General features: G+C 44.5%; 6 protein-coding genes and 1 pseudogene across 12 annotated transcripts; 4 read left to right on the plus strand and 3 right to left on the minus strand.

Moving 5' to 3' along the window:
- The first annotated feature begins 2023 nt into the window (after nt 1–2023).
- On the plus strand, nt 2024–11079 carry LOC115157420 (midnolin). 3 transcript variants are annotated; one of them, XM_029705650.1, is made up of 6 exons: nt 2024–2657; nt 3083–3173; nt 3574–3636; nt 4533–4916; nt 5386–5812; nt 10014–11079. In XM_029705650.1, the coding sequence occupies exons 1-6, from the start codon at nt 2434–2436 to the stop codon at nt 10298–10300; spliced, it is 1476 nt and encodes a 491-aa protein (XP_029561510.1). In that variant the 5' UTR covers nt 2024–2433; the 3' UTR covers nt 10301–11079. The 3 variants fall into 3 exon arrangements, with proteins under 3 accessions (XP_029561510.1, XP_029561509.1, XP_029561511.1); XM_029705649.1 differs by having other exon boundaries at nt 2025–2657; nt 10011–11079; XM_029705651.1 differs by lacking the exon at nt 2024–2657 and adding an exon at nt 2765–2839 and having other exon boundaries at nt 10011–11079.
- Nucleotides 11080–11998: 919 nt separating this feature from the next.
- Nucleotides 11999–13728, minus strand: LOC115157422 (zona pellucida sperm-binding protein 3-like). The gene is made up of 7 exons (XM_029705653.1): nt 13295–13728; nt 13100–13218; nt 12914–13017; nt 12667–12844; nt 12379–12582; nt 12209–12300; nt 11999–12122 (listed from the first exon to the last, which is right to left on the minus strand). Exons 1-7 carry the CDS (start codon nt 13634–13636, stop codon nt 12070–12072), a joined length of 1092 nt encoding a protein of 363 aa, XP_029561513.1. The 5' UTR covers nt 13637–13728; the 3' UTR covers nt 11999–12069.
- On the minus strand, nt 13668–17949 carry LOC115156459 (glutenin, high molecular weight subunit DX5). The gene is made up of 4 exons (XM_029703882.1): nt 17358–17949; nt 17163–17281; nt 13748–17084; nt 13668–13706 (listed from the first exon to the last, which is right to left on the minus strand). The coding sequence occupies exons 1-4, from the start codon at nt 17934–17936 to the stop codon at nt 13668–13670; spliced, it is 4074 nt and encodes a 1357-aa protein (XP_029559742.1). The 5' UTR covers nt 17937–17949.
- Nucleotides 17950–23059: 5110 nt separating this feature from the next.
- Nucleotides 23060–27625, minus strand: LOC115157421 (protein FAM186A). Its single transcript, XM_029705652.1, has 9 exons — nt 27024–27625; nt 26829–26947; nt 24356–26750; nt 24161–24279; nt 23975–24078; nt 23728–23905; nt 23440–23643; nt 23270–23361; nt 23060–23183 (listed from the first exon to the last, which is right to left on the minus strand). Exons 1-9 carry the CDS (start codon nt 27597–27599, stop codon nt 23131–23133), a joined length of 3840 nt encoding a protein of 1279 aa, XP_029561512.1. The 5' UTR covers nt 27600–27625; the 3' UTR covers nt 23060–23130.
- Nucleotides 27626–56449: 28824 nt separating this feature from the next.
- On the plus strand, nt 56450–65027 carry LOC115156460 (zona pellucida sperm-binding protein 4-like; annotated as a pseudogene).
- Nucleotides 65028–71428: 6401 nt separating this feature from the next.
- Nucleotides 71429–73164, plus strand: LOC115156461 (zona pellucida sperm-binding protein 3-like; the record flags this gene model as incomplete). Its single annotated transcript, XM_029703883.1, has 8 exons — nt 71429–71950; nt 72027–72145; nt 72228–72320; nt 72351–72361; nt 72399–72576; nt 72661–72864; nt 72943–73034; nt 73112–73164. Coding segments are annotated over 8 exons (1272 nt in total), but the record flags the coding sequence as incomplete, so codon positions are not given.
- Nucleotides 73165–105712: 32548 nt separating this feature from the next.
- LOC115157423 (cold-inducible RNA-binding protein B) lies at nt 105713–110235 on the plus strand. 5 transcript variants are annotated; one of them, XR_003868447.1, is made up of 7 exons: nt 105713–105814; nt 106600–106709; nt 106808–106914; nt 107111–107273; nt 107419–107596; nt 107714–107779; nt 108126–109111. XR_003868447.1 is itself a non-coding variant. In XM_029705655.1 (7 exons), the coding sequence occupies exons 2-7, from the start codon at nt 106610–106612 to the stop codon at nt 110171–110173; spliced, it is 615 nt and encodes a 204-aa protein (XP_029561515.1). In that variant the 5' UTR covers nt 105713–105814; nt 106600–106609; the 3' UTR covers nt 110174–110235. The 5 variants fall into 5 exon arrangements, 4 of the variants coding, with proteins under 4 accessions (XP_029561515.1, XP_029561514.1, XP_029561516.1 ...); XM_029705655.1 differs by lacking the exon at nt 108126–109111 and adding an exon at nt 110169–110235 and having other exon boundaries at nt 107718–107779; XM_029705654.1 differs by having other exon boundaries at nt 107718–107779.
- Nucleotides 110236–117790: the final 7555 nt, after the last annotated feature.

A 117790-nucleotide genomic window follows, 5' to 3' on the forward strand; every position in this document is an offset into this window, starting at 1 on the left:
CAGAGATTCACCAGCCGCAAGAGCGGAATGTGAGGACGTAGGGTAAATTTGGAGAGGAGGAATTTGTAGTGTGTTCCATGTCTTCTGACGTCAACACGGCATCCCTGCTGACATGCTCCAGGGAACAGGACATCCTGCGGGTCAGGGTTCATCCCAACAGTCTAAACTGGCTTCCTCTCCTCGTCTCCTCGTCTTCTTTGCTTCATCTGCACTGATCTGGAAACATTGGGTGGATGAAAGCAATACAGTGTAAGGGGAGAAATGTGTTGTTGGGGTCTACTTTCATTTATCCTGGGTTGTTAGATCAGTACAGATGCAGGGCATGAGAGGAGGAGAGGAAGCCACTTTGGAATATTGGGATTGTTCTTGTTGGTGTCTTGCTGGAATCTTGCTGGATTCCATGGAGGACATGTATTCCTGCACATGAGGCTGGACATAGAATCTCCAAAAATGGAACCTATTATCAGCTACTTATCTGGCTCAGGTTTTATCTCAACAGGGCTTTTTATTCAACCTTCAATGAAGAATACCCCAAACCACTGAAATGTATGTCAGTTATGCATCTATGAATTGTATTTTCTGTATTGTGTATTGCGTTGTGAAGCTTTAGGTAAGTTTTCCAATTTATTACAAATGTTCATAAAAACTTGAACTTGAACTGCAAATGCGTCATGCTTTTCCCTTGTTGATGTCTCTCTTACACCTCTCTGCGGTATGAGGTCCAAAGCTCAAGATAACTATTGGTCAGGTTCTATACAGAAAGAGGTGTAGCAATGGCCGTTACAGGACAATAAAATCCTGAATAAGATCCAAGTTACACACAGGGAGGGAGGGAGGTTGCGATTCATGCTGAGATCGAGACTGTGGTGAGTGGGGGTTATTCTCTCTGCAACAACATCCAACAATAACACCCTCTCGCTTCTGCTCTGCTGTCTCTCTCAAACACTGGGATTTCCATTTCAGCATTTCAGAGATTGAGAGAGAGGTGGGGGAGAAAGGGAGAGAGAATAAAAGAGAGAGACAGAGAGAGAGAACAAAAAAGAGAGCGAGCGAGAGAGAGAGAGAGAGAGAAAGAGAACAAGAGAGCGAGAGAGGGGGAGGGAAACAAAAAAAGACGAAGACAAAAAAAGAGAGACTCAGACAGAGAGCGTCGTCCCTATCCCCAAATATCGCTCTTGTTATTAGGAAGAGGGCAGAAGAAAGAGGATGACAGATGCTGAAAAGGAAGGGATAGAATGAGTGTGCGGAGGAAGGATAGTTGCACTTGCAGAGAACAGAGGATGGAGTGAGCGAGTGCATGAGTGGGTGGATGGAGGCAGGCAGGTGGGCCGGGAAAGGTCTGACGCAGTCTGGATGAAGCGGGGGCGGAGGGAGGCGGTGCTATATTTAGCACCCGATGGGAGAGGTTCTGGCTGCTTTTCTCTGCCTGTCTACGTCACAGATTCTACGCTGGCCCTCTGGGCGTTATGTGACAGGTGACAGCACGCTGTTCTTTATCAATGAGGAGACTGGACTAGAATACTAAGCAGAGGGGCAGATAAAGACCTGATGCTGTGGACTGTACAGGATACAATAACTTACAATAACGATTTGAATATACTGTCAAATGAAATAGAACAGAAAATAATAGAATAGAATAGGGTCACTGATTATTGATTCATTTGCTTATTCAATTCCTGATATGTGAAATGTTTGGAAATGCACATTCTATTATAGTCATAATGTGAATAGACAAAGCAGAATGGAAATATCCTACACTCACATTCACAGCATTCTAAATGATCCCATTCTCAAATCAAATCAGTGTGCCAGCACTGAGCTTATAACTTATTTTGTCAATATAAATGATAGTTTGTATCTGTCAAAACATATTTATTTTTTTAAAGGCAACATTGTTGCTTTTCTGATTACATCACCACCTTTATGAATGGCACAGTGCTTGGCGGTAGGCTACAAGAACGAGGGCGGGTCCTGTCTACACGTGGGTAGCAAGTAGAGCTGATAGGACCATGCGGTCCAACACTAGGCACTCACAATTGATTGGCTAGTGAGGATAGTGGGAGGATTTAACAGTCATCAAATAGAGACGCTTTTACGCATTGTACAGTTCAATGTCTCGGTTTGAGTCTGAGGAAGACAGGGTAGCCAAGAAGAGGCACTATAGGGCAGTCTATTGTGATTATCTATCTTCAGTTATCACTCAGTTACATATTTGGAACACACAGTTCAACTCATAGGCTACTGTACTTGGCTCCATTGATCAATAAAGACAAAGAACATCTAATTATTTATATTTCGTCTTCTGGAAAAAGGCAGAAGAGTATCGGAGTTGTGTGGGTCAGTTCCAAATAGCCTACATTTAGACAAGAGGACACTAGCTACTCTTTGATACTCCGACCCAAATAAAGTGCCAAATAAAGCGCAGCCCAGCGAATGGACCATCATCAACCCGACACACGTAGCTTCATTCCCCGTGCGGCTCCAGTCTGCGCGTCGGTACCTACTGAACCATTCATGCGCTTGTCCATCAGCTCGACCACAGGCAGCCGCTTCGAGCTCTCTGTCCATCGGGGAGAGACGGTGGAGGTGCTGAGGAGACGACTTTCCCAAAAGCTCAGAGTACCGAAAGAAAGATTCGTCTTGCTGCATAAGGAAACGTGAGTAGCCTAACCCCACTGTGCACATACGTCAATTCAACGTCTATTCCACGTTGGTTCAACGTAATTTAATTGAAAGGACGTGGAAACGACGTTGATTCAGTACATTGGGTATGATTTCAAGGGAACCAAATAACAATTCTGATGTAGACTTTTGTATTACATATTGGAAGCAATATCATGTAATGGATTTTATTTCTGGTTCTGCATGAGCCTTCTGCATGAGCCTTCTGCATGAGCCTTCTGCATGAGCCTATTGTCAAACAGGCCTAACTCATAAATGAAATGCATTTATGTGCAGGTGTTCTTTGTAAAATATCCTTTTAATCTCTCGTGTGAATAAAAGGCCAAGAATGATTTAATACAAAGTCTTAAATGTTTCTATATACACGTAGTAATGATCATGTCTTCTTCTGCGCCCACAGACGGTTGAGTACAGGGAAACTCCATGACCTGGGCATAGTTGATGGGAGTAAGCTGACACTGGTCCCAACTATTGAATCAGGCTTGTTATCAGTAAGTCATATATTGTACAGTCCACAAATGGTTAACGAAGTTAACACCCGGTACTGAGTAAAGGAAACATGTCTGTAATGTTAAGTATAGTGTATAAAGCTTCAGCCAAGAGGTCTGGACCTTTATAGCACAGGTGATATTACTACGGGTGCTCTGGCAGTTCTCGATGAACCACTTTTACAACAGAACCATGTGTCCAAAAAACACCAGATTTGCTGGGGATGTACTTACCAGCTTCTGTGTGGCCCTATTTATAGGTCCTTCTGTCGGCATTGATCTATCATATGTGGTCTTAATCAATACAGTTATTCCATGTTGTTAGCAGTTAGAATATCTCTCCCTCTCTCTCTCTGTGTGTATATATATAATATGCCTATTTTTGTTTTCTTTGCTTCCTTAGTCCCAACCATCCAGAAGAGAGCAGACCATCATGCAGGCTTTGGAGAGTTTAACTGAAACTCAGGTTGGTATCTGATCTTTCGCTGGACTTCTGTATCATAAGATGGCTGTAACACTGTTGTCTCAGTGTGCTAGGATTGAAGGCCTATGTAAATAAATTAGCAGCGTTTTCTTTCTGTCTTCGTTCATACCAGCTCAGTACAGCTGGGTTGTTTCATGAAACAGCAAGGTTGTGCATTTGTGGTTGTGTGTCTGCATATGTATGTGTGTGTGGTTGAGATGGGAAGGAGTGACTCAACTTGACAAAGAACAGTTTTCTAAGAAATGGCTAGGTAGTTCTCATTATGGTCTGACTGCCCCCGCCCCTGACTGCACCTCACACACACATGTACACACATGTACACACGTGTACACACACACACACACACATGCACACACACATGCACACACACACACGTGCGCACGCAGTGACCTAGCCTCCACCACAAGATGAAAATATCACCACTATATAGATTATATTTGTTATATTTACACCAAATATCAGAAGCCATTTTGTACCCGAATGCAAACCCTCACATCAGATATTACAATGGAGAGGTGAGCAGTTCAACGAGACTGTTGTCTGTTGTGTCGTGACTGCCGTCTTTAGGCCTGATAGCCTCTTTGTTACTGAAGTGTTCTGCTTCGTGACTGGGCTGGGCTAAATAGAGACACCAGACTGATAATAACAAAACAAATCTAAATTGTAATGCCTCTGTGTCCACAGAAAGCAGTTAGCTCTCAGTAAATAGCTCTGAATGTCTGGGGCCATGATACTAGTGAGAGAGTACCAATATGACTTGTCTGTTTAAGCTTATTACATCTTGGATCATTAAGGACCCTTGTAATGGAGAGAGGCAGCCCACGAATAAGTGCTGTAAATATATTAATCAAGTTATTCCTCCTTTTCTGTATCTGCAGGTCAGTGACTTCCTGTCTGGCCGTTCACCCCTGACCCTTGCCCTCAGGGTCGGTGATCACATGATGTTTGTCCAGCTCCAACTGGCCCCCCAGAGTGCCGCTGGGCAGCAGCAGAGTCACCTCATCACCCAGCGAGCAGGCAGAGCTGGGGTTGAACAGGTGCATGCTGCGAAGTGTGGGTCCACTAGGTTCCCTTACCCCAGCACAGCCCACCTCTCCTCCAACACCCCAGCCTCCCCTGCCCCTCTCTCCCCTCATACCCCCTCCTCAACCTCTCACGTCACCTACCTCTCTCCATCACCTAGTGCCCCCCTCCACTCCACCAACCCCACCTGCTCCAGCCCTGGACCCCAGAGCCCAACCCCTGCCACCACCTACCCAGAGGTGGGACTAACAGATTATTCATATTATTATAATGTGACTATTATGTGTGTATTATCACATGCTAATGTTAGTTAAATACTTCAAAGCCTGATCCTGATAGTAAGGCAAGGAATAACTTTTCAATCTAATGTAGTTGCAGATTTATTGTAATATTATTATATGACAGGTAGGCAACTGCTATTATCATTATACAGGCTCTATTTTGACTAGAGAGGGAGTATCTTATATATATTATATAATTTTGGGGCGGCAGGTAGCCTAGTGGTTAGAGCGTGGGCTAGTAACCGAAAGGTTGATAGATCGAATCCTCGAGCTGACAAGGTAAAAATCTGTCTTTCTGCCCCTGAACAAGGCAGTTAACCCACTGTTCCTAGGCCGTCATTGTAAATAAGAATTTGTTCTTAACTGACTTGTCTAGTTAAATAAAGGTTAAATAAAAAATACAACGCTTTCGCTCTCTTTATCACAGGGTGACTGCAGTGTGGCTGGTACTCCCACCTCTAATAAAACAGCTGCCGGGGAACCAGGTGCTGTCATAGAGAGCTTTGTGAGCCATGCACCAGGAGTCTTCTCAGGGACCTTTTCAGGCACTCTGCCCCCAGCTGGGCAGGACATCACCAGTACCGGTGTCAGGTCATCCAGACGAGGCATCAACACCATCGTCCAGATCCTCAACGACCTTCTCAGTGCCACTCGCCACTACCAGGGGGCTCCACTGTCCCTCTCCCAGCTCCTCTGCCGCCCTCCCAGCACCCCAACCAGCAGCACTCCGAGTACTCCAACCTCGCCCTTCCTGCCGCCCTCACCTCTCACCCCTGACCTTGTCAGCACTGCTACCTCAGGACCACTTACAGACCACATCAGCCAGGAACAAAGTCACTCATGTAAACCTACTGGTGAGTTGAGGTCCCACAGAATAACCAACACTTGTCAATGCTGTGTGTAGCTGATTATAAGCAAAACAAAGTACAACATTATGCTGAGACAAAGGATGTTTAGGTTTTGTTATACCATGCTGTCTTTATTCGACTCCTTTTCTTCATAACTCAACTAAAGAACCAAATGAATGAGATACAGATTCTCTTTATTGAAAATGTATGTGCATTAAATTAATGTTTAGCATTCAAGTATTCCTCGTCAGTGGTCTGTCACCTAGTTCTCACTCCTGCATTCCGGAACCCTAGCGTCATGTTTGGAAACCAGTCCAGCCTTCTCAAGCTAGTCCCACAATAGTTGAGTTCTGGTTCTGCTTAGTGTCCAAGTTTAGAAAGTAGCAGCTGTACAGCAGAGAACACTGGTTGTGAGGGTATTGTTGGAAAGGAGGAAGTGGTTTCTGCGCCCCCTATTAATGAACTAGGGTTGTTTATATCCGTTCCCTGGCGGCCTACGCATTCATTTGTTCCCCAGTCTGCAATGAATAAGAACTGTGTGTGTGTGTGTGTGGTTAAGTGTTTTTTTGGGGCAGAGGGAGCATGTAGCTACATGGCCCACAGGGGTCAGTTAGTACCAGGAATGCCCTCACTGTCACACACACATAGTAACAGGACCTTAACCTGAGGGTGTGAACTATTGTATCTTACTATCACCTTTTCGCCCTAGCGCTGGAAACATACTAATGAACACATAATCATTGGCGACAGTGGCAGCTCTGGGTCACGTTGGCAGGGAAACGGCACTGCTCCATTCTTGGAATTAGAATTCATTACATTTTGTTCATGGTCCCAAAAACAATGCTAGGCTGATTATATGATTATGGTGCAATGTACTGTACGCTATTATATACAAAAATATGTGGACACCCCTTCAAATTAGTGGATTTGGCTATTTCAGCTACACCGTTGCTGACAGGTGTGTAAAAGCGAGCACACAGCCATGCAATCTCCATAGACAAACATTGGCAGTAGAATGACCTTACCGAAGAGCTCAGTGACTTTCAACGTGGCACTGTCATAGGATGCCAACTTTCCAACAAGTCAGTTTGTCACATTTTTGCCCTGCTAGAGCTGCCCAGGTCAACTGTAAGTGATGTTATTGTGAAGTGGAAACGTCTAGGAGCAACAACGGCTCAGATGCGAAATGGTAGGCCACGCAGCTCACAGAACAGGACCGCCGAGTGCTAAGGCACATGGTGCGTAAAAATGATCTGTCCTCGGTTGCAACACTCACTAACAATTTCCAAACTGGCTCTGGAAGCAACGTCGGCACAAGAACTGTTATTCGAGAGCTTCATGAAATTGGTTTCCATGGCCAAGCAGCCACACACAGCCAAAGATCACCATGCGCAATGCCAAGCGTCGGATAGAGTGGTATAAAGCTCTCTGGAGGGATGAATCACGCTTCACCATCTGGCAGTCCGACGGACAAATCTGGGTTTAGCGGATGCCAGTAGAAACGCTACCTGCCCGAATGCATGGTGCCAACTGTAACATTTGGTGGAGGAGTAATAGTGGTCTGGGGCTGTTTTTCATGGTTCAGTCTAGGCCACATAGTTCCAGTGAAGGGAAACCTACAGCATACGACATTCTAGACGATTCTGTGCTTCCTTCTTTGTTGCAACAGTTTGGGGAAGGCCCTTTCCTGTTTCAGCATGACAATGCCCCCGTGCACAAAGTGAGGTCAATACAGAAATGATTTGTTGAGACCGGTGTGGAAGAACTTGACTGACCTGCACAGAGCCCTGACCTCAACCCCATCGAATACCTTTGGGATGAATTGGAACGCCGACTGCGAGCCAGACCTAATCACCCAACATCAGTCCCTGACCTTACTAATGCTCTTGTGGCTGAATGGAAGCAAGTCCCCGCAGCAATTTTCAAACATCTAGTGGAAAGCCTTCCCAGAGGAGTGGGGGCTATTATATCAGCAAAAGGGGGACCAAATCCATATTAATCCCCATGATTTTGGAATGAGATGTTTGACCAGCAGGTGTCCACATACATTTGGTCATGTGGTGTATATGTAAACTCAGCAAAAACAGAAATGTCCCTTTTCAGGACCCTGTCTTCCAAAGATAATTCGTAAAAATCTAAATGACTTCACAGATCTTCATTGTAAAGGGTCTAAACACTGTTTCCCATGCTTGTTCAATGAACCATAAACAATTAATGAACATGCACCTGTGGAATGGTCGTTAAGACACCAACAGCTTACAGACGGTAGGCAATTAAGATCACAAAACTTAGGACACTAAAGAGGCCTTTCTACTGACTCTGAAAAACACCAAAGAAAGATGCCCAGGGTCCCTGCTCATCTGCGTGAACATGCCTTAGGCATGCTGCAAGGAGGCATGAGGACTGCAGATGTGGCCAAGGCAATAAATTGCAATGTCCGTACAGTGAGATGCCTAAGACAGCACTACAGGGAGACAGGACGGACAGCTGATCGTCCTCGCAGTTGCAGATCATGTGTAACAACACCTGCACAGGATCGGTACATCCGAACATCACACCTGCGGGACAGGTACAGGATGGCAACAACAACAGCCCGAGTTACACCAGGAACGCACAATCCCTCCATCAGTGCTCAGACTGTCTGCAATAGGCTGAGAAAGGCTGGACTGAGGGCTTGTAGGCCTGTTGTAAGGCAGGTCCTCACCAGACATCACCGGCAACAATGTTGCATATTGGCACAAATCCACCGTCGCTGGACCAGACAGGACTGGCAAAACATGCTCTTCACTGATGAGTCGCGGTTTTCTCTCACCGGGGGTGATGGTCAGATTCACGTTTATCGTCGAAGGAATGAGCGTTACACCGAGGCCTGTACTCTGGAACGGGATCGAATTGGAGGTGGAGGGTCCGTCATGGTCTGGGGCGGTGTGTCACAGCATCATCGGACTGAGCTTGTTGTCATTGCAGGCAATCTCAACGCTGTGCGTTACAGGGAAGACATCCTTCTCCCTCATGTGGTACCCTTCCTGCAGGCTCATCCTGACATGACCCTGGCATGACAATGCCACCAGCCATACTGCTCATTCTGTGCGTGATTTCCTGCAAGACAGGAATGTCAGTGTTCTGCCATGGCCAGTGAAGAGCCCGGATCTCAATCCCATTGAGCACATCTGGGACCTGTTGGATCGGAGAGTGAGGGCTAGGGCCATTCCCCCCAGAAATGTCTGGGAACTTGCAGGTGCCTTGGTGGAAGACTGGGGTAACATCTCACAGCAAGAACTGGCAAATCAGGTGCAGTCCATGAGGAGGAGATGCACTGTACTTAATGCAGCTGGTGGCCACACCAGATGCTGACTGTTACTTTTGATTTTGCCCCCCCCCCTTGTTCAGGGACACATTATTCCATTTCTGTTAGTCACATGTCTGTGGAACTTGTTCAGTTTATGTCTCAGTTGTTGAATCTTATGTTCATACAAATGTTTACACAGTTAAGTTTGCTGAAAATAAACTCAGTTGACAGTGAGAGGACGTTTCTTTTTTGCTGAGTTTATATACTTCCTGAATTCCTGCTATAAGATTCTTCCTCATGACCAGTGGTGTAAAGTACTTAAGTAAAAATACTTTACATTTCTACTTCAGTAGTTTTTTGGGATATCTATACTTTACCATTTATATTTGACATCTTTTACTTTCACTCCACTACATTCCTAAAGAATATAATGCATTTTTTACACCATACATTTTCACTGACACCACAAAAGTACTCATTACATTTTGAATGCTTAGCAGGACAGGAAAAGTGTCAAATTCACACACTTATCAAGAGAACATCCCTGGTCATCCCTACTGCCTCTAATCTGGCAAATGCTTCGTTTGTAAATGTGTGCCGCTGGCTATACGAAAAACATTTAATAAGGGATTTGAAATTATTTATACTTTTACTTTTGATATTTAAGTATATTTTAGCAATTACATTTGCTTTTGATACTTAAGTATATTTTAAACTAAATACATTTACTCAAGTATAATTTTACTGGGTGACTTTCACTTTTACTTGAGTCATTTTCTATTAAGGTATCTTTACTTTTACTAGTATGACATTTGGGTACTTTTTCCTCCACTGCTCATGACTCTTCCCGTCTTCTTCTTCTTCCTCCCACCTCCTGTTTTCTCTATTCCCCCTCATCCTCTCTTCCTCTCTCAGCAGACCTGTGTTCCAGTCAATCTGAGGAAGAGAACCAGTCGTTGCGTTGTAAACTGGAGCACCTTCAGATGTTGATGCACCAGAGACGCCTGCGCAGGCGGGCTCGCAGGGGCACACGCACCTCACACCCCTACTCTCCTCACCACCGTCAACCCTGGTCGCCCGGCCGAGACAAAGCCAACGCCAGCCGCCATAGCAACAGCAGCCTGTCCAGCAGCGAGGGCTCTTCCCTGGACGACCTGGAGTTGCAATGGAAACCGGAGCTACCCTCCGACCTTGTGATGGCATAAAGAGAGAGCATGAGATTAAAATAAGTTTGGACCTATGTCATTGGCTGTCCTTTGAATGGCTGAGTAGGAGAAATAAGTTGCCCATTTTGGGACTCACTTGGTCACTGCACAAGGACTCTTCAAAAAGACAACTGTCCTTTCTTGAAACTGGACATTCAAACAGAACTTCAGTAGTATATTGTATATAATTAGGTAAATAGTTTTTACCTAGTTTATACTCCCTTGACTGAGCTTTCTGCAGATCATGACACTTCACTGTCATGTCTATTTGTCCAGAGTCTGTTGGAACCGGACTGTGTTTTGAGGGTCTTAGCTTTGTCTACCAATCATCACTGTACCTACCATTTTAAACTTGACTCATCTTCAGTTGCTGTCGTTTGCATTGTCAGAACTATGTAGCATTATGGAGATTGTCATAGATATGTTTCTGCACATTTGTTTTGACAGCTTTATTGCAAGGTTTTGCGGTCACTCAAGAGTGAGCGAAATTACTTTCGTCTTTGTATAGTGTTCTGATGCATTAAGCAGCATGCAGGTAAAGGATAAAAAGTTCTGATTTGGCCTTCATAGATATGTAGACCGTTTCAAAGTTTGAAGCAATACTTGTTTCCTGTTATGCAGACTTTTTTAGGAAATATTTCTTAAGTCAGTAATTTGCCTCTTTCCCCGTTACTTACACTCCTAACATCAGTTTGACAATACTCCAACCCTAGACCTTAATGCCTGTATTTAGTGCTGGGTGCGTTCAATTAAACATTTGCTACGTTGCGTGACAGTTATTACTGCAGAAAACTTTTCTAAAACTTGAACAGACAGGTGTTTGCTCCATTTCATGGGTGTGACTTGAACGTATTGAAAGTGTTCTGCAACCTCTCCCAGTTTAGTTATTCAGAAAACTGTAATTGAATGTTGCAGGACATTTGTTTTGTACTGAATGCACACCCTGGGGTGTTGAAATGGAAAAACGGTTTCTATTGACAAATTCAGGTAAGTCCCACACTGTTTGCTTCCTAGTGAAGAGCTAGGATCAGGTCCCCCTGGGCATGTCTTCAGATCCAAGACAACTTATCCTAAAAGTTAAGATGACAAATTGAGGGTGAGTAAACTGTTGCCAAACATTCTGCAACAAGTCCCTCCCATTTAAGAAACGGTGTTGCTCGGTCACTACCAGCACAAAACTTGCAATTTCTTATACAAGTGTCAATTTTCCCATTTTAAATTAAAGCAATAGAAGACTTGACAACCATCTTACAAATACAGGAAGTCAGAAAAGTATGTGTTCCTACAGTCAGTGCTGGTGATAGGAGGCATGAGGGTTCGACACTCAGCTGCCCTCTTCCAGACCCAAATCAGCCATCATGTCTCTTGTTTACGCCTAGCTGCGAGGACTGTTTAGACATTAATGCCTCCTGCCTAAACTGACATATTGGACTGGCCCTCACAAACGCCACGCAAGTCAAGCGCACGTGAATCCAAACACTTTAAAATGTTTATTTGAAAATACATCAAGTAGTCAGTTGACAAATAACTCGTGGAAATTGATGGGGCCCAGGGGACAATTCAGTACAGTAGCAATGGTAGGAACCTGAGAAATGTAGCTCATGACAAAGTTCTGTGAATAAAGAGTGATCAGCTACACACATTTTCCTATTTGATAAAATTCCTGAATTTTAAATTCCAAATAAATCCAGTCACATGTGAACATTGTAATGTAATAGGTTTATTCTCCCCCCAAAAACTGTTTTAAAAAAGGCAACATTCTTGTAATATTACTCTTGGACCATGATAGGGCCCATGGTAGCTTCACCTTCCTTATGCACATCTGAGGAGAGTAGAGAACAGTGATAGGATTAAAAAAAATATATATTTTTTTAAACTGATAAAGCTCTGGCTTTGATGAACACTTACCTGAATCACTGTCCAGATCTCTAGCCTTGCTTACAGCACAGCTGGAGTCACAGCAGCCACAAACCTGGTCATCCCCACCTGCAGCTTTCCAGCTACAGATAAATATGAAGGTTAGTTTATATAGCAGCATGTCATAAACATAATATACCCACAACTCAGCTTATACATACCCATCTGTGAAAGAGCAGGCCTTGTTCTCAGCATCAATGGGGGAAGAGGCTGCAGTTGCTTTCAGATGACATGTTATGTAGAGCTGTTGGGAATCCTTCTGTGGTTGGAACCTGAAGGACTCCAGCTGAAACTGGATCTTGTCATCCTGGGATCTGGACAGGAACTGGGAGCTGGAGCCGGTCAACTTGGCATCAACCAGACACCTGAGGAGACCAAGGGTCAACGTTAGGCTTCAGGGGTTACACTTAAGGTAATATAAGAGGATTCAAACTGACAACTAAACTCACCCATGGTCCTCAATGAAAGAATATCTAGGGACAGTGTGGACATCAGGCGCCAAGGTGGCGACACAGCGGTCCACAAAGACACGGAGGGGAACGTGATGGTACGGCATGACTGAGGCTTCCATGTTGATAATGTCACCAAGATAGTAATGGTTGGAGGGCCTCTCAAACTGCCAGTCAGCTGGAAAGACGAGTAGCATGTCAGTGGGGGTTTACACAAAGGAAGAGGCTTCCAGTCAGGTTTACCTACCAGTCATTAACCTCAGGGAGAAGTAGAGGAGTTCCTCTGCCACCATGTTGGAAGTGTAGGGGATCCAGGTCGGCTTCAGGGCATTGCTGCTCACATCGTGATTCCTAGAAACAAACATGGAATACGGCATTACTCAAACCTCAGAATGATATGGGTTGTCAAAGTGAGGAACGCAACAATAGTTACCTCAAATAGTGGCACTCAATATCAACCATAGCTGCACTGGTCTTCACTATAGAAGTGTTAGCAAGAGGTTTTGGCTCATAGACAAGAGTGAAGGTGTAGATCAGCACATCCTCAGTCATCTAGGAACAGGATCACAAATGATGTAGCACAAGAATAATGATTCAGTCAGGAAGTTAAACAACAAATGTGACATACCGTCAGCTCACTGCCACAGCCATGCAGCTCTGATTCAAAGGTGAGCACATGAGCTTCAGCATCCTCCTCAGTGGCAGCACAACCTCCTAGAGTGATATGCTCTGGCTGGATGAGCCGGCCAATCCCCAGCAGGTCCTGGTTCACCTGCACACGGACCACACTCTCCCCACACCGAGCTGACACACTGTTGGCCGCCACCTGCTTCAGCCGCTCAGACACAGTAGGCTTGTGCTCAGGGTTTTCAACTTTAGGATAGCTCCAAGTCAAAGGGTTCTCAGAGGTCTGCTTGGACTGGGAGCTCTCAGGGTCTTCATCCTGGCTAGGTTTCTGGCCCAAAGGCATACCAACAGGTTCCTGGCCCACAGACTCTCCTCTAGGTTGCTGGACCACAGGCTCTTGGCCCACATGCTGGCTAGGTTCCTGACACAAAGGCAAGCTAGGTTCTTGGTGCACAGGCTGCTCGCTAGGTTCCTGGCCCACAGGCTGCTCGCCAACAGGTTCCTGGCCCACAGGCTGCTCGCCAACAGGTTCCTGGCCCACAGGCTGCTCGCCAACAGGTTCCTGGCCCACAGGCTGCTCGCCAACATGCTCGCTAGGTTCCTGACCCAAAGGCTCGCCAACAGGCTGCTGGCCAGGTTCATTACCCAAAATCTCACTTGGTTCCTGGCCCATAGGCTGCTCTCCAACAGGTTCCTGGCCCACAGGCTCACGGCCCACAGGCTGCTCGCCAACAGGTTCCTGGCCCACAGGCTCTTGGCCCATAGGCTGCTCGCCAACAGGTTCCTGGCCCACAGGCTGCTCGCCAACAGTTTCCTGGCCCACAGGCGCACTAGGTTCTTGGCCCACATCCTCACTATGTTCCTTGCCCACAGGCTGCTCTCCAGGAGCTTGGCCCACAGGATTACTAGGTTCTTGGCCCACATCCTCGCTTGGGTCCTGGCCCACAGGCTGCTCGCTAGGTTGCTGGACCACAGGCTCGCCAACAGGCTGATGGCCAGGTTCATTACCCAAAATCTCACTAGGTTCCTGGCCCACAGGCTGCTCGCTAGGTTCCTGGCCCACAGGCTGCTCGCCAAAAGGTGCCTGGCCCACCAGCGCACTAGGTTCTTGGCCCACAGGCTGCTCTCCAGGAGCTTGGCCCACAGGCTCGCTAGGGTCCTGGCCCACAGGCTGCTCGCTAGGTTGCTGGACCACAGGCTGCTCGCTAGGTTGCTGGACCACAGGCTGCTCTCCAACAGGTTGCTGGCCCACAGGCACTAGGCCCACAGGCTCGCCGCTAGCTTCCCGGCCCACAGGCTGCTCTCCAGGTTCTTGACCAACAGGCTCTCCAGGAGCTTGGCCCACAGGCTCACTAGGTTCTTGGCGCACAGGCTGCTCGCTAGGTTCCTGGCCCACAGGCTGCTCGCCAACAGGTTCCTGGCCCACAGGCTCTTGGCCCATAGACTGGCTAGGTTCCTGGCCCAAAGGCTGCTCGCTAACAGGATCCTGGCCCACAGGCTCACTAGGTTCCTGGCCCACAGGCTGCTCGCTAGGTTCCTGGCCCACAGGCTGCTCTCCAACAGGTTCTTGGTCGACATCCTCACTATGTTCCTTGCCCACAGGCTGCTCTCCATGAGCTTGGCCCACAGGATAACTACGTTCTTGGCCCATATCCTCGCTTTGGTCCTGGCCCACAGGCTGCTCGCTAGGTTGCTGGACCACAGGCTCGCCAACAGGCTGATGGCCAGGTTCATTACCCAAAATCTCACTAGGTTCCTGGCCCACAGGCTGCTCGCTAGGTTCCTTGCCCACAGGCTGCTCGCCAAAAGGTTCCTGGCCCACAGGCTCACTAGGTTCTTGGCCCACAGGGTCGCTAGGGTCCTGGCCCACAGGCTGCTCGCTAGGGTGCTGGACCACAGGCTGCTCGCCAACGGGTTGCTGGCCCACAGGCACAAGCCCCACAGGCTCGCCGCTAGCTTCCCGGCCCACAGGCTGCTCTCCAGGTTCTTGACCAACAGGCTCTCCAGGAGCTTGGCCCACAGGCTCAATAGGTTCTTGGCGCACAAGCTGCTCGCTAGGTTCCTGGCCCACAGGCTGCTCGCCAACAGGTTCCTGGCCCACAGGCTCACGGCCCACAGGCTGCTCGCCAACAGGTTCCTGGCCCACAGGCTCACGGCCCACAGGCTGCTCGCCAACAGGTTCCTGGCCCACAGGCTCTTGGCCCATAGGCTGGCTAGGTTCCTGGCCCACATCCTCGCTTGGGTCCTGGCCCACAGGCTGCTCGCTAGGTTGCTGGACCACAGGCTCGCCAACAGGCTGATGGCCAGGTTCATTACCCAAAATCTCACTAGGTTCCTGGCCCACAGGCTGCTCGCTAGGTTCCTGGCCCACAGGCTGCTCGCTAGGTTCCTGGCCCACAGGCTCGCCAACAATCTGCTGAACAGGTTCATTACCCAAAATCTCACTAGGTTCCTGGCCCAGAGGCTGCTCTCCAACAGGTTCCTGGCCCACAGGCTGCTCTCCAACAGGTTCTTGGTCCACATCCTCACTATGTTCCTTGCCCACAGGTTGCTCTCCAGGAGCTTGGCCCACAGGCTGCTCGTTGGGTTCCTGGCCCACAGGCTCTCCGCCGGGTTCCTGGCCCACAGGCTCTCCGCCGGGTTCCTGGCCCACAGGCTCCCCGCCGGGTTCCTGGCCCACAGGCTCTCCAAAATGCTCACTAGGTTCTTGGCCCACATCCTCGCTTGGGTCCTGGTCCACAGGCTGCGCGCTAGGTTGTTGGACCACAGGCTGCTCTCCAACAGGTTGCTGGACCACAGGCTCTTGGCCCACATGCTGGCTATGTTCCTGACCCAAAGGAACGCTAGGTTCCTGGCCCACAGGCTGCTCGCTAGGTTCCTGGCCCACAGGCTGCTCGCTAGGTTCCTGGCCCACAGGCTGCTCGCTAGGTTCCTGGCCCACAGGCTGCTCGCTAGGTTCCTGGCCCACAGGCTCACCAACAGGGTGCTGAACAGGTTCATAACCCAAAATCTCACTAGGTTCCTGGCCCACAGGCTGCTCTCCAACAGGTTCCTGGCCCACAGTCTCCTGGCCCACAGGCTGCTCTCCAACAGGTTCCTGGCCCACAGGCTGCTCTCCAACAGGTTCCTGGCCCAAAGGCTCACTAGGTTCATGGCCCACATCCTCGCTTGGGTCTTGGCCCACAGGCTGTTCGCTAGGTTGCTGGACCACAGGCTGCTCTCCAACAGGTTGCTGGACCACAGGCTCTTGGCCCACATGCTGGCTATGTTCCTGACCCAAAGGAACGCTAGGTTCCTGGCCCTCAGGCTGCTCTCCAGGTTCTTGACCAACAGGCTCTCCGCTAGGTTCCTGGCCCACAGGCTCTCCGCTAGGTTCCTGGCCCACAGGCTCTCCGCTAGGTTCCTGGCCCACAGGCTCTCCGCTAGGTTCCTGGCCCACAGGCTCTCCAAAATGCTCACTAGGTTCTTGGCCCCCAGGCTCGCTAGGTTCCTGACCAAAAGGCTGGCCAACAGGCTGCTTGCTAGCTTTCCGGCCCACAGGCTGCTCACCAGTTTCTTGACTGACAGGCTCTCCACGAGGTCCCTGTCCCACAGGCTGCTCTCCAACAGGCTCGCTAGGTTCCTTTCCAACAGGCTCTCCAACCGGATCCTGGCCCACAGGCTCTACGCTAGGTTCCCGGCCCACAGGCTGCTCTCCCACATGCTCGCTAGGTTCCCGGCCCACATGCTTTATAACAACCTGGCTAGGTTCTACAGCATACTTCAGGGCATTGCTGCTCACGTCATGATTCCTACAAACACAGAATATACCATTACTCAAACCTCAGAATTATAGGTGTTGTCAAAGCGAAGTATGCAACAATAGTTACCTCAAGTAGTGGCACTCAATATCAACCACAGCTTTACTGGTCTTCACTATAGAAGTGTTAGCAAGAGGTTTTGGCTCATAGACAAGAGTGAAGGTGTAGATCAGCACATCCTCAGTAATCTAGGAACAGGATCACAATTCATGTATCAGATAAGAATAATGATTGTCAGGAAGTTAAACAACAAATGTGACATACCGTCAGCTCACTGCCACAGCCATGCAGCTCTGATTCAAAGGTGAGCACAAGAGCTTCAGCATCCTCCTCAGTGGCAGCACAGCCTCCTAGAGTGATACGCTCTGGCTGGATGAGCCGGCCAATCCCCAGAAGTTCCTGCTTCACCGCCACACGGACCACACTCTGCCCACACCAAGCCACCACACCGTTGGCTACCACCTGCTTTAGCTGCTCAAACACTGTAGAATTGTGTTCACGCTTCTCAATCATAGGATAGAGCCAAGTCAGAGGGTTCTCAAATGTCTGCTTGGACTGGAAGCTCTCAGGGTCTTCATCCTGGCTAGGTTCCTGTCCCACGGGCTCGACGCCGGGCTCCTGCCCCACAGGCGCGACAACAGGCTCGCTAGGTTCTTGTCCCACAGGGTCCTCTCCCACAGGCTCTTCTTGCACTGGCTTCTGAGAGTCAAACTGCGCTGAAACTTCATCGTCATGCAGAAACCCCGATCTCGGATGAAACCACCTGGAGTCCCAAGTATCACGAACAACACAGCCAAAAGCCACGACCAACAGCAGCACTGCAGACACTTGCCTGAACCCCATCACTCCAAATAGACATGAGTTATTCTTGTAAATTCTTCCACAGAGTCTGTCAAACCATTTTGTAGCCACGATGTCTGACAAAGGCCCCACCCCATTCATCAATCAGCTTGATTATTGTCCAGACCTGATTAATTAAACAGGTGCTGAAGAATGTGAAGTTGATTGTCATTTACATTTCATTGGTTGCCTTTGTGCAGACAGAATCACGTACACCTGGAGCTTTATTGAGGAGGGCTCAACTTTAGAGAGTGTTCATAGAAATGTGTTATGTAGGACAGACATGCTTTTCTATAGTCTATGTTACTCCCAGATCCTGTTGTTGAGCTATCCTTGGTATAGAAAATGAAAGATTGGTCAGAAGTCAGTGATATAGGGAAACTGGTTGACAATTATTTTGGTAGAAGTTTTTATGCATTTTTACCGCTTTTCACAGATGGATCCAAGGACCCAGAAAGTGGGCGCACAGCTAGCAGGTGTTTACGTTCCTGAATTTGATGTGCAGATATGTAGAAGAATAACAGATGAACTGTCAGTATAATCATTTGAACTGTTGGCGATAGTAGTTTCCCTCCAGTGGGTGGAGGACGTACAACCTGTCAGAATTATAGTACGCTCAGATTCCCTCTCTGTATTGAATTGTTTATCATCTGGCTAATCTAATAGGAGTGACCTACTATTGGAGGTATTAATGTCATTATGGAGAAGTGAGAGACAGGGCGTGTTGAATGAATGAATGAATTAAATTGTATTTTGTATCAAACCGCCAATTGCCAACCCAACCCTTATGCTTATGGGATTAATTGACACAAACAAACGTTACAATAATTCACTATGGTAATTAAATTATCATTCTTCTTCCGGTGTTCTCTGCATTGTGCATCGTTTAAAGAGTGAAAAAGAAAAGTCAGGTCAAAATCAGTACATAATGGTAAATAAGGTTATCCAAACAATAATTACATCCCTAGAGCAGTACAATAATATACATACACACTGTATATATACACATACATACATACAGAACATATATAGATAAATAAATATAGAAGAAAATAAGAAACAGAAGTCATTTGAACCCAGTCTGGCACAAAGAGAATATTCATATGGGAGACAAGCCCATATACAATCTATATACATACATGCCATTTACCACATAGAAGCTAAATCTTTTTTACAATTTATTTATAGGTAGCCTTTCTTTTATTCCAGGCTTTATTAAAGAAAAAGGGCAAGTAGTGAGGTTCTACTGGGTCCCAGCCTACTTGCTTGTGGAAGGGAATTCAATTGTAAACCAGTTAGCAAAAAGAGCTTAAAAACAAGATGTCATTTAAATGAATGTTCAACGGGGTGAGTTGAGGCCAATGTAAGATCAGAGACATTTTGATAGATGTGTGGCAGTAGAGATGGGAATCTGATCCCATGGGCCGGCATTTATATGCTCTCCAAAGAAAGGTTGGTAGATCAATATTCTCAGGTCGTTGGCCTGGGGTAGGATCAGACAGGGTTCAAGTAGTGGATTAAGGTGATGGGTTTTAATGAGTGTAGGGTTAGTTGGTAGCGTAATAAAAAATATGTATCTGTGTGTCACCCTCCAAATTGTCTGAATTAATCTGATAAATCAAGAAATCTGTAATTTGGATGGTTTTGCCAAGGATGTCTTTGTCACACAATTTTACATCCAGCTAAGGAGTTTGGTGCAGTATTTCTCAAGTACAAAAATGTGCCTGAAAACTAGTAGTGCACTGCAGACAGATTCTAGTCAGCTGCTGCAGTGCAGGACTGATTTCTGAGAACATGTCTACAACTTCATCAGCAAGCTGTCAAACTAGCGGAAATAAAGCACAAACTACATACAGTTTACCAGTGCCCAAAATCACTAGCTAGCTAAGTTCCATCCCTGTGTTTGTCAATGAAGCTTGCTAACAGCAAGCAGGCACATTGAGCAAATAAAAAAAACATCTAATTGTATGTGTCATATGCTTCATAGACAACTAACTGTGAAACTCTTACTTACGGGTCCATTACCAGCAATGCAGAGTTAAAGATAATATAAAAAAATTGAAATAGTGACACAAGGAATAAATGCACAGTGAATAACAAATAAAAATAATGAGTAAAAATAATATGGCTATATACAGGGAGTACCAGTACCGAGTCGATGTGCAGGGGTACAAGGTAATTGAGGTAGCTATGTGCTGAACATAGAGCTATAGTAACTAGGCAACAGTATAAATAATAGACAGTAGCAGCAGTGTGTGTGGCGTCAGTATGCATGTGTGTGCATGCTATGTGTGTGTGGACGTGTTTGTGTGTGTGTGTTGGGGTGTTAGTGAAAGTGTGTGAGTGTGTGCGCATAGAGCAGGGTTCCCCAACTGGCGGCCCGTGGGCCGAATTTGGCCCGCGGATGGTCATATTTGCCCTCCCAAGTTTTCTGAGCAAAACATGAAAGACTATAAAAACACCAAGAAATCAGCTCCAAGTGATTTTATTTTAAGAACTCTGTTCCCAAATATTCCCACGCATAGTAGAGAGACACGTGACCGGTTTGAAATGTAAGGTTTGAAATGATTATGTTTTAGTCAAACATATCTGTTTGGGCTTCTTGAGGTCAATTTGTAGTCTACAAATGATTTTGTAATTATGTTCTGGCCCCCCGACCATGCACTCAACAAAACAATTGGCCCGCGGCTGAATCTAGTTGATGATCCCTGGCATGGAGTCAGTGCAAATGGGTTAGTACAAAAAAGGGCCAATGCAGGTACAGTAGTATGTGTATCCATTTGATTAGCTATTTAGCAGTCTTGTTAAGAAGTCTTACGGCTTGGAGGTAGAAGCTGTTCGGGGTCCTGTTGGTTCCAGACTTGGTGCACTGGTACCGCTTGCCATGCGGAAACCGAGAACGCAGTCTGTGGCTTGGGTGGCTGGAATCTGACAATGTTTTGGACTTTGACACCGCCTAGTATAGAGCTCCTGGATGGCAGGGAGTGATGTACTAGGCCATACGCATTACCCTCTGTAGCGCCTTGCGGTCGGATGCCAAGCAGTTGCCATACCAAGCGGTGAAGCAGCCAGTCCAGATGCTCTCGATGGTGCAGCTGTAGATCTTTGAATATCTGAGGGCCTATGCCAAATCTTGGGGTAAGAGGCATTGCCGTGCGCTCTTCACAACTGTGTTGTGTTTGGACCACCTCCACTACAGCCCTGTCAATGGGAATGGGGGCATGTCTCGGCCTTCCATTTCCTGTCGTCCACAATCAGATCCATTGTTTTACTGACGTTGAGGGAGAGGTTGTTGTCCTGGCACCACACTGCTAGGCTGTGTCATCATTGGTGATCAGGACTACCACCGTTGGCAAACTTAATGGTGTTGGAGTCGTGCAAGAGGGGCCCCCGTGTTGACAGTCAGCGTAGCAGATGTGTTGTTGCCTACCCTCACCACCTGGGGGCAGCCTGTCAAGATGTCCAGGATCCAGTTGCAGAGGGAGGTGTTCAGTCCCAGAGCAGGCAGGCCACGTTAGCTAAATTAACATATCAAGTCACTGGCTAGTGGCAAAGTGTTTCAGTGCCGTTTTGTGCTTACAACTGTCTATTACCAGAGATGGAAAAAGTAATACATTGTCATACTTGAGTAAAAGTACAAAGTAAAAGCTACACATCAAATTCCTCATCTTCAGCAAAACAGATGGCACAATTTCATGTATTCCTTTTGACAGCCATGGGCACACTCCAACATAATTTATAAAGGAAGCATTTGTTAAGTGGGTCCACCAGATCAGAGGCAGTAGGGAAGAGAAGGGACCTTCTCTTGGTAAGTGTGAATTGAACCTTTTTCCTTAACTGCTAAGCATTCAAATTCTAAATATTACTTTTGGGCGTCAGGGAAACTGTATGGAGTAAAAAGTCCATTTTCTTTAGGAATGTAGCCTAGTAGTCAAATATAAATACTTAAAACAAAGTACAGATACAAACATAAAAAAATAAAGTACTTAAACCACTGCCAGAGATAATATATAATGAGATGGTCTTGTCTCCGCCCTAACAATGGGGATCATTGCTAACAAATTCAGAACTGGGAGTGGTCAAGCTTCACCTATTCCTCTTTTTGGATTGATGGATACATACCCTTATTTGAACTTGCTTTGAATATTCAATGAGGGGTGTAGTCGTCAACCTCCTGAATTCTAAGGCGAAGGTAATTCAAATTGAGGAGTGAAAACCAACTCCAACTTCTTGCAAAGGTAAGTCGGTCATTCACTTACAAAGTCAGGTGTGTAAATTATACAAATTCTCTCTTCAGAAGAAGTTGCCATTTGGTTCTTGGTAACTTACTCGGTTATCTTGCTAATTTTCCCCAATGCACAATAATTTTCTACTAACAATACGGGTTCGGGTGGGGGTCTTGGATGGTTAGGGGTGGCCTGGCCGAAACGTCACTGGTTCGGATCCCAGAGTCAGCTGGGTGGGGGAATCTGCCCTTGATCCTGATTGCGCCTGTGGGTCGCTCTGGATGGGAGCGTCTGTTAAATGACTAGAAAGTAATGTAAATGTTGAGCAGCTTCACTGCACTTTAAAATTCAGGTATGCCACATTTTTAGCTGGCTACCAGGAACAACCTTAGCTCAGAAAGTTCATCCAGCGGTTGACGACACTTGTTAACAGACCTCATGAAAATGCATAGGCCGTAGTACATTTTCACACTAGAATCAACATTTGACTAATATTGATGCAACACAGGCTGTTTCTCAGCACTACGCATCATGCCTCTTGTCCACTCCATGATCTTCTGTTACAGCTGCAATGGTTCCGAGGTCAGTTTAGACATTAATGCCTCCTGCCTAAACTGACATATTGGACTTGCCCTCACATAAACCTCACGCAAGTCGAGTGCACATGAATGCAAATCACTTTTTAAAAAAATGTTATTTTCAAAACATCAAGTAGTCAATTGACAAATCACTCGTGGAAATTGATGGGGCCCAGGGGACAATTCAGTACAGTAGCAATGGTAGGAACCTGAGAAATGTAGCTCATGACAAAGTTCTGTGAATAAAGAGTGATCAGCTACACACATTTTCCTATTTGATAAAATTCCTGAATTTTAAATTCCAAATAAATCCAGTCACATGTGAACATTGTAATGTAATAGGTTTATTCTCCCCCCAAAAACTGTTTTAAAAAAGGCAACATTCTTGTAATATTACTCTTGGACCATGATAGGGCCCATGGTAGCTTCACCTTCCTTATGCACATCTGAGGAGAGTAGAGAACAGTGATAGGATTAAAAAATATATATATTTTTTTAAACTGATAAAGCTCTGGCTTTGATGAACACTTACCTGAATCACTGTCCAGATCTCTAGCCTTGCTTACAGCACAGCTGGAGTCACAGCAGCCACAAACCTGGTCATCCCCACCTGCAGCTTTCCAGCTACAGATAAATATGAAGGTTAGTTTATATAGCAGCATGTCATAAACATAATATACCCACAACTCAGCTTATACATACCCATCTGTGAAAGAGCAGGCCTTGTTCTCAGCATCAATGGGGGAAGAGGCTGCAGTTGCTTTCAGATGACATGTTATGTAGAGCTGTTGGGAATCCTTCTGTGGTTGGAACCTGAAGGACTCCAGCTGAAACTGGATCTTGTCATCCTGGGATCTGGACAGGAACTGGGAGCTGGAGCCGGTCAACTTGGCATCAACCAGACACCTGAGGAGACCAAGGGTCAACGTTAGGCTTCAGGGGTTACACTTAAGGTAATATAAGAGGATTCAAACTGACAACTAAACTCACCCATGGTCCTCAATGAAAGAATATCTAGGGACAGTGTGGACATCAGGCGCCAAGGTGGCGACACAGCGGTCCACAAAGACACGGAGGGGAACGTGATGGTACGGCATGACTGAGGCTTCCATGTTGATAATGTCACCAAGATAGTAATGGTTGGAGGGCCTCTCAAACTGCCAGTCAGCTGGAAAGACGAGTAGCATGTCAGTGGGGGTTTACACAAAGGAAGAGGCTTCCAGTCAGGTTTACCTACCAGTCATTAACCTCAGGGAGAAGTAGAGGAGTTCCTCTGCCACCATGTTGGAAGTGTAGGGGATCCAGGTCGGCTTCAGGGCATTGCTGCTCACATCGTGATTCCTAGAAACAAACATGGAATACGGCATTACTCAAACCTCAGAATGATATGGGTTGTCAAAGAGAGGAACGCAACAATAGTTACCTCAAATAGTGGCACTCAATATCAACCATAGCTGCACTGGTCTTCACTATAGAAGTGTTAGCAAGAGGTTTTGGCTCATAGACAAGAGTGAAGGTGTAGATCAGCACATCCTCAGTCATCTAGGAACAGGATCACAAATGATGTAGCACAAGAATAATGATTCAGTCAGGAAGTTAAACAACAAATGTGACATACCGTCAGCTCACTGCCACAGCCATGCAGCTCTGATTCAAAGGTGAGCACATGAGCTTCAGCATCCTCCTCAGTGGCAGCACAACCTCCTAGAGTGATATGCTCTGGCTGGATGAGCCGGCCAATCCCCAGCAGGTCCTGGTTCACCTGCACACGGACCACACTCTCCCCACACCGAGCTGACACACTGTTGGCCGCCACCTGCTTCAGCCGCTCAGACACAGTAGGCTTGTGCTCAGGCTTTTCAACTTTAGGATAGCTCCAAGTCAAAGGGTTCTCAGAGGTCTGCTTGGACTGGGAGCTCTCAGGGTCTTCATCCTGGCTAGGTTTCTGGCCCAAAGGCATACCAACAGGTTCCTGGCCCACAGACTCTCCTCTAGGTTGCTGGACCACAGGCTCTTGGCCCACATGCTGGCTAGGTTCCTGACACAAAGGCAAGCTAGGTTCTTGGCGCACAGGCTGCTCGCTAGGTTCCTGGCCCACAGGCTGCTCGCCAACAGGTTCCTGGCCCACAGGCTCTTGGCCCATAGGCTGGCTAGGTTCCTGGCCCACAGGCTGCTCGCCAACAGGTTCCTGGCCCACAGGCTGCTCGCCAACAGGTTCCTGGCCCACAGGCTGCTCGCCAACATGCTCGCTAGGTTCCTGACCCAAAAGCTCGCCAACAGGCTGCTGGCCAGGTTCATTACCCAAAATCTCACTTGGTTCCTGGCCCACAGGCTCACTAGGTGCTTGGCCCACAGGCTGCTCGCTAGGTTGCTGGACCACAGGCTGCTCTCCAACAGGTTCCCGGCCCACAGGCACTAGGCCCACAGGCTCGCCGCTAGCTTCCCGGCCCACAGGCTGCTCTCCAGGTTCTTGACCAACAGGCTCTCCAGGAGCTTGGCCCACAGGCTCACTAGGGTCTTGGCCCACATCCTCGCTAGGGTCTTGGCCCACAGGCTGCTCGCTAGGTTCATGGCCCACAGGTAACTCTCCAACAGGTTCCTGGCCCACAGGCTCTCCGCTAGGTTCCTGGCCCACAGGCTCTCCGCTAGGTTCCTGGCCCACAGGCTCTCCGCTAGGTTCCTGGCCCACAGGCTCTCCGCTAGGTTCCTGGCCCACAGGCTCTCCGCTAGGTTCCTGGCCCACAGGCTCTCCGCTAGGTTCCTGGCCCACAGGCTCTCCGCTAGGTTCCTGGCCCACAGGCTCTCCAAAATGCTCACTAGGTTCCTGGCCCACAGGCTCTCCAAAATGCTCACTAGGTTCCTGGCCCACAGGCTCGCTAGATTCCTGACCAAAAGGCTGGCCAACAGGCTGCTTGCTAGCTTCCCGGCCCACAGGCTCTACGCTAAATTCCCGGCCCACAGGTTCTACGCTAGGTTGCTGGACCACAGGCTGCTCTCCAACAGGTTGCTGGCCCACAGGCTGCTCGCCAACAGGCTGCTGGCCCACAGGCTGCTCGCCAACAGGCTGCTGGCTAGGTTGCTTGCCCACAGGCTCACTAGGTTCATGACCCACAGGCTCTCCAAAATGCTCACTAGGTTCTTGGCCCACAGGCTCGCTAGGTTCCTGACCAAAAGGCTGGCCAACAGGCTGCTTGCTAGCTTCCCGGCCCACAGGCTCTACGCTAGCTTCCCGGCCCACAGGCTTGCTAGTTTCTAGACCCAAAAGCCAGCCAACAAGCTCGCTAAGTTCCTGTCCAACAGTCTGTCCAACCGGATCCCGGCCCACAGGCTCTCCTGGCGCTTGACCGACAGACTCTCCGCGAGGTCCCTGTCGCACAGGCTGCTCACCAACAGGGTCGCTAGTATCTTGGCCCACATCCTCGCTAGGTTCCTGGCCAACAGGCTGCTCTCCCCTAGATCCATGTCCCTCAGGCTGCTCACCAACAGGGTCGCTAGGTTCCTGGCCCACAGGCTGCTCACCAACAGGGTCGCTAGGTTCCTGGCCCACAGGCTGCTCACCAACAGGGTCGCTAGGTTCCTGGCCCACAGGCTGCTCACCAACAGGCTCGCTAGGTTCCTTTCCAACAGGCTCTCCAACCGAATCTTGGCCCACAGGCTCTACGCTAGGTTCCCGGCCCACAGGCGCTACGCTAGGTTCCCGGCCCACAGGCGCTACGCTAGGTTCCCGGCCCACAGGCGCTACGCTAGGTTCCCGGCCCACAGGCGCTACGCTAGGTTCCCGGCCCACAGGCGCTACGCTAGGTTCCCGGCCCACAGGCGCTACGCTAGGTTCCCGGCCCACAGGCGCTACGCTAGGTTCCCGGCCCACAGGCTCTACGCTAGGTTCCCGGCCCACAGGCTCTACGCTAGGTTCCCGGCCCACATGCTTTATAACAACCTGGCTAGGTTCTTGGCCCACAGGCTGGCTAGGTTCTACAGCATACTTCAGGGCATTGCTGCTCACGTCATGATTCCTACAAACACGGAATATACCATTACTCAAACCTCAAAATTATAGGTGTTGTCAAAGTGAAGAATGCAACAATAGTTACCTCAAGTAGTGGCACTCAATATCAACCATAGCTTTACTGGTCTTCACTATAGAAGTGTTAGCAAGATGTTTAGGCTCATAGACAAGAGTGAAGGTGTAGATCAGCACATCCTCATTCATCTAGGAACAGGATAACAATTCATGTATCAGATAAGAATAATGATTGTCAGGAAGTTAAACAACAAATGTGACATACCGTCAGCTCACTGCCACAGCCATGCAGCTCTGATTCAAAGGTGAGCACAAGAGCTTCAGCATCCTCCTCAGTGGCAGCACAGCCTCCTAGAGTGATACGCTCTGGCTGGATGAGCCGGCCAATCCCCAGAAGGTCCTGCTTCACCGCCACACGGACCACACTCTGCCCACACCAAGCCACCACACCGTTGGCTGCCACCTGCTTTAGCTGCTCAAACACTGTAGAATTGTGCTCACGCTTCTCAATCATAGGATAGAGCCAAGTCAGAGGGTTCTCAAATGTCTGCTTGGACTGGAAGCTCTCAGGGTCTTCATCCTGGCTAGGTTCCTGTCCCACGGGCTCGACGCCGGGCTCCTGCCCCACAGGCTCGACAACAGGCTCGCTAGGTTCTTGTCCCACAGGGTCCTCTCCCACAGGCTCTTCTTGCACTGGCTTCTGAGAGTCAAACTGCGCTGAAACTTCATCGTCATGCAGAAACCCCGATCTCGGATGAAACCATCTGGAGTCCCAAGTCTCACTAACACAGCCAAAAGCCACGACCAACAGCAGCACTGCAGACACTTGCCTGAACCCCATCACTCCAAATAGACATTAGTTATTCTTGTCAATTCTTCCACACAGTCTGTCAAACCATTTTGTAGCCATGATGTCTGACAAAGGCCCCACCCCATTCATCAATCAGCTTGATTATTGTCCAGACCTGATTAATTAAACAGGTGCTGAAGAATGTGAAGTTGATTGTCATTTACATTCCATTGGTTGCCTTTGTGCAGACAAAATTACGTACACCTGGAGCTTTATTGAGGAGGGCTCAACTTTAGAGAGTGTTCATAGAAATGTGTTATGTAGGACAGACATGCTTTTCTATAGTCTATGTTACTCCCAGATCCTGTTGTTGAGCTATCCTTGGTATAGAAAATGAAAGATTGGTCAGAAGTCAGTGATATAGGGAAACTTTCACAGATGGATCCAAGGACCCAGAAAGTGGGCGCACAGCTAGCAGGTGTTTACGTTCCTGAATTTGATGTGCAGATATGTAGAAGAATAACAGATGAACTGTCAGTATAATCATTTGAACTGTTGGCGATAGTAGTTTCCCTCCAGTGGGTGGAGGACGTACAACCTGTCAGAATTATAGTACGCTCAGATTCCCTCTCTGTATTGAATTGTTTATCATCTGGCTAATCTAATAGGAGTGACCTACTATTGGAGGTATTAATGTCATTATGGAGAAGTGAGAGACAGGGCGTGTTGAATGAATGAATGAATTAAATTGTATTTTGTATCAAACCGCCAATTGCCAACCCAACCCTTATGCTTATGGGATTAATTGACACAAACAAACGTTACAATAATTCACTATGGTAATTAAATTAGCATTCTTCTTCCGGTGTTCTCTGCATTGTGCATCGTTTAAAGAGTGAAAAAGAAAAGTCAGGTCAAAATCAGTACATAATGGTAAATAAGGTTATCCAAACAATAATTACATCCCTAGAGCAGTACAATAATATACCTACACACTGTATACAGTTGAAGTCGCAAGTTTACAAACACTTAGGTTGGAGTCATTAAAACTCGTTTTTCAACCACTCCACAAACTATAGTTTTAGAAAGTCGGTTAGGACATCTACTTTGTGCATTACACAAGTCATTTTTCCAACAATTGTTTAAAGACAGATTATTTCACTTATAATTCACTGTATCACAATTCCAGTGGGTCAGAAGTTTACATACACTAAGTTGACTGTGCCTGTAAACAGCTTGGAAAATTCCAGAAAATGATTGTCATGGCTTAAGTAGCCTCTGATAGGCTAATTGACATCATTTGAGTCAATTGGAGGTGTACATGTGGATATATTTCAAGGCCTACCTTCAAACTCAGTGCCTCTTTGCTTGACATCATGGGAAAATCAAAAGAAATCAGCCAAGACCTCAGAAAAAAAAGTGTAGACCTCCACAAGTCTGGTTCATCCTTGGAAGCAATTTCCAAACACCTGAAGGTACCACGTTCATCTGTACAAACAACAGTACGCAAGTATAAACACCATGGGACCACGCAGCCGTCATACCGCTCAGGAAGGAGACGCATTCTGTCTCCTAGAGATGAACGTACTTTGGTGCGAAAAGTGCAAATCAATCCCAGAAAACAGCAAAGGACCTTGTGAAGATGCTGGAGGAAACCGGTTAAAAAGTATCTATATCCACAGTAAAACGAGTCCTATATCGACACAACCTGAATGGCCGCTCAGCAAGGAAGAAGCCTCTGCTCCAAAACCTCCATAAAAAAGTCAGACTACGGTTTGCAACTGCACATGGGGACAAAGATCATACTTTTTGGAGAAATGTCCTCTAGAATGATGAAACAAAAATAGAACTGTTTGGCCATAAGACCTTTGTTATGTTTGGAGGAAAAAGGGGCAGGCTTGCAAGCCGAAGAACACCATCCCAAGCACGGGGGTGGCAGCACCATGTTGTGGGGGTGCTTTGCTGCAGGAGGAACTGGTGCACTTCACAAAATAGATGGCATCATGAGGCAGGAAAATTATGTGGATATATTGAAGCAACATCAAGACATCAGTCAGGAAGTTAAAGCTTGGTCGCAAATGGGTCTTCCAAATGGACAATGACCCCAAGCATACTTCCAAAGTTGTTGCAAAATGGCTTAAGAACAACAAAGTCAAGGTATTGGAGTCGCCATCACAAAGCCTTGACCTCAATCCTATAGAAATTTGTGGGCATAACTGAAAAAGCGTGTGCGAGCAAAGAGGCCTACAAACCTGACTCAGTTACACCAGCTCTGTCTGGAGGAATGGGCCAAAATTCACTCTACTTATTGTTGGAAGCTTGTGGAAGGCTACCCAAAATGTTTGACCCAAGTTAACCAATATAAACGCAATGCTACCAAATACTAATTGAGTGTATGTAAACTTCTGACCCACTGGGAATGTGATGAAAGAAATAAAAGCTGAAATAGATCATTCTTTCTCCTATTATGCTGACATTTCACATTCTTAAAATAACGTGGTGATCCTAACTGACCTAAGACAATTTTTACTGGGATTAAATGTCAGGAATTGTGAGAAACTGAGTTTAAATGTATTTGGTTAAGCTGTATGTAATCTCAACTTCAACTGTATATACAGATCAATACATAAAAGATACAGAAGTCATTTGAACCCAGTCTGGCACAAAGAGAGGATTCATATGGGAGACAAGCCCATACACAATTTATATACATACATGCCATTTACCACATAGAAGCTAAATATTTGTACAATTTAATTATAGGTAGCCTTTCTTTTATTCCAGGCTTTATTAAAGAAAAAGGGCAAGTAGTGAGGTTCTACTGGGTCCCAGCCTATTTGCTTGTGGAAGGGAATTCAATTGTAAACCAGTTAGCTAAAAGAGCTTTAAAACAAGATGTAAATTATATTAACGTTCCAGGTGAGGCCAAATGTAAGATCAGAGACATTTTGATAGATGTGTGGCAGTAGAGATGGGAATCTGATCCCATGGGCCGGCATTTATATGCTCTCCAAAGAAAGGTTGGTGGACCAATATTCAAAGGTCAGATTAGGAAGGAAGAGGTGGTGTTTGCTCAATTGTGCCTCTGACATTGTACATTGAAATCGGCATTATATCTGGTTGGCAAGCTAGTGAGTGGATTTTGTGTTTGGGGTGTATGTTCAATGAATCAAAAGAGTAGGTGTTGTTATTTTGTTGTAAGTTTGTTTAAGAGAGGGAAAGACTGGGTCATTGAGGTTGGATGGGGGGGTCTATTAGAAGTTAGTAGGGCTCTTTTTTATTTTCTCTGAATTACTGAGTTTGGTAGGAGGATTTAGAAATGTGGAGCTAATGTTGTAAATAGTGATTGACCAAACACTCCAGCACAGTAGGTGGCGGCATGCACCTTTTAACATCTGTTTGCGGACTGCCAAAATATCATAGAGGAAGAAGAAGAAGACTTTCTTTTCTATAATGGTGTGAGCTCTATATCACAGGAGGTTGGTGGCACGTTAATTGGGGAGGACAGGATAGTGGTAATGGCTGGAGAAGAATGAGTGGAATGGTATCAAATACATCAAACACATCAATGGTTTGATGCCATTCCATTCACTCCGTTCCAGCCATTATTATGAGCCGTCCTCCCCTCAGCAGCCTCCACTGCTCTATATATTGTATTGCTATCGGATCACACAAGTGCTCACGATAATAAAGTTGACTGTAATTTAACCACACACCTTGTGTTGCGTCATGGGGCGGGAATATATGCTTGAGTAAGGTTGGCTTTTTAGCGTTCATAGCAATGGTTATCAACTGTACCACAGAAATGGAATGTAAATCACAGAAAATAGATGTTGTGGTGGCAGCTGCAGAGAAGAACTTAGGGGTACAACATTTGACTTCAGAAGAGTTACAGCATGTGTTGAGTGGTACTGTCCCGTCCTCTCAGGTCATTGGCCTGGGGTAGGATCAGACAGGGTTCAAGTAGTGGATTAAGGTGATGGGTTTTAATGAGTGTAGGGTTAGTTGGTAGCGTAATAAAAAATATGTATCTGTGTGTCACCCTCCAAATTGTCTGAATTAATCTGATGAATCAAGAAATCTGTAATTTGGATGGTTTTGCCAAGGATGTCTTTGTCACACAATTTTACATCCAGCTAAGGAGTTTGGTGCAGTATTTCTCAAGTACAAAAATGTGCCTGAAAACTAGTAGTGCACTGCAGACAGATTCTAGTCAGCTGCTGCAGTGCAGGACTGATTTCTGAGAACATGTCTACAACTTCATCAGCAAGCTGTCAAACTAGCGGAAATAAAGCACAAACTACATACAGTTTACCAGTGCCCAAAATCACTAGCTAGCTAAGTTCCATCCCTGTGTTTGTCAATGAAGCTTGCTAACAGCAAGCAGGCACATTGAGCAAATAAAAAAAACATCTAATTGTATGTGTCATATGCTTCATAGACAACTAACTGTGAAACTCTTACTTACGGGTCCATTACCAGCAATGAAGAGTTAAAGATAATATAAAAAAATTGAAATAGTGACACAAGGAATAAATGCACAGTGAATAACAAATAAAAATAATGAGTAAAAATAACATGGCTACCTACAGGGAGTACCAGTACCGAGTCGATGTGCAGGGGTACAAGGTAATTGAGGTAGCTATGTGCTGAACATAGAGCTAAAGTAACTAGGCAACAGTATAAATAATAGACAGTAGCAGCAGTGTGTGTGTGTGGCGTCAGTATGCATGTGTGTGCATGCTATGTGTGTGTGGGCGTGTTTGTGTGTGTGTGTTGGGGTGTTAGTGAAAGTATGTGTGAGTGTGTGGGTAGAGTCCAGTGTGTGTGCACAGAGTCAGTGCAAGTGGGTTAGTGCAATAAAGGGTCAATGCAGGTAGTCTGTGTAGCCATTTCATTAGCTATTTAGCAGTTTTGTTTATGGCTTGGAGGTAGAAGCTGTTCAGGGTCCTGTTGGTTCAGACTTGGTGCATTGTTACCACTTGCCATGCGGTATTAGAGAGAACAGTCTGTGGCTGGAGTCTTTGACAATTTTTTGGCCTTTGCCTTTGACGCCAGGTTCTGGATGGCAGGGAGCTCGGCCCCAGTGATGTACTCGGCCATTTGTACTACCCTTTGTAGCGCCTTGCGGTCTAATGCCAAGCAGTTGCCATACCAAGCGGTGATGCAGCCAGTCCAGATGCTCTCGATGGTGCAGTTGTTTAACTTTTTGAGGATTTGAGGGCCCATGCCAAATCTTTTCAGCCTCCTGAGTGGGAAGAGGCAATGTCGTGCCCTCTTCCCGACTGTGTTGGTGTGTTTTGACCATGATAGATCCTTAGTGATGTGGACACCGGGGAACTTGAAGCTGTAGACCCACTCCACTACAGCCCCGTCGATGTGAATGGGGGCGTGCTCGGCCTTCTGTTTCTTGTAGTCCACAATCCTCTCCATTGTTTTACTGACTTTGAGGGAGAGTTGTTGTCCTGGCACCACACTGCCAAGTCTCTGACCTCCTCCCTATAGACTGTCTCATTGTCGTTAGTGATCAGGCCTACAACTGTCGTGTCGTCGGCAAATTTAATGATGGTGTTGGAGTCGTGAGCGGCCATGCAGTCGTGGGTGAACAGGGAGTGCAGGAGGGGACTAGGCACACACCCTTGAGGGGCCCCCATGGCTGAGGGTCACCATGGCGGATGTGTTGTTGTCTACCCTCACCACCTGGGGGTGGCCCGTCAGGAAGTCCAGTATCCAGTTTCAGAGGGAGGTGTTCAGTCCGAGGGCAGGCAGGCCACGTTAGCTAAATAAACTTATCAAGTCACTGGCTAGTGGCAAAGTGTTTCGGTGCCATTTTGTGCTTACAACTTTCTCACTATCTATTACCAGAGATACTCTATTTAATGACGAGATGGTCTTGTCTCCACCCTAACAATGGGGATCACCTATTCACCTATTCCTCTTTTTGGATTGGTGGATATACTTCTTTTCTCAATGAATTTGAAATACCTTCGCCTTGGAACGGTAAGTCAGTCGTTCATTTAGCGGTCATGCAAAGTCAGCTACATATAGGTTGTAATTTTTCACTTATCAATATTTTTTTATTCAGATGAAGTTGCTATTGTTCTTGGTAGCTGACTGTCAGAGAGTTGTTGAGGAACTGTAACATTAGTGTTAGCTAGCTATCTAGTTTATTATTTTCCCCAATACAGTTAGTTCCTACTAACAATCTGCGTGTGGGTCTTAGATGGTGGCCTGACAGTTGGGAGCGTTGGGCTGCTGGCCGAAATATTGCTGGTTTGGGTCCCCGAGTCGGCTGGCTCGGGGATCTGTCGATGTGCCCTTGGGCGAGGAGCTTGACCATGACTGCTCCTGTGGGTCGCTCTGGATGGGAACGTCTACTAAATTATTGGAATGTAATGGAATTGTTGAGCGGCTTCACTACAGATGGATTGTATGTTTTAAAATTCAGGTCCGTACAGCTATCCAGGGGGAGTTTGCCACATTTTTCACCAGCTACTAGTAATAACCTTAGCTCAGAAAGTTTTCATCCATCGGTTGATGACACTGTCTGTTGTTTACAGACCTCATGAATATGCATATACTTTTTCGTACATTTTTACACTAGAATCAATGTTTCTGACTAATATTGATTCAACACTGGCCGTTTTCAACCAGAGAAGTTGGTTTTCTAGTTCAGCTGCCATTTAAAGCTAGAATCCGCAATTGAAAACCAAACCATGGATTACAATTTATCCTGGCCCATAGAATACTTACAGGGTGAGGAACCATGTTACAATAAGTAGAAAAATCATGAACTACTCCTTTAAGTAAATAAACCTTGGACAAGCAAGTCTTCACATGAGGCAACTTATACAAGTTCACTACCTGGACATGATGTTAGTCTGTTAAAGGGCCTTACCCCTAATACATCTCCTTAATTATGAGTGCCAAGTGGAGAGGCATCAGGTCTTATTATATATCATTTTTAGTCTTTGGTTCGATTTGACTGGGGATTGATACCCCAACCTTCCAATCTCAGGGCAAACACTTTAACCAGAAGGCCAATGAGTTGGGTGGTCGTGTATGGCTCAGTTGGTAAGAGCATGGCCCACACCAGGGTTGTGGGTTTGATTTCCTGGGCCACCCCTACAAAAAAAATGGATGCATGCATGACTGTAAGTTGCTTTGGCTAAAGGCCTCTGCTAAATGGCATATATTATTATATACACTGCTCAAAAAAATAAAGGGAACAACATATCCTAGATCTGAATGAATGAAATAATCTTATTAAATACTTTTTTCTTTACATAGTTGAATGTGCTGACAACAAAATCACACAAAAATAATCAATGGAAATCCAATTTATCAACCCATGGAGGTCTGGATTTGGAGTCACACTCAAAATTAAAGTGGAAAACCACACTACAGGCTGATCCAACTTTAATGTAATGTCCTTAAAACAAGTCAAAATGAGGCTCAGTAGTCTGTGTGGCCTCCACGTGCCTGTATGACCTCCCTACAACGCCTGGGCATGCTCCTGATGAGGGGGCGGATGGTCTCCTGAGGGATCTCCTCCCAGACCTGGACTAAAGCATCCGCCAACTCCTGGACAGTCTGTGGTGCAACGTGGCGTTGGTGGATGGAGCGAGACATGATGTCCCAGATGTGCTCAATTGGATTCAGGTCTGGGGAACGGGCGGGCCAGTCCATAGCATCAATGCCTTCCTCTTGCAGGAACTGCTGACACACTCCAGCCACATGAGGTCTAGCATTGTCTTGCATTAGGAGGAACCCAGGGCCAACCGCACCAGCATATGGTCTCACAAGGGGTCTGAGGATCTCATCTCGGTACCTAATGGCAGTCAGGCTACCTCTGGCGAGCACATGGAGGGCTGTGCGGCCCCCCAAAGAAATGCCACCCCACACCATGACTGACCCACCGCCAAACCGGTCATGCTGGAGGATGTTGCAGGCAGCAGAACGTTCTCCACGTTGTCTCCAGACTGTCACATGTGCTCAGTGTGAACCTGCTTTCATCTGTGAAGAGCACAGGGCGCCAGTGGCGAATTTGCCAATCTTGGTGTTCTCTGGCAAATGCCAAACGTCCTGCACGGTGTTGGGCTGTAAGCACAACCCCCACCTGTGGACGTCGGGCCCTCATACCACCCTCATGGAGTCTGTTTCTGACCGTTTGAGCAGACACATGCACATTTGTGGCCTGCTGGAGGTCATTTTGCAGGGCTCTGGCAGTGCTCCTCCTGCTCCTCCTTGCACAAAGGTGGAGGTAGCGGTCCTGCTGTGCTGGGTTGTTGCCCTCCTACGGCCTCCTCCACATCTCCTGATGTACTGGCCTGTCTCCTGGTAGCGCCTCCATGCTCTGGACACTACGCTGACAGACACAGCAAACCTTCTTGCCACAGCTCGCATTGATGTGCCATCCTGGATGAGCTGCACTACCTGAGCCACTTGTGTGGGTTGTAGACTCCGTCTCATGCTACCACTAGAGTGAAAGCACCGCCAGCATTCAAAAGTGACCAAAACATCAGCCAGGAAGCATAGGAACTGAGAAGTGGTCTGTGGTTACCACCTGCAGAACCACTCCTTTATTGGGGGTGTCTTGCTAATTGCCTATAATTTCCACCTGTTGTCTATTCCATTTGCACAACAGCATGTGAAATTTATTGTCAATCAGTGTTGCTTCCTAAGTGGACAGTTTGATTTCACAGAAGTGTGATTGACTTGGAATTACATTGTGTTGTTTAAGTGTTCCCTTTATTTTTTTGAGCAGTATATTATATATAATTGGTTCCACACATGCTGTAGGTGTCAAACATCTCTCCAAAAATGACAAATTGTGTAAAATCTAGCTATCCATTCATGATGGATAGCTTAAATGAAAGCATTTGTTATGGCCAAAGGGACATTCTTTGATAGACAATACCTTTCGTATTTTCATGAGTGTTTAGGTCCATAGCTGGCCACTATCTGCTTACACTACTTTCAAGGTAAGGCAACATGGTTTCTTTCTGCGTTTCAGAGGATTTATAAAAATGCCTATATTATTTAAATAAAATGTCATTTTAATTTCTAGTTCATCTTTACAATAATTTTAATGATCTGAGTTCATCTCTTCAGTTTGTGTTGGAAAGAGAAGCGTTAATACTGAAGAGAAAAACATATCCAATCAGGATTTGCTTTGTTGGTTTCTTGGTAGAAACATCTAGCTAGCTCAGCCAGCCATTAGCTAGGTATTCAGAAGCTGGACACTGTATTAGAGCAGAATTTTGGAGTGACAGTGGAATGAACCAATCACATTTTGACTTGCAATGGGTGGGGCCATAAAAAACAGTTGACGGGTGACGGTGGGGTTTAAGATAGTTTTCTGTTGCACTACTTTACAGTAAAACAGTAACTATCTTAGTTTCCCTTGGAAACTCACATCTCAGCTCTTTTACACTGAGGGTTTGATTGAGTAGCTGTGTTTACTACAGTTCTGTTTCACGACTTTACAGTACAGACAGTATATATCCTAGTTGTAAGTTAGAAACTAAGTTAGAAAGTTAGAAACGACTTTTCAGCTATATTACACTGTGGTATTGCACAGTGTGTAGCAGGGTTTACTATAGTTTTATATTGCACTACTTCACCGTACAGACAGTAGCTGTACTAGTTTCCATTGGAAACTCACATTACAGCTCTACTGCCCTGTGTAAAAACCAGCAGTGTGCAGCTGGGTTGATGCTCAATGGGTTCTCTGTTACACTACTTTACAGTAGGTACAGTAACTATCCTACCTAGTTTCCCTTGGAAACACACAACTCAACTCTATTACACTGAGGGTTTTAGTGTATTGCTGGGTTTACTATAGTTCTGTTACACTACTTTACAGTATAGACAGTAAATATCCTAGTTTCCCTTGAAACACACAACTCAACTCTATTACACTGAGGGTTTTAGTGTATTGCTGGGTTTACTATAGTTCTGTTACACTACTTTACAGTACAGACAGTAAATATCCTAGTTTCCCTAGAAACTCACATAACAGCTAGATTACACTGCTGGTCTTTCGTAGTGTGTAGCTGGGGTTGACATATTTTTCTTTTAAACTGCAGGCGATTCACTGAGGGTAAAAAAGTATTTGATCCCCTGCTGATTTTGTACGTTTGCCCACTGACAAAGAAATTATCAGTCTATAATTTTAATGGTAGGTTTATTTGAACAGTGAGAGACAGAATAACAACAAAAAAATCCAGAAAAACACATGTCAAAAATGTTATAAATTGATTTGCATTTTAATGAGGGAAATAAGTATTTTACCCCCTCTCAATCAGAAAGATTTCTGGCTCCCAGGTGTCTTTTATACAGGTAACGAGCTGAGATTAGGAGCACACTCTTAAAGGGAGTGCTCCTGATCTCAGTTTGTTACCAGTATAAAAGACATCTTTGCACAGAAGCAATCAATCAATCAGATTCCAAACTCTCCACCATGGCCAAGACCAAAGAGCTCTCCATGTCAGGGACAAGATTGTAGACCTACACAAGGCTGGAATGGGCTACAAGACCATCGCCAAGCAGCTTGGTGAGAAGGTGACAACAGTTGGTGCGATTATTCGCAAATGGAAGAAACACAAAAGAACTGTCAATCTCCCTCGGCCTGGGGCTCCATGCAAGATCTCACCTCGTGGAGTTGCAATGATCATGAGAACGGTGAGGAATCAGCCCAGAACTACACGGGAGGATCTTGTCAATGATCTCAAGGCAGCTGGGACTATAGTCACCAAGAAAACAATTGGTAACACACTACGCCGTGAAGGACTGAAATCCTGCAGCGCCCGTAAGGTCCCCCTGCTGAAGAAAGCACATACACATGCCGTCTGAAGTTTGCCAATGAACATCGGAATGATTCAGAGGACAACTGGGTGAAAGTGTTGTGGTCAGATGAGACCAAAATGGAGCTCTTTGGCATCAACTCAACTCGCCGTGTTTGGAGGAGGAGGAATGCTGCCTATGACCCCAAGAACACCATCCCCATCCTCAAACATGGAGGTGGAAACATTATGCTTTGGGGGTGTTTTTCTGCTAAGGGGACAGGACAACTTCACCGCATCAAAGGGACGATGGACAGGGCCATGTACCGTCAAATCTTGGGTGAGAACCTCCTTCCCTCAGCCAGGGCATTGAAAATGGGTCGTGGATGGGTATTCCAGTATGACAATGACCCAAAACACACGGCCAAGGCAACAAAGGAGTGGCTCAAGAAGAAGCACATTAAGGGCCTGGAGTGGCCTAGCCAGTCTCCAGACCTTAATCCCACAGAAAATCTGTGGAGGGACCTGAAGGTTCGAGTTGCCAAACGTCAGCCTCAAAACCTTAATGACTTGGAGAAGATCTGCAAAGAGGAGTGGGACAAAATCGCTCCTGAGATGTGTGCAAACCTGCTGGCCAACTATAAGAAATGTCTGACCTCTGTGATTGCCAACAAGGGTTTTGTCACCAAGTACTAAGTCATGTTTTGCAGAGGGGTCAAATACTTATTTCCCTCATTAAAATGCAAATCATTTCATAAAATTTGACATGCGTTTTTCTGTTTTTTTTGGTTGTTATTCTGTCTCTCAGTGTTCAAATAAACCTACCATTAAAATTATAGACTGATCATTTCTTTGTCAGTGGGCAAACGTACAAAATCAGCAGGGGATCAAATACTTTTTTCCCTCACTGTTTGTATATTTCAATTATGGAGTTTGCATCTAATTCTTGTATAAAATGAATGAGTAAAGATGGAACTATTTGTGAAATGATGTAATATGATGTTAAACATTTAATGTGAAAGAATTGTATTCCCTTTAAAGTTTAACTAAGTCATTGGCCCTCCCCCATGAGCACAGACATGATCTGGCATCATAGACCCGCCTTTTCTATTGTTAAGAAATAAAAACCCCTCCTGAGGAAATCCTCTTTAGACCATGCGTACCTCGGTCAGCTGAGGGGGCAAAGGTTTGAGTTTAGACTAAGCAAACCCACAGCGTGAGCTGTGATTGCGAATAGTTATTTAATTCCTAACCATACCACGTGGAGCATTGGCTACACGGCTGGAAATGGTTAAACTCTGAGACTATCGATCCCTAAAGAATAAGAGCAAATCTTAGACACTAATTACTAGTCTGCAGCTAGAAATGATGTCAACCTGGGATGAGAAGACAGACAACCGCAAAAACACCTACCTATGAGAACATTTCTGAATGGTACTCTGAAGTATCCATTCTAACCATGAAAGACTTTGATCTTTAGGGAAGCAGAGAGAGAGAGAGAGAGACTCGGATGAACTCTCCAACAGAAGGACTTACGATTCCAACAGAGATCACGACGACACACTGGGCGTAAATATGTATTGATTGCAGTTACTCCCGAATGAGTAAGCATTCATGTGCAAAGGTTTAGCATTTCAATTAACGTAATTATCAACTGTGTAGTGACTCCTTTTGTCTTTCCCGCCCTTTTCAGTCCACACCCACTTCCCTTTGTCCACCAAGCCGTCATATCGGCTTAGCCCACTAGGGAACCTCCCCTATCATTTCCTTGCAACCATATCTAGTGTTTGTGTGTTTATGCATTTCTGTGATTATTTAGTTAGTTAGTAAATCAATGATTAAGACAATTGGTGTATGGATGATTCATAGTAAAGGCTGGGTTCGTGCAGATAACCAACAATTTACAATGTTTGGAATGAGACTAACGTGAGGTAAAGAATAATTCATTAATTAGAAGACTAATTGATCAGATATTAAAATATCTGAAGAGTTATATCTGGAAAATTATAACTTTGTAATCTGAAGATTATCCTTGGTGCCCCGACTTCCTAGTTAATTACATTTAGATGATTAGTTTAATCACGTAATAATAATTACAGAGAATTGATTTGATAAAATAACAGTATTCACTTTAATGATGTCAAAAACATGACAGTAGCCTTTGTTTTGTCCCATTTCAGAAGTAAATGAACTTGGCTAGCTTTCACCAGTTGATGTACCATTAGAGAGGGAGCTGGCCAAAAGTTGGCTAACATTAGCTATTATTGTTTTGCCTCAATCACGCTAGACCTGAATCAAACATTGAAATCATTGGCTAAACAAACGATTGAAGATTGATATTCTGATGTTTTTTCAGTGTGTGAAGGAAAATTTGATGTTTGTGTATCAAACCAATGCTACTTTTCTAATAACCAATTAGATGGATTCATGCAGGTGACTGACTGATCGTGTATGGAGGAATCCTCTCTATCACTGATAAGAAACTTGGCAGTATGCCCAGAACATTGCTTTGGGAACCGAGGTAACTCAGTTTCAAGGTCTCAACTTGGAGAGAAGAACCCTCGTGAGGTATTGGTCAGTCACATGCAGGAGCTAACGTTAATGATGAATAAATCATGCAAATATGTCTGCGTAAGCAGTATATAAGAGAACTGAAGCGACCGCTCCGGCGGAGCTTTTTCTGATCGACCTGTACTGTGTGCCGAATTTGTTGTAACCTCTCCAGCTTGCTGATAATAAAGAGTGATTAATTTAATATTTAATATTGACTTCAGGTGTCCCTGGTGTTGAATTTCCAAAACAAGTGCAATATGGAGTTTTATTATTCAGTATGGCAATGTAACATTATTGATCGCTTCCCTATCGAATTCCCTACTTTTCACACTGACACAGTAATAAACAGCTCCAATGTTACATTGCACAGTAGAGGTCTGCTTTCTTCATCCAGCTCCTGCCCTCACCAGCTGGCTTTCTATCCAACTCCCACTCGCTACCACAAGAACTGGTCCCAAACCCAACCGTAGTCCCACAATGTTATTTTAGGCGTATGTGACACAACCCTATAGGTAATATAAAATGCGCAAAAATAACTTAAGAAATAGGTTAACTTAACAGAGATTCTCACATGGCCCTTATTTTGTATTACTGGGCCATATCAGCCAATATGATAGATGTAGTTTGAAGAGAGCAGAGTTGGACAGACTTGCACATTTGCATGAGCTATTTTTATAGCCTAACTTTTAGGAGTGGGAAGATTTTCAGACTGAGAAATATGGGTGATCAATATTTAGGCCTATTTCTAGGCAATGTAGTAAACTAATCACCTAATCATAGCCCTATTTAGGAAGTACTTTTCCTTGGAAAGAAAACTGCCCCACGCTTCTCCGCCCATGCATAGGCTATAGCCTGCTCTATTTAATTGAGACCACATGCACACCTGATCTCGCAAGTATAGCTACTGAACTGGAAGCAGCAAGAATGATGACAGCAACACTTGCTACGTTTTGCGTAGCCCTATAGGATATAGCTTATCTTTTAGGAGGACGATTTGCAGGCAGAGACAAATAAATGGGTAATCAATACTTATTGAAAATTAAAAGGTGCAACGCTCGCTCACCATAGTAGCCTAACCTACAGATATGTTTGAAGGCTCAGTCATGTTCATATCATCTCAGACATAAATTACTGCAGTTTAAGGCCATCCATAGGATGTACTATATGCCAGTGAAACTGAATTACATGCACTCAGAAATGTAATTCCTCTGCTGGAGGTGTAAAACACAAAAGGGGACATGTTTGCATATGTTATGGTCTTGTGATGTTACGAGTATGTTTTTTTTATTTCAGCATTTTATTTCCCTATTTTTGTTTGCTTGGAAATGTTGATACTGGAGACTGTTATCTGAAGAAACTGTGTAACCAAGCATTTAGAGTGGCTAAGAAATGCATTGCCATTAATTGGAAGGTTGGTTATCTTTCCACAATGTCAAGTTATGTATCACTAGATCTGATTTATTACAAGATTAAGGGTATACTGGGCAACTTCCATAAGATCTGGATGCCTTATATTTAATACAGTACGACTAAAGGAGTCTGTATTGAAAACATGCCTACGTCAGGGGAGATACCTATTTAAACAATACCTAGCTGCTGGGCTGCTTAGTCCTGGCTCCTGGGGGTCTGCCACCCTGTGGGTTGTCACTCTGGCCTTGACCTAACACACCCAAAACAAATAATGAATGTTTCACTAAGATCCTAAAGCTTTGTGGGGTGTGTTGGGTTCGGGGGCTGCAGGGTGTTGGACCCCTAGGGACAGGACGGGGCGACCCAGCTATATTGCCAGTAAAAAAAAGTGCTGTACAGTACTATCAATCCTATGAGATGAATCATATGGAGGATTTTCTGTTTCTGTTTGTTAATGTATATTTGAGGTGTATGTGGGGTTTTTTGTTTCGAATTTTATTTCCAAATCAAGGTGTGAACTGGGAAGGAAATTGAGTTGGAAGAGAGTTGAGTTACTGATTAGACTGGTGGGGGTCGGGTGTGCAGACGGCTCGGGCTGGCTGGTCGGTCTGGCTGAAATTTGATATAGAGGATGTCTTAATAAAGACAATCAAAAGTCTGTATTTTTTCAACAGTTGTTCATTTGGGCTCCCGAGTGGCGCAGCGGTCTAAGACACTGCATCTCAGTGCAAGAGGCGTCACTACAGTCCCTCGTTTGAATCCAGGCTGTATCACATCCGGCTGTGATTGGGAGTCCCATAGGGAGGCGCACAATTGGCCCAGCGTCATCCGGTTTTGGCCGGGGTGGGCCGTCATTGTAAATAAGAATGTGTTGTCACGGGTGTCGTAGGGTAGAGACCAAGACGCAGCGGGAAAATGTACATTCATCTTCTTTTTTAATTGGTGAAAAAGGAAAACACATATAACGTATACAAAAACACAAACGAACTGGACAGTCTTGTCAGGCAAACAGCTAAACAAGAACAATCTCCCACAAAAACCCCTGAAAAACAAACTCCTAATTATAGGACCCTCAATCAGAGGCAACAATAACCAGCTGCCTCCAATTGAAGGTCCAACCCCAATTAACTAAACATAGAAATACAAAAGACTAGATAGAACATAGAAATATACTAACATAGAACAATGACTAACAAACCCCGGACTAATAAATCAAATACCCCTCTACCTAAACACATGCACAAAACACACCCAAACCACATAAAACAAACACCCCCTGCCACGTCCTGACCAAACTACAATAACGAATAACCCCTATACTGGTCAGGACGTGACATGTGTTCTTAACTGACTTGCCTAATTAAATAAAGGTTAAATAAATACAAAAATTGTTAGGCTATTGGTTAAAGGTGCAACACAAGATTTATTATTAAATTACCTTTGATCTCATTCAGTATTATTAATCACTTAAACATATTTAATAATGATCTCTTACCTAGTTTGATGAATGTGGGCATTTTTGCATAACTTTTTGTTCTAAATATAAACAGCATATTGGATTATGTTAAATTGCAGGAAATTAGCTTTAGATGCCCAAAAAAGTTCTGGGGGAGAACACCTAGACCCCCCCGCCAGGTTATGCATTTTTTCCCCCTCAACAATCTGAGATGAATAAAAAATTGTCATTATATAACTATCTAATTTTGATATCCTCTTTCTTAAAATGTTTCAGATTGATGACCAATGCATTTATGTCCCACTTCAATATAAAGGGACAGAGGAGCAAACATGCCTTTGCTACCACTTTTCGTAGATTCTGACTGTTAAAGATATTTTACTGTGCGTTACTGTTCTGTAGTGTCCTGCATGCCCAAATTATGCCAATCATTCATTTATTTTCTTCTCTTTTTACAGTAAGTGTCATGAAAGCCAGAAAACTTGGGAGGTTGGTGTGTCTTTCAGGCCCTCTGGAAAGTTCTAAAATATGCCCCTGACCGCCGTGGTGGAGAAGGACGCAAAGTATGTATATGAGCAAGTTCCTCTTTTTTAAAGACATCTCTAAGCTATAACTACCACAAAAAGAATGTCCTTTTCTAGTTCTCTTAAAATTCTCAAAATGATCAAGTTGTAATGCACTGATTGTATTCAATGCAGATCTGACCCATCACAGGACTCTTCAAGAGGGCCACAAGGCTCCAGATCGCCTTCTGTGCTCAGAGCTCCTTGATGAGGATCTACCCCATCACACCACTAGTATGAATCATTAGTCAAATAAAACAATGGGCCTTTATATACTCTGTCCCAGTCTTTCTATGCATGTAATGTCTGTGAGTGAATTATGAAACAATTACTGTATGCAGATGTGTGAAACGTGATGTATATTTGTTTTTGCCATTACTTGATCTATTTTAAATGTAAGAATATGTTGCAGATGAACTTTAATTGGTGACTGTGGAAACACATAGAAATGTAATTAACAATGTTTTCAATATCCAACTTTATCCTCTGTAATACTTTTTACAGTACACTCTTTAAAAAAAAGTGCTATCCAGAACCTAAAAGGGTTATTCGGCTGTCCCAATAGGAGAACCCTTTGAAGAACCCTTTTTGGTTTCAGGTAGAACCCCTTGGGGTCCTATGTAGGACCCTTTCCACAGAGGGTTCTATGTGAAACCCAAAAGGGTTCTACATGGAACCAAAAAGGCTTCTCCTATGGGGACAGCCGAAGAAACATTTTGGAAGCTATACTCAGGTGGTCATTACGAGGTCTTAACTATGACCAGTAGGGTACATAATATAGTGGTCAGAATTATGACCTTCTGGTGAGATAGAGATCACAATTATATGCTCCACACATTACATACTTCTGCCCAAAAAACTCTGTTTATAACTATTAATGTATTGCCCGTTCCTGTAGACTGTTGATCCTGTCCCGAACTTGACCCTAGAATTTCACTCCCATATATATATATATATATATATTAAAAAACCCGCTGGACCCACAGGTCCTGTTCCTGTGGCAACCTCTAGAGTGCCCCAAAGTGGGCTAGGGTCTCGTGGCATACACGCTGGGCTCTGGCCTTATCCAAGACTCGGGTCAGTAAAAATACATTTAAAAAACTTTGCGACCAGATTAAGACATAAAAAGACGTCATACTGAACAGTCTTTTCAAACAGGTTTGGCCTGGTTGGGATTTCATGGGGCCTGCTGGACTGAATGGTCTGCTTATTCTTTAACATTATTTGATGTTGTGTGTGACTGCTGTCCCCTGTCTATCATCCTTGTCTGTGTTTGACCAAAAGTGTCTCTCCTTCAACGCCATGGAGTGCACAGGTATTACAGTTGCTGTCCTTTCAGCACCAATAGGCTGTCACCTTTGATGTGACACTGTTGTTGGCACTATTGGTGATAGGGGTGTTAGGTTGTGTAAACAGTGTGTTTTTTGTTTTACTGGTCGCATTATTTTAACCTGTATGTCACATGTTGTGTCCATGCCGATTCTGTCTCTGTGTGAAGCAGCCGAAAGCGCGGCAAGGCGTGTTTGATTCATGTAATCAAAAAGCATTGCTCCTCCTTCGCTAGAACTAGAAAAGTCTGACAACAGAAGATATAATGGTTTGTAGTGACTAAAATGCATCAGAAAGGCATTGGGATCATCTGGTAGGCTGAATATGGTACATGTAGAAAAAAATATCTGCATTGCTTTCAAATGCGATTTTGTAACTGTCCTTTCTTGTGTCCTACATCCTCATGAGCATCGTGGAGGGAAACACGTAAGTGTGACTCAAATCCTAGTTATTTGGCATATATTGTTGCTTGCTATCTACTCTGTTGACAGTTTGATAAGAACATGTGGTAGCTAATTAGCTTGTTAATTGTTTACAAACAAATTAGTAAATGTGCTAGAAAGTTAAACAGCTACCTAGCTAGCTATTTGATTGCCTTGGCTAGCCAAAAAAGACTCGTTTTGAAAGTTGGATCATCTTTTCCTTTGAGGCTTTAAAAAAGTGTTCTTACACCATGATTTTGAAAATTCAAAGCATCTGAAAAACGTCCATGGCAGGCATTGTCACCTTAGCTTGCTATATAACTACTGTGTGATAGGAAGCACGAGCACCACCAATCAGCCTACACCACTCTGCCCACACCCGTCATTACTATGACAACTAGCGTAGCCATGTCAGCAAATGACTGCTGTCTGAACACACACAAATCCGATTTGGTCACATGTAACTTTCTGTTTGTACAATCAGTATTGCAAAATGGATTTCAAAAACAAAACTGATTTGAGCACTAAGGCCTGCAGTGTGAACAAGGCTTTATGGTGCTTTCAAGACAACTGGGAACTCTGAAAAATATGGAAGATTTGAAGCTAGAGGGATAACTGGGAGAAGGGGGAAGCTGCACCCCAATATGGCGGCCGGGGTGAGGGCAGGTGGGTGTGTCAAAAGGAAAGTAGTAGGCGTGTGGAAAGGAGTGGGCATGTCAAAAGCGCTCAGCTATGGTTAGATGGTTTTGATTGACTGTGATGCAACTACTGTACATTGAGCTACCGTACTGTGAGATGATGAGTCTGAATTGAAATTTCATTGTTAGTTTTACACAAATAAGTATACATTTTCAGTTATAAAACTGATGATTGTTTATTTTTTATTAAAAGTATTGATGATGGGTGTACTGTTGCTTTGTGCGTTGTAGTTGTATTTGTGTGCTTACTGTGACTGTCGCCCTGATATTGGCTACTACTGAAGGTAACTACTGTAGGCACTGGTCCGGCTTATCGACTCGTCTTGCAGCCCAATCAGCCACGCAAAATGGTGAGTGGCAACAAATCTGCCCAATTAGCTGATACGCTTTCCATACAGCCACTCCTTTCGACACAGCCACTCGCCACAGCCACTTGGGGTGCAGCTACCCATACTGGGCTCAAAGTTCTCCATCAGGTGTCGTTTATTTAGTTTTTTACGAAGAAAATAGGTTTTGAATGGAGGTCAATTAGAATGTCAAATTTGGTTAACAAAAAATTATTTGATCGATAGAAGTTTTGCAATGCTTAGGTTGTTACGAGTGTACTGATACAGTATAAGTAGGACATGTGACGTCCAGGCAACTTTGAGAAAAAAATACTATATGTGTTGACATGCGTATCTATCCTCTCATTGGCTAGAATTGTCCCACCTGATCTTGCCTCTTCCCGACTGCGTTCCATTTTTGAAGACATTTATTTTGATTGTTATAGCGGCCACTACAGTATCAGGTCAATATAATGGATAATCTGTGTGTCCGTGATCTTCAGGTCGGAAAGTCGGAGCTCGAGAAAGATGCCAGAGTTACCGATTTGGAATTCCGAGTTGGATGACCGTTCAAAATTATTTTTCCCAGTCCAAGCTCTTTTTCCCCGCTCAGAGTTTCCAGTTGTCTTGAACGCACTACAGTCGTTCAAACACAGCTTCATCACCGTACTGGAATAAAAAATATGTAACTTTCTCTTTGGAAGAACGAGAATAGAGTGCTGTCTGAAATGCATGACGGCGTTGACGCTCGCAGCAGTCTGTTTTCTCTCATTCACTACTGTGCATTCTACTTCCAGCGTGTACACGCGTGTTCACGTGCATAAAAAAATACGCTTTGCGTTTGAAAACAAACAGGTTTCTGGTCTAGAAGCACAGCTTAGACTGCTCCTACAGTTTTCCTCGGTGCTGCAGTTTAACTGACGCCAGGCCCAGAAATACAATTTCCATTAACAGTCAAAGACAAGTCAGCAGAGGCATCATGTCCCTTCAAATTTGTCCTGTATAAAAATAATAAGAATTATTAAAATGGTTTGTTTGTTTGTTTTTTCTCTGTAATATTACTAACCTCTTAGCAATTCTATGAAATTGGCATTAGCTAGCACAGATCATGGGACCAGCACAGATCCTAATCTCCCAACCTCATAGCCAGCTACCAAAAAGCCATTTCAGGCTATCAATCAAGTTAGAGTAGCTAGCTTGTCTATCTTAGCTGGCATGCCTGCTGGCAAGGTTGGTAGACTTTAGAAAAGCAGGCAATAACTAACTCTACTGAATAATAATAAGACTCATATTCCTTTCATATTTTACCCATATTTTAGCAGAGATGCAGGAGAATAATATTTAGTATCCTCCACCAGTCAGGAGAGGATACAAATGAAAGAAATTAACTCATATATACATTTTTCAACCATTTTCCATCCTAAAAATTTGGAATAAGCAAAGGCTTTGATTTGTGGTCAAACAGATTGAAAAGGGGTCTTGGACATCATCTACCAGAAAAGGTCTTAAAATGTATTAGAAATATATCAACACACAATAATGTTGAAGTGAAGACCCCTGCCAACTATACTGAATAAAAATATAAACGCGACATGCAATGATTATTGATTTTAATGACTTACAGTTCATATGAGGAAATCATTCAATTGAAATAAATTCATTAGGCCCTAATCAATGGATTTCAAATTACTGGGAATCTGTTGGTCACAGATACCTTAAAAAAAAAAATGGTCCTCGGGATCTCATCACGGTATTTTTGTGCATTCAAATCTCCATCAATAAAATTCAATTGTGTTCATTGTCCGTCGCTTATGACTGCCCATACTATAACCCCACGCCACCACGGGGCACTCTGTTCACAACGTTGACATCAGCAAACCGCTTGCCCACACAATATCATACACGTGGTCTGTGGTTGTGAAGCCGGTTGGACAAACTGACAAATTCTTTAAAATGGTAGAGAAATTAAAATTCAATTCTTTGGCAACAGCTCTGGTGAACATTCCTGCAGTCAGCATGCCAATGGCACGCTCCCTCAAAACTTGAGACATTTGTGTCATTGTGTTTTGTGACAGAACTGCACAATTTTACAGTGGCCCTTTATTGTCCCCAGCACAAGGTGCACCTGTGTAATGATCATGCTGTTTAATCAGTTCTGCCCCTGAACAAGGCAGTTAACCCACTGTTCCCCGTCATTGAAAATAAAAATGTGCTTTTTGTGCATATGAAACATTTCTGGGATCTTTTTTTTCAGCTCATGAAACATGGGGTGCGACACTGTGGCCCTGTCCAATGATTCCCCAGACAAGGCCAACCAGGCAGGATATAACACCGCCTACTTTTCCAAAGTGCAGCCCCAACACCACTAGAGGGATATCAACAGACCACCAACTTACTACCCTGAGACAAGACTGAGTATAGCCCATGAAGATCTCCTCCACCACACGAGCCCGAGGGGGCGCAATACCGGACAGGAAGATCCCGCCAGTGACTCAACCCACTCAAGTCGAGTATAGCGCAAAAAAGCTTGGCATGACGTGACACACCCCTCCTAGGGACGGCACGGAAGAGCACTAGTAAGCCAGTGACTCAGCCCCGTATAGGGTCAGAGAATCCCAGTGGAGAGAGGGGAGCTGGCCAGGCAGAGACAGCTTCGCACCCCTGGCGCAGACTATACTCAATCATAGGACCTCCTGAAGAGGTGAATCTTCAGTAAAGACTTAAAAGGTTGAGACCGAGTCTGCGTCTCTCACATGGGTAGGCAGACCATTCCATAAAAATAGAGCTCTATAGGAGAAAGCCCTGCCTCCAGCTGTTTGCTTAGAAATTCTAGGGACAATAAGGAGGCCTGCATCTTGTGACCGTAGCGTACGTGTTGGTATGTACGGCAGGACCAAATCGGAAAGATAGGTAGGAGCAAGTCCATGTAATGCTTTGTAGGTTAGCAGTAACACCTTGAAATCATTCCTAGCTATAACAGGAAGCCAGTGTAGAGAGGCTAGCACTGCAGTAATATGATCACATTTTTTGGTTATATACTGTTGTCCTTAGATGCTGAGAAGGTGTTCGACAGAGTTAAATGAAATTTCCTAGTCCCTGTTTTACAGAAATGGGTGCTAATTTCAGAAAATGAGTCAAAGTGATTTATACTAGTCCCAGAGCTATGGTCTCTAGTAATGGTTTAAGGCACTTGTCAAACGCATTCCATGGAGGGCCAAGTGTCTGCAGGTTTTCGCTACTCCCTTGTACTTCATGGATGAATTAAGGTCACTGATTAGTAAAGAACTCCCCTCACATGGTTGTCTAGGGCTTAATTGAAAGGAAGGAAAAAAACCTGCAGACACCAGGCCCTCCATAGACAGAGTTTGACTCCCCTGGTTTAAGATCTCAAGAATTCGGCCTGAGTACAGGGACCCGGCAAGCCTGCCCTCTGTCTCCCCTTCTCTTTTTGATGGTCGTAGAACCGCTAGCAGAATCCATACTTTCTAACGAGATTATCATTAGTCCCACTATTGCAGAACAGGAACATAAGCTATGCAGAGGATATTTCATTGTATGTTGTAAACCCAGTGAAATCCATTCCACATATCGTTGATACCATATCCCAATTTGGTCAATTCTCTGTATACAAAGCAAATCAAATGCTTGTTTGCTAGATAGCCCGCTAACAGAGGAGTTGATCTGTCTGTCCTTTCTCTTGGAAACCAAATGGATTCAAATATCTGGGAAGAACTGTTAACCCAACGCTAAACAATATCTGGGAAGAACTGTTATCCCAACACTAAAAAACATCTGGGAAGAACTGTTATCCCAACACTAAAAAACATCTGGGAAGAACTGTTATCCCAACGCTAAACAATATCTGGGAAGAACTGTTATCCCAACTCTAAAAAATATCTGGGAAGAACTGTTATCCCAACTCTAAAAAAATATCTGTTTAACGAAAATTACACTCCCATCGTTAGCAAAATTAAAGAACACCTGATTTGTTGGTCCACTCTCCCAGAAACTATTTGTTATGTTGCCCTGTTATTTACCTTTTATTTTTTGTTGATTCGTTGAAAAAAATAAGAATCAACAAAAGGTTTATATGGCGTAACAAAAAAAAACTGAATTAAGTACTCTTGTAACAATGTGCGCTGAGAGTCAGGAAGCAAGTTCAGAGAGTGAGTGTTTTAATGAAAAAACACAACATAATACAAAATAAGACACATGGACAACGCACAGACATGATACAGAAACAATAACGCCTGGGGAAGGAAGCAAAGGGAGTGACATATATTGGGAAGGTAATCAGGGAAGTGATGGAGTCCAGGTGAGTGATGACGTGCAGATGCGCGTAACGATGGTGACAGGTGTGCGCCATCATGAGCAGCCTGGTGACCTAAAGGCCGGAGAGGGAGCACACTTGACAACTTGACTCTGGTCAAACCTAGATCTATGGGTGGTCTGGGTCTGCCCAATTTCACTTGGTCAGCCCAAACTCGCAATTTGTTGTCCTAGACTTTGGACAGACCGGAATCCCTATAGGTTTCGAATGAAGCACAATTCAAGTCATCCTTTACCTCTGAAGAATCCTTTGTTTGTGAATCACTTTCAACACATTTGTGATGACAGTAAGACCTTCAATACAGTATGTACAACAAATGAATGGCATAGGCAGACTGTAGAAAGCAGTTGGGTATTTCAAACAGGCATTCTTTACTTCCTCCTATCGCTTGTAACCCTGACTTGCCCAATGTGTTCTCAAAGGTCAACTTCTATAAATGGCGCTCGCTGGGTCTTATGAGGTTCGTTGACTTGTTCCATAGTGGATTGAATGCAATTAAGTAATTTATCAAAATCCGGACTGAATACAACATCCCTGGTACAGATTTGCTTAGGTATCTTAAAATAAAAAAATGTATCTTTATGTTTATTGAAGCAGGAAAGCTGAGATTTCAGTTGTAAGAAGTTGAAAAATGTATTAATCACATCTATATTTATCAAAGGAATAATTGCTAACATCTATCCTGAACAAGAATATAAACGCAACATGTAAAGCACAAAAAGCATACTTACATCCCTGTTAGTGAGCATTTCTCCTTTGCCAAGTTAGTCCATCCACCTGACAGGTGTGGCATATCAAGAAGCTGATTAATCAGCATGATCATTACACAGGTGCACCTTGTGCTGGGCCTGGCTCCCAAGTAGGTGGGCATGGCTCCCAACTGTGCTCCCAGGCCCACCCATGGCTGCGCCCCTGTCCAGTCATGTGAAATCCATAGATTAGGGCCTAATTTATTTATTTTAATTGACTGATTTCCTTATATGAACTGTAACTCAGTAAAATCATTGAAATTGTTGCATGTTGCGTTTATATCTTTGTCCAGTATAATAATTGCACGATCCGCCTTTATCCCTTTCAAAGGATGTGGGAAAACGATTTAGGTATAGAATTTGATAAGGAGGTATGGCTGAAGATCTGGTACTACCTACTTACTAGTCCAAATATTAAGAAGACGAACTACAAATTCATATCTTACCCCTGTTAAATTAAACTGTATGTTCCCGGACACTTCACCAAACTTTTTTGCACCTATTCTGGCACTGCAATAAGCTAATGAAATGCATAATTATGGATATGAATATCATTCTCTTCATGGTGATGTATCCTGAATAGGTCCACAAAGGTAGAAATATGCACTATCCTTCTTTTGCATATTTGGGTATTATTCTAAACACTGGCTATTATTCTAATGAGCTCTGCCCCCCAAACAAGACCAAATTTGATTGGTCCGGACCAGATCAAATCTGAACCAATCATAGACACCGATGTTTCACAAGTTTGGACAGCACAGTAATGAACAGTACAGTACAAACTTGTGAGACAGAAATTTTGAAAAACAGGGTCGCATAAAAAACAGAGGGAGATTTTACCCAAATTGGTCTACATGGACAAGTTCTGGCCTGGTTTAGGTCTTATCTGTCGGAAAGATATCAGTTTGTCTCTGTGAATGGTTTGTCCTCTGACAAATCAACTGTAAATTTCGGTGTTCCTCAAGGTTCCGTTTTAGGACCACTATTGTTTTCACTATATATTTTACCTCTTGGGGATGTCATTCGAAAACGTAATGTTAAATTTCACTGCTATGCGGATGACACACAGCTGTACATTTCAATGAAACATGGTGAAGCCCCAAAATTGCCCTCGCTAGAAGCCTGTGTCTCAGACATAAGGAAGTGGATGGCTGCAAACTTTCTACTCTTAAACTTGGACAAAACAGAGATGCTTGTTCTAGGTCCCAAGAAACAAAGAAATCTTCTGTTGAATCTGACAATTAATCTGGATGGTTGTACAAATAAAACTGAGAAGGACCTGGCGTTACTCTGGACCCTGATCTCTCTTTTGAAGAACATATCAAGACTGTTTCAAGGACAGGTTTTTTCCATCTACGTAACATTGCAAAAATCAGAAACTTTCTGTCCAAAAATGACACAGAAAAATTAATCCATGCCTTTGTTACTTCTAGGTTGGACTACTGCAATGCTCTACTTTCCGGCTACCCGGATAAAGCACTAAATAAACTTCAGTTAGTGCTAAATACGGCTGCTAGAATCCTGACTAGAACCAAAAAATGTGATCATATTACTCCAGTGCTAGCCTCCCTACACTTGCTTCCTGTTAAGGCAAGGGCTGATTTCAAGGTTTTACTGCTAACCTACAAAGCATTACATGGGCTTGCTCCTACCTATCTTTCCGATTTGGTCCTGCCGTACATACCTACACGTACGCTACGGTCACAAGACGCGGGCCTCCTAATTGTTCCTAGAATTTCTAAGCAAACAGCTGGAGGCAGGGCTTTCTCCTATAGAGCTCCATTTTTATGGAATAGTCTGCCTACCCATGTGAGAGACGCAGACTCAGTCTCAACCTTTAAGTTTTTACTGAAGACACATCTCTTCAGTAGGTCCTATGATTAAGTGTAGTCTGGCCCAGGGGTGTGAAGGTGAACGGAAAGGCTGGAGCCACGAACCGCCCTTGCTGTCTCTGCCTTGCCGGTTTCCCCTCTTTCCACTGGGATTCTCTGCCTCTACCCCTATTACAGGGGCTGAGTCACTGGCTTACTGGTGTTCTTCCATGCCGTCCCTGGGAGGGGTGCGTCACTTGAGTGGGTTGAGTCACTGACGTGGTCTTCCTGTCTGGGTTGGCGCCCACCCTTGGGCTGTGCCGTGGCGGAGATCTTTGTGGGCTATACTCAGCCTTGTCCCGGGATGGTATGTTGGTGGTTGGAGATATCCCTCCAGTGGTGTGGAGGCTGTGCTTTGGCAAAGTGGGTGGGGTTATATCCTACCTGTTTGGCCCTGTCCGGAGGTTTCATCGGATGGGGCCACAGTGTCTCCTGACCCCTCCTGTCTCAGCCTCCAGTATTTATGCTGCAGTAGTTTATGTGTCGGGGGGCTAGGGTCAGTCTGTCACATCTGGAGTATTTCTCTTGTCTTTTCCGGTGTCCTGTGTGAATTTAAATATGGTCTCTCTAATTCTCTCTTTCTCTTTCTTTCTTTCTCTCTCTCGGAGGACCTGAGCCCTAGGACCATGCCTCAGGACTACCTGGCTTGATGACTCCTTGCTGTCCCCAGTTCACCTGGCTGTGCTGCTACTCCAGTTCCAACTGTTCTGCCTGCAGCTATGGAACCCTGACCTGTTCACCGGACGTGCTACCTGTCCCAGACCTGCTGTCCCAGACCTGCTGTCCCAGACCTGCTGGATCCCTGACCTATTCACCGGACGTGCTACCTGTCCCATACCTGCTGTTTTCAACTCTCTAGAGACAGCAGGAGCGGTAGAGATACTCTCAAAGATCGGCTATGAAAAAGCCAACTGACACTTACTCTTGTGTTACTGACTTGTTGCACCCTCGACAACTACTATGATTATTATTATTTGACCATGCTGGTCATTTATGAACATTTGAACATCTAGGCCATGTGCTGTTATAATCTCCACCCGGCACAGCCAGAAGAGGACTGGCCACCCCTCATAGCCTGGTTCCTCTCTAGGTTTCTTCCTAGGTTTTGGCCTTTCTAGGGAGTTTTTCCTAGCCACCGTGCTTCTACACCTGCATTGCTTGCTGTTTGGGGTTTTAGGCTGGGTTTCTGTACAGCACTTTGAGATATCAGCTGATGTAAGAAGGGCTATATAAATACATTTGATTTGATACCGTAATTCTGTTACCAAACTTTGCATCTGCACAGTTCTTCCAGTAAATGTGTTTCTGTGAAATGATCTGTGTAAGTTATTCAAAGTAGTCCTTGTGCGTAGAGTTGTATGGTTTGTTAAACTTTGAAATTAATGGTTTTTGTTTGGCATCCATTTTAAAGAGACAAATCTTAGTCAAAGCATACATCCGTTACCTTGGAAATGCCTAACTGCATGTTCTAGGTTTAAGGGACCACAATGGAAATATGTCACTTACTTTATTGTGTTATCCCTGTCAAGTTTGTAAAATATGTGCAATGTATGTATATGCATTTTTTAACTTTCAAATAAAATCAATCAATCAATGAACCATAGCCCTAGCACTTGTGTAAATATGTAAGTATTGGATAGCTTTAAAGCAATATGGTGAAAGCTTAACAGGGCTGCAATCATATTGTTTATACCTATCCAATCATTCAGATGTACCTGAAGGGCATAAGAAGTGTAATGGAGAAATGTAAGACCACTAATGTTCATATTTAGATTGCATGTGACTGACAATGTATAACATATTCAGAGCCTCTGTAACCCTCATGATTCACATACAGTACTTCTCCAGACAGACACTCAAGGTGTCGACTGAATATTTGGAATGGTTTAACATGTCTCTTGTTCACTGATAATAGTAATTGACGTCAGCTAATCGCTGAAGGTCCTAGTACAAGGACCGAGGACACAGAGGAACACGTACACACATAGCGATGTATTACATCATATAGCTCAGGGTATATAAGCTGTGTTCTTCCTAATGGAGGTTGAACAATTTTTCTGCTTTGAAGCTGATTTTTGTTCCCTTGTTGCGATCTATTTTTGCAACTGGAATTGTATTCTTATATCCACTGGGACTACTAGTGGATATTTCAGAATAAGGCCAGTGACTCTAGTCTAACCAATTAGGTGCTGACTATTTAATTCCACAGAGTTAGAAAGGGATTGATTTTGATTACAGGGTCAGTTTCTAGCATTCTATTATACTCAATCAGGTATATATATCTGTATTAGGCAGAACAGGCTGTATAGGACAGTATTGCAGATACTGAAGAAAGACACTTAGCTTATATCTTATTATATCTTATTCAGCAGGTATGGCAGTGAGGTGGTGTTCCTATAGGTTTGTTATGTTGGTAGTGTTTGCATGTTATGTTGATGCACAGCCCAACTGGAGGTTTCCTCCAACTAACAACCCGCAACCCCTAGTTAAGTCTAGGCAGCCCCAGTGGCCAGAGCCCCAGTGGCCACAGCAGCAAACTCCACAGAAACCACAACAGCGGACTCCCCAGAGGCCAGAGTCCCAGGGGCCACAGCTGCAGAATACCCAGTGGTCAAAGCTGCAGAATCCCCAGTGGCCACAGCTGCAGACTCCCCAGGGACCACAGCTGCTGACTCCCCAGAGGCCAGAGCCCCAGGGGCCACATCAGCAAACGCACCAGAGACCCGAGCCCCAGTGGCCACAGCCCCATGGACCACAGCTGCAGAATCCCCAGTGGCCACAGCTGCATACTCCTCAGTGGCCACAGCTGCAGACTCCCCAGTGGCCACAGCTGCAGACTCCCCAGAGACCAGAGCCCCAGGGGCCACAGCTGCAGACTCCCCAGAGAACAGAGACCCAGGGGCCACAGCTGCAGACTCCCCAGGGGCCACAGCTGCTGACTCCCCAGAGACCAGAGCCCCAGGGGCCACAGCCCCATGGACCACAGCTGCAGACTCCCCAGAGCCCAGAGCCCCAGGGGCCACAGCTGCAGACTCCCCAGAGAACAGAGACCCAGGGGCCACAGCAGCAAACTCCCCAGGGACCCGAGCCCCAGTGGCCACAGCCCCAGGGACCACAGCTGCAGAATCCCCAGTGGCCACAGCTACATACTCCACAGGCACCACAGCTGCAGACTCCCCAAGCACCACAGCTGCAGACTCCCCAGGGGCCACAGCTGCAGACTCCCCAGGGGCCCCAGCTGCAGACTCCCCAGGAGCCACAGCTGCAGACTCCCCAGAGCCCGGCGCCGCAGCTGCAGACTCTCCAGGGGCCAGAGCCCCAGGGTCCACAGCTGCAGACTCCCCAGGGGCCAGAGCCCCAAGGTCCACAGCTGCAGACTCCCCAGGGGCCAGAGCCCCAGGGGCCGCAGCTGCAGACTCCCCAGGGGCCAGAGCCCCAAAGTCCACATAAGAAAACTCCCCAGTGGCCAGCAGTAACTAAAACTCAAAATCAGAGATGCCAAGTAGAGTCTAAGGATACAGTGCAATGTGGAACCCCTAAAATTACTCTGGCTCAATGTGAAGCTATCGACTGTTGCTTCAATGGACAGCAGTGCTACTATGGGAAGGCAGGTGAGTGTCTGATAGATCTTCTTCCTTGTAATGATCTGTATTTGAACAAAACATTTAATTTTTCTCTCTTTCCCCAGTGACTGTGCAGTGTACCATGGATGCTCAGTTTGTGGTGGTGGTGGCCAGGAATGCCACTTGGCCCAAAATAGACATTGATACCATCATTCTGCTGGGGGGAAACAACGGCCCTTGCAGTCCTGTTGGCATCACTTCAGCCTTTGCCATATACCAGTTCCCTGTCACAGCCTGTGGTACTACTCTGAAGGTGAGTAGAGAGACAGAATATTCATTGTGTACACTGGCTCAGTATTAAAGGCCCAGTGTAGTCAAAAACAGGATTCCTGTTTTTTATATACATTTCCACACTATGAGGTTGGAATAATATTGTGAAAATTATGATAATGCCCTTTTAGTGTAAGAGCTGTTTGAAAAGACTGCCTGAAATTTCAGTCTGTTTTGGTGGGATGGAGTTTTGGTAGTAAATTAGTTAACAGACCATTAGGAAAGAAAGTTCCAAACCGTTCTGCCAATCACAGCTAGTTTTTAGTTTTCCCCTCCCCACTCAGACCACTCCCAGACAGTCCTAGCAAAATTCTTGCTTGAGAAATTGCTCTTTGCTAAGAAGCTATTTTAGTTTCTTTCTGACCATTTTAATTTAAACCCATCATCATTGTTACCCAGAAATTATTTGTTAGAGATAAAAATGGCTGTATTGTTGGACGTTTAAAGGACAATTCCGCCACTTTTCAACTTCATAATCTCCAGCACCAAACCAGTGTCTATATATGTGAAAACAGAGCGTTTCTATGATCTGTGGTTAAAAAGCGAAGAAGAGCGAGCCTTAAAAAAGTGCTTCTCTGTGACATCACAGGGTAGAATTAAAAGTAAAAACGGTGATATTCAAAACCTGCAACAAGTTTCTAGCCCAAGCAGGGCTCTAATCTCCCAAATAATCATTGTTGTAATAAGGCTTCGCTGTACCTTTGTTTCCAAGTGCAAATTCGATAGAGTCATGGTTGCATCATTACTACAGCGAAAATGGCTTGCATCTAGCCCAACCAGGGCAAAAGATCTGACCCATATTACAGGAGCAACATTTTTATCTTCCTATAGCGGATCGCCGGGACTGCATTTTATATTCATAAACCATGTAATTTGGTATTTTAATTAGGATTCCCATCAGCTGTTGCAAAAGCAGCAGCTACTCTTCCTGGAGTCCACACAAAACATGAAACATAATACAGAATAACATAATACAGAACATCACTAGACAAGAACAGCTCAAGGACAGAACTACATTAAAAAAAATTAAAGGCACACGTAGCCTACATATCAATGAATACACACAAACTATCTAGGTCAAATAGGTGGAGAGGTGTGCCACGAGGTGTTGCTTTATCTGTTTTTTTTTTAAACCAGGTTTGCGGTTTATTTGAGCAATATGAGATGGAAGGAAGTTCCACGCAATAAGAGATCTGTATATAAATGTGCCCTGGACTGTTCTAAAACTACTCACGCGTTGTTAACCATTTGTTTACACATTGTTCCATCATTGGCTAGCTAGCTAACAACCTAGTAACTTTGCCATTATATCCAAACATTTGGGGACACAGAAGGAAGGAAAAGGGATACAGTGGGGGAAAAAAGTATTTGATCCCTTGCTGATTTTGTACGTTTGCCCACTGACAAAGAAAGGATCAGTCTATCATTTTAATGGTAGGTTTATTTGAACAGTGAAAGACAGAATAACAACAAAAAATTTGAGAAAAACGCATGTCAGAAATGTTATAAATTGATTTGCATTTTAATGAGGGAACTAGGTATTTGACCGCCTCTCAATCAGAAATATTTCTGGCTCCCAGGTGTCTTTTACACAGGTAACGAGCTGAGATTAGGAGCACACTCTTAAAGGGAGTGCTCCTAACCGCAGCTTGTTACCTGTAAAAAAGACACCTGTCCACAGAAGCAATCAATCAGATTCCAAACTCTCCACCATGGCCATGACCAAAGACCTCTCTAAGAATGTCAGGGACAAGATTGTAGACCTACACAAGGCTGGAATGGGCTACAAGACCATCGCCAAGCAGCTTGGTGAGAAGGTGACAACATTTGGTGCGATTATTCGCAAATGGAAGAAACACAAAAGAACTGTCAATCTCCCTCGGCCTGGGGCTCCATGCAAGATCTCACCTCGTGGAGTTGCAATGATCATGAGAACGGTGAGGAATCAGCCCAGAACTACACGGGAGGATCTTGTCAATGATCTCAAGGCAGCTGGGACCATAGTCACCAAGAAAACAATTGGTAACACACTACGCCGTGAAGGACTGAAATCCTGCAGCGCCCGCAAGGTCCCCCTGCTCAAGAAAGCTCATATACATGCCCATCTGAAGTTTGAATGATTCAGAGGACAACTGGGTGAAAGTGTTGTGGTCAGATGAGACCAAAATGGAGCTCTTTGACATCAACTCAACTCGCCGTGTTTGGAGGAGGAGGAATGCTGCCTATGACCCCAAGAACACCATCTCCACCGTCAAACATGGAGGTGGAAACATCATTCTTTGGGGTTGTTTTTCTGCTTAAGGGACAGGACAACTTCACCGCATCAAAGGGACGATGGACGGGGCCATGTACCGTCAAATCTTGGGTGAGAACCTCCTTCCCTCAGCCAGGGCATTGAAAATGGGTCGTGGATGGGTATTCCAGCATGACAATGACCCAAAACACACGGCCAAGGCAACAAAGGAGTGGCTCAAGAAGAAGCACATTAAGGTCCTGGAGTGGCCTAGCCAGTCTCCATACCTTAATCCCATAGAAAATCTGTGGAGGGACCTGAAGGTTCGAGTTGCCAAACGTCAGCCTCGAAACCTTAATGACTTGGAGAAGATCTGCAAAGAGGAGTGGGACAAAATCCCTCCTGAGATGTGTGCAAACCTGGTGGCCAACTACAAGAAACGTCTGACCTCTGTGATTGCCAACAAGGGTTTTGCCACCAAGTACTAAGTCATGTTTTGCAGAAGGGTCAAATACTTATTTCCCTCATTAAAATGCAAATCATTTTATAAAATTTTTGACATGCATTTTTCTGATTTTTTTTCTTCTTTTTTCTGTCTCTCACTGTTCAAATACACCTACCATTAAAATTATAGACTGATCATTTCTTTGTCAGTGTGCAAACATACAAAATCAGCAGGGGATCAAATACTTTTTTCCCCCACTGTAGCTTCAATGTCAGAATAATAGTAGAAGGAATGATTTATTTCAGCTTTTATTTCTTTCATCACATTCCCAGTGGGTCAGAAGTTTACATACACTCAATTAGTATTTGGTAGCATTGCCTTTAAAATGTTTAACCTGGGTCAAACATTTAAGGTAGCCTTCCACAAGCTTCCCACAATAAGTTGGGTGAATTTTGGCCTATTCCTCCTGACAGAGCTGGTGTAACTGAGTCAGGTTTGTAGGCCTCCTTGCTCGCACACGCTTTTCAGTTCTGCCCACCATTTTTCTATAGGATTGAGGTCAGGGCTTTGTGATGGCCACTCCAATACCTTGACTTTGTTGTCCTTATTAAGCCATTTTGCCACAAATGTGTAAATATGCTTGGGGTCAATGTCCAGTTGGAAGACCCCTTTGCGACCAAGCTTTAACTTCCTGACTGATGTTTTGTAAATGTCAAATCCATATCAATCCAAAAGCCTAAGTATTTATATGCGGGAAGGTGTTCGATTGGAGACCCATCTAATGAGTGAACATGTAGTTCATCTGAAACATTCTTACAAGAGTTTGAAAATAACATGTATTTCATTTTGTCCGTATTAAGCTCAAGTTTTTAAATCAGCAAGGGATTCCTGCATAGCTATAAAATGTGTAGTTTTGACACAGCCAGATCAACAATAGAGGCAGAAGCATACATAATAGTATAATCTGCATATAGATTAAGTTTACCATTAACAGATTGACCAATAGTGTTTATATAAAATTACTTTGTCATTTCAATGACAGGTATTCGTATATCAATATTTTATAATAAACTAATGTCTTTACAGTGTTACATATTTGTTTCTAAGTCACAACATGTGCTTCAAAAGTAGCTGGAATTCATATAAACCCAATTAAAAAATCTTATTTTCTGGTGCTCCTACATTTCATGTGGTGCTCCTACATTTTTAATGTTGGGAGCACCAGTGCTATCAATGACATTTTTTTAATTTAGAGCCCTGAGTCCAAGGTATTTTCTTGCTCCTCACATCACCACGAATGTCATAGTGTTTGAAAATCACTGTTTTTCATTTTTTGATGATACCAAACTTAGAAATGTGCCATTTTCACAAATGTTGACACTGGTATTATGCTGGAGATCCTGAAAATGAGGTTTAAAAGTGGTGGAGTTGCCCTTTAACGGTGGACTCTCCCCTGCAGGAGGAAAATGGTTATATGGTTTATGAGAACAGGATGGCATCCTTCTATGAAGTGGGGGTCGTACCCCAAGGCGCCATCACCAGAGACAGCCAATTTGAGTGAGTCTTCTCTCTGTAAGATTGAATTTACTTTATTGATTCCCAAGAGCTAGTTTCCTGCATCCAGATTTAGCCCATAAAGTGTTGATATGCTTGAAGATCCTACTGTATCAGTCACTGCCATGTCTCCTTCTCTAGGCTGCTGTTCCAGTGTAAGTACTCTGATACTGCGGTGAAGGCTCTGGTTATTGAGGTGAACAATGTTCCTGCACCCACTCCTGTTGCTGTTATGGGACCGCTCAGAGTGGAACTCAGACTGGCCAAAGGAACATGTGACACCAAGACATGTAAAGACGGTAAGGTTTATTTCATTTCAGACTTGTTCTGTGTCAAGTTGTAGAACTTCAAACATATTGTTTTTTATAATTGATTTTTACATGTGTTTTTTTTTCTTCAATCCTGTCTGACCTCCAGAGTCCAGTGCCTTCACATCGTTTTACACTGAGGAAGACTACCCTCTCACTAAAGTCCTGAGGCAACCTGTATACGTTGAGGTGCGCATCCTGGAGAAGAAGGATCCCAACCTGGTCCTATTGCTGGAGCACTGCTGGACCACCTCTGACCCCAGCCCTGTCAGCATGCCCAAGTGGGACCTCCTCATTGAAAAGTGAGTAACTACAATACTAATCCACCTGATTATGCATGTCTTGCTCTTTTTTCAAATATGTATTTTGAACAATCTGTTTGACATTTCTTCATTATGTGACTTCAGAATGCATCATCTACCACTATGTACACTAAACACAAATGTGAACACAACATGTAAAGTGTTGGTCCCATGTTTCATGAGCTGAAATAAAAGATCCCAGAAATCTTCCATATGCAGAATTTTTGTTTACATCCCTGTTAGTGAGCATTTCTCCTTTGCCAAGATAGTCCATGCACCTGACAGGTGTGGCATAACAAGAAGCTGATTAAAAAACATGATCATTACACAGGTGCACCTTGTGCTGGGGACAATAAAAGGACACAAAAATGTGCAGTTTTGTCACAAAACACAATGCCACAGATGTCTTAGGTTTTGAGGGAGAGTACAATTGGCATGCTGTCTGCAGGAATGTCCACCAGAGCTGTTACCAGAGAATTTAATGTTCATTTCTCTACCATAAGCCACCACCAATGTTGTTTTAGAGAATTTGTCAGTTCGCCCAACCGGCCTCACAATCGAAGATCATGTGTAACCACACCAGCCCTGGAACTCCACATCCAGCTTCTTTACCTGCGGGATCGTCTGAGACCAGCCACCCGGAGAGCTGATGAAACTGTGGGTTTGCACAACCGAAGGATTTCTGCACAAACGGTCAGAAACCATCTCAGGGAAGCTCATCTGCATGCTCATCGTCCTCACCAGGGTTTTGACCTGCCTGCAGTTCGACGTTGTAACCGACTGCAGTGGGCAAGTACTCACCTTCGATGGCCACTGGCACGCTGGAGAAGTGTGCTCTTCATGGATGAATCCCGGTTTCAACTGTACCATGCAGATGGCATGGCGTCGAGTGGGCGAGCAGTTTGCTGAAATCAACGTTGTGAACTGAGTGCCCCATGGTGGTGGTGGGGTTATGGTATGGGCAGGCATAAGCTACGGACAACAAACACAATTGCATTTTATCAATGGAAATTTGAATGCACAGATATACAGTACCGTGATGAGAATCTGAGGCCCATTGTTGTGCCATTCATCCATCGTCATCACTTCATGCTTCAGCATGATAATGCACAGCCCCAGATTGCAAGTATCTGTACACAATTCCTGGAAGCTGAAAATGTCCCAGTTCTTCCATGGCCTGCATACTCACCAGACATATCACCCATTGAGCATGTTTGGGATGCTCTGGATCGACATATGACAGGGTGTTCCAGTTCCCGACAGTATACTGTATATAGCAAGTTGGCCCAGCCAGTGAAAAGGAGTGGGACAACATTCCACAATCAACAGCCTGATCAACTTTATGCGAAGAAGATGTGTTGCGCTGCATGAGGCAAATGGTCTGTATTCCCAGTTATGTGAAATCCATAGATTATGTCCAAATTAATTTATTTCAATTGACTGACTTCCTTTAATGAACTGTAACTCAGTTAAATCTTTGAAATTGTTGCATAATGCATTTATATTTTCATTCAGTGTATTTGGAATTGAGGCTTGGCAAACATTAAGTTTCTATTACTCCTCCCTCTTTCTCCAGATGTTCCTACCAGAATGATAAGTACCAGACCACCATGGTCCCTGTGGAACTCTCCTCTGGCCTTCTGTACCCCAGCCACTACAAACGCTTCATCCTCAAGATGTTCACCTTCGTGGATCACACTCTGGCTCCCCGCAAAGATACAGTAATTGGCTACCTTTATTCATACTTTATTCATACCTATCTGATATAATACACACAACTTGATGTGCTATTGGCTTTTCACTAACTTATTTTATGCTGTACTCTTGCCAGATTTTCATCCACTGTAGTGCATCTTTGTGCTACCCTACTCCATGGGACTCCTGTGAACCAAAATGCAACAAACAAAGTGGGTACTATTCTCCCTTTACAAAGGCCTTGTTTGGACACTATAGCCCATATTTAAAGTGTCTCGGAGTACGAGTGCTGATCTAGGATCAGATTCTTCCTGTCCATAATCTTAATCATTATCATGATTTAAAAGACAGCTGATCCTAAATCAACAATCCTATGCTCAGGCACTTTGTGGTTGGGGAATGTGACCCAGGTTCTGTTCTTAACCGTTTTCATTGTGTTTTACAGGAAGAGATGTTGCTACCGTTGCTTGGAGGAAGACTAGGCAAACTGCTGTGGTCTCCAGTGGAGAAGTGGTCCTGGTTGACAAAAAGCCAGCCTAGCCTTCAAACTACTGATACTAGCAACAGTTGGTAGCAGGATATGAAATGATGAGCTCCGTCCTTCCATACCCATTACAGTGTAGGTATTAAAGCACTGGCAGTACTTTTTCTACAAACCTTTTACCTGGCGATAGTTTCTAATTTCTTGATACGGAAGAAACGTGTCTCTTATAAACGTCCATGTCCAGTTGCAGGTGGTACTCCAAAAAACAGAGAATATTCAGAAAGATATTAAATCCACTTTTTGCACCGAGTGAGGAGTTCCCTCGCCTTGCATTTCCCAACATATTTGCAGGGACTGCTCTTTTCTATGCTACACCGTGCAGAAACGCGTAGAAATAGACAACAGCGCTTCACACAGTGCAACCAAAACAAAGTTCTACACACATGCAAGAGACATTTCTCATTAGATACAAACAGTGGATTTAATATTTTCTGGAGTTCCATCTGCAACTGGACAAGGAAGTTTATAAGACTCTGGAACCTTCTGAATCGAGAATGAAGAATGTATCGCAAAGTAAAGGTTAGTCTAAATCCTGATTATGGCTGAACAACAGTTTAGGCATGACATCAGGCAAGCTTTAGCTCTGCCGCTAAATTTCGTGTTTACATGGCTATAATAAAACATGGGTTCCTGATTTCGCTACGTATTTGTTTCTAATAAACAGTTGTACCCCCCCAAAAAATTATTGACTTATTTATGCATATAAAAAACCTACTCTCTTGCCACAGTAATGTGGATTTTGTATATCTTGTCAGGTTTGTTATGTGAAGGCATTGTCTAATTCCTGGAATCCTTGAAAGCAGTGGTCAAGGTTGTGTAGAACTATCATTCTATGCTAGGTCACTCCAACCCTGTTCCTGGAGTGCTACCCTCCTCATCCCCAATGAACCGCACCTGATTATAATAATTTGCTGCTTGATAAACTGAACCAGGTTAGTTAAAACTGGGGTTGTAGTGAAAACCTACAGGGTATCTCTCCAGGAGAGCCCTGTTGAAAGCCAAAACACAGAACAGTCAAAGTAGTTTTACTATACTGAACAAAAATATAAAATGCAACAATTTAAGATTTTACTGAGTTACAGTTCATATAAGGAAATCAGTCAATTGAAATAAATGAATTAGGCCCTAATCTATGGATTTCTCATGACTGGGCAAGAACACAACCATGTGGGGGCCTGGGAGGGCATAGGCCCACCCTCTGAGGAGCCAGGCCCAGCCAATCACAAATAGTTTTTTCCCACAAAAGGGCTTTATTATAGACAAAAAATACTTCTCAGCACCACCTCAGACAATCCCGCAGGTGAAAAAGATGTATGTTGAGGTCCTGGGCTGGTCTGCCATTGTGAGGCCATTTGGACGTACTGCCAAATTCTCTAAAACAATGTTAGAGGCAGTTTATGGTAGAGAAATGAACAATAAATTCTCTGGCAACAGCTCTGGTGGACATTCCTGCAGTCAGATACCAATTGTGCGCTCCCTCATCTGTAGCATTGTGTTGTGTGACAAAATTGCACATTTTAGAGTGGCCTTTTATTGGCCCCAGCACAAGGTGCACCTGGTAATGATAATGCTGTTTAATCAGCATCTTGATATGCCACACCTGTAAGGTGGATGGATTATCTTGGCAAAGGAGATATGCTCACTAACAGTGATGTAAACAAATGTGTGCCCCAAATTTTTGGGAAATGTTGCATTTTGTGCATATGGAACATTTCTGGCATCTTATTTCATCTCATGAAACCAACACTTTGCCTTTTCTATTTTGGTTCAGTGTATATATGGGCAATTCCATGGTAAGAGATGAGACTGGTTTTTCACCTTAAAATGTAGGCTGTCAAATAAGCCAATGATTGCAAAGATAAACCATACAATTATCCACAAAAGTTTGGTAACAGTATAAAGGTTTTTGCTGTTTGTGCCATCATTCTGTTAAACTTAGCATCGGTATGTTAGTCAAATTGAGTAGAAATTGTTAAGTAGTTATTGTGCATAGTTATATGGTTTATTTAACTATGTAATCTTTTTTTTTTTGTCTCAGTAGCTAGGTTTCCATTCAATTGGCGATAGATTTTCATGCGAATACTCTAGAATACGTATAAAGAAAACATGCGCATTTTCCCACCAGTGGCGTTACCACTAAATTGACTTTTTGCAGATAAAAACCAGTGCGTAATTTATTAGTATGTTTCCATCGCATTTTTAATTCTACTAGTGGTTTTGTCACAAACTCTTGCTTTAAATTGCACCTATGCCTACTCTGGTTTTGCCTGGCACCTGCGCTCTAGCCAACAGCTCGCAGATACAGTGTGTGAAGACTAGTCTACATGAGATTATTATGGATAAGAGCGTGAATGTTTACTTGTCAAACGGAAGCCAAACATCGATCATCATGTCACCAGAATAATAGCCTCGATATTTATTTGAAATGAACATCAATCACATCACCTTGCACATTCACCACCATGTAAAGTTCATAAATTATTTTATCTGTAGCCTAGTAAATAAACTGCATGCTTTCCCGAGTCGTATAATAATGCACCAATTTGTAAGTCGCTCTGGATAAGAGCGTCTGTTAAATGACGTGAATGTAATGGGAGGACCACTTAACGTATGTGACTCAAAGTTCACTTACACCGCTATCTCTCGCATAATTCATTTTACACACACAAAAAGATCCCACCATGTCGAATGAACAAATTGTCTGTCGGCATTTATAAAATTGTACCGGCATTTCATGTTTCCATCAGCCTGGTCGTGACTTCTCATGTGCCATGTAATTGATCCGCATGAAATTGTTGGATGGAAACGTAGTTAGTGATCCATACTATTATCCGCATGAAATTGTTGGATGGAAACGTAGTTAGTGATCCATACTATTATCCGCATGAAATTGTTGGATGGAAACGTAGTTAGTGATCCATACTATTATCCAAGTGAGCATGTTGCCGCAAAGAGAAATTGGGGAGTTGGAAGATATTCCAGTGTAACAGAAGGCTTCAGGTAGACATATAATAGGTAATAATCCCCGAGTTTTAACTTCATAATTGTATTATGCGCCCCTTTCCCTCCTTGAAGGTAAGATCTAATGTTCTATGATTACTATGCCTTCAGTAATGTAAACTCAGCAAAAAAAGAAACGTCCTCTCACTGTCACTGTCAACTGTGTTTATTTTCAGCAAACTTAATGTGTAAATATTTGTATGAACATAAGATTCAACAACTGAGACAAACTGAACAGGGGGGGGTCAAAATCAAAAGTAAGTCAGTATATGGTGTGGCCACCAGCTGCATTAAGTACTGCAGTGCATCTCCTCCTCATGGACTGCACCAGATTTGCCAGTTCTTGCTGTGAGATGTTACCCCACTCTTCCACCAAGTTCCCAGACATTTCTGGGGGGAATGGCCCCAGCCCTCACCCTCCGATCCAACAGGTCCCAGACGTGCTCAATGGGATTGAGAGCCGGGGTCGTCGCTGGCCATGGCAGAACACTGACATTCCTGTCTTGCAGGAAATCACGCACAGAACGAGCAGTATGGCTGGTGGCATTGTCATGCTGGAGGGTCATGTCAGGATGAGCCTGCAGGAAGGGTACCACATGAGGGAGGAGGAGGTCTTCCCTGTAACGCACAGCGTTGAGATTGCCTGCAATGACAACAAGCTCAGTCCGATGATGCTGTGACACCGCCCCAGACCATGACGGACCCTCCACTTCCAAATCGATCCCGCTCCAGAGTACAGGTGCGGTGTAACGCTCATTCCTTTAACGATAAACGCGAATGATGGTGAGACAAAACCGCGACTCATCAGTGAAGAGCACTTTTTGCCAGTCCTGTCTAGTCCAGCGCCGGTGGGTTTGTGCCCATAGGCGATGTTGTTGTCGGTGATGTCTGGTGAGGACCTGCCTTACAACAGGCCTACAAGCCCTCAGTCCAGCCTCTCTCAGCCTATTGCGGACAGTCTGAGCACTGATGGAGGGATTGTGCGTTCCTGGTGTAACTCTGGCAATTGTTGTTGCCATCCTGTACCTGTCCCGCAGGTGTGATGTTCGGATGTACCGATCCTGTGCAGGTGTTGTTACACGTGGTCTGCCACTGCGAGGACGATCAGCTGTCTATCCTGTCTTCCTGTAGGGCTGTTTTAGGCGTCTCACAGTACGGAAATTGCAATTTATTGCCCTGGCCACATCTGCAGTCCTCATGCCTCCTTGCAGCATGCCTAAGGCACATTCACGCAGATGAGCAGGAACCCTGGGCATCTTTCTTTGGTGTTTTTCAGTCAGTTAGAAAGGCCTCTTTATAGAGTCCTAAGTTTTCATAACTGTGACCTTAATTGCCTACCGTCTGTAATAGAGGTCGAACAATAGTGATTTTTCAACGCCGATACCGATTTATTGGAGGACCCAAAAAAAGCCGATACCGATTAATCGGCCGATTTTTATTTATTTATATATTTGTAATAATGACAATTACAACAATACTGAATGAACACTTATTTTAACTTAATATAATACATCAATAAAATCTATTTAGCCTCAAATAAATAATGAAACATGTTCAATTTGGTTTAAATAATGCAAAAACACAGTGTTGGAGAAGAAAGTAAGAGTGCAATATGTGCCATGTAAAAAAAGCTGACGTTTAAGTTCCTTACTCAACATGAGAACATATGAAAGCTGGTGGTTCCTTTTAACATGAGTCTTCAATATTCCCAGTTAAGAAGTTTTAGGTTGTAGTTATTATAGGACTATTTATCTCTATACCGTTTTGTATTTCATATACCTTTGACTATTGGATGGTCTTATAGACATTATAGTATTGCCAGCCTAATCTCGGAGTTGATAGGCTTGAAATTATTAACAGTGCTGTGCTTCAAGCATTGCGAAGAGCTGCTGGCAAACTCAGGAAAGTGCTGTTTGAATGAATGCTTACGAGCCTGCTGCTGCCTACCACCGCTCAGTCAGACTGCTCAATCAAATCATAGACTTAATTATAATATAACACACAGAAATACGAGCCTTAGGTCATTAATATGGTCAAATGCGGAAACTATCATTTCGAAAACAAACATTTATTATTTCAGTGAAATAAGGAACCGTTCCGTATTTTATTGAATGGGTGGCATCCATAAGTCTAAATATTGCTGTTACATTGCACAACCTTCAATGTTATGTCATAATTATGTAAAATTCTGGCGAGTTAATTACGGTCTTTGTTAGGAAGAAATGGTCTTCACACAGTTCACAACGAGCAAGGCAGCCCAAACTGCTGCATATACCCTGACTCTGCTTGCACAGAACGCAAGAGAAGTGATACAATTTCCCTAGTTAATATTGCCTGCTAACATGAATTTCTTTAAACTAAATATGCAGGTTTAAAAAATATATACTTGTATTGATTTTAAGAAAGACATTGATGTTTATGGTTAGGTACATTTGGTGCAATGACAGTGTTTTTTTCGCGAATGCGCTTGTTAAATCATCACCCTTTGGTGAAGTAGGCTGTGATTTGATGCTAATTTAACAGGTACCGCAATGATTATTTGCAAGGCAGGACAAGCTAGTTAAACTAGTAATATCATCAACCATGTGTAGTTAACTAGTGATTATGTTAAGATTGATTGTTTTTTTAAGATAAGTTTAATGCTAGCTAGCAACTTACCAGTCTCCTCGTGGAGTGCAATGTAATCGGCGTCCAAAAATGCAGATTACCGATTGTTATTAAAGCGTGAAATCGGCCCTAAATAATCGGCCATGCCGATTAATCGGTCAACCTCTAGTCCGTAAGCTGTTAGTCTTAACAACCGTTCCACAGGTGCATGTTCATTAATTGTTTAGGGTTCATTGAACAAGCATGGGAAACAGTGTTTAAACCCTTTACAATGAAGATCTGTGAAGTTATTTGGATTTGTACGAATAATTTTCGAAAGGGTCCTGCAAAAGGGACGTTTCTTTTTTCTTTGAGTGTGTATATATTACTGGGACTGATACATACAAGTATTTGAAGTGGAGCAGGGCTATAGATTGTTCTGCCCTGTACCCACTGAATAAGTTGAGGGTTCAGTGGGTTGCAATTGCAACCCACTGAACCCATATATTATTGTATTTCTATCAGAAACATAAAATGTTTCTGATAGAAATACAATATATGTAATTGACATAATTCTTTATACTGTATAGACATGTCTGTTCTACATAATACATTTCTATGAATGCTCTGTAAAGTTGAGCCCTCCTCAGTAAAACTCCAGGTGTACTTGATTTTGTCTGCAGGAAGGTGGCAAATGGTAGCTAAATGACATTCAACCTCACATTCCTCAGCACCTGTTTGGTTAGTCAGGTCTGGGTCAGAATCAAGCTGATTGCTGAAGGGGTTCGTCATGAGCAGACGAAGGGGCTATAATATGGTTTGACAAACTGCAGAAGAAAAACATAGATGCATTTGCACTGATGGATTTCAGGCAATCATTTGCAGGGCTTCTGTTGGTTGTGTTGTTAGTGACGCTTGGGACTCCAGACGGTTTTATCCGAGATCAGGGTTTCTGCACAATGAAGTCCCAGCCAGGTTTGACTCTCAGAAGCCAGTGCAAGAAGAGCCTGTAAGACCGGACCATAGCGAGGCTGTTGAAGAGCCTGAGGGTTCCCAGTCCAAGCAGACCTTTGACAAGCCTCTGACTTTGAACTATCAAAAAGTTGAAAAGCCTGAACGCAAGCCTACCGTGCGTGAGTGGCCGCCGCAGGTGGCGACCAACAGTGTGGTGACTTGGTGTGGGGAGAGTGTGGTCCGTGTGAAGGTGAACCAGGACCTGCTGGGGATTGGCCGGCTCATCCAGCCAGAGCGTATCACTCTAGGAGGTTGTGCTGCCACTGAGGAGGATGCTGAAGCTCATGTGCTCACCTTTGAATCAGAGCTGCATGGCTGTGGCAGTGAGCTGACGGTATGTCACATTTGTTGTTTAACTTCCTGACTGAATCATTATTCTTGTGCTACATCATTTGTGATCCTGTTCCTAGATGACTGAGGATGTGCTGATCTACACCTTCACTCTTGTCTATGAGCCAAAACCTCTTGCTAACACTTCTATAGTGAAGACCAGTGCAGCTATGGTTGATATTGAGTGCCACTACTTGAGGTAACTATTGTTGCGTTCCTCACTTTGACAACCCATATCATTCTGAGGTTTGAGTAATGCCGTATTCCATGTTTGTTTCTAGGAATCACGATGTGAGCAGCAATGCCCTGAAGCCGACCTGGATCCCCTACACTTCCAACATGGTGGCAGAGGAACTCCTCTACTTCTCCCTGAGGTTAATGACGTAGGTAAACCTGACTGGAAGCCTCTTCCTTTGTGTAAACCCCCACTGACACGCTACTCGTCTTTCCAGCTGACTGGCAGTTTGAGAGGCCCTCCAATCATTACTATCTTGGTGACATCATCAACATGGAAGCCTCGGTCATGCCGTACCATCACGTTCCCCTCCGTGTTTTTGTGGACCGCTGTGTCGCCACCTTGGCGCCTGATGTCCACACTGTCCCTAGATATTCTTTCATTGAGGACCATGGGTGAGTTTAGTTGTCAGTTTGAATCCTCTTATATTACCTTAAATGTAACCCCTGAAGCCTAACGTTGAACCTTGGTCTCCTCAGGTGTCTGGTTGATGCCAAGTTGACCGGCTCCAGCTCCCAGTTCCTGTCCAGATCCCAGGATGACAAGATCCAGTTTCAGCTGGAGTCCTTCAGGTTCCAACCACAGAAGGATTCCCAACAGCTCTACATAACATGTCATCTGAAAGCAACTGCAGCCTCTTCCCCCATTGATGCTGAGAACAAGGCCTGCTCTTTCACAGATGGGTATGTATAAGCTGAGTTGTGGGTATATTATGCTTATGACATGCTGCTATATAAACTAACCTTCATATATATCTGTAGCTGGAAGGCTGCAGGTGGGGATGACCAGGTTTGTGGCTGCTGTGACTCTAGCTGTGCTGCAAGCAAGGCTAGAGACCTGGACAGGGATTCAGGTAGGTGTTAAAGCCAGAGCTTTATCATATTACCCTGTTTTAGCTCATCACTAGTAATGTGTGTCTATTCTCCTCAGATTTGCGGTGGGAAGGTGAAGCTACCCTAGGCCCCATAATTGTCCAAGAGTAATATTACTGTATTTTAACAACTTGTTTGGGGGAAATAAACTCATAAAATGCCATTTTCATGTCTGCCTTATAAACTACATGTGTCATAGTAAACATGAATCCATACACTCAATGTGGTTGCATAAGAATGAAGGTTACTTGAGGCGAAAGGAGGGTGGATGGGTACGTGTAACTCAACTGTCTAGCAACCCAAATGTTGTTTGGAAATTATCACGGCTACTTTGTAACTGCTTAACATGTTAGCTAACTGTAACCCAACTGCTTAGCTTCCTTGTCAGCATTAGCCATGTAGCTAATGTTGGAATTCGTAATATTATGCATATTGGAAATTCTTAGTTTTGTATGACGGGGCTGGACATCCACAAACTAATACACATGTATCATACTAAATTAAGGGAGATTTACTGTTGTCTACCCCGGAGAGCAGATCAAAATATCTGTTACTTGATGGCTACAGTAGGTGTGGCTTTTACTGTGAAATGCTTGCTTACGAGCCCTTTTCCCAACAATGCAGAGTTGAAGGAAATGTTAACGCAATAAAATTACTATATATAGGTACAAGGTGTAGGGGTAAAAGTTAGATGCACCTTGATTGCCTACGCAGCAGCATATGATAGGGAGTGTGAAGGAGTCAATGTAAATAGTGTAGCCACTTGATTAACTGTTCAGCAGTCTTATGGCTTAGGGTAGAAGCTAGTTGCAGCCTGAACACAGAAGTAAAGATATTACATTAAGACAATGCAAACATTTAACAAGCAAAGTAGACAGTTAATGCCTGACAGGTAATGTTTAACATTTCAGTGGGATTAGTAGCGGTCTAGTCATGGTTGATCGCATTAGATCCATTGGTGATGGATTTACTTTTTGCCTGACAAATGTGATTGGGTAAATAATTACTGTATGTGATGGCGCTGCTTATTGTAGATTTGTCTTTGGTCGGGGGGGTAGTCGATGACCTGAACTTGCCTGTCTGGTTAAGTTCTTTTCCTATTAAACGCTAATTGGTCTGAAAAATACTGGTTTCTTAAATTATTACAGAAAATCAAGACTGGATACTAATTTGCATTGGTGTAAAGTACTTTTAAAGTATTTAAGTAGTTTAATCTTCACTATATTTTGGCCAACTCTTACTTCACTACATTCCTAAAGAAAATAATGTTATTTTTCCTCCCTACATTTTCCATGACATGCAGAAGTACTTGTCACATGAGTAATGCTTAACAGGACAGGAAAATGGTCCATTCACACACTAATCAAGAGAACATCCCTGGTCACCCTACTGCCTCTGGCCTGCCGGACTTACTAAACACATGCATTTTTGATAAATGATGTCTGAGTTTTGGAGTGTGCCCCTGGCTATCCGTAAAACCAAGAAAATGGTGCCGTCTGCTTTGCTTAATATAAGGCATTTGAAATTATTTATACTTCTGATACAGAAGTATATTTAGAACCAAATAGTTTTAGACTTTTACTGGGCGACTTCCACTTTTACTTATTACTTTCTATTAAGGCATCTATACTTTTACTCAAGTATGACAATTGGGTACTTTTTCCGCCACTGCTAATCTGCTTTAAACGCAAAGCCATGAGAGATGATGCATACGGTTGACATTCATATAGATAGAGCAATGAATAGCTAATCTGGCAGCCCTGTTTTGAGTGGGCTGGCCAGCTGTCGCTGAAGCTGTGCCCTCTTTGTAGCCTTCTCAGTCATGCTACACCCTTTGGAGGCTAAGACAAAACACCAACGCAGACATGTTTATCAGCCTGCTATAGTGTGGGAGGCGGAGGGTATATGAAACCAGAGGGAAAGATGGGTAGGAAAGCAGGAAGTTCTGAAAGACGTGAAGTGGATTGGGCTAGGTAGGAGGGCACACTGTATGGGGGGGGGATAATAGATAAGGAGTGGTAAAGGGGTTGGAGGAGTGGGAAGGGGACCTATTGCTTGCTTTGTCCCGTATCCTGCTAGTGTTTGTCAGCGCTGGTTCTGAGTAACGGACAAGACAGACTGTAGACCGACAGTATCACCTCTGATGGGGCATTAGGCCTCCCCCTCACACATGCTTCCATTCGAACACACTTCACCTCCTACAACACTATGAAAGACACACTTCACTTCCTACACTATGAAAGACACACTTCACCAATGTGCTATACTGACACACACAGGAACATATCTAGTGTACACTCGTGAATTTATACACACACTGCAAGCACGAACCCGAAAACTTGGCGTACAGTCACACATGCATCCTTTGACACTGCTGACACAGAGTTCCAGGAACAGACAGTGATTCCGTTCATCTTGATCATACAATGCCTTCTCATTTGTCCTGGATAAAGTATGTGGTTATAAGCACAACCATAGACTTAGATGACTCATCTTTGTATCTGTGCCTGTGAGAGCACGGGCAGTGCCATTGAGGCCGTCTCCATTTTGAAGTAGTCAATGTTCTACTTCTATGAGTTGGTAAACAAACTGAAAGGGTGCACTGCCACCTGGAATGTGTTGTTTGAACAGGTATAAAGACAAGGTTGGTGATTTACTGCCACCTGCAGTTATGGAATGTTTGCTCACAAGTATAATTGTTGACTACTTCAAAATAATGGTTGCCCGGGCAATGGCAATGTTCATGCAAAAACGGGTTATTTCTAAGTAGTGAACTCTATCCATCTCTATGGTTGCCCTCATTGAGATGGAAGGGCAATTTATACATTGGGAGAATCTGAATTGCATTTCCTTGATTGCTCCTGTCCTCGCCTCCTCCTAAAAACACATTGTATGAGGTCAGATGTTTAGGGACCTCTGACCTTCTCATCCAATGGGTTTTGAGAAGGAGGGAATTAGAGAATGCGATGAATCAAGGACATTTTATTCAGATTCTCCTCTTGAGGTCAAGTTCATCCTGAGGAAGGGATGACGCGGACCATTAGTTTACAGTTGAGAGCCCTCTGCTGGTCTCACTGTGTCAATACCATAATATACTCAGTGCTCAATGACCACAGAACTGCAAGGAGAAATTCAGCCTTTGAACTGAACAAAGAATCCCAACGAATCACCATGTTCAAGTCACAATAGCCAACATGGGAGATGTAACTACATAGCAGATTGGTACACACATATCTTTGGCAAATTGATCACGCAATAACATTTACATTTACATTTACGTCATTTAGCAGACGCTCTTATCCAGAGCGACTTACAAATTGGTGCATTCACCTTATGATATCCAGTGGAACAACCATTTTACAATAGTACATCTATATATATATTTTTTGGGGGGGGGGTTAGAAGGATTACTTAATCCTATCCCAGGTATTCCTTAAAGAGGTGGGGTTTCAGGTGTCTCCGGAAGGTGGTGATTAACTCCGCTGTCCTGGCGTCGTGAGGGAGCTTGTTCCACCATTGGGGTGCCAGAGCAGCGAACAGTTTTGACTGGGCTGAGCGGAAACTGTGCTTCCGCAGAGGTAGGGGGGCCAGCAGGCCAGAGGTGGATGAACGCAGTGCCCTTGTTTGCGTGTAGGGACTGATCAGAGCCTGAAGGTACAGAGGTGCCGTTCCCCTCACAGCTCCATGGGCAGGCACCATGGTCCTGTAGCAGATGCGAGCTTCAACTGGAAGCCAGTGGAGTGTGCGGAGGAGGACGTGAGAGAACTTGGGAAGGGTAAACACCAGACGGGCTGCGGCGTTCTGGATGAGTTGTAGGGGTTTAATGGCACAGGCAGGGAGCCCAGCCAACAGCGAGTTGCAGTAATCCAGACAGGAGATGAAACGTGCCTGGATTAGGACCTGTGCCGCTTCCTGTGTAAGGCAGGGTCATACTCTGCGAATGTTGTAGAGCATGAACCTTCAGGATCGGGTCACCGCCTCGATGTTAGCGGAGAACAACAGGGTGTTGTCCAGGGTCACGCCAAGGCTCTTAGCACTCTGGGAGGAGGACACAATGGAGTTGTCAACCGTGATGGCGAGATCATGGAACGGGCAGTCCTTCCCCGGGAGAAAGAGCAGCTCCGTCTTGCGGAGGTTCAGCTTGAGGTGGTGATCCGTCATCCACACTGATATGTCTGCCGGACATGCAGAGATGCGATTCGCCACCTGGTTATCAGAAGGGGGAAGGAGAAGATTAATTGTGTGTCGTCTGCGTAGCAATGATAGGAGAGGCCATGTGAGGATATGACAGAGCCAAGTGACTTGGTGTATAGCAAGAATAGGAGAGGGCCTAGAACTGAGCCCTGGGGGACACCAGTGGTGAGAGCACGTGGTGCGGAGACAGATTCTCGCCACGCCACCTGGTAGGAGCGACCTGTCAGGTAGGACGCAATCCAAGAGTGAGCCGCGCCGGAGATGCCCAACTCGGAGAGGGTGGAGAGGAGGATCTGATGGTTCACAGTATCAAAGGCAGCAGGTAGGTCTAGAAGGATGAGAGCAGAGGAGAGAGAGTTAGCTTTAGCAGTGCGGAGAGCCTCCATGACACAGAGAAGAGCAGTCTCAGTTGAATGACCAGTCTTGAAACCTGACTGATTTGGATCAAGAAGGTCATTCTGAGAGAGATAGCAAGAGAGCTGGCCAAGGACGGCACGCTCAAGAGTTTTGGAGAGAAAAGAAAGAAGGGATACTGGTCTGTAGTTGTTGACATCGGAGGGATAGAGTGTAGGTTTTTTGAGAAGGGGTGCAACTCTCGCTCTCTTGAAGACGGAAGGGACGTAGCCAGCAGTCAAGGATGAGTTGATGAGCGAGGTGAGGTAAGGGAGAAGGTCTCCGGAAATGGTCTGGAGAAGAGAGGAGGGGATAGGGTCAAGCGGGCAGGTTGTTGTGCGGCCGGCCGTCACAAGACGCGAGATTTCATCTGGAGAGAGAGGGGAGAAATAGGTCAAAACATAGGGTAGGGCAATGTGAGCAGGACCAGCGGTGTCGTTTGACTTAACAAACGAGGATCGGATGTCGTCAACCTTCTTTTCAAAATGGTTGACGAAGTCATCCGCAGAGAGGGAGGAGGGGGGAGGGGGAGGAGGATTCAGGAGGGAGGAGAAGGTGGCAAAGAGCTTCCTAGGGTTAGAGGCAGATGCTTGGAATTTAGAGTGGTAGAAAGTGGCTATAGCAGCAGAAACAGAGGAAGAAAATGTAGAGTGGAGGGAGTGAAAAGATGCCAGGTCCGCAGGGAGGCTAGTTTTCCTCCATTTCCGCTCGGCTGCCCGTAGCCCTGTTCTGTGAGCTCGCAATGAGTCGTCAAGCCACGGAGTAAGAGGGGAGGACCGAGCCGGCCGGAAGGATAGGCGACATAGAGAGTCAAAGGATGCAGAAAGGGAGGAGAGGAGGGTTGAGGAGGCAGAATCAGGACATTGGTTGGAGAAGGATTGAGCAGAGGGAAGAGATGATAGGATGGAAGAGGAGAGAGTAGCGGGAGAGAGAGAGCGAAGGTTGTGACGGCGCAATACCATCTGAGTAGGGGCAGAGTGGTGGAGGAGAGCGAGAGGGGAAAGGATACAAGGTAGTGGTCGGAGACTTGGAGGGGAGTTGCAGTGAGATTAGTAGAAGAACAGCATCTAGTAAAGATGAGGTCAAACACATTTTCAACTGATACCTTTTAGGCACTAGATTCCAATGGGAAGAACAGGTTTGGTGGAACAACAGTTCAGGGGCTGAGGGTTGAGGTGAGAAACATTGATTAAGCAAGTCCTCTCCCTCTAAAGTACAGAGGAGCTTGAGTCACGATGTGTCATTAATCACTATGAGTCATAGCAGCTAGTCACGCATAAAGCAGGGTGTTTGGATACTTTATCTAGGCAACTATTTTAGGAACACTGCACGTGGTGCTAATATTAAGCAAGTTTTAATCACACTGTGTCCTAATGAGTACTGTTGACATGTCTATCTGTTTCTAAGGATTCCTGTGGCTGCTGCGTTATCATCACAACCAGATTTCACCTTATATTTCATCTGTTACACTCCCTGTAGATGTAGAATATAAAAGCACAGAAATGTCTGTATTGCAGCCTATTGAATTTAATCTGATTTTAATTTGAGGTACAAAAAACATCAAGGTGTGTAATTGATTTCAATGGAAAAACAAGATCATTCATCAAAATGCTTATTTCCAAAGTTGTCCTGAGTAAGCTGCTGAATAGTCTGTTAGACTGGATATGAAGGCAGGGTTCATTGCAGTCTGATGTACACTACCATTCAAAAGTTTGGGGTCACTTACAAATGCCCTTGTTTTTGAAAGAAAAGCACATTTTTTGTCCATTAAAATAACATCAAATTGATCAGAAGTACAGTGTAGATATTAATGTTGTAAATGACTATTGTAGTTGGAAACGACAGATTATTTTTATGGAATATCTACATAGGCGTCCAGAGGCCCATTATCAGCAACCATCACTCCTGTGTTCTAATGGCACATTGTGTTAGCTAATCCAAGTTTATCATTTTAAAAGGCTAATTGATCCTTAGAAAACCCTTTTGCAATTATGTTAGCACAGCTGAAAACTGTTCTGATTAAAGCAATAAAACTGGCCTTCTTTAGGCTAGTTGAGTATCTGGAGCATCAGCATTTGTGGGTTTGATTACAGACTCAAAATGGCCAGAAACAAAACTTTCTGTAACTCGTCAGTCTATTCTTGTTCTGAGAAATGAAGGCTATTCCATGCGAGAAATTGCCAAGAAACTGAAGATCTAATACAACGCTGTGTACTGACTCCTGACTCCAATTAGCTTTTGGAGAAGTCATTAGCCTAGGGGTTCACATACTTTTTCCAACCTACACATTATATGTTTAAATGATTTATTCAGTATAGACAAGAAAAATACAATTATTTGTGTGCTATTAGTTTAAGCACACTGTGTTTGTCTATTGTTGTGACTTAGATGAAGATCAGATAAAATCATCTGACCAATTTATGCAGAAATCCAGGTAATTCCAAGGGTTCACAAACTTTTTCTTGCCACTGTATATACTACCATTCAAAAGTTTGGGGTCACTTAGAAATGTCCTTGTTTTTGAAAGAAAAGCTCAAAAAAGAAAAGCTCAAAATGGCACTGTTAGTACTCTCCCTAGGAGTGGCCATCCTGCAAAGATGACTGCAAGAGCACAGCGCAGAATGCTCAATGAGGTTAAGAAGAATCCTAGTGTCAGCTAAAGATTTACAGAAATCTCTGGAACATGCTAACATCTCTGTTGAGTCTACGATACGTAAAACACTAAACAAGAATGGTGTTCATGGGAGGACACCACAGACGAAGCCACTGCTGTCCAAAAAAACATTGCTGCACGTCTGAAGTTCGCAAAATAGCACCTGTATGTTCCACAGCGCTACTGGCAAAATATTCTGTAGACAGATGAAACTACAGTGGAGTTGTTTGGAAGGAACACACAACACTATGTGTGGAGAAAAAAGGCACAGCACACTAACATCAAAACCTCATCCTAACTGTCACGCCCTGACCAGGTGAACTCTGCTATTTTGGTCAGGGTGTGGCATTTCTATGGTTTATTTTCTATGTTTTGTTATAGCCTTTCTTTGTGGTTTATTTCTATGTTGGGCTCGGGGTGATTTCCAATCAGACAGCTGTCGCTAGTTATGTCTGATTGGGAATCACATTTAAGTTCCTTTCCCCCCACGATGTTTGTGGGTTGTTGTCTCTTTGTTTTGAGCACGTAACGTATCGACATGTTTTCTTGATTTTGTGTACATGTTTAATTCTAGTGTGTTCAATAAACATGTGTTCGCTCCCAGCTGCGCCTTGGTCCACTTCTTCCTTCATGCACGACGATCGTTACACTAACTGTAAAGTATGGTGGAGGGAGCATCATGGTTTGGGGCTGCTTTGTTGCCTCAGGGCCTGGACAGCTTGCTATCATTGACGGAAAAATGAATTCCCAAGTTTATCAAGACATTTTGCAGGAGAATGTAAGGCTAGCTGTCCACCAATTGAAGCTCAACAGAAGTTGGGTGATGCAACAGGACAACGACCCAAAACACAGAAGTAAATCAACAACAAAATGGCTTCAACAGAAGAAAACACTCCTTCTGGAGTGGCCCAGTCAGAGTCCTGACCTCAACCCGATTGAGATGCTGTGGCATGACCTCAAGAGAGCAGTTCACACCAGACATCCCAAAAATATTGCTGAACTGAAACAGTTTTGTAAAGAGAAATGGTCCAAAATTCCTCCTGACCGTTGTGCAGGTCTGATCCGCAACTACAGAAAACGTTTGGTTGAGGTTATTTCTGCTAAAGAAGGGTCAACCAGTTATTAAATCCAAGGGTTCAAATATTTTTCCCACCCTGCACTGTCAATGTTTACACAGTGTGTTCAATAAAGACATTTAAAATGTATAATTGTTTGTGTGTTATTAGTTTAAGCAGACTGTTTGTCTATTGTTGTGACTTAGATGAAGATCAGATCACATTTTATGACCAATTTATGCAGAAATCCAGGTAATTCCAAAGGGTTCACATACTTTCTCTTGCCACTGTATGTTGTAGCACTTAAACATGTTACAATAGGCCCTACATGGAAGCCTAAAAAATATATTCTAGTCTGCCTCAGAAAGCTAGGTCTACGTAAAAGAAAGTTGCCGCGATTTCTTTTTCCACAGAGTAGGCCTACATTGATCTACTGTTCAGTTGCATAAACGTTGTAATCAGAACCTGCATGTCTCTCTATAAGAACTCAAGATCAATGAGATAAAGTATGCAAATAGGACAGGGCCATGATGTAAAGGACAATGCATACCAGAGGAGGCTGGTGGAAGGAGCTAGTGGAGGACAGGCTCATTAAGCCCTCCTCTGATACACACCATGATGAAACTCCTGGCGAAGACTTTTCCCACACATGAAACTTGCTGTCGCTATGGAGATAAACTCCTCAGAATGTAATCTTTGGCTCACCTGTGTATGGGATGTACTCTAGCGTAGATGGGGGGAGAGAGCAAGAGAAAGAGAGAGAGAGAGCGAAGGGGGGAGGGGGGAGGGGATGGAGAGTTGCCTTTCTCTGAAGCCCTTGGTAGTGAACGTTGATCTGATTCACTCTGATTAAATTCAAATAAAGATTATACAGCAAAATATAGGAAATGTCCTTTACCTGGAAAAAAAGAAACCAAAAGGAAAGATCAGATTCTCATATAGAGAAATGAGAATCAGAAAACAATACCACTGTGCGCTCTATTACCTCCCTTTCAAAATGGCCTCTAGCCTACTGTAAAATCATCTCTCTGCAGCATCTTCTCTCCGCAAGTATCAAGTATTTCCATGACAACGGCAGAAGCTTTATTTTAGCCCCCTCAGCGTTGGTAGTGGAGTAGGCGAGAGGGCATGCCTGTCGATATCACTAGACTGTGAGACAGCCGGTATGGTGGGCAGAGATGGACAGACGGGGGCATCTGTGTGTGTGTGTGTGTGTGTGTGTGTGTGTGTGTGTGTGTGTGTGTGTGTGTGTGTGTGTGTGTGTGTGTGTGTGTGTGTGTGTGTGTGTGTGTGTGTGTGTGACAGACGGGGGTGGCATCATGCAAGCAGGCTTTGTCTGGAACAAATCGTCCTCTCGCCTCACTCACACTGTCTTCTCAAGCACAGACAAGTCTCCAGCAGACAGAGAAACACATACAGATGCACTGTTCATTTAACCCTGTTTCTGACAACAGGAAAATAATCCTCCAGCAACAGGAAATGGGAGTTATTATGTGGATTATAATTAATTTACATTTTTTGTAGGGGTTGATACTATTTTTGTTAGGGCAAATCAAGTCTGAAGTTTTAAAGTAGAAATTACAAACTTTAGAAGCCTTTTAAACCTTGAGTACACTATAATTAGCATTTCCCTGAAAATGTTCTCGACGACAGATTGATCAAATTAGGATAGCAGATCTGTAGGTACTGGCAGCATGAACCGAATTGTCTTCCTGTCTGGCCAGATGACCCTCCCTCCAGACCTCCACTGTTGCTTTTCGGACACAACAAGAAAAAGGGAGTTGCAACAATACTGCCCTCCACTCAAAATAGTTTATATGTTTGTAAAGGCCTTTTGTGGGGAAAAACTTATTCTGATTGGCTGGGCCTGGCTCCCCAGTGGGTGGGCCTATGCCCTCCCAGGCCCACCCATGGCTGCCCAGTCATGTGAAATCGATAGATTAGGACCTAATGAATTTATTTCAATTGACTGATTTCCTTCTATGAACCGTAACTCAGTAAAATCTTTGATAATGTTGCATTTATATTTTCGTTCAGTATAGAATCCGTTTTGTATTTTAGGTCATAATGAATAAGATTAAATGGACAGGGGGGACCTGATTCAAGATCAGCACTACTACTCTGAGACGCTTGATGAATACGGACCCAGATTTACATCAATATTACTTACTTTATCATCACACCATTGAATCAAAATTAATGTTTTGATATTTGTTTGTCCCTCATCCCGAGCCATGGCCTGTTCATCCTGCTACCATCTATCAAACGGAGACAGTACACGTGTATCAAAGCCAGGACAGAGAGACTGAAAAACAGCTATTTCCAGGCCATCAGGCAGTTGACCAGCCATCACTAGCCGGCTACTGCCCAGTACTCTGCCCTGCACCTTAGAGACTGCTGCCCCATGTCTATAGAGACATTGAACATTGGTCACTTTAACAATGTTTACATATTATTTTACCCACTTTATATGTACAGTATATACTATAGTCTAGTGTCACTCCCTGATCTGTTTCACCCATCTTTTTGCTTGTCTCCACCCCACTCCAGGTGTCGCCCATTATCCCCATTATCCCCAGTGTATTTATACCTGTGTTCTCTGTTTGTCGGTTGCCAGTTCATTTTGTTTTGTGAAACCTACCAGCTTTTTTCCCCTTGCTCCTGTCTGTTCTAGTTCCTATTTTCTAGTTTTTCCTGGTTTTGACCAATCTGCCTGCCCTGACCCTGAGCCTGCCTGTCATTCTTTACCTTGCCACACCACACTGGATTATTGACCCCTGCCTGCTCTGACCCTGAGACTGCCTGCTGTTCTGGACCTTTTGCACCCTATCTCAATTATTGAACTCTTCCTGCCTGTCACAGGGGTCATAAAATGGAGACCGAGGCGCAGCGTGGATAGTGCTCATTTTCAATCCTTTTAATGATGACACTTGACAAAATAACAAAAAAACGACCAACACAGTCCCGTCAGGTACAAAGACTAAAACGGAAAACAACTACCCACAACCCCAAAGGAAAAATAGGCTGCCTAAGTATGGCTTCCAATCAGAGACAACGAAAGACACCTGCCTCTGATTGGAAACCATACCCGGCCGAACCTGGAAAACAAAACATAGAAATAGAATACTAGAAAAACCCACATAGAAACAGAAAACCCAAAATACATACAAAACAAACCCCCTGCCACGCCCTGACCATACTACTATGGCAAATTACCTCTTTCACTGGTCAGGACGTGACACTGCCCTTGACCTGTCGTCTTGCCTGCCCCTGTACTAGTAATAAACTTTTGTTATTTCGACACTGTCTGCATCTGGGTCTTACCTGAAACCTGATAGTATGAACTGGCCATGACTGACCCAGCAGACTCGGACCAGCTCCGCAATGCCATCTCCTCCCAAGGAGCCACCATTGGAAGGCACGAGGAGTTGCTTTGTGGTCTTATGGAAGGGTTCCAGACCTTGGCCGAATGCCATGACCAAGCATTGAACACATTGCTGGAGAAATTCCGCGGGTTGTCTGTTAGGCTGCCTTCCACGATGGTAACCTCCCAGCCCCTCAGTAACCCGACTGTTAGCAGCGCCGCCTCCCCGGTCATCCCGGTTTCCCAGAAACCCAGCTTACCTCCCCCAGAACGCTTCGATGGAGAGCCGGGCACCTGTCGGACGTTTCTCACTCAGTGTTCCCTGATCGAGCTGCAGCCCTCCTCATTCCACTCGGACCACTCTAAGATAGCGTATCTCAGCATGCTGATGTCCGGGAGACCTCTCGCCTGGGCTACGGCGGTATAGGAACAACATTCGGCCGTATGCTTCAGTCTGGAGTAGTTCGTGGCAGAGGTTAAGAAAGTTTTCGATGCTCCATTGTCCAGGAGAGAGGCTGCCAGGTAGTTACTCCAGCTTCAGCAAGACTCCCGCAGTGGGGCAGACTATGCGATGGATTTCCACACGTTGGCAGCTGAGAGTGCCTGGAACTCGGAAGCACTGTTCTACATGTTCCTCTATGGAGTATCGGAGGAAGTAAAGGACCAGCTTGCAGCCCGGGATCTCAACTCACTCATCGCCTTGGCCATTCGGATCGATGGGCGAGTACGGCAACGAAGGAAGGAAAGGAGATTTTGTTTTCACTCGCCCTTCCAAGGATTCCACCTCGCTTCCGAGGCATCCCAGAAGTCCTTGGCAGCTCCGTTGCCGAGAGAACCCTAGGCTACCCGAGTTCTCCCGAGAGTCTCCGAAGACTGCCAATTCACCTCTTCCCGAGCCTATGCAACTAGGCAGAGCTCGGCTGTCTCCAGCTGAACGGCTATACAGGCTTCACACTAACAGTTGCCTGTATTGTGGGACTACTGGTCATTTCGTCTCCACCTGTCCACTAAAAGACCAGGCTCACCGGTAGGAGCGAGAACTCTGGTGGGCCATACGGATAACTTTTCCTCTCTCCTTACTCGCACCCCTTTTCATACCATTTTGCTGTGGGGGAACCAGGCGAAATCTCTCCGGGTACTTATCGACTCTGGGACATGTGAAGCTTTATGGACGCTACCCTGGCTTCCGAGCTGAACATCCCCACTCAGCCCCTCTCCATTCCCATGGATGTTAGAGCACTGGACGGGAGCTCTATAGGCCGGGTCACCCACAATACCACCTCCATCAACCTACGTGTGTCATGGAACCACAGCGAGACAATCCAATTCCTGCTCATTAAGGTTCCGTGGTATTGGAATTCTCCTGGATCCAGTGACACAATCCCCTCATTGACTGGTCTGCTGGTGCCATCATGGGCTAGAGCCCGTTCTGCCGCGGCCATTGCCTGTCTTCCTGGGGTCTTGGATGTTGCCCCGGCCCTCTCCGCCATTCCCGTGGAGTACCAGGACCTCTGGGAGGTGTTCGGTAAGGCCCGGGCCACTTCGCTTCCACCGCACTAACCATATGACTGCGGGATTGACCTTCTCCTAGGCAACACTCCGCCCCAGGGACGACTGTACTCTCTGTCGGGTCCGGTGACCAAGGCTATAGAGACCTACATTGAGGACTCCCTAGCTGCAGGGTTAATCCGTCCTTCTTCCTCCCCCGCCGGCGCAGGGTTCTTCTTTGTGGAGAAGGACAAAACCCTGCGCCCGTGCATCGACTTCCGCGGTCTCAACAACTTCACAGTGACATGTTGAACCAGTTCGTCTTTGTCTACCTCAATGACATCCTCGTCTTCTCCCATTCCGCCCAAGAACACGTGCTCCACATCCGACAGGTTCTCCAACACCTCCTGGAGAACCAGCTTTTTGTAAAAGCAGAGAAGTGCAAATTCCATCGCTCAACCATCCCCTTTCTGGGTTACATCATCGCTGCAGGGAGTGCACAGATGGATCCCGGAAAGGTGAGATCGGCAGTGGATGTCCATGGTGCAGCTGCAATGTTTCTTGGGATTTGCCAACTTTTATCTGAACTTTATCCGGGTTTACAGCACCCTGGCTTCCCTGTCTGCACTCACCTCTCCCAAGTTTCCATTCACGTGGTCCCCAGCTGCATTCCAGGATCTCAAACACCGCTTCACCACAGCTCCCATCTTGGTTCATCCTAACCCATCCTGATAGTTTGTGGTGGAGTCCGATGCTTCGGATGTTGGAGTGGGGGCTGTCCTGTCCCAGCGTTCTAACCTGGACCTCAAGTTACATCCCTGCACCTTCTTCTCCCACCGCCTCAATGCCACGGACAGGAACTACGATATGGGGAATCGTGAGCTTCCCGCGATGAAGATGGCGTTGGAGGAGTGGAGGCACTGGCTGGAGGGGGCGGAACATCCGTTCATTGTGTGGACCGACCACAAGAACCTGGAATATCTCCGCACCACAATACGCCTCAATTCCAGGCAAGCTAGGTGGGCCCTGCTGTTCATCTGGTTCAACTTCTCCCTCTCATACCGGCCGGGATCCAAGAATGTCAAGCCGGATGCGCTGTCACGCCACTATAGCCCCACGGCTTCAACCCCGGAACCTGATACCATCCTTCCCACCTCATGCCTGGCGACAGCACTCAGCTGGGGAATAGGGAAGCGGGTTCATAAGGCGCCGGGTTCCCAGCCGAACCCCGGGGGGGCAGAAAACCAGATGTTCGTTCCTGACGCGGTCTGCTCCTGGGTCCTGGATGGGCCCACTCCTCCAGGCTTTCCTGCCACCCGGGCTCCCGGCGGACCCTGGCCTTTGTTTCGACAGCACTTTTGGTGGCCTACCATGGTTCCTGCCGTCGCCGCATGCACAATCTGTGCACAGAACAAGACTCCTCGCAAGCTCCAGCTGGTCTCCTTCAACCTCTGCCTGTCCCTCACCATCCCTGGTTTCACATATCCCTGGACTTTGTCACGGGTCTCCCCCTGTCTGATGGCAACACCGCCACCCTGACCGTAGTGGATCGGTTTTCCAAAGCCACCCACTTCATTCATCTCCCTAAGCTACCCTCTGCCAAAGAGAAGGCCCAGCTCATGGTGCAGCACGTCTTCCGGATCCATGGACTGCCAGTGGACATGGTCTCCGACCGGGGTCCTCAGTTCTCATCCCGGTTCTGGGAGGCGTTCTGCACACTCATTGGGTCGTTGGCCAGCCTGTCCTCCGGGTTCCATCCCCAGTCCAACGGCCAGTCGGAGAGAGCCAATGAAGACCTGGAGACGACTTTGCGCTGCCTGGTCTCCGACCAACCCCACCACCTGGAGCCAGCAACTAGTGTGGGTCGAATACGCCTGCAACACTCTTCTTTGCTCTGCCACGCCACGGGTCTATCGTCCTTTGAGTGTTCCCTGGGGTATCAGCCCCCGCTCTTCCCTGAGCAGGAGGAAGAGGTCGGCATACCTTCGGCCCAGATGTTTGACTGAACCAGGTATTGTTTGTAAGCCAGTGACTGAACCAGGTTTTGTGTGTAGGCCAGTGACACAAACTCTCAGTTTAACTTCAGGCTGTAACACAACAAAATGTGGAATAAGTCAAGGGGTGTGAATACTTTCTGAAAGCACTGTAACTACTGCTGTACACACCTTTTATATTCATAAACTGTCCATACTGTCTGTATTTTTACTGTCCATACTATTGTTTATGGATTATGTGTATTGTTATTATATTGCTAGATATTACTGCACTGTCGGAGCTAGAAACATAAGCATTTTGCTGCACCTGCGATAACATCTGCAGATCTGTGTACACGACCACTAAACTTTTATTTGATAACCATAGAACATCAATTTTGTATCAATCAAATGTATTTATGAAGCCCTTTCTACATCGGCAGATGTTGCAAAATGCTATACAGAAACCCAGCCTAAAACCCCAAACAGCAAGCAATGCAGATGTGGTTAGGAAAAACTCCCTAGAAAGGCAGGAACCTAGGAAAGAAACCTAGAGAAGAATCAGGCTCTGAGGGGTGGCCAGTCCTCTTCTGGCTGTGCCGGGTGGAGATTATAACAGTATATGGCCATTAAGGCTAGATTGTTCTCAAATGTTCATAGATGACCAGCAGGGTCAAATAATAATCACAGTGGTTGTAGAGTATCACGGCTCAGGAGAAGACCCAGATGCACAGAGTTCAAAGTAACAAAAGTTCATTACAGAAGCAGGTAGAGGTCAGTAAACCAGAGCAGAGTCCGAAAGGTACAGAACGTCAGGAAGGCTCAGGGCAGGCAGAGGTCAATAATCCAGGGTCGTGTCACAAGGTACAGAACGGCAGGCAGGCTCAGGGTCAAGGCAGGCAGAATGGTCAAAACCTTGAAAACAGGGACTAGAGGAAAAAACAGGGACTAAAGGAAAAAACAGGAGTACGGAAATAGCGCTGGTAGGCTTGACGAGACAAGATGAACTGGCAACAGACATACAGAGAACACAGGTATAAATACACTGGGGATAATGGGGAAGATGGGCGACACCTGGAGGGGGTTGACAGTAGCGGGTGCAACAGGTCAGTAGATCAGGAGTAAATGTCACTTGGCTTTTCATAGCCGGGCATTCAAAGGTCGAAACAGCTAGGTGTTTTATCTAATTACTCTTCTGGTCTCAGTAAATCGTTTCCCCATCAAGTAGCTCATTGGGAATAGGTGAGGATAACATGTGGTGGTACGTTTAAATACAATGTTATTTAAACAGAAAATGAAAGAAAAATAAACCTGTAGAAATAGAACCCATAAAGGACCGGAGGAGGAGGAGGAGGAAGAAGGGACCACTGACTTTGCCGATAAATACTTTGTTGAGGGAACTTGAGGGTACTTGATACGATGGTGATGTGTTGTTGTCTCACCTAGCTATCTTAAGATCAATGCACTAATTGTAAGTCGCTTTGGATAAGAGCGTCTGCTAACTGACTGGAATTTAAAATATAATGTCAATGTGAAAAAGAGGAGGAAAGGAAGAGAAAGTCTAAGGACACTGAAAAATCTACCTTTTCAAGCCAGCAGATAGCAGTGTTGCACACTTTGGGTTATGGAGAGGAACACTGATTATACTCCAACCTTTGTACTTTATGTGAATGGAAAAGTTCCACATTCCACATGTAAAGGGTTAGAAAGAGAATTGAAAATTAATTCAAACTTCAAAACTTCAGGGCCTGCATTGTAATTGATGATTTTGCCACCATTTAAAACACTATCCCTTATGCTGCACATATAGCGTGCCCAAGCACCCAACAACTTTGCATTTACTGTGTCTTCTGTGGGGGTTTTGCTGTTCATTTACATGGGGATATATCTTGGCCACATGGCCAGAATTCTCATTTCCATCCACACAATCAAGAGTTTACTGTGAATGGGACAGCCATCTGCCCCAGTGTGAACCACATTGCATTCCGTGAGGTGGGGGATGGTCACATCTTTGTTGTTCTAGATGGGGGGTAGATCTTTCACCAACTATCGACTATCACCCCTGTAGGGATCCAAAGTTCAATTCAATTCAAAGTGCTTTATTGCCATATGTTTACATTGCCAAAGCAAGTGAAATAGAAAATAAACAAAAGTGAAATAAACAATAAAAAATGTACAGCAAACATTGCTCTCACAAAAGTTCCAAAGGAATAGAGACATTTCAAATGTCATATTATGGCTATTTACAGTGTTATAACGATGTGCAAATAGTTAAAGTACAAAAAGGGAAAATAAATAAGCATAAATATAGGTTGTATTTACAATGGTCTTTGTTCATCACTGGTTGCCCTTTTCTTGTGGCTACAGGTCACAAATATTGGCTGTGGTATTTAATCCAATAGATATGGGAGTTTATCAAAATTGGATTTGTTTTCCAATTCTTTGTGGGTCTGTGTACAAAGTACAGTCATGAACCTGAAGGGACCAACCTTCCCTTTCACACTTCCTAACAAAGACAACTCTTGTCTCTTTGACTTAATAAAGAAGGGGATAGAGGTCTCAGAGCAGGCAAGACATACACACACACACAAATGTCACAAATTTAACGGGAGTGTTCAGAATTCAAATAACTGTTGTGTCAAAGAGTTTAAAACAGCTCGCCTCTCTCCCTATGCTCACTCCCAGTGCTTCATTTGAGATGGATCCTGCCAGAACAGGATCCGGGCACCTCTCAATTTTAGACTGTTTTGTTCCAGAACCCATTTGCCAGGATCATTACCTCTCTTGGCATGAAAAATAATTGTCACTTTTTGCAATGTAAAAATTATAATAAAATCAATCAGAGTTAATTCAAGTTGACTTCTCTGTAATTCTCCTGCCCCCTAAAACACGTCATGTGAAAACGTGCCTGGCATTCTAAGAATTGATTTGTGTTGGGCCGGCCTGTGTTTATGGTTTGCGCAACATTGTAGCTTGCATAGACCAACGTGTGTCCATTGCTGTGGTGAGAGAGAGAAGCACACCTGTATCACTCACAGAACTAGAATGAGATTAACTTTCTATGTTCTCTCTCCCTCTCTTTGCTCTGTTATCCTCACCTATGCCCAATTATCTTTTGTTACAGAAGCTTATACATCTAATAAGCTGACGATGATCCACATCATATGGGTAGACAAATAATGTAAGTGTGTTATGCAGCAAAACACAACTATACTTTTTTAGGATACAAACCAGTAACATGAATCACTGTTGATCCATCCTGTTCTGATCTAATGAGATGGATGGAGAATTTTCTACGGCCTAGAATCAAGGTCTTTCCCATTCATGAAGGACGAAGCTAGGCCCATCTTGGTTCTCATTGGTGAAGACTGAACTCAAGTTAGGGGTTATATGTCTGATTCTCCTATACCACTTTGCCCTACATGTTATACCCCAGAGGTTGTAAATAACCCCTTTTAAGGTGATATAACTTATATCATTATTATAGAGCTGTGAAACCCATAGCCCAATGGCTTCATACTGAGCTTTTCTCAATGGAAATTGCTGCTGACATTGGACATATCTTAGGGTTAGGGTATTTCATTCATTTCAGACTCTCCTATGCCACTATTCTCAACATCTATTACCCCATAGGTTGTAAATAAACCCTTTTTAATGTGATATAACTTGTATTATTATAAGGCTGTGAAACCCATAGCCAAATGGCTTCAGACTGAGCATTTCTCACAATTTATTTATGGACAGCAGTTTCCGTTTTATAACAGCTAGTGTCCATGTATTCACAGTAGTGTGTTGATAAATTATTGCTTTCTTCAGTGAAAATACAGAACATGTATAAAAAGGCCAAATATACCAAAAGCTAAATCAGGCAGTTGTTGTTAGCACGTTTTTTTATTTTTTATATATACAGTCGTGGCCAAAAGTTTTGAGAATGACACAAATATTAATTTTCACAAAATCTGCTGCCTCAGTTTGTATGATGGCAATTTGTATATACTCCAGAATGTTATGAAGAGTGATCAGATGAATTGTAATTAATTGCAAAGTCCCTCTTTGCCATGAAAATGAACTGAATCCCCCAAAAACATTTCCACTACATTTCAGCCCTGCCACAAAAGGACCAGCTGACATCATGTCAGTGATTCTCCCGTTAACACAGGTGTGAGTGTTGACGAGGAACAAGGCTGGAGATCACTCTGTCATGCTGATTGAGTTTGAATAACAGACTGGAAGCTTCAAAAGGAGGCTGGTGCTTGGAATCATTGTTCTTCCTCTGTCAACCATGATTACCTGAAAGGAAACACATGCCGTCATCATTGCTTTGCACAAAATGGGCTTCACAGGCAAGGATATTGCTCCCAGTAAGATTGCACCTGATTGCACCTGTTGCCGCTTGCTATAGACCACCCTCTGCCCCCAGCTGTGCCCTGGACACCGTATGTGAATTGATTGCCCCCCATCTATCTTCAGAGCTTGTGCTGCTAGGTGACCTAAACTGTGACATATTTAACACCCTTGCCATCCTACAATCTAAGCTTGATGCCCTCAATCTCACACAAATTATCAATGAACCCACCAGGTACAACCCCAAATCCGTAAACACGGGCACCCTCATAGATATCATCCTAACCAACTTGCCCTCCAAATACACCCCTGCTGTTTTCAACCAAGATCTCAGCGATCACTGCCTCATTTCCTGCATCCGTAATGGGTCTGCGGTCAAATGACCACCCCTCATCACTGTCAAACGCTCCCTAAAACACTTCAGCGAGCAGGCCTTTCTAATCGACCTGGCCCGGGTATCCTGGAAGGATATTGACCTCATCCCGGCAGTAGAGGATGCTTGGTTATTCTTTAAAAGTGCCGTCCTCCCCATCTTAAATAAGCATGCCCCGTTCAAAAAATGTAGAACCAAGAACAGATATAGCCCTTGGTTCTCTCCAGACCTGACTGCCCTTGACCAGCACAAAAACATCCTATGGCATTCTGCATTAGCATGGAACTGCCCCTGTGATATGCAACTTTTCAGGGAAGTTAGGAACAAATATGCACAGGCAGTTAGGAAAGCTAAGGCTAGCTTTTTCAAGCAGGATGCATCCTGTAGCACAAACTCAAAAAAGTTCTGGGACACTGTAAAGTCCATGGAGAATAAGAGCACCTCCTCCCAGCTGCCCACTGCACTGAGGCTAGGAAACACTGTTACCACCAATAAATCCACTATAATTGAGAATTTCAATAAGCATTTTTCTACGGCTGGCCATGTTTCCACCTGGCTACCCCTACCCCAGTCAACAGCCCTGCGCTCCCCACAGCAACTCGCCCAAACCTCCCCCACTTCTCCTTCACCCAAATCCAGATAGCTGATGTTCTGAAAGAGCTGCAAAATCTGGACCCCTACAAATCAGCAGGGCTAGACAATCTGGACCCTCTCTTTCTAAAATTATCCACCGAAACTGTTGCAACCCCTATTACTAGCCTGTTCAAACTCTCTTTCGTATCGTCTGAGATCCCCAAAGATTGGAAAGCTGCCGTGGTCATCCCCCTCTTCAAAGGGGAGACACTCTAGACCCAAACTGCTACAGACCTAAATCTATTCTACCCTGCCTTTCAAAGGTCTTCAAAAGCCAAGTTAACAAACAGATTACCGACCATTTCGAATCCCACCGTACCTTCTCCGCTGTGCAATCTGGTTTCAGAGCTGGTCATGGGTGCAGATATCATAACCGCCATCGATAAGAGACATTACTGTGCAGCCGTATTCATCGACCTGGCTAAGGCTTTCGACTCTGTCAATCACAACATTCTTATTGGCAGACTCGACAGCCTTGGTTTCTCAAATGATTGCCTCGCCTAGTTCACCAACTACTTCTCTGATAGAGTTCAGTATGTCAAATCGGAGGGCCTGTTATCTGGACCTCTGGCAGTCTCTATGGGGGTGCCACAGGGTTCAATTCTCGGTCCGACTCTCGTCTCTGCATACATCAATGATGTCGCTCTTGCTGCTGGTGATTCTTTGATCCACCACTACGCAGACGACACCATTTCTGTATACTTCTGGCCCTTCTTTGGACACTGTGTTAACTAACCTCCAGATGAGCTTCAATGCCGTACAACTCTCCTTCCGTGGCCTCCAACTGCTCTTAAATGCAAGTAAAACTAAATGCATGCTCTTCAACCGATCGCTGCGCGCCCCTTCCTGCCCGTCCAGCATCACTACTCTGGACGGTTCTGACTTAGAATATGTGGACAACTACAAATACTTAGGTGTCTGGTTAGACTGTAAATTCTTCTTCCAGACTCACATTAAACATCTCCAATCCAAAATTAAATCTAGAATCGGCTTCCTATTTCGCAACAAAGCATCCTTCACTCATACTGCCAAACATACCCTCGTAAAACTGACCATGCTACCGATCCTCGACTTCGGCGATGTCATTTACAAAATAGCCTCCAACACTCTTCTCAACAAATTGGATGCAGTCTACCACATTGCCATCCGTTTTGTCACCAAAGCCCCATATACTACCCACCACTGCGACCTGTACACTCTCGTTGGCTGGCCCTCGCTTCATGCTCGTCATCAAACCCACTGGCTCCAGGTCATCTACAAGTCTCTGCTAGGTAAAGCCCCACCTTATCTCAGCTCACTGGTCACCATAGCAGCACCCACACGTAGCACGCGCTCCAGCTGGTATATCTCACTGGTCACCCCCAAAGCCAATTCTTCCTTCGGCCACCTCTCCTTCCAGTTCTCTGCTGCCAATGACTGGAACGAACTGCAAAAATCACTCAAGCTGGAGACGCTTACCTCCCTCACTAGCCTTAAGCACCAGCTGTCAGAGCAGCTCACAGATCACTACTCCTGTACATAGCTCATCTGTAAATAGCCCATCCAACCTACCTCATCCCCATACTGTATTTATTTATTTATCTTGCTCCTTTGCACCCCAGTATCTCTACTTGCACATTCATCTTCTGCACATTCTACCATTCCCGTGTTTAATTGCTATATTGTAATTAATTCGCCACCATGGCCTATTTATTGCCTTTCCTCTCTTATCCTACCTCATTTGGACATGCTGTAAATAGATTTTTCTACTGTATTATTGATTGTATGCTTGTTTATTCCATGTGTAACTCTGTGTTGTTGTATGTGTCTTACTGCTTTGCTTTATCTTGGCTAGGTCGCAGTTGCAAATGAGAACCTGTTCTCAACTAGCCTACCTGTTTAAATAAAGGTGATATAAAAATTAAACCTAAATCAACCATTTATCGGATCATCAAGAACTTCAAGGAGAGCGGTTCAATTGTTGTGAAGAAGGCTTCAGGGCACCCAAGAAAGTCCAGCAAGCGCCAGGACCGTCTCCTAAAGAGTATTCAGCTGCAGGATCGGGGCACCACCAGTACAGAGCTTGCTCAGGAATGGCAGCAGGCAGGTGTGAGTGCATCTGCATGCACAGTGAGGCGAAGACTTTTGGAGGATAGCCTGGTGTCAAGAAGGGCAGCAAAGAAGCCACTTCTCTCCAGGAAAAACATCAGGGACATACTGATATTCTGCAAAAGGTACAGGGATTGGACTGCTGAGGACTGGGGGAAAGTCATTTTCTCTGATGAATCCCCTTTCCGATTGTTTGGGACATCCGGAAAAAACCTTGTCCGGAGAAGACAAGGTGAGCGCTACCATCAGTCCTGTGTCATGCCAACAGTAAAGCATCCTGAGACCATTCATGTGTGGGGTTGCTTCTCAGCCAAAGGAGTTGGCTCACTCACAATTTTGCCTAAGAACACAGCCATGAATAAAGAATGGTACCAACACATCCTCCGAGAGCAACTTCTCCCAACCATCCAGGAACAGTTTGGTGACGAACAATTCCTTTTCCAGCATGATGGAGCACCTTGCCATAAGCCAAAAGTGATAACTAAGTGGCTCGGGGAACAAAACATTGATATTTTGGGTCCATGGCCAGGAAACTCCCCAGTCCTTAATCCCATTGAGAACTTGTGGTCAATCCTCAGGAGGAGGGTGGACAAACAAAAAACCCAAAATTCGGATAATCTCCAAGCATTGATTATGCAAGAATGGGCTGCCATCAGTCAGGATGTGGCCCAGAAGTTAATTGACAGCATGCCAGGGAGGATTGCAGAGGTCTTGAAAAAGAAGGGTCAACAATGCAAATATTGACTCTTTGCATCAACTTAATGTAATTGTCAATGAAAGACTTTGACACTTATGAAATGCTTGTAATTATACTTCAGTATTCCATAGTAACATCTGACAAAAATATCTAAAGACACTGAAAAAGCAAACTTTGTGAAAATTCATATTTGTGTCATTCTCAAAACCTTTGGCCAAGACTGTACAGTACCAGTCAAAAGTTTGGACACACCTACTCATTCCAGGGTTTTTCTTTATTTTTTACTATTTTCTACATTGTAGAATAATAGTGGATACATCAAACTATGAAATAACACTTATGGAATCACATAGTAACCAAAAAAGTGTCAAACAAATCAAAATATATTTTAGATTTTAGATTCTTCAAAGTAGTCACCCTTTGCCTTGATGATAGCTTTGCACACTCTTGGCATTCTCTCAACCAGCTTCACCTGTAAATGCTTTTCAACAGTCTTGAACGAGTTCCCACATATCTTTAATTACTTGTTACTTTTATTTCTTATTCTTATCCCTATTTTTTGAAACTGCATTGTTGGTTAGGGGCTCTTAAGTAAGCATTTCACTGTAAGATTTACACCTGTTGTATTCAGCGCATGTGACTAATACAATTTTATTTTATTTAATATGCTGTGCACTTGTTGGCTTCTTTTCCTTTACTCTGCGGCCCAACTCTGCGGTCCAACTCATCTCAAGCCTTCCCTGTAGCTCAGTTGGTAGAGCATGGTGTTTGCAACGCATGGTGTTTGCAACACCAGGGTTGTGGGTTTGATTCCCACGGGGGGCCAGTACAAAAAAATGTATGAAATGAAAATGAAATGTATGCATTCACTACTGTAAGTCACTCTGGATAAGAGCGTCTGCTAAATGACTAAAATGTAAATGTAAGCCATCTCAATTGGGTTGAGGTTTGGTGATTGTGGAGGCCAGGTCATCTAATGCAGCACTCCATCACTCTCCTTATTGGTCAAATAGCCCTTACACAGCCTGGAGGTGTGTTGGGTCATTGCTGCTTTTGATACCATCGATCACCACATTCTTTTGGAGAGATTGGAAACCCAAATTGGTCTACACGGACAAGTTCTGGCCTGGTTTAGATCTTATCTGTCGGAAAGATATCAGTTTGTCTCTGTGGATGGTTTGTCCTCTGACAAATCAACTGTAAATTTCGGTGTTCCTCAAGGTTCCGTTTTAGGACCACTATTGTTTTCACTATATATTTGACCTCTTGGGGATGTCATTCGAAAACATAATGTTAACTTTCACTGCTATGCAGATGACACACAGCTGTACATTTCAATGAAACACAGTGAAGCCCCAAAATTGCCCTCGCTGGAAGACTGTGTTTCAGACATAAGGAAGTGGATGGCTGCAAACGTTCTACTTTTAAACTTGGACAAAACAGAGATGCTTGTTCTAGATCCCAAGAAACAAAGAGATATTCTGTTGAATCTGACAATTAATCTTGATGGTTGTACAGTCGTCTCAAATAAAACTGTGAAGGACCTCGGCGTTACTCTGGACCGTGATCTCTCTTTTGACGAACATATCAAGACTGTTTCAAGGACAGCTTTTTTTCATCTACATAACATTGCAAAAATCAGAACTTTTCTGTCCAAAAATGATGCAAAAAAATGTATCCATGCTTTTGTTACTTCTAGGTTAGACTACTGCAATGCTCTACTTTCCGGCTACCCGGATAAAGCACTAAATAAACTTCAGATAGTGCTAAATACGGCTGCTAGAATCCTGACTTGAACCAAAAATTTTTTATCATATTACTCCAGTGCTAGCCTCCCTACACTGGCTTCCTGTTAAGGCAAGGGCTGATTTCAAGGTTTTACTGCTAACCTACAAAGCATTACATGGGCTTGCTCCTACCTATCTTTACGATTTGGTCCTGCCGTACATACCTACACGTACGCTACGGTCACAAGACGCAGGCCTCCTAATTGTTCCTAGAATTTCTAAGCAAACCGCTGGAGGCAGGGCTTTCTCCTATAGAGCTCCATTTTTATGGAATGGTCTGCCTACCCATGTGAGAGACGCAGACTCGGTCTCAACGTTTAAGTCTTTACTGAAGACTCATCTCTTCAGTAGGTCCTATGATTGAGTGTAGTCTGGCCCAGGAGTGTGAAGGTGAACGGAAAGGCACTGGAGCAATGAACCGCCCTTGCTGTCTCTGCCTGGCCGGTTCCCCTCTCTCCACTGGGATTCTGTGCCTCTAACCCTATTACAGGGGCTGAGTCACTGGCTTACTGGTGCTCTTCCATGCCGTCCCTGGGAGGGGTGCGTCACTTGAGTGGGTTGAGTCACTGACGTGGTCTTCCTGTCTGGGTTGGCGCCCCCCCTTGGGTTGTGCTGTGGTGGAGATCTTTGTGGGCTATACTCGGCCTTGTCTCAGGATGGCAAGTTGGTGGATGAAGATATCCCTCTAGTGGTGTGGGGGCTGTGCTTTGGCAAAGTGGGTGGGGTTATATGCTGCCTGTTTGGCCCTGTCCGGGGGTATCATCGGATGGGGCCACAATGTCTCCTGACCCCTCCTGTCTCAGCCTCCAGTATTTATGCTGCAATAGTTTATGTGTCGGGGGGCTAGGGTCAGTCTGTTATATCTGGAGTATTTCTCCTGTCTTATCCGGTGTCCTGTGTGAATTTAAGTATGCTCTCTCTAATTCTTTCTTTCTTTCTCTCTTTCTTTCTTTCTCTCTCGGATGACCTGAGTCCTAGGACCATGCCTCAGGACTACCTGGCATGATGACTCCTTGCTGTCCCCAGTCCACCTGGCCGTGCTGCTGCTCCAGTTTCAACTGTTCTGCCTGCGGCTATGGAACCCTGACCTGTTCACCGGACGTGCTACCTGTCCCAGACCTGCTGTTTTCAACTCTCTAGAGACAGCAGGAGCGGTAGAGATACTCTCAATGATCGGCTATGAAAAGCCAACTGACATTTACTCCTGAGGTGCTGACCTGTTGCACCCTCGACAACTACTGTGATTATTATTATTTGACCATGCTGGTCATTTATGAACATTTGAACATCTTGGCCATGTTCTGTTATAATCTCCACCCGGCACAGCCAGAAGAGGACTGGCCACCCCTCATAGCCTGGTTCCTCTCTAGGTTTCTTCCTAGGTTTTGGCCTTTCTAGGGAGTTTTTTCCTAGCCACCGTGCTTCTACACCTGCATTGCTTGCTGTTTGGGGTTTTAGGCTGGGTTTCTGTACAGCACTTTGAGATATCAGCTGATCTAAGAAGGGCTATATAAATACATTTGATTTGATTTTGATTTGTCCTGTTGAAAAACAAATGATAATCCCACTAAGCACAAACCAGATGGGATGGTGTATCGCTGCAAAATGCTGTAGTAGCCATGCTGGTTAAGTGTGCCTTGAATTCTAAATAAATCACTTACATTGTCACCAGCAAAGCACCCCCACAATGATTGCATGTGTTAAGGTGGGAACCACACATGTGGAGATCATCCGTTCACCTACTCTGCGTCTCACAAAGACATGGCGGTTGGAAACAAAAATCTCAAATTTGGACCAAAGGACAGATTTACACCAGTCTAATGTCCATTGCTCGTGTTTCTTGTCCCAAGCAACTCTCTTCTTATTATTGGTGTCCTTTAGTAGTGGTTTCTTTGCAGCAATTTGATCATGAAGGCCTGATTCACACAGTCCTGAACAGTTAATGTTGAGATGTGTCTGTTACTTGAACTCTGTGAAGCATTTATTTGGGCTGAAATTTCTGAGGCTGGTAACTCTAATGAACTTATCCTCCGCAGCAGAGGTAACTCTGGGTCTTCCTTTCCTGTGGTGGTCCTCATGACAGCCAGTTTCATCCTAACGCTTGACGGTTTTTGCGACTGCACTTAAAGAAACTTACAAAGATGTTGAAATTTTCCGAATTGACTGACCTTCATGTCTTCAAGTAATGATGAACTGTCATTTCTCTTTGCTTAATTAAACTGTTCTTTCCATAATATAGACCTGGTCTTTTACCAAATAGTGCTGTCTTCTGTATACCTTGTCACAACACAACTGATTGGCTCAAGCGCATTAAGACGGAAAGGAAATTCCACAAATACATTTTTAACAAGGCACACCCCAGTCATAAACTGTTCTCTCTACTACCGCATGGCAAGTGGTACCGGAGTGCCAAGTCTAGGACAAAAAGGCTTCTCAGCAGGTTTTACCCCCAAGCCATAAGACTCCTGAACAGGTAACCAATGGTTACCTGGACTATTTACATTGTGTGCCCCCGCCAACCCCTCTTTTACGCTGCTGCTACTCTCTGTTTATCTTATATGCATAGTCACTTTAACTATACATCCATGTACATACTACCTCAATTGGCCCGACCAACCAGTGCTCCCGCACATTGGCTAACCGGGCTATCTGCATTGTGTCCCACCACCCGCCAACCCCTCTTTTACGCTGCTGCTACTCTCTGTTTATCTTATATGCATAGTCACTTTAACCATACCTACATGTACATACTACCTCAATAAGCCTGACTAACCGGTGTCTGTATATAGCCTTGCTACTCTTATTTTAAAATGTATTTTTACTGTTTTATTTATTTTCTTACCTGCACACACACACATACCTTTTGTTCGCACTATTGGTTAGAGCACGTGACAAATAAACTTTGATTTGATTTGACCTGTCAATTGAAATGCATTCCAGGTGACTACCTCATGAAGCTGGTTGAAAGGATGCCAAGAGTGTGCAAAGTTGACATCAAGGCAAAGGTTGGCTACTTTGAAGAATCTAAAATCTATTTTGATTTGTATAACACTTTTTTGGTTACTAAATGATTCCATATGTGTAATTTCGTAGTTTTGATGTATCCACTATTATTCTACAATGTAGAAAATAGTAAAAATAAAGAAAAACCCTGGAATGAGTAGGTGTGTCCAAACGTTTGATTGGTACTGTAAATAAATATGGGACACAAAAAAAGACAGTGTAGAACAGCATTGCCCTAATAACTCAATCGATTGTTCCAAAATTTAACCTGAAAAAATATATTTTCCGATGAATGAAGTCGCACAAAAACGTGTGTATTTTCCTACGAATTAAGTCGCACGAAAATGTGTCTTTTCACACGAATTTAGCCACACAAAAAGCCCGAAATATGCTGAAATATTTTATAAATATTTGCCCGAATTGAGTGTGGGATTATGTTTGCAACAGAATGCAGCCAAAACAGGCCTTTTGCAATATTTAAAATAGAAAAACATCGCGGGACAACACAGGGTTGAAAGCAAATGGATTCTGTTGACGAGAGAAGACTAATCTGTCTGTAGGCTACCAAATATGTGTTCAACTTCCAAATAGGCCTATTGAGCGAACAACATTTTTTTAGAAAGTAAAACAAGAGAGAGATAGGCTTTTGGCACGAGCGCATCGTCGGTGAGTGAGCTGCGCATTATTGGGTGAGTCAGTAAAAAAATGACTATGTGTGCATCTTCTCCAAGCGCCTCTACTCTAGTGAACTATGCCAGCACGCAAAAGCGATGTTATGCATGCAATGCTTTATTATAAAGGTGATTACTTTCTCTCTCTTATACGTTCAGTTAAATCAGAGCCACCAAGGCTTGGCTTGTTTTTTTCCGGCACCTCCCAATTTACAAATTAAGCACTGCCCACTAATAGTTCAACTCAAAATCAATAACCCTATACATCTTTAATGTTCATGTAAAATATAAAAGCAACATGTAAAGTGTTTGCCCCATGTTTCATGAGCTGAAACAAAAGATCCCAGACATGTTCCATACACAAAAAAACGTATTTCTCTCAATATTTGTGCACAAATTTGTTTACATCCCTGTTAGTGAGCATTTCTCAGTTGCCAATATAATCCATCCAGCTGACAGGTGTGGCATATCAAGAAGCTGTTTAAACAGCATGATCATTACACAGGTGCACCTTATGCTGGGGCCAATAAAAGGCCACTCTAAAATGTGCAGATGTCTCAAGTACCGGACAGATGGCAGACAGTGTGTATGGTGTCGTGTGGGCGAGCGGTTTGCTGATGTCAAATCAAATTTTATTGGTCACATACATGTGTTTAGCAGATGTTATTGCGGGTGTAGCGAAATGCTTGTGTTCCTAGCTCCAACAGTGCAGTAATATCTAACAAGTAATATCTAACAATTTCCCAACATATACACACAAATCTAACTAAGGAAAGGAATTAAGAATATATTCATATATGGATGAGCGATGTCAGAGCGGCATGGACTAAGATATAGTAGAATAATATAGAATACAGTATATACATGAGATGAGTAATGCAAGATGTGTAAACATTAAAGTGACTAAGATACCGTAGAATAGTATAGAATGCAGTATATACATATGAGATGAGTAATGCAAGATATGTAAACATTATCAAAGTGACTAGTGTTCCATTACTTCTAGTGACCAATGATTTCTAGTCTATGGGTATAGGAAGCAGCCTCTAATGTGCTAGTCGTGGCTGTTTAACAGTCTGATGGCCTTGTGAACAGAGTGCCCTATGGTGGCAGTGGGGTTATGGTATGGGCAGACATAAGGTACAGACAACGAAAACAATTACATTTTATTGATGACAATTTGAATGCTCAGAGATACTGTGAGATACCCATTGTCCTGCCATTCATCTGCTGCCATCACCTCATGTTTCAGCATGATAATGCACGGCCCCATGTCGCAAGGATCTGTACACAATTCCTGGAAGCTGAAAATGTCCCAGTTCTTCCATGGCCTGCATACTCACCAGACATGTCAACTATTGAGCAGGTTTGGAATGCTCTGGATCGATGTGTAGGACAGAGTTCTGCTGGAGAGACGAAGCAGGTACGGGGAGTCAAACATTTAATATAGAACAAGACAGGAACAGCGTCAGCAAACGAGTAATACAGACAAAAAAAACAATTAATGCAGCAGCGGGGAACAGAGCTGGGGAACTGACAAATATAGGGGAGGTAATAAACAGATGATGAGTGAGTCCAGGTGAGTCCAATATCGGTGATGCGCGTGATGAGGGAAGGCAGGTGTGCGTAAAAGATGGCAGGAGTGCGTGATGCAGGGCAGCCTGGCGCCCTGAAGCGCTAGGGGGGGAAGAGAGGGAGCAGACCTGACCATACCCCACCCTCTAGGGGTGCCACCTGGCGTCCCACCTGGGTGAACCGGCCGAGACATGGGTGCTGGGAAAGCCGGTTGGGGTGTGGAAGCCCAACAAACTGATGGGAGCTTGGCGAGCCGGCTGAGGCAAGGATACCTCTCGAGCCAGCCAGGGCATGGAAGCCCGACGGGCTTAGGCACCCCCGGTTCAATCGGTGGCAGAATCCACCCCGACGTCACCAACAGAACAAAAAAAACTCTTGGGCCGGCAGGGCGAACAAGAACTGACGATCCGGCTGAGGCCCGACGTGGGATGGGCGCCATCCGAGCCAACCGGGGCAAGGAAACCTCTTGAGCCAGCTATGGCGTGGAAGCCCGACGAGCTGGCTAGGCACCCCCGGTTCCATCGGCGGCGACCCAGAGCTGAAGTCACCACCAACCAGAACGCCAGTGATCCCCGATGCTTCGTATGTTGGCTGCTGCATTCTGTCACATGCATGACGCTGGAGAGACGAAGCAGGTACGGGGAGTCAAACATTTAATATAGAACGAGACAGGAACAGCGTCAGCAAACGAGTAATACGGACAAAAAATAATTAACGCAGAAGCGGGGAACAGAGCAGGGGAACTGACAAATATAGGGGAGGTAATAAACAAGTGATGAGTGAGTTCAATATCGCTGATGCACGTGACGAGGAAAGGCAGGTGTGCGTAAAAGATGGCAGGACTGCGTGATGCAGGGCAGCCTGGCGCCCTCAAGTGCCAGGGGGGGAAGAGCGGTAGCAGACGTGACAGGAAGGCCCTAAAAATCATCAAAGACCCCAGCCACCCCAGTTATAGACTGTTCTCTCTACTACCGCATGACAAGCGGTACCGGAGTGCCTAATCTAGGACCAAAAGGCTTCTCAACAGTTTTTCCCCCAAGCCATAAGGCTCCTGAACAGGTAATCAAATGGCTACCCGGTCTATTTGCATTGTGTGCCCCCCTCCCCCCAGCTCCTCTTTTACGCTGCTGCTACTCTCTGTTCATCATATATGCATAGTCACTTTAATTATACATTTATGTACATACTACCTCAATGGGCCCGACCAACCAGTGCCCCCGCACATTGGCTAACCGGGCTAACTACATTGTGTCCCACCCACCACCCGCCAACCCCTCTTTTACGCTACTGCTACTCTCTGTTCATCATATATGCATAGTCACTTTAACCATATCTACATGTACATACTACCTCAATCAGCCCGACTAATCGGTACCTGTATATAGCCTCGCTACTGTATATAGCCTCACTACTGTTATTTTTGGTGGCAGGTAGACTAGTGGTTAGAGCGTTGGACTAGTAACCGAAAGGTTGCAAGATCGAATCCCTGAGCTGATGAGGTAAAACATCTGTTGTTCTGCCCCTGAACAAGGCACTTAACCTACTGTTCTAGGCCGTCATTGAATATCAGAATTTGTTCTTAACTGACTTGCCTAGTTAAATAAAGGTAATATATAACTGTCTTTTTTACTGTTGTTTTTATTTCTTTACCTATTATTCACCTAATACCTATTTTGCACTGTTGGTTAGAGCCTGTAAGTAAGCATTTCACTGTAAGATGAAATGTAACCTGTTGTATTCGGCGCACGTCACAAATAAACTTTGATTTGATTATATGAACTGTAACTCAGTAAAATCTTTAAAACTGTTGCATGTTTCATTTATATTTTTGTTCAGTTTAGATGCAGGCCAATGCCAAAGGTCAAACAATTCCATATACCAATTCATGCCAGCATCAAAATCTGGTAAGGCCTCGTTATTTTATTTCTTTCAATAATACTTTAGGAAGAAAAGCACAGTAGCTTGACTAAGGCCTACAGTTGCAGAGACAAGCAAACCAAGCTTATGCATTGGGTGACATACAGTACATGCAGATAAAGTGGACTGTGGGATACATAGACACACTGGAGCATTACCATGTGTATCTTTTCCACTTTTGGATAAATGTTTTTAAAAAATTGCCTATATAAAACTAGTGAGCAAAGTAGCCTGAATAATTAATCAAATATAGCCCAATTTGGACTGACTTTAAAATTGTCAAAGACATTGGGCGTATAAGTTTACAAACTCAAATAGCAAACTCATATATTATTGAATAGCTGTTATAATTTCATCAATTCGTTTGAAATTGTCAATGAAAGGTTACCGCGAAAAAGATGTGCCCATATTCAAATAAGACAAGATCACGCCCCCCCCCCCAAGTCATTTAAATACTTCTCTAACAGGCGTCACAGACAGAGTGTGCGCTTCCATTTCTTTTGTGACGACGTGCCTCTCTAAACACCAGCTCTTCTTGTTCTGTCCGTAAAAGGTACGTTTTTATGTTTTTTTTGTGGATGGTGTATTTAGCTGATTGCCTGATTTATCGTTATTTTAGTCGTCTTTAGGTATTCTAAATAATTATTGTGTAAATACAGAAATTGTGTTACTGTTGAATAAACGTGGTTCGAAAGCCGCTTTAGTTAGCGAAGGTACTCGCTAACGTACATTTTCCACATGTATTTTGCCAGTCCACTTAAGCTGATTTGAGTTTTCTGCGAGAACTAGCTAGTTAACATAAATTAAATACACGGATGTTTAACCTTTTTTTCTTTCTTGAATTATTTCAATTCTCGTTTCACTTTACGTTAGCTATCAACTTCATTGCAAAGATGGCTGCGTCTCCGCCTTTAGCTTAGCACCAGGTGGCGAAGCAGACCAACAACGTGGTGTAAAATGGCGCTCCCTTCTTGGCCTTTTTTTTTCTTCTTTTTTTCTTCCCTCTCAAACGATTTTAGCCAGACGGCTAATCCGCGCCTACGGTTTACGCTTAATTTGTTTGCCGTCATAGCACGTTAAATAACGTTCGAAGTTGTTGTATTTACCTGAATTCCGATAATTATTTACAGGTTGGCCTAGCGCTAGCTGATATTAGCTGGCTAACGTAGCTAATTGTTGTGCCAATGTGCGTCAGACAATTGTTAACTACCCGAGATGTGACCTAGCTAGATTTACAACTAATGTAGGTATCGGGAGCATGTTATGTAACGTTGATATTAATGGCCAGGTAACGATACCTAATGTGGTTTTATTTGACCCGGGCTTTTTCCCTTGCAGACAAAGAAACATGTCCGACGAAGGAAAACTTTTCGTCGGTGGCCTGAGCTTCGACACAACAGAAGAATCTCTGGCTGAAGCTTTCGCTAAGTATGGAAACATCGCAAAAGGTGCGTTATAAGTGATTTTATTTGAACGATAGTTAGCTACTAAATATATTATCAGAAATGGTTAACTCCCTGTTAATTAATGTTTTGGTCTCGCTCAGTTGATGTCATCAGGGACAAAGAAACGGGAAGGTCTCGTGGATTCGGCTTCGTAAAGTACGATAATGCCGAGGATGCGAAGGACGCTTTGGATGGCATGAACGGCAAGGTAGATATGTTGATCACAATTTATCGAAGCATATATTTGCCTCGTTTGCATGTATAATTAGTATATCGCACGTGTTTGAAAATTTAGCCCTACCACTAAATGTCTTGCAGCTATAAACGATGGCCCACCCAGACAAATTTCAATATATAAAACAAATGTTTATGAACTACTACGGCTAACCCCTTCTCTCTTGCAGTCTGTTGACGGCAGAACAATTCGTGTGGATGAGGCAGGCAAGGGTGGTGGTCGTTCTGGAGGCGGAGGTGGTGGATTCAGAGGGTCCAGAGGCGGTGGTGGATATGGCGGTGGAGGTGGATATGGAGGGGGGAGAGGAAGAGGTGGGCGAGTTTACTCGCGAGGTATGGGCAGACAATCTGCAAAATGGTGTGCTCCCCATCCTCCATTAGCGTTTGTCCTGCCCTCCCTCTTGGCCGTAGTTACATTTCAGTGTGTTGCTTTCAGTATGAGTTTGTTTTTGAACTGCCTGTGCTGGTTTGTTCCCAGGCGGTGGAGGATATGGTGGTGGTGGTGGCGACAGGGGATATGGTGAGAGGAGCTATGGCGGCGGTGGAGACCGGAGCTATGGCGGCGGTGGAGACCGGAGTTATGGAAGTGGTGGTGGATACAGGAGCGGCGGTGGCGGAGGATACTCTTCCGGTGGCGGAGGATACAGGGACAATAGGTGAGGCGACACGTCCGACTGCCAATTAAGAGATGCTCATTGTTTGTAGAAATTCCCCTCTTGCGTCCTTTACAACGGACAGCGACCTTACCTATATATTTTTTTTCTCCTCCAATGTTAGGGGCCAGGGAGGCTACGGGGATCGCTCTGGGGGATCCTACAGAGACAGCTACGACAGTTATGGTATGTATGAGTTGTGTACTAACGTATTGATGTGCTTGCGTCAATAGGCCTAGAACACATCCTCAAGGTTCTGGAATCAAATCTATTCCCCTGACTAGTATAGAACGCCATCTAGTTCAATGCGCCGTTCCTTCCCTCCCTTAAGTGTACTCTGAACTCATTCAATTTGCTGGGATCATATTTGCTTCATCTTACGCTCGGCACAGTTTATACAGAAAGACCTCCCACACTAGTTGGTTCAGCTATTTGGGACTGTTTAGTGGGTAACCATGTTGGATGTTAAACTCAAATGTTCGTGAACTTGTTTCCTAAACTCAGTGTCTGTGTGCCCACTTCTTGTCCTCAGCTGCTCACCAGTAAAAATCTGCCCCCCCGATTCAAGATCATCCCTTGGCTGGCTGTATTTAAAAAGATGCGCTCCTCTCAAGAAATTTGTCCACGTGTTGACCTGATGATTTTTGTAGTCCTATTCTGTGTTTAAGTAGCTCGAGCGTCTTTAAATTTAGCCATGAGTTTCGGCCATTCATTTACAAACCATGTTTAATAGAAGTTCCAGTTGGAGATGTTCTCTAAAGGATGCATCTCTTTGCTCTTATGGCATTTCAATTGATAAAGCATAATGTCTGACTTGTTGGTGCTGCAAATTTAGTGAACTCAAATATTGCTTCACATGGCTGTTTTTGATTAACAGCCTCAGTTACTTTCTACGTCCTGTTCCTATCCAGCACTGTCTGACGTCACATTTGAATCCTAAATATTAATATTCGGGATATGAATGGGGCTTGTTAACTTCCTGTTTTTTATTTTAAACGACAATGTCCGACCTACCTCCTGCCAAGTTTTAAAACAGTAAAAAAAAAAAATATTCCACTTAGATGCTTTTGAAAACTGGCCGGGAAGTGCTTTTTGGATTTTATGAATGCATTCCTTGTGTTGCTAGGCAGCAATGCCTTCACCCATACCATTGAGGTTCTTGATATAGCTGACGGTCCTGTGTTAAGTTTCCAAAAAGAGTGAATTCCTTTAAGACTGGTGACACTGCACGCCTGGAGTGGCCTGCTGTTCATGAAGTTGCAAATTGCAGCGGGCTACAGTCTGCCCACGGTGTTTTGCTCTGCTCAAAAGCCTGCATTTTAAATGTGCTTGTTATAATGGACTTAACTTAAAGAGAACAAAAAAAACATACCAATTCATACTGTTACTACTCTTCTTCCCCAATACTCCACCTGGGAACGATTTTGTACTTTCTGTTCTTTGTATCATCAACATTGAAGATTATTTTTTTTTGTCAATTTTGGCTTCATGGAGCCCATTAAAACGATTTGTTGAAAATGTGTGCCTTGAACGTACTTATGGGGAAGTTAGCAGTTTATTGTAAGTGATTAGCCAGTTCGTGTATCTTCATAGCATTTAAATGTTTCCCTTCTGTGGTTTTAAATAACTTCTCTGGTACTACAGAAACTTCACTTCCAACATATACATCCTGAAACTGGGAATAACTTTTATACTGCAATTCACAGGAAGTGCCATGGTTCTAGTATTTTAAAAGTAACTTCTGTTGGCATATGTTCCCTCTTTAAGGCTGAAGTGTGGGGTTTGCCTTTTAGTGGGTAATGGTTAGTGGGGTACTGGTAGTCCAAAAGCTTTGACTATAGTTGCACTTAACAGTTTAGTTTATGAGTACTTGATGCCACTGGGCACATTAGTAGTGGTTTGGTAAATAAATGGGTAGTTTTATTCGGCTAGAGGAATATTGTATGCTCTTGCCATGACTGTGGCCTACTCATGGGGGTGGTGGGGGGAGGGTCCTGTTAATGCTTCATTGCTCAGCTACAGAAAATGTCTACAAGTCCTTGGCGAATGACGTGTTGCTCCTACCAACCAGTGCTCGTCAGAAGTGAAAGCTGCTCTCTTGCCTAGTTCATTTGTGGACAATCAATAGGCCAGTTCACGTGAGGTAAACTCCTTTTGCTCACATCCTTCAGTTATTTTATTTCCAGCAATGTTTTAGCCATTGTCCCGCTGCAGAGACTGCCAGTCAAAAGTCCCCTGGCCATTTTGCAACACGATGCTTAAGTCCACAACTGCCCCCTCTTGAAATGTGCCTTAGCGAAATGACTTAACCTGGCCTCCGTACGATTACTCTTCCGTCATGTCTTCTATGTATTTCAGTCAAACTCAATTGTATCACCTCAATTGCCCCTCTTGATGTACAACCCACTGATTTGTATGTGTTTTTGTTTCTTGCTCTAATCTGTGTTTTATAGTGTGGTTCTAAGCATTGTGTATAAAGTCTGGGTAATTGAACAAGTTAAGCTGTTGCATGCCAAAGTCCTGCTGTTAATTGTCTTAGATTCTGTTCTAATGTCATGAATGTCTTCTCTTTTAGGGTGAGTTAATTTTCTGGAGACTGAACTCTCCAGTGTCAGATGGTGATAAACTGGAATCTCCTGCGCCAGTCTTCCAGGTTTGTCTATTGTTTTTGTGCAGTTTTGCATATCCGTTAAGCAGCCACTGCAAATGCTCTGAAAATGCATAATTTATGCAATATTGACTTAGTTCGTCCATTCCTTGGTCTCAGGTCCAGTGTCTGGAGGTGGTGTGAGCAGCAGTGGAGTCAACACATCAACCCAGTACTCTGCATTGGCTGTCTTCAATGCAGTCACTGGTTCCCAGGAGTTCTGGGAAAATGTTTCCCATCTTAAACATTTTGTATAGAGATCCTACAAGCTGCATCTCTTTGGGGTAACAGCTTTAGGTGAAGTGACTTGTCTATGGGACACCATACTGACACTTTACAAAAAAAGCTACTTTCCTTGTGTTGGTCTTCATAGCTCTAGAAGGATGTAGCCCAGTTTTACCTGTTCCAGTAACTAGTACATATAGAAACAGGTTACATAACTACATCTAGTAATTTAGCAGATGCTCTTGTCCAGAGCGACTTACAGGAGCAATTATGGTGAAGTGCCTTGCTCAAGGGCAGGTTTTTCACATAGTTGACTCAGGGATTTGAGGCAACAACCTTTTGGTTACTGGCACTATGCTCTTAACTGCTACGCTAACAATATGATATATTGTGGACTCAAGTTTCTTCAATAAAATCAGACTAACCAATCCATGTTTTTAAGGATATAAACTAAGCAAAAAAAACGTCCTCATTGTCAACTGCGTTTATTTTCAGCAAACTTAAAATGTGTAAATATTTGTATAAACATAAGCTTCAACAACAGAAATAAACTGATCAAGTTCCACAGACCTGTGACTAATAGAAATTGAACCCCACTTTGCTCAGGGACACAGTCAATCTAAATTAACAGTATCTGGTGTGGCCACCAGCTGCATTGATACTGTGGTGCATCTCCTTGTGGACTGCACTTGATTTGCCATTTCTTGCTGTGAGATGTTACCCACTCACGAAACCTGCAAGTTCCCAAACGTTTCTGGGGGGGAATGGGCCTAGCACTCACGTGCTGATCCTACAGGTCCCAGGCGTGCTCAATGGGCTAGAGGTCCGGGTTCTTCGCTGGCCATGGCAGAACACTGACATTCCCGTTCTTGCAGGAAGTCACGCACAGAATGAGCAGTATGGCTGGTGGCATTGTCATGCTGGAGGGTTATGTCAGGATCAGCCTACAGGAAGGATACCACATGAGGGAGGAGGATGTCTTCCCTGTAACGCACAGCGTTGAGATTGCCTGCAATGACAAGCTCAGTCCGATGCTTCTGTGACACCACGACGGACCCTCCAAATCGATCCCGCTCCAGAGTACAGGCCTCGGTGTAACGCTCATTCCTTCAATAAACGTGAATCTGACCATCACCCCCGGTGAGAGAAAATTGCAACTCGTCAGTGAAGAGCACTTTTTGCCAGTCCTGTCTGGTCCAGCAATGGTGGGTTTGTGCCCATAGGAGACTGTTGCCAGTGATGTCTGGTGAGGACCTGCCTTACAACAGGCCTACAAGCCCTCAGTCCAGCCTCTCAGCGTTTCGCGGACAGTCTGAGCACTGATGGAGGGATTGTGCGTTCCAGGTGTAACTCGGGCAGTTGCTATCCTGTACCTGTCCAGCAGGTGTGATGTTCGGATGTCCCAGTTCTGTGCAGGTGTTACACATGATCTGCAACTGCGAGGACGATCAGCTGTCCGTCCTGTCTCCCTGTAGCTCACAGTTTCACAGTATGGACATTGCAATTTATTGCCCTGGCCACATCTGCAGTCCTCATTGCTCCTTGCAGCATGCCTAACACAACCCAAACCGGCTGCGTGCGTGCACCATCGTGCATACATTTATTTTGTCCCCCTACACCAAATGCGATCACGACACAGGTTAAAATATCAAAACAAACTCTGAACCAATTACATTTAATTTTGGAACAGGTCAAAAGCATTAAACATTTATGGCAATTTAGCTTGTTCACTTGCACTTTCTAGCTAATTTGTCCTATTTAGCTAGCTAATTTGTCCTGGGATAAAAACATTGAGTTATTATTTTACCTGAAATGCACAAGGTCCTCTACTCTTGACAATTAATCCACACATAAAACGGTCAACCGAATCGTTTCTAGTCATCTTTCCTCCGTCCAGGCTTTTTCATCTTTGAACTTATATGGTGATTGGCATCCAAACTTTCATACGAACCGGTGTAACAGTGTAGGTTCCGTCCCTCTCTTCGCCCCAACCCGGGCTCGAAACAGGGACCCTTGCACACATCAACAACTGACACCCCACAAAGCATCGTTACCCATCGCGCCACAAAAGCCACGGCCCTTGCGAAGCAAGGGGATACGCTACTTCAAGTCTCAGAGCGAGTGACGTCACCGATTGAAATGCTATTAGCGCGCACCACCGCAAACTAACTAGCCATTTCACATCGGTTACACTGGCAACACAGTTCGTCTTTCAATCACCCACGTGGGTATAACCAATGAGGAGATGGGAGAGGCAGGACTTACAGCGTGATCTGTGTCAGAAATAGGAGTTCACGGAACCCAAACCGGCTGAGCGTGTGCGCCCTCGTGCATACATTTATTTTGTCCTCTACTCCGACAATTAATCCACAAATAAAATGCTCAACCGAATCGTTTCTAGTCATCTCTCTTTTTCCAGGCTTTTTCTTCTCTTGACTTTATATTGCGATTGGCAACTTTCATAAATTAGGTGCATTACCGCCACTGACCTTGTTCGTCTTTCAGTCGCCCACGTGAGTATAACCAATGAGGAGATGGCACGTGGGTACCTGCTTCTATCAACCAATGAGGAGATGGAGAGGCAGGACTTGCAGCATGATCTGCGTCAGAAATAGAAAGGACTTCTATTTTAGCCCTTGGCAACTCAGACGCTCGTTGGCGCACGCGAGCAGTGTGGGTGCAATAACTCAATAACATTTTTTGCAATGCAAGCGGTGTGGTCAGCCTGTAAGGCATGTTCACGCAGATGAGCAATGACCCTAGGCATCTTTCTTTTGGTGTTTTTCAGAGTCAGTAGAAAGGCCTCTTTAGTGTCCAAAGCTTTCATAACATCTTAATTGCCTACGTCTGTAAGCTGTTGGTATCTTAACAACCGTTCCAAAGGTGCATGTTTATTAATTGTTTATGGTTTACTGAACAAGCATGGGAAACAGTGTTTAAACCCTTTACAATGAAGATCTGTGAAGTTATTTGGATTTTCACGAATTATCTTTGAAAGACGATCCTGAAAAGGGGACGTTTCTTTTTTTGCTGAGTTTAGATGGTGTCGGGTTCATACAGTCATGAAAATGCTGGGAATGTCATGGAATTTTATCCAGGTGTTTTCCAGGCCTGGAAAGGTTTTGGAAAATGATACAAATCTGGCAAGTAATGGAAATTAATACCTGTTAATGTAATTGCTTAAAATATTTTAAAAAATGCACCTATCAACCAAATAAATCTACATATCAGCCAAGATCAATAGTGTGCAAGCACACTCGTGGGGTTTGGCTAGCCGAGTTCGGTTAAGGCGTCAGCATGCTACAGTTCGGCTAGCACCTAGCCAAACCATAAGGGCTGTGTTTCGTGTAGGCTTACCCTGGTGTGAAGTTTTGATAACTGTGTATACAGTGCATTCGGAAAGTATTCAGACCCCTTGACTTTCCACATTTTGTTACGCTACAGCCTTATTCTAAAATTGATTACATTTCCCCTCACCAATCTACACACAATACCCCACCATGACAAAGCAAAAACAGGTTTTTAGAAATATATTTACATAAGTATTCAGACCCTTTACTCATTACTTTGTTGGAGTGCCTTGGGCAGAGATTTTACACAGATTCGAGTCTACTTGGGTATGATGCTACAAGCTTGGCACACCTGTTTTGGGGAGTTTCTCCCATTCTTCTCTGCAGATCCTCTCAAGCTCTGTCAGGTTGGATGGGAGGCGTTGCTGCACAGTTATTTTCAGGTCTCTCCATAGATGTTTGATCGGGTACAAGTCCGGCCTCTGGCTGGGCCACTCAAGGACATTCAGAGACTTGTCCCGAAGCCACTCCTGCATTGTCTTGGCTGTGTGCTTAGAGTTGTTGTCCTGTTAGAAGTTGAACCTTCGCCCCAGTCTGAGGTCCTGAGCGCTCTGGAGCAGGTTTTCATCAATGATCTCTGTACTTTTCTCCGTTCATCACCACCATGCTTCACCGTACGGATGGTGTCTGGTTTCCTCCAGACGTGATGCTTGGCATTCAGGCCAAAGAGTTCAATCTTGGTTTCATCAGACCAGACAATCTGGTGCCTTTTGGCAAAATCCAAGCGGGCTGTCGTGTGCCTTTTACTGAGGAGTGGCTTCTGTCTGGCCACTCTACCATAAAGGCCTGATTGGTGGAGTGCTGCAGAGATGGTTGTCCTTCTGGAAGGTTCTCCCATCTCTACAAAGGAACTCTGGAGCTCTGTCAAAGTGAATATCGGGTTCTTGGTCACCAGCCTGACGAAGGCCCTTCTCCCCCGATTGCTCAGTTTGGCCAGGCGGCCAGCTCAATTTTAGAATAAGGCTGTAACATAACAGAATGTGGAAACAGTAAAGGGGTCTGAATACTTTCCGAATGCACTGTATCTCTCTAGGACAAAGTGACTTATCAATATGATCAACGACAACGACGAGACAGCCTATAGGGAGGAGGTCAGAGACCTGGCCAGGTGGTGCCAGAATAACAACCTCTCCCTCAACGTAATCAAGACTAAGGAGATGATTGTGGACTACAGGAAAAGGAGGACTGAACACGCCCCAATTCTCATCGACGGGGCTGTAGTGGAGCAGGTTGAGAGCTTCAAGTTCCTTGGTGTCCACATCACCAACAAACTAGAATGGTCCAAACACACCAAGACGGTTGTAAAGAGGGCACGACAGCCTATTCCCCCTCAGGAAACTAAAAAGATTTGGCATGGGTCCTGAGACCCTCAAAAGGTTCTACAGCTGCAACATCGAGAGCATTCTGACTGGTTGCATCACTGCCTGGTATGGCAATTGCTCGGCCTCCGACCGCAAGGCACTACAGAGGGTAATGCGTACGGCCCAGTAGATTATTGGGGCTAAGCTACCTGCCATCCAGGACCTCTACACCAGGCGGTGTCAGAGGAAGGCCCTAAAAATCGTCAAAGACCCCAGCCACCCCAGTCATAGACTGTTCTCTCTACTACCTCATGGCAAGCGGTACCGGAGTGCCAATTCTTCACCTAATACCTTTTTTGCACTATTGGTTAGAGCCTGTAAGTAAGCATTTCACTGTAAGGTCTACACCTGTTGTATTCGGTGCATGTGACAAATAAACTTTGATTTGAACACAGATAATTTACTATATTCCATCTAATACTACAATAATTGTTAGCATTTCATCATTCTATCCCCGTACTGTTTATTGCAACACGTAGGCATTTCTGTTCCATGTTTGATAGGCCTACAGATACATTTCCATTTAGCCAACCATTTGTTACCCTGCTCTGAGTGGGTGCGATGTTTATAGTGCACATGAAAGTTCGTAAGACTCATTAGGTATGTTGGGTTCTGAAATATACTTATTCATGACAGTGAGGGAGAGAGGGTAATGTATAACATTTACATTATGTCAGGATATGTTATTGTTAGCCACCAGGGATCCTATGGGAAGGATCCTCTGGGAGGAGAAGAGACACAGTCTGGCACCAGTCACCATGACAGCTGTGAGTTGGGGAGAGGTGAGCACTTTGGGGCAGAGGTCAGGTCAGATGAAGTGAGGAAGAACAGATATCACTAAGGTTCTGTCTAGCAACAGAGATGCATTGGCTGTTCAGATGTGTCGGAGGAGACTTAGCATAGGAGAAAGGGTTAAATATCAGTGCTTGTGTGAATATGTTTTTGTCTGTTCAGCTGTTCAATCCTTTTCGAAGAATAAACTTGGTTTACGCTTTCATAGTGTCCGAGTTCTTACTCTGATAATTAGAACCAAACAGGTATAGATTTATTTAATTCAATGTATGGTTTCCTTTGTTCATATTTCACGGGTTATGTCAGAGTTCCGTGTGTCTGTGTCCCATGTCTCTGTCATTGTAGTTGTGTGTGATAGGAGCGCACCCAATAGGAGTGCATAGAAATAGGCTACGTGGCCTGCACTCCACGTAGCCTTGCATGTATGCATGGTGTTGAAATATCATTACGTCTGATTAAGACGAATGTAACAATGGATGTGGAGGAAATTGCCTTTTATATTGTAGAACCAGTTTATTGGTTGTATTTGCTAATTGGGTAATTGTATGTTTCTGTGTTCCAAGTGCTTATATTATGCAGGCCTACCTGTTGGAGCTCCTTTTAGACAGATTCCATTTGGTTTCTCAAGGGGAGGCTGTACAGTCTTGCCCTCTACCTGTGCCCGTTCAGGTAGGACAGGTTAAGCCTGATACAGAGGCTATTTCTTTTGGGCTATTGCCTGTGTATATTTGGTAAATCTACTTGTATATTTTATATGATATGGCACTTTCACCATTGGATCACCAAGACGTAAATACATGTACACTCTGAGCACGTCAACCTGCCTTGCCTTCTGCTGATTTCATGCCCTTATGACTGCTACAAGTTCCCTATGAAAAGGGCTGTCTGGTAGCCTCAATTAATAGACAAACATTTGTAGTTGAACAAGTCATTGCATGTATAGATTATTTTTTTTAAACTTGACTTAACTTGTGACTTGACTTGACCTTAGAATGCATGACTTGACTCGAGCCTTGACATGTTGTCCTTGTGACTCGAATAATAGTGACTTGGTCCCACATTACAGTAACAGCAGGTAGGCAGGCCTAGCCTATGAAATATGACAGAGAACAGACTAACTAGGAACAGAGTAACAATTCAAAATGTAGCCTCTAGTTAACTGTTTAGCTAAAAATAATAATTTGTTAATCGCAATCAGTAATTTTAGGGAAAATATTGGATGTTTCTTTAGGATTATGTGCCTTAACTTGTTTTGTAGATAGTTCCAGTTGATTTGGGCATCCAATGTATGGGACATTGCAACTCAATAGATGCAAAGCAGCATGCAAAGTAAACACTTCTAAGATAAATATGACTAAACTAGAAAAGGTACATTTATGGGCTGGCTTCAGCTGAATAAAACTATTTGTAGCCTATCATAGCCATTTGATCTTTGGTATATTGAATGAGTGAATTCTTTCAAAAAGCATACAACTTATTTTGTTGTAATATTGCAATGTTTTACATCAAGGGTGGTCAACCATCCTTCAGGAGAGCTAATGGGTGGGCGGGCTTTTATTCCAGTCCCCCTCAAATTTTAGAAATGAGCTGCTCAATTGGACCTTGATAAACTGGCTCTGTTTGAGCAGGGCTGGATCAAAATCCTGCACACACAGTAGCTCTCCAGACTGAGGGTTGACCACATGTGATTTATACAGTTGCCTAACAAGTGTTCTACTTTGTGGGGATTAAGTGCCTTGCACAACAACAAGAGATGGTACATAGTATCAGAGAGCAGTCTCCCAGTGTCGATACCACATTACACATACTTCTGTTTTATTTA

This window comes from Salmo trutta, chromosome 21 (assembly GCF_901001165.1).
Source record: "Salmo trutta chromosome 21, fSalTru1.1, whole genome shotgun sequence".
NCBI classification, from domain to species: domain Eukaryota; kingdom Metazoa; phylum Chordata; class Actinopteri; order Salmoniformes; family Salmonidae; genus Salmo; species Salmo trutta.

Excerpts from the sequence above, each read along its gene's own strand:
- LOC115156459 (XM_029703882.1), bottom strand. The coding sequence starts at position 17,936 with ATGGGGTTCAGGCAAGTGTCTGCAGTGCTGCTGTTGGTCGTGGCTTTT. Across the intron at positions 17,282-17,357 it reads GCTGTGGCAGTGAGCTGACG|ATTACTGAGGATGTGCTGAT; the intron begins GTATGTCACATT and ends TCCTGTTCCTAG. Across the intron at positions 17,085-17,162 it reads ATTGAGTGCCACTACTTGAG|GAATCATGACGTGAGCAGCA; the intron begins GTAACTATTGTT and ends CTGTGTTTGTAG.
- LOC115157422 (XM_029705653.1), bottom strand. The coding sequence starts at position 13,636 with ATGCCTTTGGGCCAGAAACCTAGCCAGGATGAAGACCCTGAGAGCTCC. Across the intron at positions 13,018-13,099 it reads ATTGAGTGCCACTATTTGAG|GAATCACGATGTGAGCAGCA; the intron begins GTAACTATTGTT and ends GTTTGTTTCTAG. Across the intron at positions 12,123-12,208 it reads AGATCTGGACAGTGATTCAG|ATGTGCATAAGGAAGGTGAA; the intron begins GTAAGTGTTCAT and ends TACTCTCCTCAG.
- LOC115157421 (XM_029705652.1), bottom strand. The coding sequence starts at position 27,599 with ATGGGGTTCAGGCAAGTGTCTGCAGTGCTGCTGTTGGTCGTGGCTTTT. Across the intron at positions 26,948-27,023 it reads GCTGTGGCAGTGAGCTGACG|ATGAATGAGGATGTGCTGAT; the intron begins GTATGTCACATT and ends TCCTGTTCCTAG. Across the intron at positions 26,751-26,828 it reads ATTGAGTGCCACTACTTGAG|GAATCATGACGTGAGCAGCA; the intron begins GTAACTATTGTT and ends CCGTGTTTGTAG.
- LOC115157420 (XM_029705649.1), top strand. The coding sequence starts at position 2,434 with ATGGACCATCATCAACCCGACACACGTAGCTTCATTCCCCGTGCGGCT. Across the intron at positions 3,174-3,573 it reads TTGAATCAGGCTTGTTATCA|TCCCAACCATCCAGAAGAGA; the intron begins GTAAGTCATATA and ends TTGCTTCCTTAG. Across the intron at positions 4,917-5,385 it reads CTGCCACCACCTACCCAGAG|GGTGACTGCAGTGTGGCTGG; the intron begins GTGGGACTAACA and ends TCTTTATCACAG.
- LOC115157423 (XM_029705654.1), top strand. The coding sequence starts at position 106,610 with ATGTCCGACGAAGGAAAACTTTTCGTCGGTGGCCTGAGCTTCGACACA. Across the intron at positions 106,710-106,807 it reads GTATGGAAACATCGCAAAAG|TTGATGTCATCAGGGACAAA; the intron begins GTGCGTTATAAG and ends GGTCTCGCTCAG. Across the intron at positions 107,597-107,717 it reads GGAGGATACAGGGACAATAG|GGGCCAGGGAGGCTACGGGG; the intron begins GTGAGGCGACAC and ends CTCCAATGTTAG.